The 134,818-nt window shown below is 40.3% G+C and overlaps 3 protein-coding genes across 19 annotated transcripts in view; all 3 read left to right on the plus strand.

Annotated features, from left to right (window-relative positions):
- ADAP2 (ArfGAP with dual PH domains 2) overlaps window positions 1-9,894 on the plus strand; it is a 23,911-nt gene extending 14,017 nt beyond the window's left edge. For 2 of the 4 annotated variants that reach the window (XM_004454883.3, XM_023587786.3), the window contains 6 exons: window positions 149-232; window positions 2,872-2,934; window positions 4,298-4,375; window positions 5,090-5,318; window positions 5,479-5,624; window positions 6,345-9,894. In XM_004454883.3, the coding sequence (XP_004454940.1) occupies window positions 149-232; window positions 2,872-2,934; window positions 4,298-4,375; window positions 5,090-5,318; window positions 5,479-5,624; window positions 6,345-6,515 (771 nt within the window). In that variant the 3' untranslated portion in view covers window positions 6,516-9,894. The remainder of the gene's footprint in view (window positions 1-148; window positions 233-2,871; window positions 2,935-4,297; window positions 4,376-5,089; window positions 5,319-5,478; window positions 5,625-6,344) is intronic. The other 2 variants (XM_004454885.4, XM_058283845.2) reach the window with 2 other exon arrangements.
- Window positions 9,895-24,121: 14,227 nt separating this feature from the next.
- RNF135 (ring finger protein 135) lies at window positions 24,122-36,392 on the plus strand. The gene is made up of 5 exons (XM_004454888.4): window positions 24,122-24,535; window positions 26,123-26,266; window positions 28,101-28,221; window positions 34,633-34,722; window positions 35,678-36,392. The coding sequence occupies exons 1-5, from the start codon at window positions 24,182-24,184 to the stop codon at window positions 36,205-36,207; spliced, it is 1,239 nt and encodes a 412-aa protein (XP_004454945.1). The 5' UTR covers window positions 24,122-24,181; the 3' UTR covers window positions 36,208-36,392.
- Window positions 36,393-53,847: 17,455 nt separating this feature from the next.
- On the plus strand, window positions 53,848-117,916 carry RHOT1 (ras homolog family member T1). 14 transcript variants are annotated; one of them, XM_004454892.4, is made up of 21 exons: window positions 53,859-54,152; window positions 73,690-73,748; window positions 77,782-77,863; window positions 79,691-79,734; window positions 80,019-80,072; window positions 80,227-80,279; window positions 83,131-83,239; window positions 83,532-83,633; window positions 90,536-90,634; window positions 91,094-91,202; window positions 91,964-92,084; window positions 94,597-94,681; window positions 95,065-95,210; window positions 96,245-96,345; window positions 97,710-97,840; window positions 98,555-98,638; window positions 100,230-100,349; window positions 102,471-102,673; window positions 103,743-103,838; window positions 105,451-105,573; window positions 116,799-117,916. In XM_004454892.4, the coding sequence occupies exons 1-21, from the start codon at window positions 54,077-54,079 to the stop codon at window positions 116,914-116,916; spliced, it is 2,115 nt and encodes a 704-aa protein (XP_004454949.1). In that variant the 5' UTR covers window positions 53,859-54,076; the 3' UTR covers window positions 116,917-117,916. The 14 variants fall into 14 exon arrangements, with proteins under 14 accessions (XP_004454950.1, XP_004454951.1, XP_004454949.1 ...); XM_071210484.1 differs by lacking the exon at window positions 116,799-117,916 and adding an exon at window positions 115,208-115,429 and having other exon boundaries at window positions 53,871-54,152; XM_058283851.2 differs by having other exon boundaries at window positions 53,877-54,152; window positions 73,694-73,748.
- The last annotated feature ends 16,902 nt before the right edge of the window (window positions 117,917-134,818 follow it).

Below are 134,818 nucleotides of genomic sequence, written 5' to 3' on the forward strand. Positions count from 1 at the left end.
GAGTTGGGTGCCTGCAGTGAGCCCACAGGGCCCTGTGGATGGCTGAATGCCTGTGTCCCAAACCTGATGGCCCAGCTAGCTTCCTGCCACCAGGCCCAGTCCCACTCCCAACCCACCTGCTGTCTGTCCTTTGCATTTTTCTCTACAGGAGATAGTGGACTGGTTCAATGCCCTCCGCGCAGCCCGTTTGCAATACCTAAAAATGGCCTTTCCAGAGCTCTCAGAGTCTGAGGTGAGCTAAATGTGGTCCCCAAATTCTGAGTCTCCTCCCAGCTCCTCCCTTCTCTTCTTGTCTGCTAGCCCTGGAAGACATTCAGAGATCAGACTGGGTTCATTAGCAGGCAGGGTCTGGAGATCTGAGAGTGGGACACCTGAGAAGGAAAGCAAAGACTTTCTCCTGGGGAAGCTGGTGGATTTTGGCCTCACACAGGACAAGACACCTCCAAAAAAGCAGGCCAGCTCTCCCCGGCACGATGCATGGCCACTGGCCAGAGTGTCAAGGGGCTCAGGATTTAGGCATCTCTTTCTGACCCCTCTCCACTAAAATGTGCGAATGATCCCTGCCATACTGCTTACAAAGTGCTTTTGAGCACGTTTTGCTCTGTGATCCCTTTTATTAAGCGCCCCCTTATAGCAGGCAGTTTGGTGGAGATAGTTATTCTTACCTTATTGATGAGAAACTGAGTCCCAGGAAGGTTGCATGAATAACTGAAGGTGCTCTTCCCACTCTGACCCCCCTTTGCCTCGTGATGTTCAGTTCAGGAGGGCAGCGGGACTCTCCCGGTTATGATTATGACAGGAGCAGGTCTCCCTTCTTTGGCCAATGTAACGGTGCGCCCGAGAGCTTCCATTTTGTTCATCCTCGGCCACCTGGGACATCTAGCCCTCCTCTCAGGGAAGGCTGGGGAAGCCCGTGCGGTATGGGGCAGAGGGCCTGCCTGGAGCCTGGTGGCTGGCCTCTCATGGGCGCTCTCACCAACCTGCTGCAGGTCACAGCATCTGTTTCTCCCTCTGTAAGAGGGCCACTGGACACCTTCAGAGTCCCTTCCAGCTCTGAAGCACTATGGCCTCGTTCTGTTTAGGGGGATTCTGAAGGTGATGGGGGTGAGAGAGCTGGGACTTAATTCTGGGACTTTCTTACCTTAAACTGTTAAGCCCTTCTTGAAAGCCTGCATGCTCCTTAATTCCAAGGTTGGTGGTGGGGGGGGAGGGGAGGGCGAGGTGTCCGAAATGGGGGGCCACTTCAGGCCCTGCAAGGCACTGAGATAGCACTTCTCTGGGAGCAGTTCCAGCAGTTCCTGGATCGGGCCCTTCCGTCTGCTGGGTCAGCAACCAGAACTGGTCAATGCACGCTCCCTGTGGGTGGGCAGGGCTGGGAGTGCTGACTGCTGACTGGGGAGGACAAAGTGCAGACGCTCAGCCTTATTTAATCGAGACAAGCTTCCCGCTTTGCTGAGCCACGCAGAAGGGATTGGTCACTGGCCAACGTCCTCAATGTCTTCTTGCCTCCCTCATCCACTACCTTTCCTCTTTTTTCACCCCCAGTCTCCTCCCAGTCCATCTCTTCCATTCATCTCCGTGTATGGCGTGTATCTCCGTGTATGACCACCCAGGCCTGGCTCAGGCTTAAGGATCCAGATGCCAGAAACTCAGAGAGTCTGAGTGGGGTTGTGATCCTGTTATAAGAAATGTGTGTCAGAGAAGCTGCTGTGTACCTTACCTCACTGTACTCATCTGTCACCGAGGGGACAAAACCTATCTGCCAGGGCTGTTGTGAGAGAGTGAGCCAAACCATGCATGCCCAGCAAGTACTCCGTCAGTGGGATTTTCCTTCTTTCTCCACTTGTTCTCCTGGGTCTTGACTAGCCCTGCCTGGCTCACCTTTAAACTGTTGAGCAGTTAGGAACTCTGTCTTTTCTCCAAATGAAGGAATACAGACTTATTTTAGGGGAGTGGCATACTTTATATATATATATTTGGCTCATAATATTTCCCTTTCAGACTCCCTGTGTCTATTCCCAGACCTCACTTCCCCTTTGCCCCTGCCCTGGGCCCTGGGGCTCTGGAAAACCTCCTCTTGGAAGTCTCAACTGTCATTTGAAACTCTAGACTTCCTGGAGCTTCCCTGAGCATTGGACAGCAAGCCGGAGAGGTCATAAAATACGGTCTCCTTATTACACAAGGGAAAACCGGCCCAGAGGGGCATAAGGTCTTGCCAAGATAACACAGCTGATTGAGGCCAGGGCTGAAACTAGAAACCTGGCCTCCTGGCTCCTAGTCCAGAGCTTTTTCTACTTGCCCATTTGGCTATGACCCCCTCATGGCCCTGTGTCTGAATCCTCACCGATGACCAGGTCTTGGCCAGGGGCCTGATCAGAGTGATCTGCTGTGCTTATACTTTAGCATCATAGAGGAGTGGAAGGAGCACAGTCTAGCATCCATGAATGCTGCGTGAGAATCCCAGCTCTTCATCATACCAACTACCTGACTTCAGGAAAAATCCCCGGCCACTTCTCTGAGATCTGGTTTCTTCCTGTGCACAATGGGGATGATAATACTGCCTGGCAGGGGAGTCATGAGAATTGTACCCAGAACCTGCCATGCTGGCACCTGGAGGGGCTCCTCAGAGCCTTGGCTGTGTCCACGTTCTCGGGTCACACATGTTCTGCAAACGTCTGGGGCACAGTCTGGCTCTGTTGAAATAGTAACACTGCATCCATTCCATGTTCCAAATATAACCCCGTGAGCCACGAGTGAGCGCACATCCTTCCCCATCCCCAACTTCCCCTTTGTCGGGGCACCAAGCTCAGGGGGGATCCTCGAGCCCCTGGAGTGTGAGTCAGGGGGTCAGCGTCTGTCTTTCTTCCCCAGCTCGTGCCCCTCATCACCAGGAATTACCGCAAACAAGGCTTCATGGAAAAGACTGGTCCAAAGGTACATTCTACCACTCCCTGGGGGTGTACATGGACATGGCCCTTGTCCCCGAGGGCAGTAGGGCAAAATTTGGGAGGTGGGGACATGGGGAGCCACGGGGAGGGCAGTGGGAAGGAAGGGAAGTAAGCCAACGTCCGTGAGTCCAGGGTGGAAGGACAGAGTGGAGACTTGGCTGGTGCGCGATCCAGCAATACCGCAGGTACTTCTCCTTGCCATCATCTTCACATCGTCTTCTGTCTTCCTGACTCTTCCTAACTGACCCTACCCTGGGGAAGCATGGCTGAAAGGGCACTCACTGGGGTGGTAACTTTTGTGCTTTCCAGAACCTTTGTGTGCTCCGGGCTGGGGGCCTACCGGGACCACCCAAGCAAGACAGGGCTAGTGACTGGTCTGAGAAAACAACACACATATATAGACTCACGCCCCAGGGGGCAGTGAGGCCCACGGGTGCACGCCCCGCTCACCTCCCCTGCTCACACCCTCAAACTCAGTCTCTTTTCCTTTACTTTGGAACCTGCCCTGACTTCTAGTCAATGCACATTCCCACTGATCTAAGAGGGAAGCTAGACCTGGCTGCTTCCATACCTCCCGTGGGTGGCCCAGAGGGGCCTCTGGCTGCCTTAGTTGGCTCTTCCCCAGCCTGGATGATGGGTGGCGTGGCTCAAAGTCAGAAATCTCGGAAGAGAGATAGGGAAGTGAGGAGAAGAGGAAAGAGGGGAAAGGCAGAGGGAACCCCTTAAAAACATTATCTCGAAGTGGCAGCATTCCAATGATTGTTTTAGAGGTTTTCTGTGTTGACAAGATGTTTAAGGCTCGGATAAAATGTGTCAGGGAATCAGTGTGAGAGAAAGCCTCAGGCAGATGGAAAGCTCTGAAAAGAGTTGCATATCCCACGCTTTTCCCTCCACCAGCTAATGGCACAGCCCCTACCCCATGGTTCTTGCCCCCAGGCTTTCTCTTCCCTGACCTAGGTTAGAATTTGGCCAAGCCTAGCGCTTTCAGCCTTGCTGAGCACTAGCCACTTCTGATTTCCAGAAGTTCCTTTTTCTATGACTTCTTGTCCACAGCCTGAGAAAGAGGAACATGCCTTTTCCAACTAAAGTGGCACGTGGAGGCAGCAGGTGCAGCTGACGGCAGGGCGAGTAGGGAGGGAATGGGGCATGCAGAGCCTTGAGAGCCCAAGGGCCCCTGCCTGGGCCCTGGAGAGGAGAGCTACCATCTCCGGCTTTTGGAGGCTGGGGTGGAGAACCAGGGGGACTGGCCAGCTCCCTTGGCTTGGACTGGATTGTCCTCCTGCTCTTCGTCCTCAGGAAGTGCCCCCACTGGTTCTACCTTCCCTGGTAAATGGTTCCGTCTTTTGCAGCAAAGAGAAGCTTTTAAGAAACGGTGGTTCGCCTTGGATTCCCAGGAGCGAATGCTGCTCTATTACAAGAAACCACTGGTAAGAGCCACTCCTAGTTCCTTCCCATCCCAGACAGAGGGGGTCAGTGGTCACGGCTGGGGAAGCCGCAGACAAACACCTCTCCCAGAACCCCAGGGCTGGAGAAACCCGGAGAGGGACACACTCTATCCCATACCTGTACGTAGCTTTTAGTCATCTCTGTGCACAAAGCTGTTCAGATACAGAGACTTTTCTCACCTCCCCTCTTTAGGAAATCCTTCATCTGCCCCCCAAAGCTGCCAGTTACAGTCAAATAAGTTGTAAATTGTCCTCTTGTCTCCAGGGCTCACCTCTTAATGGAGGCTGTGAAGGGTAGTGGTTAGGGATGTAGGTTTAGAACCCAGCTGCTGGGCTTTGGTCTCAGTCCTGCCTGGGGAGGGTATTTAACTCTCTGTGCCTCAGTTTCCTCTTCTGGAAAATAGGCTTAATAACAGTGCCTTCCTATAGGTTGTCATGATGATTAAATGAGCTACAATATATACCACACTTAAACTCCTGATGCATGGTGAGCTCACCAAAAATGTTAAGTATTAATATTATTTTAACATGTGATGTGCATGATTTATTTTAGGGTCTACACCTTTCAAGTTCCAGGGCACACCAAACAGGACCTACAGGAGAGTAGGGACCCTTACTCTCTTGTACCAAAACAGAGCTGCCTTGGCTGCAGCTGCCCTCTGCGGCCTCCCATAGCCAGGCGCCCTCTATTTTCAGGACGCCTTCGAGCAGGGCCAGGTTTTTCTCGGATGCAAAGAGCAGGGATACGAGATATATGAAGACCTGCCCAAGGGCATCCGAGGAAACCGCTGGAAAGCTGGCTTCACCATTGTCACCCCAGAGCGGAGATTTGTCTTCACGTGCCCCAGCGAGAAGGAGCAACGGGAATGGCTGGAGAGTTTGCGGGATATCCTGTCCAGCCCCCTGACCCCTCTCAACCACCTCAGTAAGCCGCAGCCACTGGCAATAGTTCTTTTGACTGAGGGCAGAGGGTGGGAAGGGGCTTTCTTGATTCAGCTTCAACTGTGGTGCCACAAGAGAACCCCAGGCGGAGGTCATGGCTCCTGAGAACACTCTTTCCACTCTCTCCTCTCTTCCTGCCAAAGACAGTGCACGTTATTGCCAGAAAGTCCTTCTCCCTGTCCACCTGACGTTCCTCTGCAGGAGCCGATTGCCGTTAGCATCGAGAGCAGCTGAGCCCTGCAGCCCGTCCGCGCTGTGTGCATCCTTTCTCTACGTGCTGAGCCTAGGCGTGAGCAGCCCCACTCTCCCTCCACACCTGAAACCCCTTTTCTCGTGAGAACCCCTGGGCTGGTGGTGTTAGCTGAAGTCCACCCTGCTGTTCCGCTTAGGGGCCGTGGATTCCTCCCCACAGAGAGGGGAGGCTCCTTTCAGGGCCCTTCTTTTCTCCGGCTCTCCCTTCTATGGGCCTCTCTCCTGTGCTTCCTCGTCACCCCAATATAGTTGTCCCCATCCTCTGGCTGCCCTTAGAATAGAGGGAGATATTCTGAGTTAGAGCAGACGCTGGCAGGGACCTGGCCCAGAGCCTGGCTACTTGGGCACAAAGAAGTCCTGTATTTGGAAAAGTGCAGACGGAGCAGGTGACCCCACCTAGCCCCCTGGGGAAACCCTAAGGTCCTTTGAGTAGGGCCAGTATAAACACAAACTGGTCACTTTTCTAAAATCCCAAAGCCACATAGCCGCACAAAGGGACTTGAACACTGTCAGTGAAGTTTATCAGCTGGTGCTTTCTTCTCCTTGTGGGCCTGTGTGTTTACAAGTCCCTCTGGGTTTCTCTGTCTCTGAGTCTCTGCCCTTTTCCTTTTCTCTCCTTCTCTGATGTGTTTGTCCCCTTTGTCCCTCCCTCTTTCAGTCTGTTTCTGACTCTGGCTCCCTCTGTCATCGTACCCCTACCTTCAGGACTGCACTGGGCAGTCTGCCCACCCCACAGCCCCTTCTTGTTCCCTTGTAGCTGCATCAACAAAGAGTGGCCGCAGCAGCAGGTGACCCGTGGGCTGAGGAGCTGGTCGGCCACTGGCCACTCAGGCCTCCTGGTGGGAAGGAGCCAGTCCCCCCTCAGCGCTGGTTGTCCCCAGGAGTGCCCTGCAGTCAGCAGCCACCCCTGGCAGTAAACCAGGGCTGAAGCTGTGGCCTTTACCACCAGCCGTCTAGGACTTCCCCCACTGCCAACCCTGGGGTGTCTGTGGATGTGGTGCATAGAGGAACACGGATGGCCTTCCCCCACCCCGCCCTACCCAGGTGAAATGTCCACAAGACCTGGGCATTGCAACGCACAGGCACTCACAGCAACACCAAGGAACACTCTGTCAGAAGATGTCTGATCTGAATCTAACCACGAGGAGATGAACAAATCCATGTGGAAGGGCATTCTGCAAAATAGCTGTCCTGGACTCTTCAAAAAGGTCAATATCCTGAAAAAAATAAAGTAGTCTGGGAAATGTTCTAGATTGAAGGAGACTAAGATATGGAGCTATGGCAACCAAGTGCAATTCATGATTCTTGATTGGGTCCTACATTAAGAAATAAAAAAAAACAATGTAAAGAACATATTTAGGGAAATTTAAACATGAAAGTCTATTAGTTAATAGCATTTTGATAATTATGCTATAGTTATGTAGGAGAATGCTCTTGTCCTTGGGAGATACCTGCTGAAGGATTCAGGGGTAAAATATAATGATGTCTACAACTGACTCTGAAATGGTTCAGGAAAAAAAAAACCCCATGTGTATATGTATATAGAGAGTATATATGAATGTAGATGGGAGTCACGTAGAATGAGGGAAGAGACAATCATTGTGCAAAATGTTAGCAATTGGTGAATCTACAAGAAATATAGATGACTGTTTATCGTCCTAGTCATGCAACTTTTCTATAGATTTGAAAATTTTCAAAATAAAAAGTTGGGGAAAAAAATAGAAAAGAATTTCTGCTTGGGGTGATGGAGAAAGTTCTGGTGATTGATGGTGGTGATGGTAGCACAACACTGTGAATGTAATTAACACCACTGGATTACATACTTGAAGAGGTTAAAATGGGACATGTTATGTTGTATTTATGTTATCACAACAAATTTTTAAAAAATAAGAAAGCGCCCAATTTTCACTTCTCAAAAGCAGTGCCTTTTTTTTTTTCCTGCACAAATAAAAAATGTTCCTGGCAGAATTCCATCTCTGTAGAAGAAATAAAAGCATAGATAATGAAAGAGAAAAAAAAAAAAGCAAGCCTCCCATGCTTTGAAAGGAAAGACGCAAACTGGGGAGACATCTCCGCCGGCCCACAGGGCCGAGAGTGAGCCAGCCAGGGCCCCAGGTCTCCCCTGCCACCCCTAACTCGAGACTATTGGAAAACGCAGCTCCCCACCTCTGCGTCTTGGGGTTTTCCTCTTCAAAACGAAGGAGTTGTACTAAGTGCTGAATTTTGGTGTAAGAGACTTGAGTGTTTTTGAGCACCTCCTAGTTGCCAGGCTCTGTGCCAAGGCCTGGGAATAGGCAGGAGACGGCGGCGTGGTCCCTCTGCCTCGGGTTCCAGGCTGCGGGGGAAGGCCACCTTCAGCAGGGCCCGCAAGGCCGTGAGCATTCAGAAAGGGGAAGTACAGGTGCTGTGGGGCCGGGTGGCCGTGGAGCGGAGCGTACCCTGACCGAGGGGGAGAGGGATATCTTCCGCCCCAGAAAGCGACGTTTCGGTTGAAACCTTAAAGCTGATGACAGGTTAGTCAAAGGGGAGAGGAGAGGAAAGCACTCTAGGCTGAGGGAAGAAAACATTTAAGAGGAGCTGAAAGAAATCTCAGATGGCTGAAATGTTAGAGAAACAGGCCGACAGTCTGCCCTGTGGTTCCTTGTTCCTTTCCTCTCCATTAGAGGGATATGTAGAAAGTTCAGTGGAGACTCAGAGGATCTTGTGTGGTGTTTTCCTTTGGATTCCACAATCAGAGGACAGGCATCACCTTCGGCATGTCTCTTTTCTGAGGCATCCTTACTGCCCAGGTGGAGGGTTGCAGCGTCCTCCTCTGGTTCCAAAAACACCTTCAAAATGTCTGTTGCAGCACCTGCCAGGGTATGCTTTAGGGGCCGGTTTACTTGTCGGACTTTTTCACCACCTCATGGGCTCTGTTGAGGTGCATTCTGCAAAATTCTAAGGCTGAGGATATGAATAAAGGCACAGTCCCTGCCCTCAAGGAACTTATAGTCTAGAGAGGGAGACAGGGAGTAAACAGGCAGCAAAACTACCCCAGGAGGGAAACTGGGATTCGAGGGGCAGGAGGCCCTCAGGACAGAGAAGAACAGATGGGAGGGGGAGCCGGAGTTCTGATGAGATGGACTGCCTGCTTTGGGTTGGCTCCTGAGGCCTGGCTCCCTGAGGGTTCCGTTGTATGCTTTAAGTTAAATTTGAAGAACACTTTACTGATATTGAAGCTGATTTAATTTAATTAATTAATTTATTTTTTGGCAACTCCACCAGGACACGAATTGAAGCTGATTTTAAACTGATGCACGATGCCTTTTTTTTCTCTTTCCCTTCTCCTCCCCCACCCTACTGTTTTTGCTGTCTGTGTCCATTTGCTCTGTGATCTTCAGTATCTATTTCTCTTTTTGTCTTCTCTTCTTGTCTTCCTCCTCTAGGATTCACCAGGATTCGATCCTGGGGACCTCTGATGTGGAGAGAGGTTCCCTGTCAATTGCGCCTCCTCAGTCCCTGGTCTCTGCTGTACTTCACCTTGACTCTCCCCTTCCTCTCTCCTTTGTTGCATCATCATCTTGCTGCGTGACTCACTTGTGCGGGTACTGGCTCACCGCACAGACCCTCTGCTTACTGCATGGGCACTCGACTTGCCACGCGGGCACCCACATGGGCACTCAGTTCACCGCGCAGGCACTCAGTTCACCGTGTGGGCACTCGGCTTGCCACGTGGGCACTGGCTTGCTGCGCAGGCACACCTCCTGTTCTTTTTCACCAGGAGATCCCAGAGATCAAACCCAGGTCACCCATACAGTAGGTGGAGGCCCTATCACCTGAGCCACATCCGCTTCCCCACTATGCCTTTGATATTACTGTTATTGGTACTGAGTTCACACTAGAGTTAGTGAAGTTATTCAACTTAGACAGGTACAGTTTTGAAACTGATATGCTTTGTAAATCAATTCTTTAGTCCCAAAAGATGAAACAGTTTTAACAAAGTGAATGTGAAAATTAAAGGAAGATGGCGTTTTTATAGTCTGTTAGGTTACTGGAAAAATTTAAGCATGTTTGAACCAACTTAGGCGTGTCAACTGTAAAGTTTATGGACTCTAAGTAAAGATCAAGTATTTCCAATGAAAATTTAGCCTCCAAACTGAGATGTGTTGTTAGTGTAAAATGTATACCAGATTTCAAAGACAGTACAAAAATATGAGGGTAAAATATCATTAAAATGTTTTCTATTGATTACATGTTGAAATTATAATATTTTGGATATTAGTTAAATGAAATATATTATTGAAATAAAATTTACCTGTTTCTTTTTACTTTTTTTTTTAAGATTTCTATTTTTTATCCCCCCCCTGCCCCCCACCGTTGTCTGCTCTCTGTGTCCATTTGCTGTGTGTTCTTCTGTGACTGCTTCTATCCTTATCAGCAGCACAAGGAATCTGTGTTTCTTTTTGGTGCTTCATCTTGTTGTGTCAGCTCTCCCTGTGTGCGGTGCCATTCTTGAGCAGGCTGCACTTTCTTTCACACTGGGCGGCTCTCCTTACGGGGTGCACTCCTTGCTTGTGGGGCTTCCCTACATGGGGGACACCCCTGCGTGGCAGGGCACTCCTTGCACGCATCAGCACTGCACATGGGCCAGCTCCACACGGGTCAAGGAGGCCCGGAATTTGAACCGCGGACCTCCCCTGTGGAGGCGGACACTCTATCCATTGGGCCAAGTCTGCTTCCCTCTTTTTACTTTTTAATATGAGTATTAGGAAATTTAAAATTACCTATATAGCTTGCGTTGTATTTCTGTATGACAGCACTGACTTAAGGTCCCACTTTAAGAAGCTAAAAAAAGAAGAGCAAAGTAAACTTAATGTAAATAGGAGGAAAGATATAATAAAGCAGAAATCAATGAAATAGAAAACAGACTAATAATGGAGAGAATTAGCAAAGCCCAGAAGTAGATTTTTTTTTAAGACATCAATAAAAATGAGAAACTGATCAAAGACAAAAGAGTGAGAAAAAGAACACAAATTATAGATGAGACTGAAGAGGCTGGCAGCATGTCAGGCAAGCCGTTTTGAGGCATTTAGACTTACAGCGTTGAAGCCGTTAAGTAGGGGAGTGAAAGGACCAGATTTGAGATTAGGAAAACAAAGCAGCAATGCAGAGCATAGGCAAGAAACAGACTTGCGGGGAGGCCACTGCAGTACATCATAAGCACCAGAGTAAGATGCTATTGTGCCCCGAGTCTGAGACATCATTCCAGCTCTCAATTCCTGCCTCTTCTTTCCTAAACATCCTTCGCCCATTTAAAAAAGAAAGGCACATCCCTCACCCGTCCCAAACCTTACTGGGATGCACGGCTCCAGGGCATAGAAATCTGTGGGAGGTCAAAGAAATAACTTGAAATACTAGGGACAATTAAGCCTTTAAAAATATATATATACATATTTTTATTAGAGAGGTTGTGAACTTACAAAACAATTAAGCACATGTGTGGAATTCCCATATAATACCCCTACATCAACACACTACACTGCTGTGGAACATTTGTTACAGATTATGAGATAATATCATCAGGCTATTACCACTAAGTACGGTATATAGCATACATTTGGTATTTTTTTTCCATAACGCCCTTTTACTAACACAGCATATCTTTGGCATTTATGCAAGAATATTACAGTATTGCTGTTAACTATAGTCCATAGGTTACATTAATTGTATTTTTCCCATGCTTCTCCAGATTCTTACCACCTGGCAATAGTGATGTACATTTGTTCTAGTTCATAGAAGGACATTCTTGTATTTGTACTATTAACCACAATTCTCATCATTTCTGAATTCACTATGTTATTCAGTCCCTAGATTATTCTCTAACTTTCTTTCAGTTGATATTTACATCTCTAGACTGACCTGTTCAGCAACAATTCTACTTATAAACCAGCTGCATTAGTTCTACTCATTATAATGTGTTACCACCAACTCTATCCATTTCCGCCCTTTTATAGTCACCTTAATTAAAACTTCTACATACATGAAGCATCAGTACTCCTTCTCAACCCTCCTCTTATCTCCTAATAACCTATACTCCAGGTTTTAACTCCTTGCATTTATTCTTCATATTTAGTTCATATTAGTGAAAGCCTTCTTTTTTGAATTTTATTTTTAAATTTAATATAGGAAAATTGACTTTTCTTTTTATGTACTGTTTTATGTATTTTAATACCTGTATATTTTCATGTAATCACTATCACAATAAGAGTACAGAACAGGGCCATCTTTCCTTTTTATTTAGTTCTTTCCTTTACATTGCGGAGTAGTATTCTATGGGGTGGACATAGAATTTGTTTATCCAGTAAAATAGTACTCAGCAATAAAAAGGAACAAATTATTGATGCAATGCAATACCCAGGAGTGGGAATGCTGTGTCATATGGCCAGTTTAACTCCCCCCCGCTTCACCCCACCCTGCTGTTCTTTTGCTGTCTGTGTCCATCCGCTGTGTGATCTTCTGTGTCTATTTCTCTTTTTTGTCTTCTCGTTTTATCGTCTAGGATTCACTAGGATTCAATCCTGGGGACCTCTGATGTGGAGAGAGGTTCCCTGTCACTTGTGCCACCTCAGTTTCTGGTTTCTGCTGCATCTCGCCTTGACTCTCCCCTTTATCTCTCTTTTTGTTGCATCATCATTGCTGTGTGACTCCCTGTGCAGGCACTGGCTTGCCACATGGGCATGCCTTTACCGGAGGCTCCAGGGATCTAACCTGGGTCCTCCCATATAGTAGACAGAAGCCCAATCACTTGAGCCACATTTGCCTCCCTGTTTAACTTTATGACAAGCTGTCAAACTATTTTCCAGACTGGTTATACCACTCTGCATTCCCATTAGCAATGTATGAAAGTTTCAGTTACTCTGTATCATCACCAGCTCTTGGTATTGTTAATATTTTTCATTTTAGCCATTCTATTAGGTGAGTACATGTATCTCATAGTTTTAATTTGCATTTCCCTAGTGGCTGATGTTGAACATATTTTCATGTGCTTATTTGTCAACCTTATAACTTCTTTGGTGAAGTGACTGTTCAAGTTCATGAGATGGGGTCATTGTTTTGTGCTCACTGCCTGCTCTCTATTCGTCTTCCTTTTTTTTTTTAGGAGGAACCAGGAACTGAACCCGGGAACTCCCATGTGGGAGGGTGGCACCCAATCACTTGAACCACCTCTGCTCTTGGCTTGTCTCTAATTGTGTTTCCTCACTGCATCTCTTCATAGTGTCTCTTTGCTGTATTATCTCGCTTCATCATCTTGTTGCATCAGCTCACCACACCAGCCCAATGTGTCAGCTTACTGTCTTGCTTGTCTTCTTCAGAAGGTGCCAAGAACCAAACCCAGGACCTCCCATGGTAGGTGGGCGCCCAAGTGGTTGAGCCACATCTGCTTCCCCATTGCTCATTTCTCAATTGTTTTGTTTTGTTACTATTGAGTTACTTTTCCCTTCATTTTTTATTAGATCAGTTGTAGGTTTACAGGAAATTAATGCAGAAAGTACAGAGTTCCCATACACCCCTCCTCCAAGTTTACTATTGAGTTTTGAGAATTCTTTGTATATTCTGGGTACTAGTCCTTGGACAGAGATAGGGTTTCTCTAGTTTGTAACTTTTCATTCTCTTAGTGTTGGTGAAGCCTTCTTTAGTCAAGGCATCGAGTCAGAATTCATGACTTTCTCCATTTTATGCAGATTTTTGTTGCTGACAGTTTGGCATTAATGATGGGGTGTTTTGGGTTATATTGGTATGTTTTGAATTTATCGAATGTAAAAAGGAGTGAAAGTATTTTTTAACATAACATTTTGTGTGATCTATGTATCCTTTTTTTTTAAGATAATAAAAAATTAAATTTGGAAAAAAAAAAGGGAGTGGAAGTAAGGATGATGATCCTTTAATGACCTTTTCCTTTCCCCGACAAAACATGTTTTGTGAAAGCAGATGCGGCTCAAGTGATTGGGCTCCATCTACCATATGGGATGTCCAGGGTTCGATTCCTGGGGCCTCCTGGGTGAAGGCAAGCTGGTCCATGTGGCGAGCTGGCCCAAACTGAGTGCTGGCCTGCGCAGGAGTGCTGGCCCATGTAGCAAACTGACCTGAGCAGAGAGCTGGTACAGCAAGATGATGTAACAAAAAGAGACACAGAGGAGAGACAATGAGAGATGGAGCAGACCAGGATGCTGAGGTGGCTCAAGAGATTGAGCACCTCTCTTCCACTCCAGAAGGACCCAGGATCAGTTCCCAGTACCACCTAAAGAAAAGACAAGCAGACACAGAACACACAGCAAATGGGCACAGAGAGCAGATAATGGGGCGGGGGGTGGGGGGGGGGAGAAATAAATAAATAAGTCTTCTTAAAAAAACATGCTTTGTTTGTACCTGTTGAATCCAGTAGGAGTGAAATAAAGCACTGGTAAAACACGCCAATGGCAATTTTGCCTTATTTTATCCATGTGTACAAACTCAATGGTCATGTCATTTGTCATTAAACTTAACAATAGAACCCAGTGTCACAGGAACGTGTATAACCACATTTACTTGAATTTAAAATGTCAGACTCTCTGGCAAAATAATGAGTCTGAACTGAATGACTGGTTTGACAAAGAGAAGTGGATTTACCAGTTAGGTGACGTGGTAAATATTTTGCAGAAATTGAATGAGCTAAATCTTCAGCTCCAAACTTAAAGAAAATATATAGCACTTCAAGCATATGATAAGATAAAAGTGCCTTTTCAAAAAAATTTATAGAGAAAGTTCTGTTGAAATTAACAAATTTTCTAACCTTTTCTGAGTATATCAGATTAAACAAGGTATCTCTAAGTAAAAGAGTAACTGGTATAAATGACAGTCATTTGATAAATGTTGACAGTCTTTATGGCATACTTCCCAGAAAATGAGAAACTGAACACTTGTAATTACTTTTGCAACACAAACGGTTTCAAATTCTTTGCTTTCAACCAAAATGAAAGGAAAATCTAATTACATTGTCAGATGAGAGATTATTAAAAATAATTTTGGATGCTAGATCACTGTGTGATTGTTTTGCATATATTTCAGAAAGTTTTCCACAAAATACGTGATGTTGTTATCATCTATTTATGTACTGAACAATGTTTCTCATCACTAAAATTAATAAAACAAAAAATAATAGAACTTGATGCTGAAACTTGTCTTATTCTAGGGTTAAGTAATATATACCTATAGATAAATGAATTATTTTTTAAAAACCTAGCCCATCTTTCTCATGGAGCTGTAGTTCTCATAAAATTTTCACTCTTTGTTTAACAATAATTTACATAACTTTACTATATATATATATATATATATTTTTTTTTTTTTTTTTTTTTTTGAGCCTTGGGGGCCTGGGATTGAACCTGGGACCTCATATGTGGGAAACTGGTGCTGAACCATTGAGGCACATCAGTTCCCTGTGTTTGTTTTTTCATTTGTTCTCCTTGTTGTTTGTTTGTTTGTTTGATTTTTAGGAGGCACTGGGAATTGAACCCAGGACCTCCCATGTGGAAAGCAAGTGCTCAACCAATTGAGCCACATCCACTCCCAATATATTTTTTGATTAAGTGCTAATGATAATTTGATCCAGAAGAACATTTTAATAGAGACTTTTTGTCACAGGAAGTAAAAGAAGATTTAAAATCTCAGTTTACTCATTTTTATTGCAGAGAAGTATTATAAAGTGATGAATATAAGACTTTTACGCATAAAATATATTACCTTAGAATATAGTTCTTTGGGGAAAACGGACTTTGGCCCAGTGGTTAGGGCGTCTGTCTACCACATGGGAGGCCCGCGGTTCAAGCCCTGGGCCTCCTTGACCCGTGTGGAGCTGGCCCATGCACAGTGCTGATGCGTGCAAGGAGTGCCCTGCCACACAGGGGTGTCCCCCGCGTAGGGGAGCCCCACGCGCAAGGAGTGCACCCAGAAGGAGAGCCGCCCAGGGGGAAGGAGGGAGCAGCCTGCCAAGGAATGGCGCCGCCCACACTTCCCGTGCCGCTGACGACAACAGAAGCGGACAAAGAAACAAGACGCAGCAAAAAGACACAGAAAACAGACAACCGGGGGAGGGGAGGGGAATTAAATAAATAAAAATAAATCTAAAAAAAATATATATATATATATAGTTCTTTGGAGAAAGTGGAAGGGAAATAAAAATTCAAGAAGATAAAAGAGTAATAAAATTTCTGATGTAAATGAAGAACTTGTTAATGTATTTTTATGGCTAGAGCAGGCCACTCCCTGTTCTTAAAACCACTATAGGTTTTTATTTAAAACTTTCAGAGGGTGTCCAAGAAAGAAAAGTTTTAAGACCACTGGTTAACCCACTCTTTCAAGAAACTTGGCTGTGAAATGGAGAAGGGGAGGTGGCTAGAGAGAAGCTTAGATTAAAAGAAATTTATTTTTAAGATGGAAGAGTTTTGAAAGTGGTTAAGTGTTTGTTATCATGTTTATTTTACAGCAAAGAGAGATGTAGTGAAGCTATGAGTTTACAAATCCAGATAAAATATCAATCAAAGTAGGCTAGGATATGCTGCAGCAACAAGCACCCACTAGATCTCTGTAAACTTAACACATCCCAATGTGGATTGGCAGAGTTCTGCATCTCTTAGTCGCAGTCATGGCAGCTGGCGGAAAGTGATGCAATGACTTGTTCATTAACTTTTTTTTTTAAGATGTATTTTATTTATTCTCCCTTGTTGTTTACATTTGTGTGTCTGTTTGCCTTCCTTGTTTCTTTTAGGAGGCACTGGAAACTGAACCTGGGACCTCTGATGTGGGAAGGAGGTGCCCATTTGCCTGATCCACTTCTGTTCCCTGCTTTGCTGTGCTCTCATTATGTTTTTCTTTCTGTGTCTCTTGTTGCATCATCTTGTTGTGTCAACTTGCTGCATCTGCCTGTTGTGCCAGCTCGCTCTCTTCTCCAGGAGGCACTGGGAACCAAAGCACAGATCTCCCATGTGGTAGGCAGGAGCTCAATCATCTGAGCCACATCGGCTTCCTTGTTCATTAGCTTTTAAAGCTAAAGTGAGTCACAGAAGTGCCAAACCTACCATATGTGAAGGAAGGGAAGAGTTGGAAACTTTTTTTTTAAAGATTTATTTATTATTTATTTCTCTACCCCCCCCCAGTTGTCTGCTCTTCTGTGTCCATTTGCTCTGTGTTCATCTGTGACTGCTTCCATCCTTATCAGCGGCACCGGGAATCTGTGTTTCTTTTTGTCACATCATCTTGTTGTGTCAACTCTCCGTGTGTGCGGCGCCATTCTTGGGCAGGCTGCATTTTCTTTCGTGCTGGGTGGCTCTCCTTACGGGCGCACTCCTTGCTCAAGGGGCTCCCCTATGCGGGGGACACCCCTGCATGGCAGGGCACTCCTTGCGTGCATCAGCACTGCGCATGGGCCAGCTGCACACGGGTCAAGGAGGCCCGGGGTTTGAACCGCGGACCTCCCATGTGGTAGGCGGACGCCCTATCCATTGGGCCAAGTCCGCTTCCCAAGAGTTGGAAACTTTGATGAACAATAATTACTACTACATGCCATTTCCAGTATTGGAAATAGGCACAAATTTGTATTATCTGGTACCTACTTCAAACCCAGGCAAGAAGAGGTAAAATAAAGTATAAGATATTGTTAGTTCATTCCACCGAATCTGCAAGATTGGGGTTCTGGTCTCTTCTACTCAGTTATTGTTATGTCAACTTGGAAGTTCCTTAGCCTCTTTGATGTTCTTCCAGCTCTAACATTTTCTGGTTGTACTAGGCTTAGGACTGGAATAAAGGGGATGGGAGTGTGGGCAGGCAAGCCCAATCCATCATAAAGCGTCCTATCTCAAGACATTCTAGTGTTTTTGTCTTAATGCCTGTTGGGTATGGTGCTTTCAGCCAGTAGAGGGCAGTAAGTAGACAACTGCACAATCTTCACTGTAAAAGCAATTTAAAAAGCTCTTCTGTCTCTTTTACTGAACCTGTAGTTGGCGCTAGGGATGGTCCATGCTCAGGAGACTTGAATCTCTGGACTCCCCATGTGCCAGCTGGGCCCTGAGCCTCAGCAGAGTGGTGACTCCTACTCTCTGGTTCGTTGGTCTTACCCAGGTCAGCTAACAGGGAGGTGAAGATGGTCAACCACCACACCAGGGAATCAAGAGTGCCTACAACTGCAAGCAAAGGATTTGTATCATCATCCATGTGGAATCTAAGCCCCCTCTTGATCTAGAGGTGGAGGTGACATCACCATCCCAGGGTCCATAGAATGGAAGAATAAAATATGGACTATAGTGAACTTACTGATATTCTACTATAAAACTATTGTGACGAGTAATAGAAGAAGTTTTAGCATTGAGGTGGAGAAAGTGGCCACAGTAGTTGCTGAGGGCAGGGAGAGGGAAGAAGAGATGTGATGTGGGGGCATTTTTGGGATTTTGAGTTGTCCTAAATGATATTGCAGGGTCAGATGTTGAACTTTATATATCCTGCCATAACCCACTGAATGTACTGGGGGAGAGTGCAAACTACAGGTAAACTATTATCTGTGTAGTGCAGCAGTGCCCTAAAATGTGTTCACCAAGTGCGATGAGTGTGCCACAATGATGGGGGAGTTTGTTGGTGTGGGAGGAGTGGGCTGGGGGAGAATGGGGGGCATACGGGAACCTCTTATATTTTTTAATGTAACATTTTTTATGTGATGTACATATCTTCAAAAAATACAATTTACAAAAATGATGTGGTGGTGGGGTGGGGAGTGGGTTATATGGGAAAAATAAATAATAAAAATTTTAAAAAGTCACGGGGTCAATTATTCTAGCTGTATGTTGAATAATCTGGGGGCAGTTTAAATGCTGATTCTGGGACTCTGCAATAGACAATGAAATCAGAGTGTCTTGGTGGGGCCTGAACAGCAGTAATTTTAAAGAGCTGCCAGCTGATGTGCTCCTGGCATTCGTTAATCCTTTATTGCTTATTAGAGGGGCTGAATGCCACCTAGTGGATGTATTCTCAAAAATGCGATATCGCTTCCAGGAAGACACAGGAATCTCTTCTCTCCCATAAAAATAGCTTGAGGACAGGCTGACAAGGCCTGGGAAAAAAATCTAGGGTTTAGGACAACAGGCGGAGGCTGAACACTGCCAGAAGAAAGAGGGACAAAGGAAAAGAATCGTGAGGACGAAACCGTGAGTTAAAAGTAACAGCTGCCACTGCAGGTACTTTCCCCCACACTAAAGACACTTTAATTCTAGGGCCTCTGGACCTGTTACAGACAAAGGGGGCCCCAGGGATCCACTGCCCAGGAAAGGAGAGAGAGAGACACAGCCTAAGGCTGACTTGGCTCTTGACCCACAGATTTGGTCCGCTGTGTCCCAGGAGTGCTTCCAGGCTGGGTGGGGCTGTGCCATTTTTTGCCTTGAGAGCCAGTTTGGGACTAAGAGATCCTGACCTTTCCAACCTCCATCCTGACTAACAGGGACTTATTGTTGAGGACTTAGAGGACCAGGAGAAAGGGAGGCAGCTGCCAGAAAAGGCTGGAGAACTGTTTCTGAGAAAGCTTGAATTATAAGGCTCTTAGCCTCCAGGTAGGAAACGACATTGCAGCGAACACAGTCTGACCAGGCACTGAATTGAGGAGGCTGCGCCATTTGCTGGCAGACCAGGAAAAGCACGTGAGGAAATTAAAAGAAGGGGGAAGCGGATCTGGCCCAACGGATGGGACTTCTGCCTAGTTCAAACCCCGGGCCTTCTGACCCGTGTGGAGCTGGCCCACGCGCAGTGCTGATGCACGCAGGGAGTGCTGTGCCACGCAGGGGTGTCCCCCGCATAGGGGAGCCCCATGCGCAAGGAGTGCACCCGTAAGGAAAGCGGCCCAGCGCGAAAGAAAGTGCAGCCTGCCCAGGGAATGGTGCTGCACACACGGAGAGATGACGCAACAAGATGACACAACAAAAAGAAACACAGATTCTGGGTGCTGCTGACAAGAATACAAGCGGACACAGAAGAACACACAGCGAAGGACACAGGGAGCAGACAACTGGGGTGGGGGGGAAGGGGAGAGAAATAAATAAAAAATAAAAATCTTAAAATAAGTAAATAAGTAAAAGTAAGGAGGAGGGAAGCGGCTGTGGCTCAATCAGCTGGGCTCCCGTCTACCATATGGGAGGCCCTGGGTTTGAGTCCCAGGGTCCCCTTGTGAAGGCAGGCCTGCCCGCATGCCATGGAGCACCTCCCAGCCTGGAGGCGCCGGGGAGGGCCGACTCAGCAAGGTGACACAACGAAAAAGGGAGACAGCAAAAACACAGAAGAGCATGCAGTGAATGGACACAGAGAGCAGACGGCAAGCAAGTCACAAGGGGGGAGGGGAAATTAAATAAATAAATACAGACACAGAAGAGAATGCACAGTGAATGGACACAGAGAGCAGACAGCAAGCAAAAATCCACAAGGGGAGGGGGGATAAACAAAAAAGTAAGTGAGAGGCTTTTTCTAGTCTTTATAGCCTCCCTCCCCAAGGCCCTAGGAAGGGGGGTCTGCAACTCCTTACTGGGTCCAGAGCCCAATTTTGAGCAACAGGGACAATCCTAATCATACAGGGTGAACCAAGAATCAAAGAGCAGTAGTGACACCTAAATCCCTACAAAAGAGAGAGAAATTGAGCATCTGAGTAAACGACCATCCTAATCAGATGCCTAGACATCTGCAAAAAAGTTATGAACCATATGAAGAAAATGGAAGACATGGCCCAAGAAAAGGAATAAAGAACTGGAAGAGATGCAGGATTTGAGACAACCAATTAATGTGATACACACAAATTTCCAAAATCAAATTAATGAGTTGAAAGACAATATGGCTAAAGAGATAAATGACATCAAGATGACATTGAGTGAGCACAAAGAAGAATTTGAAATTCTAGATAGAAAAGTAACAGAGCTCATGGGAATGAAAGACAGAGTAGGTGAGATAAAAAACACATTAGAGGCATACAACAGCAGACTTGAAAATGATAGAAGATAGAATAAGTGATACTAAAGACAGAAAAGCTGAAATTGAAAGACAGAAAAGAATGAAAAAAATTGAGCAACTCAGGGAGTTGAATGACAACAACATACTTGTCATGCAACATCGTACTTGTCATGGGAGTTCCAGAAGCAGGATAGTAGGAAAAAGGGGCAAAAAGAGTACATGAGGAAATAGAACCTGAAAATTTCCCAACTCTCATGAAAGAAATTAGCTTACATGTCCAAGAAGCCCAGCATACTATATCAGAATAAATCAAAATAGATCTACTACAAGTCACATACTACTCATAATGTCAAATGTCAAAGATAAAGAGAAAATTCTGAGAGCAGCAAGGGAGAAGCAAACCATCACAAACAAGGGATGCCCAGTAAGATGTAGTGCAGATTTCTCATCAGAAATTATGGAAGGGAGAAGACAGTGGTATGATACAATTAGAATACTGAAAGAGAAAAATTGCCAGCTGAGAATTCTTCATCCAGCAAAATTGTCCTTCAAATATAAAGGTGAATATAAAATATTTACAAACAGAAATTACCTTTGCACAAAATATTAAAGGAAGCCCTAGAGCCTGAAAGAGAAAGATAGGAGAGAGAGGCTTGAAGGAGAGTATATAAGAAAGAATAGTTTTGTGTGATATATGTATCTTTTAAAACAAAAAAAGACAATAAAATAAAAGAAAGAATAGTAGAAAGGAAAACCAAAGGAGTAAAAAGACAGACAAAAATATGATATGATATGACATATGAAAACCAAAGAATATAATGGTAAAAGTGAATAATGCATTTATAGTAATATCATTGAATGTGAATGGATTACACTTCCCAATCAAAAGATATAGGCTGACAGAATGGACAAAAAAAATTAGCCATCCATATGCTCCTTACAAGAGACTCACTTTAGACCCAGAGATATAAACTGGTTGAAAGTGAAAGGTTGGAAAAAGATACTCCACATGAATAGTAACCAAAAAGTGCAGGGGTAGCTATAATATTGGACAAAAAGACTTTAAATGCAAAAAAGTTATAAGAGATACAGAAGACCATTATATATTAGTAAAAGGGACACTCCACTAGGAAGATATAACAGTCATAAATATCTAGGCACCTAATCAGGGAGCCCCAAAATACATGAGCCAAACCCCGACAAAACTAAGAGAGAAATAGACATCTCTACAATAATTGTTGGAGACTTCAATGCACTCCTCATATCATTATATGGAACAACTAGATAGAAGATCAACAGGGAAACAGAGAACTTGAACAATATGATAAACGAATTACACCCAACATGTACAGAATGGTGCATCCAAACTTAGCAGATTATACATTCTTCTCAGTGCTCATGGATCTTTCTCCAGGGTAGAGCACATGTTAGGGCATAATGCAGCTCTCAATAAATACAAAAAGATTGAAATTATGCAAAGCACCTTCTTGGATCAAAATGGAATGAAACTGGAAGTCAAGAATAAACAGCAAAGAGGTAACAGTGATGTTCATAGTGGCCTTATTCATGATTGCCCAAAGTTGGAAGCAACACAGATATCCATCAACCAATGAGTGGATAAACAAACTGTGATATATACACACAATGGAATATTATGCAGCTGTAAGAAGAAATGAAGTTGTAAAGCATATGACAGGGAAGCAGCTGTGGCTTAACTGATAGAGCGTCCTCCTACCATATGGAGGGCCCAGGGTTCGATACCCAGGGCCTCCTGACGGGTGTGGCGAGCTGGCCCACATGCAGTGCTGCCGCACACAAGGAGTGTCATGCCACGCAGGGGTGTCCCCTGTGTAGGAATGTGAATGTGAATCCATTCACATTCAATGATATTACTATATGCCCCGTGTGCAGGGAGTGCATCCTGCAAGGAGAACTGCCCTGCGGGAAAAAAGCATAGCCTGCCCAGGAGTGGCACAGCACAGAGGGAGAGCTGATGCAGCAAGATGATGCAACAAAAAGACCGATGCAGTTTCCTGGTGCTGCATGACAAGAATGCAAGCAGACACAGAAGAACACACAGCAAATGGACACAGAGAGCAGACAACAGGGGGGAAGGGGAGAGAAATAAATAAAATAAATATTTTTTAAAAATAAAAATAAAGAAAAATAAAGCATATGACAACCCGGATGAACCTGAAGGACATTATGTTGAGTGAAGCAAGCCAAACACAAAAGGAAAAATACCGTATGATTGCACTACGATGAACAAAATATATTGTGTAATATATTGTATGATTCCATTTATATAAAATATAAATATAAATCAATTTATAAAGATGAAATTAGATTAGTGGTTATATAGGCCTGGGGAAGTCCTGCTAAGGGATGTGGAGTTTTTCTTTTTGGAGTAATGAAATGGTTCTAAAATTTTTTGTGGTGATAAATGCACAACTTTGGGATTATCCTAAAAGTCACTGATTATACACTTTTTTTTTAAATGACTGACCATCAGTATGAGTGTCTATTTTTTATTTTTTAAGATTTATTTATTTATTTCTCTTCCCTCCCCCCCGACCCTGGTTGTCTGTTCTCTGTGTCTATTTGCTGCTGCTGCGTCTTCTTTGCCTGCTCTTGTTTTTGTCAGCGGCACAGGAATCTGTGTTTCTTTTTGTTGCGTCACTTTGCTGTGTCAGCTCTCGTGTGTGTGCGGCACCATTCCTGGGCAGGCTGAACTTTCTTTCGCGCTGGGCGGCTCTCCATAAGGGGCGCAGGTGGGGCTCCCCTACCCGGGGTGGGAGACACACCCCTGCGTGGCAGGGCACTCCTTGCGCACATCAGCACTGTGCGTGAGCCAGCTCCACACAGGTCAAGGAGGCCAGGGGTTTGAACCGCGGACCTCCGGTGTAGTAGGCAGACGCCCTAACCACTGGGCCAAGTCCGCAGCCTGATCATACACTTTGGATAGATCATATGGTATGTGAATATATCTCAATATAACTGCTTAATAAATGAAAAATTGTGCAAGAATAGCCAGAAATAGCAGCTAAGTACAGCAGGGAAAGCATAGAGAGATCGAGAGGTGCAGAATTTTAATTTTTTATTATTATTGAAATAATGAAAATGCTCTAATAATGATTGAAGTGATGAATGCACAACTATGTAATTACACCAGATACCACTGATTGTACACTTTGTATGTATTCTGTGCTTTATTAATATGCACCAGTAAAATTGATTTGTTTTTAAAAAAATGAGTTCTTGAGTTGAAACCTCTTTTTCCTTCTCCCAAGATGTGTCGGGATTGCATATAAGGGGGACACCAAGCTGAAGAGAGCCTTTGGCCATCATTGGGTTCCTGGCGCTTTGGGGTGTGCTCACTTCCCAGTGAAGGAGGCAGGAATAGCGGGCCACCTCCCTCAGAAGACTGGTAGTGGAGGGACTAAGGCCAGCTTTCGATAAAAGCTGAGAAAACAAAACAGGAAGCACGGAAGCGAGAAGGGGACGTCGCGCTGGGGGAAGGAGGCGGAGAGAGGAAGAGCGAGGGAGGGGCCAGAGGAGGAAAGGCCGAGGGCCACAGCCCCGCGCCCCGACAGCCGCTTAGTCACCATGGCGGGCTTGGGCCCCGGCCCCGGTCCGGCCGTCCCTGTGTGGCTGACGGAGGACGACCTGGGCTGCATCATCTGCCACGGTCTGCTCGACTGGCCCGCCACCCTGGCCTGCGGCCACAGCTTCTGCCGCCGCTGCCTGGAGGGCATGTGGGGCGCGGGGCGCCGCTGGGCCTGCCCCACCTGCCGCCAGGGCGCGGCGCAGAAGCCGCGGCTGCAGAAGAACACGCTGCTGCAGGACCTGGCGGACAAGTACAGCCAAGCCGTGCGCGCGCTGGACGGCCGCCCCGACCCTGCCCCCGACCCGGGATGCGGCCCGGCCGGGGGCTCCCCGAGCCACCCCGCGCAGCTGCCGGTAGGGAGGCGGGTCAGGAGCTCTTCCTCCCTCGGACGTGCCCGCCCCTTTCTTCGCGCCCCAACCCCCCCTTTGATGACGCTTCCTCCTCCTTCCATCCTTTCTCCTTTAAATTACTTTTCTCAATCTAAAATACTACTCGGTCTTTGGAGAATCTTCGGAAAATCTCAGAAAAAAATAAAAAAGCAGAAAAACAAAATCTCCCGCAATCCTGTTAACGAAAATAACTGCTCCACGATTGGCCTCTTTCCCCTTCTCCAGCTTTCCCGCGGTCTTTTAAACTGGAGTGGAGATCGCATTGTACAACCCGATTTTGTCCTCTTTTATTATAATACAGAATTATCCCTCATGGCCTTAGAACTCTTTGTAAACACAGATTTTAGTGACGGAATACACTTTCCATTGGCTTTTAAATTAAAACCATTGTCTTTGGGTGGAAAGATATTAGATGATAAGAAGACTTTTTTCTCGTTTTCTGTAATTTCCAAACTCACCACAATGAGTGTGCATTTCTTTATAGATGAAAAATGAAAAAGGAATGTACGTATTTCAAAAAGTTTTGAATCTGTACAAGTGCCTGCATGAGTGCTCCATTTCATAGTTTCAAACCCTGAGTATTTTAGGGTTGGGGCCTGGAAATTTAAGAGCAAATAGATTTAACAACGGCCAGCCGCCACCCTCTATAAAATAGCCTGGTTATGGCTTCTAGAACACTGGTTTTTGAAGGACATCAGGGTTTCTTAAAGATGAAAAAGGTCCTGGGTCAATTCCAGGTTTTGCGTTCCTAGCATAATTTTGAAAATGAAAAATGCTAAAAGAAAATGTAAACACTCTGGTTTATAAACACTCTAGTTGGATGATGGACATCCTCTGGAATATCTGTGACTATGTAGGGCCCCCTTTTGGAGGTAAAGCAAAGTTCTCCATTCGAGGTCAGGGCCCAGACTCTGGTGAGTGTCACCAGCTCTTGGTGCCTCTGCCAAAATATGTTTTTGGCGGGGAAATTTATTCCCACCCCTACAGTTTAGCAGATTAAGGCCTTAAGAGGAGTTGTTTGGCAGGCTTGTTAGACTGTTTCTTTAAATGTGAAAGATATCAGTTAATGTTCAAACAGGAGCTTACATCTGGGAAACACTTAGAAGTCTCCAAGATGTTTTTACATCAACCTTTTCACTACTGAAGAGCAGAGGGCAGGATAGTCCCTTCATTTTTGAAGGACACAGGATGAGTCAGAGGCCAGAGTGGAGCTCCAACCTGAGCCAAGTGCCTTTCACTGTGTTGCTCATCATCAGCTCTGCTGCCCTGCAAAACTTCAGGCTTTCTCCACCTTATTTTCTCTCTAAACTTCCTCTGCACCAAATAACCGATAGGCTTTCCTGCACGCTTCACTCATTCCCCATCTCAGGGATGACCTAGCCTTCCCTGATACGGCCCTGGGAGATCAGTGGAGAGAAATGGGGATGCAAAAACCCTGGACCGTGGTTAGTTATTTCTTCTGTTGCTTCCTTTATCCTGTGTTTATGGCTCCCTCTGTCAAGTGCGGGTTGCAGGGTCCAGCTTTTACGTTCTGGCTTTGCTTTTTCAAAGTTGGCAGCGTGGAAGAGCAGCACAGAAGTTGGTCCAGAGCTGGCAGAGCTGGTGGTGCAGCTTAAAGACATCATCACGAGTCTTCGGAGTCTGAGGCACCTCTCAGAATCTGGGCCAGGCAACAAACCCAGCCTCCTGGGCACGGTAGGCTCAGCAGAGTGAGGAAGGGATGTGCCAGGGTGTGGGGCTAGGGAAAGTTTCCACCTGGGACACCATGAATGTGTTTGCAGTTGAAGGATGCAATACATCTTCATCTTTCACCATTAAAAGATTACTTCCAAATTGTTGTAAGTTTGGAATGCTTAAAGTGAAGTCGGGAAGTTTTAAGCAGGCTTGGTTCCATCCTCATCACTCCGCTTAACCTGCTCTCTCTCAAGGTCACCAGTGATCTCCAAGTATACACTGAAGACATTCTAGTCCTTATCTTTACTGACCTCCCAGTAGCCTTTGACACAGTCGAGGGAATATTATTCTTGTTTCTGATGCATATCTCAGTGACCACTGTCAAGCCCCTGAAAGATAAACCAAACAATTTAAGTGCTTTTGGCATTAATTAAGAAATCCATGTACTTTATACACAATTTTGGAAAATACATGGCATTTTATTTATTTATTTATTTTTATTTCTCTCCCCTTCCCCCCCAAGCTGTCTGCTCTCTGTGTCTATTTGCTGCGTGTTCTTCTGTGACCACTTCCATCCTTATCAGCGGCACTGGGAACCTGTGTTTCTTTTCGTTGCCTCATCTTGTTTTGTCAGCTCTCCGTGTGTGCAGCGCCATTCCTGGGCAGGCTGCACTTTCTTTCATGCTGGGCAGCTCTCCTTACGGGGCACACTCCTTGCGCGTGGGGCTCCCCTACACGGGGACACCCCTGTGTGGCAGGGCACTCCTTGCGCGCATCAGCACTGCACATGGGCCAGCTCCACACGGGTCAAGGAGACCCAGGGTTTGAACCGCGGACCTCCCATGTAGTAGACGGACGCCCTAACCACTGTGCCAAGTCTGCTTCCCCATACATGGCGTTTTAAAAAACAAAAATAAAATCATCCATAGCCCCACCATCCTGAAATAACCATTCCTTAATATTTTTGCTATACCATATATTATTCTAGATTGTTTTCAATGTATATATTTTAGGGCCTAATTATATTTTTAAAAACTTGTTAGGAGGTGTATTATTCAGCAAAGGGGTGCTGATGCACAGATTGTTTTCAATGTATATGTTTTAGGGCCTAATTATATTTTTAAAAACTTGTTAGGAGGTGTATTATTCAGCCAAAAGGGGTGCTGATGCACAGTACCAGAAATCTGTTGGCTTTTATAAAGGATATTTATTTGGGGTAAAAGCTTGTAGTTGCAGGTCCTAAACAGTCCAATTCAAGGTTGACGTCTCACCAAAGTCAGTTGCCAATCTCTGTGAGGGTTCAGCCTTCCTCTCTCGCAGCTCCAGGCTGGCACAGGGCTTGTTTCTTTCTGGGCTTTCTCAGGGCTTCCATCAGCTGAATGGCTCATCTGTCTTCCCAGGGCTGTAGGATCAAAGTTCTCTCCTCTGCCGTGCCTATGGAGCTCTCTCTCTCTCTTCCTATGTATTTTCTTTGGTGTGTCTTCTTGAGTGAGTGTCCATTTATATCAGCCCACCAAGGGGGCAGGGACTTACACTGAGTTCTACCCTACAGACACGGTTGAATCCAAGCCCTAATCTTAACATAATTTAATCAAAGCCATCTCAGCTGAATCTAATACAATCCAAGGGTATCACACCCAGAGGAACAGACTAGTTTACAAACATAATCTCTCTTTTTGGAATTCATAAATAATCTCAAACTGCCACAGGAGCGAAATAGGAAATTATTGATAGGTGGCGGAACTTGAATATAATGTCTGATGGATTCTATCAGGGACTTGGATTTATTTATTTTTTAATGTTTCATCACTAGGCTTTTTCTTGTGGGGTTGACTGTCCCTTGACTTCTCCACAGCTAGTGACTAACGACACATTTGAGGGGAAAATGAGAGACATTCTCCGTGCCCTAGAAGGAGTCCAGGAAAAATTACAAGAAAAGTTCCCGTGGAAAGAGGCTCCTGAAGAACAAACACAGGGTGAGTTGTTTTTATTGAGTGGAGGAAGATCAATATGGCACGTTTGGGGGAGATAGCAAAGGGCTCCAGGGCCCGGGGCCTTGTTCCTTGAGGTCAAGCTCCTCGAGCCTGGCGGTGTCGTCGTTGTGGTGTGGAGCGTGAGGCAGGCGTGGGCTGGGTGTTTTGCTTGGTGGGTATGTCGTTTTGAACATGATCAGAAGTGTGATGTAGCACAGGCCCTTGAGAGAAACTCAATACCTGGACCCATTTTCCAAGACCCCATAAATGCAGAATCTTGACCTGATTTTGCTAGCTTACTGCTCATCTGTGTTCTCTCTCCTGAGGAGGTTTGAAAATAGCCAACTTTTAATTTTAATTTTTTAACTAGTAAATACATTTATTATCAAAACATGCAGCTTTGTAACTAGTTCTCGGATAAATTCTATTAAAATATACTTTCTGGGGAATGTGCGAACAGCATTAAACATCAACAATGGAGAATGGAACCTTTCTATCTTGACTTTGTAGGTTCTTTGTTGTTCCCTCAGAATCATGATTGAAGAGCGATTAAAGTCAGCCCATTAGACATTAACTTCCCTCTCTCACTTGCCTCCTGCTCTGGCGACTTACAGATTTATGTACTTTAGACACACATCTCTCAGAGCATTTTTATTTTTGAGTGATGTTACTCTGCTTGAAAGGTCGTTCCTTATATAAGTAGAGAAGCATGATTCCTTGGCAGGAGTTTCTGAAAGAAAATGATTAGAGAACAGTTTCCTGTTTGTTCCAAAAATTAGACTGTTTGAATTTTTTTTGTCTTTTTTTTTTAAGATTTATTTATTTATTCCATACACACACACCCCCGTTATCTGCTCTCTGTGTCCTTTTGCTCTGTGTTCTTCTGTGTCTGCTTATCTTCTCATTAGGTGGCTCCAGGAACCCATCCTAGGACCTTCCAGAGTGGGAGAGAGGTGAGCATTCTTTTGTGCCACCTCAGCTCCATCATCTCCTGTGTCTCTTATTGTCTCTCCTGTGTGTCTCTTATTGTGTCATCTTGCTGTGCCAGCTTTCAGCGTTGGCCAGCATTCCTGTGCAGGCGGCATTTCCACATGGGCCTGCACTCTGTGTGGGCCAGCCTGCCACGTGGGCCAGCTTGGCCTCTCCAGGAGGCCCTGGGCATTTAACCCAGGACCTTCTGTATAGTAGATGGGAGCCCAATTGGTTGAGCCACATCCGTTTCCCTTTTTTGTCTTTTTAAAATTAAAGATTTTTTTAAAAATTTGGTATCATAAACATATATACAATACAAAATTTCCTAATTTTAACCACTTAATATGTGTACTATTCAGAGATACCAATAACATTCACAGTATTGTGCCTCCATCACCACCATCCATTACCAAAACTTTTTCATCAGCCCAAACAGAAACTTTGTACCCATTAAGCAGTAACTCCCCATTCCCTACCTCTACATCCCCTGGTAACCTGTCATCTATTTTCTGTCTCTATTAATTTGTTCATTCTAGGTATTTCATATCAGTGAATTCACACAATATTTGTCCTTTTGTGTCTGGCTTATTTCTCTCAACATGATATCTTCAAGGTTTCTTCATGATTTAGAATGTGTCAGAACTTCTTTCCTTTTTATGGCTGAATAATATATCATTATATGTATGTTCCATATTTTGTTGATTCATCCATCTGTTGATGGACATTGGGTTGCTTCTACCTTTTGGCTAATGTGACTAATGCTGCTACAAACATTGGTGTACAAATATCTGTTCAAGTTCATTTTCAATTCTTTTGGTTATATACCTGGAAGTAGAGTTGCTGGTCATATGGTAATTCTGTGTTTAGCTTCCTGAGGACCTGCCAAACTGTTTTCTATAGCAGCTGCACCATTTTTTAACTTCCACCAGCAATGTACAAGGGTTCCTACGTCTCTACTTCTTCTCCAACATTTGTTATTTTCTTTCTTTCTTTTTTTTGATAGTCATTCTAGGGGGTATGAAATGGTATCTCACTGTGGTTTGATTGGCATTTCCCTGATGGCTAATGCTGTTGAGCATCTTTGCATGTGCTTATTGACCATTTGTATATCTTCCTTGGAGAAATGTCTATTCAAGTCTTTTCCCCATTTTTAAATTAGGTTATTGGTCTTTTTATTGTAGGAATTCTTTATGTATTCTGGATATTACCCTTGTTAGGTGTATGATTTCCAAATATTTTCTCCCATTCTATAGATTGTCTTTTTACTTTCTTAATAATGCCCTTTGATATACAAAAATTTTAAGTTTTGAGTTATCTATTTTGTTGTTATTGCTTGGGGTTTTGATACAAAGTCTAAGAATCCATTGCCTCATAAATGGTCCTGAAGATATTTCCCTATGTTTTTTTCTAAGGGTTTTATGGTTTTAGTTTTTATATTTAGGCATTTGATTCATTCATTTTGAGTTAATATACATTTCTCGTTAGTATACAGTGGAAGTCTTTCATTCCTGCCTGTTTCACCCATTTCCCCCCATGTCAAATACTTTTATTCTTTTGTTGAGGGTCCATTCAGAATTTCTTTATGCAAATACAAGAAAATATGAATTTATGTTCTTATTTTCCCCAATCTTTTACATGAAAGACAGCATACTATATATACAGAGTTCTGAATTTTACTTTTCTTTTAAAATTAATTTATCTTGACATCTTTACAAATCAGTACCTAGAACATTTTCTTCTTTACAGCTACATAGTATTCCAATTTACAGACATGCCAACATTTATTTTTATAGTCTTCTGATGGATGGATGCATGATTGTTTCCGGTTGTTTATAATTACAAAAAATACTGAGGTGAATAACTGTACATATATCATTTCATGTGGGTACAGATGTAATTGTAGATTAAAAGCCAATAATGTTTGATGTGTCATAATTTGCATTTCTTCATAAAGTGTACACTTATATCTTGTATTGTTGACCATTTTAAAACAGATTTTTAAGAACTCTTTGGTAAATTAGGGAGATAAGCCTCTTGTCTGTGATTTGAGCTGCAACATTTCCAGTCTATCATTTGATTTTGCTTAGAAAAAATATTTGTCATATAGATATTTTTTAAAAATTTATGTAGTAAATTTTATCAGTCTTTGCTTTTATTACTTCTAGATTTTAGTTTTGGTTAGAAAGACTTTGACAACCCCAAATTATAAAGGAATTTACCTCTGTGTGTGTGTTTGTACTTTTTTAAAGAAAAAACAAACAATGAGAAAAAACTGAGCAAACAATGAGCAAACAGACAAGGATGCCATCTCTGGGGTCAGTGGGGTATGTTAGAAACTATCACTGAGGAGAATCAAACCTTGAACATACCAGACAAAGACTTTTAAAAAATGGTCTTCCATATGCTCAGTGGGATAAAGGAAAACACGGACAAAGAACTAAAGCAGGGGATCTTAACCTTTTTTGTTCCACGGACCCCTTTGCCAGTCAGGTGAAAACCTCAGGTTCCTTCTCAGAATGTAACGGCAGATAATTTTATGATACTCAACATCCGAGGTCAGAGAAAATAAAGGTAATAAGTTGATTTTTTTCAATCAAGCTCACGGACCCCCTGAAATCATTCCATGTACTTTTTGGGGGCCTGTGGAGCCCTGGTTAAGAACCCCTGAACTTAAAGGAAGTCAGGAAAACAATAGATGAACATAAAGAGTATATCTTAATAGAGACATGGAGCTATGGAAGGGAACTGAGCAGAACCGAAGACCACAGCAACCGAAATTTCAAATGCCATAGAGGGGCTCAACAGCAGATTGGAGCTAGGAGAAGAAAGAATCAATGAACCCGAAGATAAGATGAATGAAATAATCCAGTCTGAGGAACAGAAAGAAAGAAAAAAAGTGAATCGAGCCCAAGGAACCTGTGGGACACCATCAGGCATACCAGTATAAGCACTGGGGGGGGGTCCCAGAAGGAGAAGAAAAAGCAAAAGAGGAAGAGATAATAGTCAAAGAAATAAGGGTTGATAACTTCCCAAATTTAATGAAATAGATGACTATACAAATCCAAGACGCTCAACAAACTCGAACAGGATAAACCCAAATAGACCCACGCCATGCCCTGTTATAATCAAACTGCTAAATGCCAAAGATAAGAGAACTCTAAAAGCCACAAGAGAGAAGCAACGTCACAAGGGAGACTCAATAAGATTAAGTTCTGACTTTCTCGCCAGAAACCATAGAGGCAAGACGGGGAAGATATATTTAAAGTGTTGAAAGCAAAAAAATGCCAACTCATAATTCTATATCTGGCAAAAGTTTCTTTCAAAAATGAAGGAGGGGGATACAGATTTGGCCCAATGGATAGGGCGTCTCCCTACCACATGGGAGGTCCAAGGTTCAAACCCCAGGCCTCCTGACCTGTAATGAGCTGGCCCACGCGCAGTGCTGATGGGCGCAAGGAGTGCCGTGCCACACAGGGGTGTCCCCCACATAGGGCAGCCCCATGTGCAAGGAGTGCGCCCCGTAAGAAGAGCCACCCAGCATGAAAGAAGTTGCAGCCTGCCCAAGAATGGCGCTGCACACACAGAGAGCTGACACAAGATGACGTAACAAAAAAAGAAACAGATTTCTGGTGCCGCTGACAGGAATACAAGTGGACACAGAAGAACATACAGCGAATGGACTCAGAGAGGAGACAACTTGGAGGGGGGGAGAGGAAAGAAATAAATTAAAAAATCTTAAAAAAAAAAACCCGAAGGCGGGATTAAGACTTTCCCAGATAAACAAAGCCTGAAGGAGTTCATTTCCACTAGACCAATCCTACAAGAGATGCTAAAGGGAGTGCTGTGGGTTGAAAGGAAAGGGACACCAGACAATTGACTAAAGCCACATGAAGAAATAAAGATGTCTGGAAGAGATAATGACATGGATAAATATAAATACTAGTATTAGTGTGTATTTGATTTGTAACTCCATTTTTTACTTCTTACAGGATCTAAAAGGCAAATGGGTAAAATATAATGATAAATCAATGGTTTTGGACTCATAATGTATAAATATGCAGTTTGTGACAAGAACTACGTAAAGGTGGGGGTGGCAGAGGGTTACAGGGACAGAGTTTATGTGTGCTATTCAAGTTGTTTAGTTGGGGGAAACAGACTTGGCCCAGTGGTTAGGGCGTCCGTCTACCATATGGGAGGTCCGTGGTTCAAACCCCGGGCCTCCTTGACCCGTGTGGAGCTGGCCATGCGCAGTGCTGATGCGCGCAAGGAGAGCCGTGCCACGCAAGGGTGTCCCCCGCGTGGGGGAGCCCCACGCGCAAGGAGTGCACCCGTGAGGAGAGCCGCCCAGCGTGAAAAGAAAGAGCAGCCTGCCCAGGAATGGCGCCGCCCACACTTCCCGTGCCGCTGACGACAACAGAAGCGGACAAAGAAACAAGACGCAGCAAATAGACACCAAGAACAGACAACCAGGGGAGGGGGGGGGAATTAAATAAATAAATAAATCTTTAAAAAAAAAAAAGATTTAAAAAAAAAAGAAAAAAAAAAGTTGTTTAGTTGGTATCAAAGCAAATGAGATTGTTGTAGATTTAGAATGTTAAGTTTAAACCTCATGGTAACCACAAAGAAAATATCAGAGAATGTGTAAACTTGTAAGGACAATAAGTACAGTGCAGGTAACCAGGGGTGGAGGACAGGGGAAATGTGGGGTTAATGAAAAATTGAGTGTAGGGTTTCTGTTTGAAGAGAAGGGAAAGTTCTAGTAATGGATGGTGGTGAGGGTACTGCAACATTGTGAATGTGACTAATCCCACTGAATGATATTCTTGGGAAGGGTTAGAATGGGAAGATTTATGTTGTATATATGATTCTACAGTTTTTTTAAAAAACTAAATAGATAATGACAATTAAATGCTGTATATGATTGGCCCGAAGAATGAAGGAGAAAAGGTTCAAAAGGGCATTATTGGGACTTAAGAAAAAACTGGAATATAGAGTGTGAGCTTTATATGACTGTTAAATTTCTTGATCTCGATGACCTGAGGTGATTACATAAGGCAGTAGCCTTGTCTGTAGGAAATGTGCATATGTAAGTATTATGGAATATGAAATGTGCAACCTGCTTTTAAAGGTTCAGAAAATAGATGATGGTTGGAAAGGAAGGAAGGGAGGAGGGAAGGAGGAAGGAAGGAAGCAAGGGCAAAGGTGGATCTGGACATCTGAGTGGTTGGGGGTATGTTGGAGTTCTGTATGTGAAGTTTGTATCATGTTTGCAACTGTCCTATAAGTTTGAAATTATTTTAAAATAAACTTTTTAAAAGAAATATGCTAATGACAAGGAAGACAGTCTGTATGGTGTGATCAGAATGTTTAGATACCTCTGTTTGCCTTTTTCTGATGAGATTTCCCCTTCCCCTGCCCCGTTTTGATTTTTTGATTCCTTAGTGGAACTCCTGGAAGCCCCGTCTTCCTCTTCGTCCCCGCTGCCTAACCAGAGCCACCCTGCACCCAGGAGGGTCTCCCAGTTTGCTCAGTGTAAGTAAGTGGTTGGCTTCAAGCTTGGGTTTGGACTGGTGCAGAGAAGAGCTGTGTGGAGGACAGGCTGTGTCCATCTCGCCACTCCTTGACTCCCAGATTTGCTTCCCCCGGCCCGGGTCCCTCCCTGTGAGGAGCTGATGGCAAAGGTAAGGCAGGTTGCGAACTCCCAAATGCCGAGCTAAGTCCGACCCGTGAGCACTCAGAACCCAGGTAACCTTTGGGCATCCATGCTCGGTCACTGCTCACAGCCAGCTGCTTGTTCCCTGACCTGCTTAGGTACTGCTGCTGTCCCAGTGTGGGGCAGTCCTCAACAGTGTGCATCCTGGAGCCAGACTGCTTGGGTTTGACTCTCACTTCCTCCCTTTACTAGCAGTGTGATCTTGGACAAGTCACATGACCTCAGAGAGCCTCCATTCCCTCATCTGTAAAATGGAAATAATAATTGTACTTCTCTCATGTGATGGTCAGGAGCATTAAACGAGTGAATGTATATAGAGTACCTAGGGTAGTAAATGTTACATAAGTGTTGGCAATTATTTATTCACTCAGTAGGAGACAGTGTGTAAGAACTATAAAACAAGAATAAGATGCGGTCCTTAGCCAGTAAACTTAGGTTTAGCAGGAGTGATATAAATAGCTGTGGCTGTAAATTCCTGTACAGTAGGTCGAAGGTGTTGAGAAAAGTAAGAGATGACTTTTTGCTAGGTGGGATTCAGAGAGGCTTCCTGAAAGATGGCTGATGGGTTGGTAGAAATCAAGGTGGGAAGGGGTCATCGTTAATAGAACATTAAGGGTATCAGGGGTAAACTGCCAGTTGATATACTGATTTTAACGACAGTCTAAGTCAAGCAGTGTTACACCCAAAGATGCAAAGCTGATTTTTTGCTCTTTGAGGACCCCTTAGCACGGGCAATCAGAAACTGGCTGGTTGTGTTCTTGTTTTCTCCCCCAGGGGCCATCATTCCAACCTTTGACCTGGAGAGCCTCTCCCGCAGCCTGGAGATATCCAAGGATGGCCAGACAGTAACTGTTGTGCAGTTCCAACAGCCCTATCCCTGGAGTCGCCAGAGGTTTTCGACCTGCCAGGTCTTATGTTCCCAGGCCCTGTCCTCTGGGAAGAAGTACTGGGAAGTGGACACTCAGTATTGTAGCCACTGGGCGGTTGGGGTGGCTTCCTGCAAGATGAGCCGTGACCAGATCCTGGGAAGGACCAGGGACTCCTGGTGTGTGGAGTGGAAGGGGACTAGTCAGCTGTCTGCGTGGCACATGGAGAAGGAAACTGTCCTCGGCTTTGACAGACCTGGGGTTGTGGGCATCTGGCTGGACCTCGAGGCGGGGAAGCTTGCCTTCTATGCAGTGGCTAATCAGGAGAAGCTTCTGTTTGAGTGTGCAGTCTCCACCTGCTGTCCTCTCTACCCTGCATTCTGGCTGTATGGCTTAAGTCCTGGAAACTCACTGAGTATAAAGCAAGTAAGGGCCTAGAGGCTCTGTCTGGTGGTGCTAAAACACAGTGGTTTCCTGGTCTCTCTCCCTGCCTTCTAGCAGAGTGGCAACTTCCCCTAAGAATCCCGTTTCTGAGGCTTAGGGGCATGTATTACTTATCCTACTAACTGATCTTATCAATCCGTGCATAAGAGAATTAATACAGACTTAGCAGCTTAAAACAACCCATTTTATTATCTCACAGTGTCTGTGGGTCAGGAGTCAGGGGATGGCATAGCTGAGTCCTGTGCTCCAGGGTCTCACAAGCTGCAGTCAAGGTGTCAGCTGGGGCTGCGTCGCATCTTTGGCTGGAATGAGGGCCTCAGCTGCTTCTGGCTGTTGACTGGAGGCTGTTCTCACGTTACCACATGGGCCTTTGCAGCATAGCTGCTTGCTTCCTTGAAGCCAGCAGGGGAGAGGCTCCAAGCAAGATGGGGTCATTGTCTTATAAGGTAATCATGTGCATCTCGTGTCCTTTGCTGTCCTCTGTTGGTTAGAAGCCAGGTACTGGTTCCACCCGCACCCCAGGAGAGGATTACACAACGGCGTGGCCACCAGGAAACGAGGTCATGCAGGCACCCTCCGAGTCTGCCTGCCACAGAGCTTCATTTCTTACTTGATTTCCACCCTATTTACTTACTTATTTATTTTTAAGATTGTGGTAAAACATACATAACAACAGAAGAGTAGCTAGAGGACAGGCAGAAACGGCCTGGGGGGAGGAAAGTCTTAGGGTGTAGGACACCAGGGGAAGGCTGGACACCACCCAGACGAGAGAGAAGCCCAGGAAAGGAGCCTCGACATGAAGACCCTGAGTAGACTGCAGCTGGGCCTGCGATGCCCACCCCCACAAGGAGAGGGCACTGAATTCTCCTGCCAGGGGCCTGCCGTTCCAGAGGGAGCCTCAGGGAGCCACCTCCCCGGGAAAGGGGAAAGGGGGCACAGCCTAAGGCGGACTCAGCTTTTGACCCACAGATTTGGCCTGCTGTGTCCCACGAGCACTTCCAGGCAGGTTGGGGTCCTGCCACAGTTTGCCTTGGGGGGGCTGTCAGGGGACTAAAGAGAGCCCATCCTCGCCTCCCTGTCTAATGACCTGGTCTGGTCATTGAGGACAGAGAAGGGAGTGGCATTCCTTCTGGGGAAGGGAGGGGGCTGCAGCAAAAGTTGGAGAACTGCTTCTGAGAAAGTCTGATTTTACCAGACTTGTAGTCTGAAGGCAGGATCCTCTATCATATTGATCCAGTCCCTGTTGCAGCAAATCGCAAGGCTTAGAACTGAGAGGACAGCCAAAGGGCGCCATCTGCTGGCGGGAAAAGGAAGTGCACATGAGGAAATTAAAAGTAAACAGGGAGCTGATGGGGCTTGGTAGTTGAGTGCAGGCTTCCTACATCATATGAGGTCTGGAGTTCAATCCCCGGCCCTGGTGCCTTAAAAAAAAAAAAAAAAAAAGTAAATAAGTAGGTTGGGCATTTTCTTTACAGCCTTCTTCCCCAAGGCCTTGGAAGTGGGTTCTGCAACCCATAAATGGATCCAGGGCCCAGATTTGAGCAACTAACAGGGACAATCCTAAAGACCCATAATAGGTTGAACCAGGAATCAAAGAACAGAGTAAAACACAGCCACCTACCACTAAATCCTAATGAGAGAAAATGAGCATCTGACTGAACTCACCATCCTAATCAGATGCCTAGATCAGCAAAAAGTTATAAGCCATACTAAGAAACGGAAGAAATGGGCCAAGCAAAGGAATATATCAAAGCCCCAGATGAGATGCAGAATTTGAGACAACTAATTACCAAGATGCACACAAATTTCCAAAACCAAATTAATGAGTTGAAAGATAATATGGCCAAAGAGATAAAGGGCATCAGGAAGAAACTGAGCAAGCATGAAGAAGAATTTGAAAACTTAGATAGAAAAGTAACAGAGCTCATGGGAATGAAAGACACGAAAGTTGAGATCAAAAACACATTAGAGGGAAGCAGATGTGGCTCAACTGATAGAGCTTCCACCTACCATCTGGGAGGACGTGGGTTTGATACCAGGGGCCTTCTGGTGAAAAAGAAGAGGAGAAAGCCTGCCTGCATGGCGAGCCAGTGCCCTGTGTGAATGTCCGCGTGGTGAGCCAGGGCCTGTATAGTGAGCCAGTGACAGTGCAAGTGAGTCACGCAGCAAGATGATGACGCATCAAAAGAGAGACAAGGGGAGAGTCAAGGTGAAGCACAGCAGAAACCAGGAACTGAGGCAGTGCAATTGACAGGGAACTTTTCTCCACATCAAAGGTCTCCAGGATCGAATCCTGGTGAATCCTAGAGGAGAGAAAATGAGGAGAGAAGACAACACAGACAGCAAAAACAGCAGGGTGGGAGGAGGGGAAAGGGAGTAATAAATAAATAAATCTTTTTTAAAAATCACACATTAGAGGCATACAACAGCAGACTTGAAATGAGAGAAGAAAGAATAAGTGATTAGAAGAAGGAACAGCAGAAATAGAAGAGAGAAAAGAATGAAAAAAAATTGGACAGGGCCTCAGGGAGTTGAGTGACAACATGAAATGCAACAACATACGTGTCATGGGAGTTCCAGAAGATAAGGGAAAAGGGGAAGAAAGAGTATTCAGGAAATAATACCTGAAAAATTTCCAACTCTCATGAAAGAAATTAACTTACATGTCTAAGAAGTACACTGTACCCCAATCAGAACAAATCTGAATAGACCTACTCCAAGATGCATGCTACTCAGAATGTCAAATGTCAAAGGTAAAGAGAAAATTCTGAGAGCAGCAAAGGAGAAGCAAACCATCATGTATGTACAAGGGATGCCCAGTAAGACTTGGTGTGAATTTCTCATCAAACCGTGGAGGCAAGAAGACAGTGGTATGATACAATGATACTGAAAGAGAAAAAATGCCAGTCAAGAATTCTTTATTCATAAAAAGTGTCCTACAAATATGAAGGTGAGTTTAAAATATCCACAAACAAACAGAAACTAAGAGAGTTTGTAAAAAATAATCCACCATTGCAAGAACTATTAAAGGGACCCTGAGAGCCTGAAAAAAAAAAGACAGGACAAAGAGGCTTGGAGGAGAGTACAGAAGACAAGAATAGCAGAAAGAATAACCAGAAGAGTAAAAAGACAGATGAGAATTAGATATGACATGAAAACCAAAGAATATTGGAAGTAAATATGCATTTACAGTAATATTAGATGCAAATGGATTAAACTCCTCATTCAAAAGATATAGACTGTCAGAATGGATAAAAAAAATATGAGCCATCCATATGCTGCCTACAAGAGAGTCACCTTAGACCCAGGTATAAAACTGGCTGAAAGTGAAAGGTTGGAAAAAGATACTTCATACAAACAATAACTATATTAACATCAACAAAACAGTTTTTAATTACAAAAAAGTTATAAAAGATACAGAAGGCCATTATATATTAATAAAAGGGACAACCCATCAGGAAGAAATAAGTCATAAATGTCTATGAACCTAACCAGGGTGCCCCAAAATACACGAGACAAACTCTGGCAAATCTGAAGGGAGAAATAAACGTCTCTATAATGATAGTTGGAGACTTCAACATGTTACTCCCACTGTATTAGTCAGCCAAAGGGGTGCTGATGCAAAATACCAGAAGCCTGTTGGCTTTTATGAAGGGTATTTATTCGGGGTAGGAGCTTACGGATACCAGGCCATAAAGCATAAGTTACTTCTCTCACCAGTCTATCTTTATGTGTTGGAGCAAGATGGCTGCTGATGTCTACAAGGGTTCAGCCTTCCTGGGTTTCTCTCTTCCCAGGACTTGCTTCTTCTGGGCTCAGGGTTCCTCTCTTCCTGGGGCTAGCTTCTCTTTCCTCTGTGTGCTTACTTCCCAGGACTTCAGCATCAAACTCTAACATCAAAACTCCAACATTAAAAACCCTTCAACTCTGTCCTTTGCCTTTTATCTGAGATAAAAGTCCCCTTGGTGGGTGGGGACTCAACACTACTGATGTGGCCCAATCAAAGCCTTAATCATAATTTAATCATGCCCAGGTACAGACCAGTTTACAAACATAATCCAGTATTCATTTTTGGAATTCATACCTATATCAAACTCCTACACCCATCATTAGAAGAAGTAGAAGATCAACAAGGAAACAGAGAACTTGAACAATATGATATGTGAGCTAGACCTAAGAGACATATAGAATGTTGCACCCAGACTCAGCAGGTTATAAATCCTTCTCAGGTGCTCATGGATCTTTCTCCAGGATGGACCACATGTTAGGTCACAAGGCAGGTTTCAATAAATTTAAAAAGACAAATTATACAAAACACCTTCACAGATCATAATGGAATGAAACTAGAAATCAATAATAGTAAAGAAGTAAATTTGCAAATGTGTAGAGGCTGAACACACTCCTAAATAATCAGTGGGTCAAAGAAGAAACTGCAAGTGAAATTAGTAAATACATTGAGACAAATGAAAATGAGACCGTCACTTATGAAAACTTATGGGCTATAGGCAAGCAGATGTGGCTCAAGCAGTTGAGCTCCCACCTACCACATGGGAGGTCCTGGGTTCAGTTTCTGGTGCCTCTTAGAGAAGATGAGCAAGACAGCAAGTTGTGGGAAGCAGACTTGGCCCAGTGGACAGGGCATCCGCCTACCACATGGGAGGTCCAAGGTTCAAACCCTGTGCCTCCTTACCTGTGTGGAGCTGGCCCATGCGCAGTGCTGATGTGCACAAGGAGTGCCCTGCCAGGCAGGGGTGTCCCCCATGTAGGGGAGCCCCATGTGCAAGGAGTGCGCCCTGTAAGGAGATTCGCCCAGCGCAAAAGAAAGTTCAGCCTGCCCAGGAATGGTCTGCACACACAGAAAGCTGACACACAAGATGATGCAACAAAAAGAAACACAGATTCCTGTGCCACTGACAACAACAGAAGCAGATAAAGAAGAACATGCAGCAAATGGACACAGAGAGCAGACAACGGGGGGTTGGGGGGGAAGGGGAGAGAAATAAATAAGAAATAAATAAAAAATAAATCTTAAAAAAAGACAGCAAGTTGGTGTGATGGGCTGGTACAGCGAGCTGATGCAACAAAGTGACACAACAAGGAGACACAGAGAAGAAACACAAAGAAAAGACACAACAAACCAAGGATGGAGGTGGCTCAAGTGATTGAGCACCTCTCTCTCATATGGGAAGTCCCAGGTTCGGTTCCCAGTGCCTCCTAAAGAGAAGAAGAGCAGAAAGCGCGCAACAAGTGGACACAGAGAACAGACAGCACAAAACAATGAGGGTGAGGAATAAATAAATATCTTAAAAAAAAAAAACACCTAATGAGATATAGTTAAGGCAGTCCTAAGAAGAAAATTTATAGCCCTAAATGCCTGTATTAAAAAAGAAAGAGCTAAAAGAATAACTGGAGAAAGTAGGGAAAAAACAGGCAAACCAATCCCAAAGCAAGCAGAAGGAAAGAAAGAATGAGAATTAGAACAGAAATAAATGAAATTGAGGGGGGAAAAAAAGAAAATATCAACAAACCAAAAGCTAGTTCTTTGAGAAGATCAGTAAAATTGATAAACCTGTAGCTAGACTAACAAAAAAAAAAAAGGAAGAAGATGCAAATAAATCAGAAATGGAAGGGGATGAAAAAGGATAAGTTTTGACTGACCCAACAGAAATAAAAAGGATCACTGGAAGATCTTATGAGAAACTGTATGCCAACAAACTAGACAAGCTAGATGAAATGGACAAATGCCTAGAAAAGCACAACCTACAGATGGTACAAGAAATACAAAAACTTAACAAACCAATCACCTTTAAAGAGTTTGAACCCATCATCAAAAATCTTCCAACAAATAAAAGCCCATGACCGGACAACTTCACAGGTGAATTCTATCAAGCATTTCGAGAAGAATGAACACCAATCCTGTTTATTAACTCTTCTAAAAACTTGAAGAGGAAGGAAAATTACCCAATACATTTTATGAAGTCAACATCACCCTGATACCAAAGCCACATAAAGACACTATACAAAAAGAAAATTACAGACCAGTCTCTCTAATGATCATAGATGTAAAAATTCTCAACAAAATATTTTCAAAGCAAGTCCAATAGCATATCAAAAACTTATACAAATCTAAGAATCTTTTAAAAATATATTTAAAAAAATAAAATATATCAATTATTTAAAAAATCTTTTAAAAACAAAACAAGGCAAAACTTATACACCACAACTAAGTGCGATTTATGCAAGGGTGATTGAACATAAGAGAATCAATTAATGTAATACTCCACATTAACAAATTGAAGAGGGAAAACCACACGATCACCTTGGTCAATGCAGAAAAGGCATTCTACAAATTCCAGCATCCTTAACTTTTTTTTTTCTTCTTGTTTTGTGCTTGTTGTCTTTTTGTTTGTTTGTTTATTTGTTTTTTAGGAGGCACAGGGAACCAAACCTGCAGTTTCCCATGTGGGAGGTGGGCACAACTGCTTGAGTCACATCCACTCCTCCCAGCATCCTTTTTGATTAAAACACTTTGAAAGATAGGAATAGAAGGAAAATTCTTCAAATGATAAAGCGCATTATGAAAAACCCACAGCCAATATCGTACACAATGGGGAAAGGTTGAAAGCTTTCCCTCTGAGACAGGAAGCAAGACAAGGATGCCCACTGTTAACATTATTATTCAACATTGTGCTAGACATTCTAGCTAGAGCAATTAGACAAGAGAAAAAAAGGCCTCCAAATTGGAAAAGAAGAAGTAATACTCTCACTATTTGCAAATGACATGATACTGTATTTAGAAAATTCTCAAATGTCTATGAAAAAGCTACTTGAGCTAATAAACGAGTTCAACAAACTGGCCAAAAACAAGATCAACACACAAAAATCAATAATATTTCTGTACACTAGTATTGACCAATCTGAGGAAGATATTAAGGAAAAATTTCTGTGTATAATTGCAACAAAAAGACTCAAATGCCTAGGTATCAGTTTAATCAAAGAAGTACAGGACTTCTATGCAGGAAACTACAAAACAATGCTAAATGAAATCAAATAAGAACTAAACAAATGAAAAGACATTCTGTGTTCATGGATTGGAATACTATCATGAAGATGTCAACCCTACCCAAACTGATTTATAGATTCAATGCAATACCAATCAAAATTCCAGCAGCCTACTTTACAGAAATAGAAAAGGCAATTATCAAATATATTTGAAAGGGAAAGAGCACCCAACTAGCCAAATGTAGTCTAAAAAATAAGAGTGATGTGGGAGGAATTTCACAGCCTAACCTTGAAATACTATTGCGAAGCTACAGTGGTCGAAACAGCATGGTGGGGAGCTGATGTGGCTCAAGGAGCTGAGTGCCCTTCTCCCACATGGGAAATCCCAGGTTTGGTTCCTGGTGCCTCCTAAAGAAGACAAACAATGAGCATACATCAAACAAAAACAATGAACAGACAACGAGAAAAAACAATGGGCAAACAATGAGGGAAAAAAAGAATGAGCAGACAATGAGCAAAAACAAGCAGGGAGTGGATGCGGCTCAAGCTGTTGAGCACCTGCCTCCCACAGGTAGGCCCACAGTTCAGTTCCTGGTGCCTCCTTAAGGAAAAACAAGTACACAACAAGCAAACAACAAGCAAAAAACAGTAAGAAAAAAAATACTGAGCAAACAGACAAGGGAGTCATCTCGGGGAGTGGGGGTTGGGAATACTTTACGGTATTGGCGTAAAGACAGACACATCAGTTAGTGGAAAAGAATTGAGAGTCTAGAAGTAAACCCTCATCTCTATAGCCATCTGGTTGTCAACAAACCTACCAAAGCCATGTTAAGGGGACAAAGCAGTCTCTTCAACAAATGGTGCTGGGAGAGATGTGGATATCCATAACCAAAAGAATGAGAGAGGACCCCTGTCTCGCACTCTATGGAAGAATCAACTCAAAATGGGTCAAAGACCTAAATATAAAACAAGACCAAAAAGCTACTAGAAGAAAATGTAAAGAAACATCTGGTATAAGGAAAAGACCTTGTGATAGGTGGTGGTTTCTTGGACCTTACATGCAAAGCATGAGCAACTAAAGAAAAAATAGATAAATGGGTCTTCCTCAAAAATAAATATGAGCACCTCAAGGATTCTGTCAAAAGGGGAAAAAGGCAGCTGACTCAATGTAAGAGAATGTTTGGAAATCACATATCCGATAAGGGTTTGATATCCATGATATATAAAGAGATGCTGCAACTCAACAATAAAAAGACAAATGGCCCAATTAAAAAATTGACAAGGGGAAACAAATTTGGTTCAACTGATAAGAGCATCCACCTACCACATGGGAGGTGCAGGGTCCAATCCCAGGACCTCCTGACCCACGGGATGAGCTTGCCCATGCACAGCGCTGGTGCGCACAAGGAGTGCCGTGCCACGCAGGGGTGTCACCTGTGTAGGGGAGCACCACGCGCAAGGAGTGCACCCCATAAGGAGAAGCACCCTGTGTGAAAAAAGTGCAGCCTGCCCAGGAGTGGTGCCGCACACACGGACAGCTGACGCAGCAAGATGATGCAACCAAAAGAGACAGATTCCTGGCGCTGCAGAGAATGCAAGCCGACACAAAACACACAGCGAACGGACACAGAGAGCAGACAGTGGGAAGCTGGGGGGGGTGGAGATGGGGAAGAGGAGAGAAACTAAAAAAAAAATCTTTAAAAAGCAAAATAAAACAGGGTTGTATCAGCAGAAGGGCAGACCAGTGTAATTGTACAGAGAGCACCTTAAAAAAAATGGTCAAAAGACTTGAATAGGCATTTGTCCAAAGAAGAAATACAAATGGCATAAAAACATGCATGTGGGCTAGCTCTCCGCTTGAGCCAGCTTGCCTTCACGAGGAGGCCCCTGGAATTGAACCCTGGACCTCCCATATGGTAGATTGGAGCCCAATCACTTGAGCCATATCTCCTTCCTTCTATTACTTTTCTGTTCAGGTTTTCAAATTTTTCTTTGTGTTTGCTCATTGTCTTCTTGATGTTCTTTATCTCTTTAATCATATTATTTTTCATCTCATTGATTTGATTTGGAAATTTGTGTGCATCTCAGTGATTAGTTGTCTCAAATCCTGTGTCTCATCTGGGGCTTTGATATATTCCTTGCTTGGGCCATTTCTGTCATTTTCTTAGTATGACTTGTCATTTTTTGCTGATGTCTAGGAATCTGATTAGGATGGTGGATTTACTCAAATGCTCAATTTCTCTCTCTTGTAGGGATTTAGGGTCAGCAGGCTGTGTTACTACTGTTCTTTGATTCTTGGTTTCTTCATGTGCACTTTTTGATCTGCCAGCAGATGGTGCTCTTTGACAACCCTCTCAGTTCAAAGCCTGGCTGGAGTGTGTTTGCTGCAGCATGGACAAGATCTGTGTGACAGAGGATCCCTCCTGGAGGCTGAGAGCCTCGTAATTTAAACTTTCTCGGAGGCAGTTCTCCAACCTTTGCAGTCAGCCTTCTCCCTTTTCCCCAGTAGGGACTAATTCTACTCTCCTCTGAGTCCTCAACAATCAGTCCCTGTTAGTAGAGAGGGAGATTGGGAGGGTTGTATATCTTTAGCCTCTTGCTGGCTCACAAGGCAAACAATGGTGTGGCACCCCCCAGCCTGGAAGGGCTCCTGGGACACAGCAGACCAAATCTGTGGGTCAGATGCTGAGCCAGCCTTGGGCTGTGTCCCTCTCTTTCCCTTTTCCTGGGGAGGTGGTGCTGGTGCTTTTAACTCACTGCGATTCTTTTTTTGCCCCTCCATCTTCTGGGTGGTGTCATCCTTCGCTTAGTGTCCTAAACCCTAGAAGATTTTTTTCCTAGGGCATTTCTGCCTGTCCTCTAACTATTTTTTCTGGGAGAGAAGAGTGTCCCATGTCTTTCAAGTCCTCCATCTTCTCGGGAGTCCCTGGAGTTTTTCTTTTGGGAGTAATAAAATTGTTTTAAATTTTTTTTGGTGATGAATACACAGCCTTGTGATTATACTAAGAGTCACTGATTGTACATTTTGGATAGATTGAATGGTAAGTGAATATATCTCAATAAAACTGCTTTAAAATTAAAAAAAATCTAACAAAAATTTGCCATTTTAATCATCTGTAAGTGTACAACTCAGTGGCACTAATTAATTTCATGATAGTTTACAACCATTACCATGATCTATTTCTAAAAATTTTCATTACCCCAACAGAAACTCTGTACCCATTAAACAATAACTCTCCCCAATCCTTGGTAACCTCTAATCTAATTTATACCTCTTTGAGTTTGCTTATTCTAGACATTTCACATCATTGAAACCATATAATATTTGTCCTTTTGTGTCTGGCTTATTTCACTTTACCTAATGTCTTCAAGGTTCATCCATGTTGTATCATGTATTAGAATGCCATTCCTTTTTATGGTTGAATAATATCTTGTATGGTTATGTCACATTTTGTTTATGCACTCATTTGTTAATGGACCTTTGGGTTGTTTCTACCTCTCGGCTATTGTGAATAATGTTGCATTGAAGATGGATGTAGAAATATCTGTTTGCGTCCCAATGTCCAATTCTTTTGGGCATATATCTAGTAGTGGAATTAATTACTGGGTCATATGGTAATTCTGTGTTTAACTTTTTGAGGAACTGCCAAAATGTTCTCCACAGCATTCCCACCAGCAACGTACACGGTTCCTATTTCTCTGTACCCTTGTCAACACTTATTGTTTTCTGCTTGTTTTTAAAAAGAATCATAGACATCCTAGGGGGTTTGAAGTAGTCTTTGCCCATTTTTAAATTGGCCTCTGTTAGTTTGTCTTTTTGTTGTTGACTTATATGTATTCTGGGTACTAATCCCTTATCAGGTACATATAATTTGCAAATATTTTCTTCCATTCTGTGTCCCCCTATTTTTAAAATAATTTTATTATATAACAAAACAGACATGTGAAAAGCTACACAAAATAAATGTTGAGCTTAATAAATTATTATAAGGAAACCCCTTTGTAATTACTACTCAGATCAAGAAATAAAACCGTGCTCCCTCTCCCAGGAACTCCTTCATGTCCCTCACCCCATTCACAAAACCCTCCCTCTGCCCAAAAGGAATCACCATCCTGACATTTACAGTAATCACTTCCTTGCATTTTCTTTAGAGTTTCATTACACAAATTTGCATCCCTAGCTAGGATGGTTTAGACTTGCATATTAAAAAAACATCTAAGTGATATCTTTTTTAATAGCTTTGTTGATATACAATTTACATACCATAAAATGTACCCATTTAAAATAGAAAATCAATGTTTTTTTAGTATCTTTACCGAGTTGTACAACCATAATCATAATCTTATTTTAGAACATTTTTATTACCCCTAAAAAGTAACCTTATACAGCTGACGTGTCTTTTTTTTTTTAAAGATTTATTTATTTCTCTCGCCTACCCAACCCCACCCCGGTTGTCTGTTCTCTGTGTCTGTTTCCTGCGTCTTCTTTGTCCGCTTCCGTTGTTGTCAGCGGCATGGGAATCTGTTTCTTTTTTGTTGCATCATCTTGCTGTGTCAACTCTCCATGTGTGTGCGGCGCCATTCCTGGGCAGGCTGGACTTTCTTTCGTGCTGGGCTGCTCTCCTTACGGGGCACACTCCTTGCGCGTGAGCCTCCCCTACCCAGGGGACACCCCTGGGTGGCACAGCACTCCTTGCACGCATCAGCATTGTGCATGGGCCAACTCCACATGAGTCAGGGAGGCCCGGGATTTGAACCGGGGACTTCCCACGTGGTAGACGGACGCCCTAACCACTGGGCCAAGTCTGCCGCCCTGATATGTCTTTTAAGTCTGTGAATCTATAGGTGCTCCTCCATTTCTTTCTTTTCCTTACAATTTATCTGTAGAAAGACCCCAGGCTGGATGAGCACCTTTTTTGAAGGTGTGGAGATTCAACTATATTGGACTGAACTGAGCATAGGTCTTGTTGCACAACCTGGCCAGACACTCTTTGACAGTGGGTTTAACCTTTTGTTTCTGCACGATCTTACATTCCCACCAACGATTGAGGGTTCCTGTTTCTCCACATCCTCTACAACACTTGTTATTTTCTGTTTTTTGTTTTTTTTAAATAATAGCCCTCTTAGGGGGTATGAAGTGGTATCTCAACGTGGTTCTGATTTGCATTTCCCTAATGGCTAATGATGTTGAGCATCTTTTCATGTGCTTATCCATTAGTATGTAATTACTCAGTTAATAATCAGTGCATACTTGTAAAAATTCAAAATTGCAAAATAATTACACATATCATACTTAGTTTTTACATAGTTTTAATGGTACATAGGATTTTTATATTGTTTTTTCACTTATTTTGTAAAAATGCTTTTCTGTATCTTTGTCAGTTTAATTTTAATGACTGCAAAAATTTCAATTTATTTCATATTTAATTTATCTATTCAATTGTATATTTTTCCATTTTTAAGTATGGTGTAATGTTTCTACAAACAATATACATTATATATATAAAATCTTGGAATATATTTAATTCTGGTGATTTCCGCAGAGGTAAACAGAAATTGTAAATTTACTATCCTAATTGGAATTTTTTATATTATGGAAATACCCTATAGCCTAAAAAGTTTTTGAGAATTATTGGTTTGTATGTCAGCAAAAAAATTGTAATGGCTATGGAGTGATTAAAAATTATGCTAAATGCATTTTTGCATTTCAGAGCTTACAGTGTGGGTGGGCAGCTTAGTCATATGTTCTTGAAAAGGTAATGCGAGTCAGCAAATGAATTCCAAAGAAAAAAATGCAGACATTTGGGTGATATGATAAGGACAGTAAAAAGTGCTTTCCCTGCATTATTTTATTTAATACTCACCAGAGCCCTGTGCTTTTTTTCAGAGAGGTTATGTCACTTGCCCAGTGTTGCACAGCTACCAAAGTATTGGAGATAAAAGGTTGACTTTGGAGCCCATGCTCTTGACCACTCAGAAAAGGGAATTCAGACCATTTTTTAGGGGAGGATGGCCAGGGAGGCTTCTCAATATCAATTATCTTTTAAGCAAGGGTATTTTTTCTCCAAATCTTTATCTAAAAGGTGCTTGCAGAAATTAAAAAGAAAATTGAATACAACCTTATCAACAGATGAGGCAATTGTCCAGACATTTCCTTTCAACCCTGTTAATTCCCAAATGCCTTTTTGTTTTATTTTGTTTTTTCTTCTTTTTTATGTATTTATTGTGTTTCTTTATTTTAGTTTTTTCCCTTTCAAATGCCCCCCCCCTTTTTTTTTAAATGAGGAAAGAATTCAGAGATGTGCCAGTTTAATGAGGCCAGTAAAAGGGTTTATTGAGAAAATAGATAAAGGAAAAGTACACACCTTAGACGTGGGTACGGGCATGCTACATGGTGAGACACTCCTCAAGTGCCTTTTAATAAACACCTGCGCTGAGTGATGTACCTTCTGGTCAGACCCAGCAATCAGAATCTATGTCCTCTAGATATGCAGAGGTTATGAATGTTTGAATAATGCACAAATAACAAGTGCATTAAAAGGCAAGATAAAATATTTACCACATACCGAGGCATTGGACTTTTCTATTTCACCAGAGTGGGTTTGGCTGGAAAAGAAGGTTTCCTGAAAGGAACGGGGAACAAAAGTTATGAAAGAGTAGATAATGGATGCTACTTCAGGTTTAACTTGCGAGACCAAAGATAGATGGGTCTGAAGAGTGGGACTGATGCCAACCCAAGTCTCATGTGGCCACCTGCCCAGGTCTGTATCTAACTCGCCACAGAGACCTGCCCCTTGTTTCGCCCAACGTCAGTCATTTAATGTGCACCAAATCTTCTACTCAGCAGGGCTGCCCATTGGTCCTAGGTGTACCATGTCCTGGGACTCAGAGAGAGGCTGTACTGCAAGTTCCTCCTTTAACAGTCATAGAAGATGGATCCTCCTATCTCCTGGCAAAAACACTTTGCTTAGACCTCCTGATGCCGCAGCACAGTCGAGGAGTCTTGTTCTTGTGAGGGTAGTGTACTTCCCAGCAGTGTAGAGGAAAACTACATCATAAAAAGTACCTTTTAGATGCCAGTCTGTTCTCTTGGCATTATCCAGGCTATTTATTAGATGATGATTAATCTGCAGTGCCCCAACAGTAAATTCCACTGCCAACAACTCCGTTTTCTGGTTGATGCTTTGCTGCAGTGTTTTTCACATGTGCATCTATACCTCAGACTCAGAGAGGTGTACCAAAGTCTCTTTTTTATTACATATTTACCCAACATTTACATATCACTTCCATATACCAGGCAGTACTCTAAGTGTTTTCGTATTATATTAATTCATTTCATCTTCTTACCAATACTATGAGGCATGCCATATTTATTTACGTTTAGCAGGTGAAGAGACTGAGGCACAGAGAGGTTTAGTAATTTGCCTGTAGATGTATAGGTAGTAATTGAGCAGAGCTTGGGCTCAGGCCCAATCAGTGGGACTCCAGAGTCCCTGCTTTTACTACTGAGCTAGGCTGCTTCCAAGAGAACTTCAGAGTGACTCCTGTTACTGTGGCACTGTTAAAGTCACAAGAAGGCCATAAGGCTCCAGGCAAGCCAGGGAAACAGAATTTCAGAAGTGTAGTTGGTCAGGAGCTGGAAAAAGAAACTTACATAGCCGGGGAGGTATCTCTGGCATGTTGAACTCCTCTTCTGCACCCTTTAGCTAGCATTAGCCTCTGTTTGTACCAAACCATTAATCATTGCCTGCTAAAACTGCTTCCTGATTGCCTCTGGCAGCACCTGAATCTGATTTTTTAGGGAAGTCTTATTTACAAAGGAGTTCTTTACAGTATTATCTCTACAATGTGCCTGAAAAATAAACCCTCCTCCCAGTCCCCTGCCTTCTAGACATTTCTCTTAACAAAAATGCCAAAGACTTTTCCCAGCACACATTTACACCATGAAGGGAAAAGTCCCTTCTGGAACTTTTGGAGAAGCCCCACAAAATGAACATCGTCATTAACGGGAAAGCATTGGGAATCGGGATTGGCTCAACAGATAGAATGTCTGCCTACCACACGGGAGGTCCAAGGTTCAAACCCAGGGCCCCTGACCCGTGTGATGAGCTGGCCCACACGCAGTGCTGATGTGTGCAGGTGCCACACAGGGGTGTCCCCCGCGTAGGGGAGCCCCACGTGCAAGGAGTGTGCCCCATAAGGAGAGCCGCCCAGTGCGAAAAAAGTGCAACCTGCCCAGGAATGGTACTGCATACATGGAGAGCTGATGCATGCAGCAAGATGATGCAACAAAAAGACACAGATTCCTGGTGCCGCTGACAAGAATATAAGGACACAGAATACACAGTGAATGGACACAAAGAGCAGGCACCTGGTGGTGGGGAAGGGAAGAGAAATAAATAAAAAATAAATCTTTGAAAAAACAAAACAAAAAACTGGAAAGCATTGCTTGGAGCGTGCAGTGCCTTAGAGAGTCCACCCCTCAGTAAAGGGCCTTTGCCCTTTGTGAGCTGATATTTATGCATTTTTTTTAAGATAAAACTTTTTCACATTCAATATATTATTTCCTGGGAGCCTCCAAACAACTCCATAAGGTTGAAGGCTGGAAAGAGATTACATCCTTCATATGGCAGAGGGAGGTGACGTGACTGGCTCAGAGTCACATGGTAGGGAATGGCGGGGCCAGAGCTCAACCTCAGCTGTTGCACCTTTGGCAAGTCATTGTATCTCTCCAGACCTTGATTTTCTTACCAACTGAGTATTGGGATTGGAAGAGGGATAAAGTTCCATCCAACTCAAACATTTTGTAATACTAAAATCCTGAAGAATATTTTCCCTGAAGGATCAGGCAATTGACCCTCCTGAATTTCACATTTCTGCTCACTGAGACGTGGGCAGGAGGTGGGAGACTAAAGCATGTTAGTTTGTATCCATCCTAGTATATGCTTTCATCATCTTCCAGTGAGCAAGGAGGGGGTCTTTCCTGTCTCCCTTCTCATTATATCATGGGGAGAGTGGTTTTTGGGCTTCCTCCCCTGTGCTCCTTAGGGACATTATACAACTAACATGGTGCAATACTGTAGAAAAAAAAAATTTGCATCAAAACGTGGATATACTGTAGAAAAAAAAATTTGCATCAAAACGTGGATATACAAATTTTCAGTGAACTTTTATAATAATGGCAGCTGAGACCACATACTGCAAGTCTGGCATTGTACGCAACCACCTTAAGAGGCAGGTATTGGGAAACGGACTTTGGCCCAGTGGTTAGGGCGTCCATCTACCACATGGAAGGCCTGAGGTTCAAGACCCGGGCCTCCTTGACCCGTGTGGAGCTGGCCCATGCGCAGTGCTGATGCGCGCAAGGAGTGCCCTGCCACACAGGGGTGTCCCCCGCGTAGGGGAGCCCCACGCGCAAGGAGTGTGCCCCGTAAGGAGAGCCGCCCAGCGCGAAGGAGAGAGCAGCCTGCCCAGGAATGGCGCCGCCCACACTTGCCGTGCCGCTGACGACAACAGAAGCGGACAAAGAAACAAGAGACGCAGCAAAGAGACACAGAAAACAGACAACCGGGGGAGGGGAGGGGAATTAAATAAATAAAAGTAAATCTTTAAAAAAAAAAAAAAAGAGGCAGGTATTGTCATCATTATTGCCACTTTATGGAAGAAGAAACTGAGGTTTAGAGATGTTAAAGACCTTACTCAAGATCATAGCTATTAGGCGATGGAATCTGGACTCAAATTCAGACAAGGTGTCAGCAGCCCTTAACTGCTGCACTGGACCACACTCCTCCACCTGGGAGGAAGGGGTTTAGTATGATACATGTTTTCTTTTCTTTTTTAAAATTTATTATGTAATATTTAAAATAGAAAGTACATGCAGCACAGACAGTGCCAGAGTGTTCTAGAACAGGGATGTAGCAACAAATTCCTCTGGAGGAGAAGGCCAGGAGAAAATTAAGGTAATATTGGAAAAATCAGTAAGAGTTTATTATCCAGGGCCAACCATGCTAGACAAGAGAAGTATGAGACTCTGCTATGAAGTAAACCACATAGAGGGAGGGAAGTCACTTAATTTGGCTACAGTGAAATGAGTCTGCTTACACAGATGGCATAAAATCTACTCTTATTATTTATAATTTTACATTATAAGCACCGTAGGCAAAAAACAGCTAGGGTGGTGGACTCTGGGTAGTGGGAATGGGCCGATCCTGGGATCCAGGCATCGTTCTAATCAATCAAGCGGGAATGGGCCGATCCTGGGATCTAGGCATCGTTCTAATCAATCAAGCATTTTCTGAGGTAATGTCTACTGAGGTGGGGATACAACTGAAAGCCAGGTAGACAGGTCGCCGCCCTCGTGGAGCTTACAGTCTGGTGAAAAGATGCCTACTCTGAGTCACTGCTAAGCTCTAACTATGTTACCTTGGACAAGGCACATCTCCTGTCCTTATTCTGTAATAATAAATGGGGTTAAGCCAGCTGTCACTAAATGCCCCAGCTCAGAGCGTCATTCCTGGGGTCGCTATGCGCGGAAGAGGATAGGCCAGGTTACAGGGTGCTGCGCTGCGGCGAATCTGACAGTAGGGGCGCTGTTCAGGCCCGGAGGGCGCTCGCGTTCCGAAAGGGCTTGTCCCTTGCCGCGCTCCGTCGGTCCCGCAGCCGCCACCGCCCTCGGGGTCGGAGGAGGCGGAGCTGGCGCTCCCGGGGCCCAGGAGCCGGGAATCCGTAGAGGAGGAGGCGGCGCGGTAGCCCGCGCGGCGGAAGCTCGGGCTGGGCGGCTGGAGAGGCTGGCAAGCGGTGTCGGTAACGCGCGGAGAGCGGCGCCGTGGGGTGGGCGCTCCCGGCGAGAAGAGTCCGCTCCATGCGTGCGGGCCGAGCCCGGCCCCTGCGAGCCACCAACATGAAGAAAGACGTGCGGATTCTTCTGGTGGGAGAACGTGAGTCCGCGCGCCCGGGCCCGCGGCTGCCGCCCCGCTCTCCTCCCTCCGCGCACCCAGGCCTCCTGGCCCCTTCCCTCTTCCTGTTCGGGCTCCTGTAGGCGACCCTCATCCCCACAGCTCTCCTGGGCCCTCCTCCTGGGGCCTCTCTGCTGTCCCCCAGTCGTCCTCCCAAGCCGAGTGTCCTTCTGCCACTAACTGCTCGGCCTTATATCCTCCTTTCTCTTGGAATCCTTTCCTCCTGGGCCTCACCGTTTCCGAGGCCGACTCCTTCCCTCTTCAGACCCTCTCGTCTTCTGTGGAGACTCGCTTGTCACTGCCAGGCAGGTGCTGGAACAGACTGACTGACCTATTGGAATTGCGTGAGCCGGCTAGGGGGAGGGATGCAGAACTATCCGACTTGTGGGCAAGGTCAGGTTTCTGGATTTTTTTTTTTTTTTTGCATTCTCGGTCTTTGCTTTCTCTTCCTTTGAATTGACATTAAAATATGGAACTTTAAAACCCAAAAAAAGAAAGAAAACCACTATTTAGACTTTGCAGTGGAATCATTTCAGGCACCCGCGGTATTTCCTCAAACATTTACTCTCAGTCTCTAGTTATACAAGCACTCAATGAATGAAAAATTATCTGGGGATTCCTTAGTTAAGGAATTTATGATTACCCTAAAGCCTAATTTTTCATCTCTCTTTTTAAGCAGTGTTCATGCCATAGCTATTGATGTACCAACAGACAAACATGAGACCCAAATGGACACAGATACACATGAGAAACCCTAGAGATTCTTAGATTTCACCTTTTGAAGATATAACAAAGGAGAAATTCCTTCTGTTCACTGACATAGGTCAGAGTTGTAGGGTCCTCTTGAAATCACTGCAGGTGTTATGACTCAATGGGTAGAACTAAAATAAGAAGGAAGTGGGCTTTCAGAGGACCGGTTGGTGTTTGTTTTAAAGTACATTAGCTAATGCTCCGCCATGGCTGTTTTGAAGCATTCTCTTCTAAACGCATTCCATTCGCTGAATCTAGTTCATTGTAATGCACTTACTTCCGAGGAAGTTATCTAATTCATTTTTCCCTCTTCTGTAATATTCTTTGATGTTCACTGAAATCTCTGTTTACTTGCTGTGAAGAACTCTTCCTTTACAATAAAGAACTTAGAAGTAAGCTTAGCCAGACTGTAATTTTTAGTTTGTAGTTGCGAATTTTAGTCTTTATTTAGAAATACATCTTAATCTGTATTTTGCATAGACTTCCTTGACAAAGTTTAGGAAGGTGTTATTTAACATGATTTATGCTGATACATTTGGAGCAAAGCAGGGATGTGAATAGATGACCCGTTTAAAAAAGTGATCCAAATTGTATCATTAGGTCATTTTATAGCATAGTCCTTTTTTTTTTTTTAAGTACTGGGAGCTGGGGATTGGACCCAAGACCTTGTATGTGGGAATCCGGCGCTCAACCATGGAGCCACTTCATATTCCCTGAGTTGGTTTTTTCCTTTGTTTTGCTTGCTTGTTTTTGTTTTTTAGGAGGCACCAGAAACTGAATCTGGGACCTCCCATGTGTGAGGTGGGCACTCAACCCCTTGAGCCACATCTGCTCAGCAGTGTAGTACTTTTTCTTTAATCCCCCCATGCGGCTTTTTGCTTGCTGTCTGCTTTCTGTGTTCATTTGCTGTGCGTTCTTTTGTGTCAGTATTAATTTATTCCCCCCACCCCCGCTTACAGCTTGGTTGCTGTCTGCTCTCTGTCCATTCGCTGCACGTTCTTCTGTGTTTTTTCTTGTCTCCCTTTTTTTTTTTTTTCTGTTGTATCACCTTGCTGAGCCGGCTGTCCACAGCATGTGGGCAAGCCCTCGGGACGTGAACCCAGGGCTTCCCGTATGGTGATGGGACCCCAACTGATTGAGCCATAGCCATTTCCCCAGTGTTACTTTTAAGAACAATTTTTTTCTAAATTTGCTTGTAATCTTAGTAGGTAAAGCATCTAAAGAGAAATGCTGTGCATATGTAAGATGTACATTGTCATATTGTCAGCCTTAGGGCATTAAAGTTAAACGTTAACAGTATCAGTTATGGAGGAATAAAAAAATAAAAGAATTCAACATATGTTAGAAAAATTATAAGCCATGTTCTGCAGAAATGCAAGTGAGTAAGAAAGTTGATAAAAGTGTATGTGGGGGGAAGTGATTATGGCTCAACTGATAGAGCATCCGCCTACCATATGGAGGGTCCAGGGTTTGATACTCAGGGCCTCCTGACCTGTGTGGTGAGCTGGCCCACGCGCAGTGCTGCCGTGCGCAAGGAGTGCTGTGTCACGCAGAGATGTCCCCCACATAGGGGTACCCCACATGCAAGGAGTGCACCCCGCAAGGAGAGCCGCCCCACGTGAAAAAAGTGCAGCCCGCCCAGGAGTAGCGCCACACACACACAGAGCTGATACAGCAAGATGACGCAACAAAAAAAGTGACACAGTTTCCCAGTGCCACATGACAAGAATGCAAGCACAAGCAGACACAGAAGAACACACAGCGAATGGACATAGAGAACAGACAACAGGGGGGAAGGGTACAGAAATAAATAAAATAAATCTTTAAAAAAAAAACTGTATGTGGGGGAAGCAGATGTGATTCAAGCAACTGAGCTCCCGCCTACCACAAGGGAAGTCCCGGGTTCAGTTACTGGTGTCTCCTGGAGAAGACAAGCAAGACAGCGAGCTGGTGCAACAGGCAGGTGCAGTGAGCTAACACAACAAGATGACACAAGGAGACACAAATAGGAGAGACAATGAGAGACACAACAAAGCAGGGAGCTGAGGTGGCTCAAGCAATTGAGCACCTCTCTCCCACGTGGGATGTCCAGGCTTGGTTCCCAGTGCCTCCTAAAGACTTGATGAACAGACACAGCACACAGCGAATGGACATAGAGAGCAGATAGTGAACACAAACAGTGAGGGGAGTTTAAGTAAATAAAGTAAATCTTTTTTGAGAAAAAAGCATACATGAAGAGCTGATGTGGCTCAGTGGCTGAGCACCAGTTTCCCACATTAAAGGTTCTGGGTTTAATCCTTGGTCCTAGTACTTAAAAAAAAAAAAAGTGTGTAAGAGTTTTTTGATCAAAGAAATGGAGTAACCTGACCAAAAGAAAGCCTTGGTTTTGAGGAAGACCTTTTTCTTAAAGGGGTGGTACAAAAAGCTTTTGACTACCTACATGGATTTTTTTTTCACATTTGAACATACTAGAAATAATTGAACTATGTAATTTTAAGTAGTTACTTAAAAGCTATTTTTTTTTTGGGGGGGGAGATGATTGAAGCATCAGTTTTTTGAGATTTAATGTAAATATTTAGCAGCTGTTAACTTGCCTGTAACATTAAATGCTAGGTCAACATAAGTGTAACCCAGGCTATTTTAATATTGGTCTGTTAACGGGACGTATCTACATTATTGATAGTAGGAAAAAGTGGTTAACAATTTGAGTTATTACTTGTTGAGCGAGTCATCTAATTTCTAGATGTAGTTTTTTTGTTTTTAGTTTTTTTTTAAAGATTTATTTATTTCTCTCCCCTCCTCCCGCCCCAGTTGTTTGTTCTCTGTGTCTATTCGTTGGGTGTTCTTCTTTGTCCGCTTCTGTTGTCGTCAGTGGCACAGGAATCTGTTTCTTTTTGTTGCGTCATCTTGCTGTGTCAGCTCTCCGTGTGTGCGCATGGGCCAGCTCCACACGGGTCAAGGAGGCCCGGGGTTTGAACCACGGACCTCCCATGTGGTAGACGGACGCCCTAACCACTGGGCCAAGTCCGCTTCCCTAGATGTAGTTTTGTTGTTGTTTTTCCCAGGAGGCACCGGGAATTGAACCCGGAACCTTGTACATGGGAAGCAGGCACACGACCACTAAGTTACACCTACTCCTCTAGATGTAGTTTTAAGATGTTTAACCCAGGGGTAGTGGGAAAAGCAAAATAAAAGGAGCACTATCTTTGATATTATTGTCATAAAGCCTGTTCATTCTCTATCACTTTAGTAGATTTTATTCTGTCATTGTGTGTCCCTGAACCACATAGCAGCAGCCACATTCACTGAGGCTCTGAAATAGTTGTGAATGTTTTCAACATTCTTTTTTTCTTTTTAAGATTTATTTATTTATTTCTCTCCCCTTCCCCCCCTCCCCCGGTCGTCTGTTCTCTGTGTCTATTTGCTGCGTCGTCTTCTTTGTCCACTTCTGTTGTTGTCAGCGGCACGGGAATCTGTTTCTTTTTGTTGTGTCATCTTGTTGTGTCAGCTCTCCGTGTGTGCGGCGCCATTCTTGGGCAGGCTGCACTTTCTTTCGCGCTGGGTGGCTCTCCTTATGGGGCGCACTCCTTGCGTGTGGGGCTCCCCTACACGGGGACACCCCTGCGTGGCACGGCACTCCTTGCACGCATCAGCGCTGTGCGTGGGCCAGCTCCACACGGGTCAAGGAGGCCCGGGGTTTGAACCGCAGACCTCCCATGTGGTAGACGGACGCCCTACCCACTGGGCCAAGTCTGCTTCCCAGTTTCAACGTTCTATTGGCTAGACCTGTACTCTACTTTTAAGATGAAAAGGATCTTTTCTTGACCTACTTTTGATCCATCTAGGCTTTAATACTAACCAGTTGCTTAATGACTTTGTAGTACTTAAATCAGAGAAGTTATATTGTCTATAACTTTTGAGGTATTTATCTGTAGGGTAAGCCAAAGTTTTAAAAATACCCTCTATGTCTTATCTTAATTGTTGAACATATCAGATACCATTCAGGCCAAATCAAAAGTCAATTACTGGGAGCAGATGTTGCTCAAGCAGTTGAGTGCCCACCTCCCACATGGGAGATCCTGGGTTCAGTTCTTGGTGTACCCTTAAAAACAAACAAACCAAAAACAATAAGCAAAACAAATGAAAAACCAACTCAGGGAAACCAATGTGGCTTGGTGGTTGAGTGCTGGCTTCCCACATATGAGTTCCTGGGTTCAATCTCTGGCCCCTGTACCTCAAAAAATAAATAAATAAATAAAAACTGATCAACTCTCCTATGGTCATGTAGACTTTCTTTTTCTTTTTTTTCAAGTAAGTTACTATAAACAAAACAAATTTTAAAAATCTTTAAAATTGTATCCACACAAAACTTATCTCTTCAAATCATAATTTTTCAAATTAGCCAGAATTTGTATTTAACTGGATTTGTATTAGTATGCTTAACAAATACTCTTGTCCCAGTAAAATTAGCAAGAACCTTACCTTATACCTTTTTGTATAAATCAGGTAACAACATTGAAAGTACATAGGATAATTTTAGTTTTGGTTTTATTTTAGTTTTGTTCAGCTGTGGCCTAAACTATTGTAATATATCCTTACCTGGTCTCTCATCCTCCTCTGGTCTATTCTCCCTGTTGCAGGCAGAGTCATCTTTAAAAAAATATCTCAGATTTTGTTACTCACATTAAAAATTCTCCAGTGATTTCTACTTTTTCTTAGAATAAAGTCCAGACTTGTGATTGCAGGCCTACAAGACCCTTCACAAGACCCTTTTGTACCATGCTCTCCTTTGCTGCTCTCTCTAAAAGAAGACCCTGAACCAGTCATTACCCTGTTACTCTTTTTTTTTTTTAAAGAGATTTATTTTATTTATTCCCCCCCCCCCCATCTATTCTCTGTGTCCATTCGCTGTGTGTTCTTCTGCATCCGCTTGCCTTATCTGGTGGCACTAGGAAACTGTGTCCCTTTTTTGCTGTGTCATCTTGCTGCATCAGCTCTCTGCATGTGTGGTGCCACTTCTGGGCGGGCTGTGCTTTTTTCACACGGGGTGGCTCTCCTTGCCGGGCGCACACCTTCCGCGTGGGCCATCCCTACACAGGAGCGCCCCTACGTGACACAACACTCCTTGTGCGTGGCAGCACTGCGCGTGGGCCAGCTTACCACACGGGTCAGGAGGCCCTGGGTATTGAACCCTAGACTGCCCATATTGAAGACGGACTCTCTATCAGTTGAGCCACGTCTGCTTCCCCCCATTACCCTTAAGATTTGTTCACACTTGTTTGCTTGACTCTTTGGGTAGAAGGGAAACCTCCTCCGGGTAGAGGATTTGTCTTGTTCATTGCTGTATCCCCAGTGCTTAGAATAGGCCTGGCACAAAAGTATGAACATAAATAGTTGTTGAAAGATGAATGAGTTTAAGCTAGGTCAGGTTGTTTAAGGTGTTCCTTGTTTTTCACACGATTCCTTGAGTCATAAAAATATGATCATTCTCCATTCTTGAATCCATTCTGATATGCTTATTGTTAGGAGTTGAAGGGACAGCTTTCATCCTGTCTCTTGTTCCATGTCGTTAGTTTTGTCTGGGAGATTCCTGTGCTCTGGAAGGAAAGTAGATCAGTGACTTATGGTGATAATGCCATGCTATTTCATGGTTTGGCTGCCAGGAAGTATAGCTCTTACCAAAAGAGGTCAGCTTCTCCTTGAAACACCACAGGCCATCACAGAGGACTGAAGGGGACTGGGGAAAAATACTTCGGTTATCAAGTTAGAAATAAGAGTTGAAGAGACTTCAGGTACAAGCTAGCATTTATTTTAGATAAAAAACCTTTCTAAGGTCATTTTGAAGTCATGTCACTGTCCATTCTAGTCTTTGTTGGAATGATATTCAAAGATTAAACTGTGCCAGTTTCTATTATGCTGTGTTCTAGTACCTGGATGATGATCTATAGCCAAGAATGTTTGAATAGAGAGTCTTTTCTACATCATCTGCACATATGTCTTGAATCTATGTTTTTTTGTTCATTTGGCGCAAGTTTAGCACTAATGATCTGGATTGAAGGAAAGGGATGGTCTATAGCTGTGTGACAGTATTTGTCCTTCTGCAGAGCACAATTGTCTGCATATGGTCAATGACATTTCCCTTCAGAACAGTTGCTATTTCCCCACATGCTAAAGTTTTCCAATTAAAATTATAACTCCATAAGTCACCCTCCCCCCCTACTATATCCTACCTACAGAAACTTAGCTCCTAACAAAGCTCCTTAATAAAGAATTAGATAAAAAATGTGAAATAGGTCTCTCTACACTTGAAGCAAAGGGTGTTTGTTATCTAGAAAAATAGCCAGTATGGTTAATAGAATGATAATTGGAACCAGAATGTTATTTCTGCTTTATGAATATTGGGAATTTTGCTCTCATTTAGAACTAGATGTTCAAAAGATGTGATGAAAAGACAAATTTGTGACCTGGATAAATTTAGATAATTTGTCTGATGTTGATGAATTATGTTTCCCATGGATGACCTACTTGGAAGCAGAGAATCTCATACAGAACTGTGGCATGTAGCATTAAACCAAATCATAAAAGGCCTCTGTCCCTGAGGTAATTGTGGCCTTACTTTTTGTTTTCATAGATTATTCAGTATTTCTCAGGCAAAAGAGAGGAAATAAAGACCATCAGATGGCTGGCTAACAAAGGATAATTTTTTTGTCCTCCATATTAAGTATAAGTTTTAATTAGTAAAGTGATTAAAGAAGCCCTAGGGATTTTTCCCCTTATGAAAATAATATTTATTTTCTGGAGCATTTAAAAATATTTGGTGTTTATACTCATGTCTGCTAGTGTGAAAGGACCATTTTTGATAGGCTTATTTAAATAGTTTTAAAATAAGCTAGTGTGAAGGGACCGTTTTTGATAGGCTTATTTAAATAGTTTTAAGAATTTAACATCCTAAAATATTTTCTTTAACCTTGAGGCTCTTTTATTTGTTTCTCAATTAAAATTAGATTAAATTGGCCTGATTTAATTTTAAACATGCTACTTCATTATTTCTTTGATAGTTTTCACTCAAGGTTAGATAGGTAGGTCTTAAAGGAAGCAAAAAGCCCTAGTTTAGATTTACTGAAGCATTTCTTAACTAAATTACATCTGTATAATCCCTTATTAAAGTGGTTATATCTCACTGCCCTTTCAAATAGAAACCCAAAATTATACTGATGAACATGTGCTCATTTTCTCCCAAGTTCACTGGAATTTGTCTTTCTTGCCCCAATTTTGAACTTTGTTTAGAAAAGGAAATCATTCTTGGATTTTGTTTGGAGGAGATTAATGTTCTCTGATTTTTAAAAAGGACTTGTATAATACAATTATTTCAAAAACTAGATGGATTTGTTATATTGTACTGAGTGCTAAACTGCCTCAAAACCATTTCCAAATTAAGCAGGATATGAATAAGTAAAATGATCACACTCTCAGTGGTAGTACTGATGGAAATAACTTAACCAGAACTATTCCCACTCTTTGGTACCACTGTCTTATGTATGTATTATGTTCAACCATAAATAAAGCACTTTAATACAGGTCTCTTTTTTTTTTTTTTTTTTAAGATTTTTTAAAAATTTATTTCTCTCCCTCACCCCCCCTGTTGTCTGCTTCCTGTGTTCATTCTCTGTGTGTTCTTCTGTGTCCACTTGTATTCTTGTCAGTGGCACCCGGAATATGTGTCTCGTTTTGTTGTGTTATCTTGCTGTGTCAGCTCTCCGTGTGTGCAGCTCCACTCCTGGGCAGGCTGCACTTTTGTCGTGCAGTGGGGCTCCCCTACGCGGGGGACACCCCTGTATGGCACGGCACTCCTTGCACGCATCATCGCTGCGCATGGGCCAGCTTCACCACACGGGTCAGGAGGCCCTGGGTTTGAACCTTGGACCTCCCATGTGGTAGGCAGATGCTCTATCCATTGAGCCAAATCCGTTTCCCAATACAGGTCTTGATATGCATGTGCAAGTGTTTTACTTATATTTACTTCAAAATTCTTTTCAGGGGAGCAGGTGTGGCTCAATGGTTGAACGCCTGCTCCCCATGTACAAGGTCCTGAGTTCAAATTCCTGGTGCCGCCTAAAAAAAAAAGTCTTTTTAATCTAAGGGTCTTATGTAGCAAAGAATCTGCTTTGTAAAATATACCAGCATTCACCAGCTATTTTACTAAAATATTAGCATCTCTAATTTCTGCCTTCACCTTCTTCACAGAGCTGTAAATATCTTCCCAGTTACTACAGTCCACCACAAAATAATGAAGCTTGGCACCCAGTCTTCTACATTCTGCTGCTGTATCTTCAATTTAATTCCATGTTTATTTCTATCTCAAAGAATCAGTTTGCTTTTTTTTTTTTTGAGATCCCGAGGCTGGGGATTGAACCTGAGACCTGTATGAAGCCACTGAGCCACATAGGCTTCCTTGAGTTGATTTTTTTGCTTGTTTCGCTTGTTGTTTGTTTTTGTTTCTTCAGGAGGCACCAGAAACCAAACACGGGACCTCTCATGTGGGAGGTGGGAGCTTAACTGCTTGAGCCACATCTGCTCCCTCCCAGTTTGCTTTTAAGTTTGGCAAATTCAAAGGCGTCAGTCTCCCAAGTCCATGTCCAGCTTCAGTAATCAGTACCATTTCTCTGGTGACTCATTTTCTCTTCTTAGAAATAAAAAGCTTAACGAGAGATTCTAAGGTTAAGACAATCAGAAGGGGCAGAAGACGGAAGCAGTCTAGAAAGAATTTCATCCTTTTTATTACTACGAGCTCTTTGGTATTGTTCTAATGAGTTTTAAGAAGAGAGATGAGCTAAAGCAATCTACAAATTCAGTACAATATTCCAGCAACCTTTTTTGCAGAAATGGAAAAGCTGATCCTCAAATTCATATGGAATTTCAAGGGGCCCTGAATAGCCAACAACATTGAAGAAGAACAGAGTTGGAAGGGTCATACTTGTCTTCAAAACTTACTACATGGGAGTGGATGTGGCTCAAGCATTTGAGCTCCTGCCTCCCACATGGGAGGTTCCAGGCTCCATTCCCGATGCTTCGTGAAAAAAACAAAAACGAACAACAAGCAAAACAAAATGAAAAACCCAACTCAGGGAAGCCAATGTAGCTCAGTGGTCAAATGCCACCTTCCCACGTATGAGGTCCCAGGTTCAATCCTTGGCCCTCAGTACCTAAAAAAAATAAAAAAATTAAAAAAAATTACTACAAAGCTTCAGTAATTAAAACAGTGTGATACTGGCATAAGGATAAACTTATAGACTAATGGAATAGAATGGAGAATCCAGAGGTAGAGTCATACTCCATGGCCAGCTGATTTTCCACAAAGGTGCCAAGTCATTCAGTGGGGGAAATAATAGTGTCTTTAACAAATGATGCTGGGACAACTGAAAATTCACATGCATGTAGACTCCTACTTCTTACCTGCCCACCAAAAAAATTAATTCAAAATAGATCAAAGACCTAATTATAAGAACACTATAAAACTCTTATAAGAAAACAAAACATAGGGAAATATCTTCAAGACCTTGTAATGAGGCACTGGGACTTTTAGATTTTATGCTAAAGGCATGAGCAACAAAAGAAAAAATAGATAAAATGGACTTCATTAAAATTAAAACCTTTTGTGCATCAAAGGACATCAAGAAAGTAAAAAGACAGCCTAGAGAAATGGAGAAAATATTTGGAAAATAAAGGATATAAAGGACTCCTACAAGTCAATAACAAAAACATGGGCAAGTATTTGAATATACATTTTTCCAAAGAAGATATTCAGGTAGCCAATAAGTATATGAAAAGATGCTCAACATCATTAGCCATTACAGAAATGCAAATTAAAACTTTGAGATACCATTTCACACCCACAAGGATAGCTATTATTAAAAAAAAACAGGGAAGCAGATGTGGCTCAAGTGATTGGGCTTCCATCTACCACATGCGAGGAACCAGGATCGATCCCCGGGGCCTCCTGGTAAAAGGTGTGCCTGTGTTGCAAGCCAGTTCTGCACGGCGAGCCATACAGCAAGATGATGGCGCAACAGAAGGACAAGGCGAGACGCAACAGAAACCAGGAACTGAGGTGGTGCAAGGGACAGGGAACTTCTCTCCACATTGGATGTCCCCAGGATCAAATCCTGGTGAATCCTAGAGGAGAAAACAAGAAGAGAAGACAAAAAGAGAAATAGACACAGGAGATCACACAGCAAATAGATATAGCAAAAACAACAGGGTGGGGGAAGAAAAAAAAAGATGCATCCTCATAAAAAACAAACAAACAGAAAATAACAAGTGTAAGCAAGGATGCAGAGAAATAGGAACCCTCATACACTGTTGGTGGGAATGTAAAATGGTGCAGCCACTGTGGAAATCAGTTTGTCAGGATCCTCAGAAAGTTTTATGTGAAATTACCCTATGATCTGGCAATTCCATTCCTAGGTATATACCTAAAAGAACTGAAAGCAGGGACTTAGACAGATATCTGTACAACAATATGCATTGAAGCATTATTTACAATAGCTAAAAGATGGCAGCAATCTTAAGTGTCATCAACAAATGACTGGATAAACAAAATGTGGCTTATCCATAACAATGGGTTATTATTCAGTCATAAAAAGAAGTGAAGTATTCATACATGCTTCAGCATTGATGAATGTGAAGACATCATGTTGAGTGAAATAAGCCAGACACAAAAGAACACATTGTGGGAAGCGGATTTGGCTCAACGAATAGAGCATCTGCCTACCCCATGGGTGGTCCAGGGTTCAAACCCAGGGCCTCCTGACCTGTGTGATGAGCTGGCCCATGCAGTGCTGATGCGCTCAAGGAGTGCTGTGCCTTGCAGGGGTGTCCCCCACGTAGGGGAGCCCCATGCTCAAGGAGTGCGCCCATAAGGAGAGCCGCCCAGCATGACAAAAGTGTAGCCTGCCCAAGGTGGCACCGCACACACACAGAGCTGACGCAGCAAGATGATGCAACAAAAAGACATAGATTCGTGGTGCCGCTGACAAGAATACAAGCGGACACAGAAGAACACACAGTGAATGGACACAGAGAGCAGACAACTGTGGGGAGGGGTGGTGGGCGGGGAAGGGGAGAGAAATAAAAAATCTTAAAAAAAAAAAGAACACATTGTATGATTTCTCTTTTAGGAAATACTTAGAATAAGCATATTCATAGAGACAGAAAACAGAATTGTGGTTACCAGAGGTGGGGAATGGAAGGGATGAGAGTTGTTGCTCAATGAGCATGAGTTTTTGATTTGGGTTGATGAAAACTGTGGAAATAAATGGTGAAAGTTACACAGTGTTTGGTCAGTGCAATTAATGTCAAAGAATTGTCCATTTGTAAAATGGTTAAAATGATTTTTATGTTGTATATATTTTACCCAAGTAAAAATAAATAAATAATTTAAAAAGAGAGAGAGGAAGATTAGATGAATTTAGAGTCATAGTGTGAGATGGGTTGTTAAAGGTAATGTAGAATACCTGTTGATGGCCTGAATTTTGAAAGGGGATCTTCAGTGATTGTGATTAAGGAGCAATAAGTTCTTAATTTTTTTGGCAACTAGTAGGCCTTTTAGTGCTGGTGATTGACTTTATGTATCATCTTGTTTAATCTGTCAGTCAGAAGGAAAGACACCTAAAGAGATGTCAACCCTCTCCAATACAGGTGTCAGGGTCGCCAGCGAAAGCATAACTCACAGGCTCTGATGGAAAGATGTTTTGGTCACATAGAGATGAGACAGAGCAAGGTCACCTTCACTTGTGGACATTGTTTTCCCATAGTCAGCAGGTCTTCATCTGTGGCCAATGCAGGGAGATGTTCTATGCACAGCACTCGTCTCTTGTGGTCGTGTGCTGCCGTAGTGGAGAAGCCTCACTCCCTTCTTGCCAGTCACAGATATATACAGGGGTATGAGCTGGATGTCTTAACTCATGCCCACCAGAGTCAGACTGCCTCCAGTGAATGCTTACATCTAGGTTCAGGACAATAGGGGAAGGAATGTATCAACAGTTCCCTTATTTACTAGGGGTTTGTGTTTTAGTCTGTCAGGCTGACACACCTGGTCCTGAGCACAGGATGTATTTGTGGGTTCCAAGGAAAGGCAGCAGGTGGGTCTAGGACTGCCTCCTACCGCATAACCCTTTTGAGCTGTGGATTAAGGGTTAGTAGGCTCCTTCTGAAACTGGCAGGGGCCTTGAAGTGGTGGGATATAGCAAAATTTTAAAAAGGCAGTTCTGAAAAGGATTCTGAGAAGACTCAAGATCTTAAGGGTATTGAGATGGGCAAATTTCTCAAGGAATAAAAGTAGGACCTGTTTTCCTTTTGGTTGCCAAGGAGCACTTGAGTTATTGAGTGTCCGATTAAGGATTGGTGTGTAGAGATGTATAAGATATCCATGGGTGCTCTTTGAAAATGAAGAAGTATCTGGGAACATCTGTGCTGGTGGCATTTGTGGGATTTTGAAAACACAAAAGGGGAAAGCCGGCATCTCTACTGGGATGAGAAAGACCCAGAAGTTCAAAGGTCACAGGAATTATACAGGTATTGGATCTTCCAAAAGCCTTTTTGTTTTGAGTACCTGGAAGTTAAACTACTCCTGAAATAAATTACATAAAGTACGGAGCCCGGTGGACTTGACAGGACTTCACAGCACAGGCACTCTCCTGTCTAGTTATCTACAAAGACCTCTGCTGTGTGTTATTCCTCTTATATCAGACATTACCACTCTTTGCAGGAACCTTATTAGTACTCTATCTCAGATGTAGTCATCTTGCTCTGCAGCATCAGTTGCCAAGAGTAGAAAATAGACACAAGGTCCAAGTTGTAGGTTTCCTGATGCTGAATCAAGAGAACAAGTGGCTTAGCATCAGTTTAAGAGAACTATTTTGCCTCCATTGTGTATAATAATGTGGGATTAGGGTGGACTAGTGTAGGAGTTAAGGTGAACACTACCAGCAGAAGGTTTGGGGTTCCCAGAATGTTAATTATTAAGACCATGATGAAGAGAGTTAAGGAAAAAGGTTCTGAAATGCTGAATATAAGTCAGAAGTCCTAGAAATTCTATTGTTCCTCAATTTTTTGAGCCATAACTCCTTTGCAAAACTCTCATACCCTTCTTTAGTATTATTTGAAATTTCAACATTTTTTTTTGATAGAAAACAGTGAAAAAAGTAATTTTAGAATGTTTTTTAAAAAAACATGATTGCCTCCATAGTTACCTACTATTCACAGTTCTTCAATTGCTTTTTTTCCCCAAAGGCTCAATTATTTATTTATCCCCCCCCACCCGTTGTCTGCTCTTTTTGTCCATTCCCTGTGTGTTCCTTTTATGTCTGCTTGTGTTCTCATTAGGTGGCTCTGGGAACCAATACTGGGACATTCCAGAGTAGAATAGAGGCATTCATTCTCTTGTGTCACCTCAGCTCCTGTTCTGCTACGTCTTCTTATTGTCTCTCCTCTGTGTCTTGTTGCGTCATCTTGCTGCGCCAACTGTCCGTGTCACCTGGCACTCCTGCATGGGGTGGCACTCCCATGTGGGCCAGCTTTCTGCATGGGCCAGCTCGACACAGGGGCCAGCTTGCCTTCACCAGGAGGCCCTGGGCATTGAACCCTGGACCTCCTCTATGGTAAACAGGAGCCCACTGCTTGAGCCACATCTGTTCCCTTCAATTGCTCTTAAGAAAAGTTTTGAATGAGTGAGTTCTAGAAGTGCTAGGAGGTGGAACTAATTTCCCAAGTGGTAGTACTGAAGCTATAGCAATGCTGTTGTGCTTGGGCAAGGTGATAACAAGTAGTTTAGTGTGGCTGGTGTGCTAGAGGTCCTTCTTCCATTCATATAATATGAAAAAATTTGCTTATCCATGCGTTTCCAAATACTTGGTTATTGAATTATGTAGACTCATACATGGTATTTTAGTATATACCATATATCATAGAATATTAATATAAGTTATGTGACACAGGAGTAGTTGAGAGGAGGGAAGAGAGTGAGAGCTGCAATAGCCCTGGAATGTCTTTAGGGATGAGGTAGAATTTGAGCTGTCCTTATGAGATGATTAAGATTTGAATAAGTAGAGGGGAGAATATTTTGGATGAGTAAAAGTGTGAGGGGGCAGGACTGGCTTGTTTATATGAGCAGAATGGGGCCTTATTTCGAACAAATTGTGGTATTAGGGCTCTCCAAAGAAACAGAATTGACAGGATATGTGTGTTTATTAATATTATATATATATAAATTAATAGATTTACTACTGGAAGGGTTTACACAACCACGGGAATTGCAATTCCAAATTCAGTAGGACAGGTTGTAAGTTAGGAACTTGATGGTGATGTGAAATTCCCCAGAAAAAGCTGCCTGGCTGAAGTAAAGATAGAAATTTCTGATTGCTGAAATTATCAGGTCTTCCTTTAAGGTCTTCAACTGTTTGGATAAGACTTCTCTCATTGCTGAAGACAGTTTCTTTTGTTGATTGTAGATGTAATCAGCCATCGATGCAAACACCTGATTTAAATCCACAAAATACCTTCACAGTAATAATCAGGCCAGTGCTTGCTTGACCAACAACTGGATGCCATAACTTAGCCAAGTTGACACATGAAATTAACCATCACATTGTGTATGTGGGGAATAGTGGGAAATGAGATTAGTTAGGCAAGTTGGGCTAAATTATATGTGAACTTCAAAGGCCTGTATAATAGTTTCAACTGGAAATGGTAGGTAATTGGGAGTGAAGGAAGGCTTTTTTTTTCTTTTTTCCCTTTTTGAGGGGCTGGGATTGAACCCCAGACCTTGTATGTGGGAAGCTGGCACTCAACTACTGAACCACATCTGTTCCCTTGAGTTGGATTTTCCATTTGCTTGTTGTTAGTTTTTTTGCTTTTAGGAGACACCAGGGACCAAACCGGACTTCCTACCCGGGATGCAGGTGCTCAACCGCTTGAGCCACATCAGCTCTTAAGGAAGGCTTTTGATCTGATGAGTTGGAAAATGAAAGGAAGGTAGACTGGTAGTTGTACTCTTTTTTAAAAATTTTTTAATTTTTTAATTTTTTATTTATTTCTCTCCCCTTCCTTCCCCCCACCCCAGTTGTCTGTTCTCTGTGTCCATTCACTGTGTGTTCTTCTGTGACCGCTTCTATCCTTATCAGCAGTACCAGGAATCTGTGTTTCTTTTTGTTGCGTCATCTTGTTGTGTCAGCTCTCCGTTTGTGCTTCTTGGGCAAGCTGCACTTTCTTTTGCGCTGGATGACTCTCCTTATGGGGCGCACTCCTTGCGCGTGGGGCTCCCTATGCGGGGGACACCCCTACGTGGCAGGGCACTCCTTGTGCACATCAGCACTGCACATACACCAGCTCCACACGGGTCAAGGAGGCCCGGGGTTTGAACCGCGGACCTCCCATGTGGTAGGCTGACACCCTATCCATTGGGCCAGGTAGTTGTATTCTTGGTAAATTAAAGAGGGAGAGACTGGAGAAGGGGGTAGAAAGTAGAGAACTGGCAGGTGTTGCAATAAAAGTACCATTATTTGGGAAAGGGAAAACAGGAACGCATGAATATTTAACATTTCAAAGGAAAATTTGACAAACTTTGAATGCTAAATATGGAGGAGAGGTGAATCAAATATGATTTTTTGCTTTTTGTCCTGATACGTGGGAAGAGTATTTACTTTATTGGCAATAACTTTATAATTCCATTAGAATGTAATCTCCATAAGAATAGGGAAGACTTGGTGGCCTTGATCACTGTGGTATCCCCAGCACATGAAAGAATGCCTTACATAGATGTGCTCAAGAACTATTTGTTGAGGGAAGCGGACTTGGCCCAATGGATAGGGCGTCTGCCTACCACATAGGAGGTCCGTGGTTCAAACCCTGGGCCTCCTTGACCCGTGTGGAGCTGGCCCATGTGCAGTGCTGATAAGCGCAAGGAGTGCCCTGCCACGCAGGGATGTCCCCCACATAGGGAGCCCCACGCACAAGGAGTGCGCCCTGTAAGGAGAGCCGCCCAGCACGAAAGAAAGTGCAGCCTGCCCAGGAATGGTGCCGCACACACGGAGAGCTGACACAGCAAGATGACGCAACAAAAAAAGAAATACAGATTCCCATGCCGCTGACAACAGAAGTAGAAATAGACAAAGAAAACAGACAACTGCAGGGTGGGGAGGAAGGGGAGATAAATAAATAAATCTTAAAACAAAAAAACATTCCAGGTGCTGCTGACAAGAATACAAATGGACACAGAAGAACACACAGTGAATGGACACAGCAGACAACGGTGGGGGCGGGGGAAGGGAGAGAGATAAATTAAATTTAAAAAAATTAAAAATAGAAAAAACAAAAAAACCCCAAGTAGACAAAAATTTGAGGAGAAACAGTGTATTTACATAGTTTCTCAAAGTATCTCCCCAGAAGATACTTTTTAATTACAGAAGGAAAAATAATAACTTTATAGTGGAGACAGCTGGCAGATATTGCCTTGTCCAAGTGATGGGAGCTAATATCACCTGTAATGGGACATACTGAAATCGTCTGCCTTCTGCTATACTGCAATGAGGAGGATATACAATCCCTTCTGGGATATTCCTGCCCAAAAGGCAAAACCTAGAATTAATTATGGGACAATATCACACAAATCCAATTGAGGAATGTTCTACAAATTAAATTGTATACTCTTCAAAAATATTAAAGTCTTGAAAGACAAAAATGTTGAAGAACTCTTTCAGATTAAAGGAGAATAAAAAGACATGGAAACCAAATACATCCTTTGTTCTTAGGTTGGATCCTGAACCAGAAAAAAATGTATTTTTCTTTGAAGGATAATAGTGGGACAAATAGTGAATTGTGAATAAAGTCTATAAATTAAATAACAGTATTGTATCTGAGTTAATTTCCTGATTTGATGATGTACTGATCTTGTTTTTAGGAAATATACCCTGAAGTATTTAGGAGTAAAAGAGGTGTCATGTCTGCAACTTGCTCTCAAATGGCTTTGAAAAGAAAATTATATGTAGAGAGAGACAGCAACATAGACACTTAGTTCTGAAAATAACTTAAAAAAAAAAAAGTAAAACAGCCAGAGCTGAATCAGTCACCAAGAATCAGTGAATATTTTAATTAACTTCTGTAGCATTTGTATATAAGATGCTTGCTAACTTTAGGGGTCACCACTACCTTCTATATTATTAACTTGTTTTAGCAGTATTTTTTAAAATATGACATAAGGAAGGCAAAGAGCACTGGCTTGGCCATCAGGGGGTAGGTTATTCTCAGGACTACAACTGATTTTTTTAAGGAGGTACTGCGTATTGAATCTAGGACCTTCTACATGGGAAGCAGGCTCTCAGCCACTGAGCTACACCTGTGTCCCAACAACTAATGTGTTAGTGACATCTTGTGAAAATCACTGTGAGATCATCATTGCTTATCTGAATATTTTGGCGGGAATGGATAAGTTGATGTTGTTGACTAGGTTCTAGCAATTCTGTGATGATGGGCTCTAAGATTTACTGACATGGTGGGAACTCATGCCTTATTATCAGCCATTTGGAAAAGTCCCAAGCCTTCTCACACAGGTCTCTTCAGAAAATTTCTGTAGGAATCAAAACTAGACCTGTTAAACCATCTAATCTTATATCCCTCCACCAGCAGTACTCAGTTTTTCACACCACACTCTCCAAGTTGTTTTGGCCAGTATTCTTCCTTAGTTCCAGCCGTTCATTATTTTTCCAAGACTTTCCTTATGTTTTTAGTTCCCCCTTTCTTTTAGTCATTTAAGAAGGAAATGTGACTTCTTAACTTTAAGTTTTTAAGTTTCTTTTATATTTAGACTTTACATTTGGGAACTGTAATTTGCTGTTGTGTCAGAGATTAATAGGCAGGTAGACTGTTGTCCTTTAGAATCACAAAAAGATTTATTTTATAAGCAGTTGAATGTTTAATAATAGTAAATATATGATCAGAAAGTGTGTGCAGAATAGTCTAATTTCAGAAAGAGAATTTTGTATATTTAAAAAATTGCTAGAATAGAAAATGTAACAGGAGAATTTCTTTTTTTTTTTTTTTTACTTTATTACTAACCCTTTACTTTAAAAAAGAAAAAATGTTAGGCTGTAGAGAAAAAGACACTCCGATATTCTGTTGGTAAAGATATAAATTGATTTATTCTTTTTTGGAGGTAATTTAACATTATCTATAAAAAACAAAAAATTATGCTTGCTAACTGACTTCCACTTCTAAGAATTTGTCCTGGAGAAAGACTTACTTATTACAACAACGGCTGTAAAAGTGAAAAGTTGGAAACAATCTGAATGTTCATCATGAGAAGATTATGTAAATTTATTATACATCATAGAATGGATTCTTATACAGCTGTCAAAAAATAATGCAGATAGTTTTTATATATTAACAGGGAATCTAACTTAATACATAATTAAGTGATGAAGGAAGGTTGCAAAATAGTAATAAATTATTATCTGTTAATGTAAGTGTTGTAGAAAAAATCTGTCTGCATGTGTTTGTTGTGTATGTATATCAACTTATTGGGGGATATAATGGGAGTTTTTAAAAAAAATTTTCTAAGTGGAAAAATATCTATTTTTTAATATTGTACTAAAACTTTGTGTTTTGGGTAACTCTGATTATAGCTAACAAATACAATAATAGTATTTCCTGTGTGGTTGCTGTGTTTGAGCTCATGTAGAACCAAACAGTTTGCTAAAGTAATTTTTCCTTTTCACAGCTAGAGTTGGGAAGACCTCACTAATTATGTCTCTGGTCAGTGAAGAATTCCCGGAAGAGGTAAACATTTTAATTTCTCTTTCATATTTAAAATTTTAAAATTTTATCAAAATTGTGTTAGAATGAATTCAACTCTGCCCTTTTTTGCATATATATTCTTTTTTACAGTTATGGCTTTTTAGAAGATTCATACTGGTTTATTCAGGACACCCTCCGATGTAGTGTAGGAGAAAGAACTAAACTAGATCTGAGTTTATCTAAGTCCTTTGACTTTCCTGCCTTTGACCTTGGCTAGGATATTTTTCAGGTCTTATCCTTATTATCTCCATCTGTAACATGGGAGTCGACTGGGATCTTAGAGATTATATAAGCCGTGTAACCTTTGGAACAGATGAATGTTCCTTTAGTTGAAGTTAGCGTGAAGGGTCTGGATTCGCATTTGCTTCCTGCTTGACATTTTTTTGTCTTTGAAGCATGTCACTAGAACCACCAGGAATTTAACAAACATTTAAAAATGATTAGTATTATCTATCTGCCTCATTTTACAAATGGAGAGACAAATTCAATCCAGCTTTGCCTACCTCAAAGGATTGTTGTGTTATAGGTCTCAAATGAGATGAATGTAATAATAGTAAAGTGTCACCAAATAGTAAGATGGTTTTATTATTATTGGCAATATGTTTACTTTTGGAAGTTCCAGTACAAGGGACTTCTAGCTAAGGCTTTTGTAAAGTTAAGATATTGTTATGGGGAATGGAATCAGAGCAAATGGGATGAAAATTATTTCTATTCTCTTTCTTTCCATACTAGGTGTTCTTAGCACCACAGTTTGCATTTACTCTTTTCTTTTACTTTTGTTTAGATAGGTATATCTTTATCAGTTCATTGTTCAGACAGGAATTTATGTATCATGTGATATTATTTATTTTTTAAAGATTTATTTATTTATTTCCCCTCCCCCCACCCCGGTTGTCTGTTCTCTGTGTCCATTTGCTGCATCTTTGTCTGCTTCTGTTGTTGTCAGTGGTACAGGAATCTGTGTCTCCTTTTTTTTTTTGATAGCAAGAAATTTATTAGGGGACTATCTATGAAAGATAAGAGAACAAGAACCAGGTTTGGACAGGGGAAATCATCAGATATTAATGTAGATCTTTCACATTTTCTAAGATTAAAATAACTACAGCATGATGATTACTGCTGAAGAGCCTCTTCAAATATCAAAATGATGGTCCAAATGGAGGAGGTGGAGGCAGTGGGTGAAGCCACCAGGGTGGAGGAGGCTGCCAATAACCCATTAGTGGTGGTAGAGGGCCTCCCATGGGGTAGGGCGTGAAGGGTGATCCTTGGAAAGGAGGGGACCCACTTGCAGCCATATTATCCTTGTCTTCTTCCCATCATCTTAGCAGGGAATAAGCTTCTGGAGTTGTTGTTCTTCATGGGAGCTGCACCAGGTCCTCTGCACAGAGGATTTTGCATGTCAGTTCTTCCCAGCATTGGGGCCTTAATGCCACATTCTTCTTGTGCCTTCTTATTTTGATTTTTTTCCAATCTGCATCTCAAGTAGGCAGCTTCTCTGGTCTCCTCGACTATCGCTCTCTCTAGATCCCGAATTCTGATCCAGTTGTCATGTTCCTCCTTCTCATAAAGAGCAGTCTCTTGTTTGAATGAACTCTCTGCTTGCTGTAGTTTTTTTTCCATTTCTTCAATTCTTTTCTTGTAATTCTCTACTTCCTCCATAGCCAAACTGTTTTTTTCCTCTGCAGCTGACATCTCCTTCTGGGTTTTCTGCTGCTTGTGCTCTTCATGCTCAAGTTTCTTTTCTGCAGACATCTTTCTCTGTGCATAGATTTCATAAAAAATCTCTAATTTCATGCTTAGGGTTTTACATTCCTCTTCCTTTGCATGTTTCACAGACCTCAAAGCATTGCATTCATCTTCCAGTTGCTTTTGCTATTCCTCCAGGTTACATTTAGTAGTCATCATGGATCCCAGTTTAAACTGTAATTTTTTCAGGTCATCCTCAGGTGCTGATATTGCTGTTTTTGCCTGGGAGACATCCATCATCTGTGTCGCTTGAATTTTCATCCTTCTATTCACATCTGTCAGTACTTCATTAATGCCCAGATTTTTGTCCTCAAATTCAGATTCATATGATTCATTCAACTGTGAAATACAATTAGTCAAAGCAGCAATATTATTGTCTTTCTCAGTCATAGCTTTTTCCAAGTCTTTCTGTTTGTTTTCTAGGTACTTGATTTTTTCAAGGAGCTCAGAGTTCTCCTTTCTGTGACCTTCAATTGTTTGCTGCATCAAGATCTGATTTTTTATTTCCTCATTTCTCTTAAAAATCAAGGCCACACGTGTAATTTCAATGATCTGATTCAACATTTCATTACTCCCTTTAAGTGTTTTGATGTTATCCTTAAATTTTTTTGCCCCATCAGAAAGAATATTAATTTCCCTCTTGGTTTCTTTTATGCATTTCTTGGATTCATGGTCTTCTGCTCCAAAATGGATATTTTTTGGGCAATTTCAGCATTTTCATCCATAAAATTCTTGATCTTGTTAGAAATGTGTTGTAAATTGACTTGATATGTACAAGGTTTTATAGCAAGGACTTTGCTCCAGATGAAAATGGCAAATAAAGAAATTCCCAAGTAGGTAGTAGTAATGATACAATTCCAAAAAAATCTGTAGAAGTCAGACCCAGAAGGAAAGCTGTCAGGCAGTAGATCAGCTAGATGGAATGGAAAGTACAGATCTTCTTTGATATACTTATTAATTAACTGGACTAAATCTTCTGGAACATTTCCAAACATATGCTCAAAGATAATGGGTAGGTGACTTGGAGATCCCAGCAGAATGAGCCAGAAGAGTAGCCAGGATAACCTCATGTCCTGGCTCCTGGGGGGCGGTGTTGGTGCCTGTGTCTCCTTTTGTTGCATCGTCTCAATGTGTCAGCTCTGCTTGTGTGCAGCACCATTCCTGGGCAGGCTGCACTTTCTTTTGCGCTGGGCGGCTCTCCTTACGGGGCACACTCCTTGCGCGTGGGGCTCCCCTACCCAGGGGACACCCCTGCGTGGCACGGCACTCCTTGTGTGCATCAGCAGTGTGCATGGGCCAGCTCCACACGGGTCAAGGAGGCCTGGGGTCTGAACTGTGGACCTCCCATGTGGTAGACGGACGCCCTAAGTGCTGGGCCAAGTCTGCCACCTCATGTGGTATTATTTTCAACATTTATAACTATCATATAACCTTATTGTTTCTTTTGCTTTTTTTCCTCTTAAGTAAGATGGTTAAATAAGTAATTACTTAATTTAAGAAATGAACTGTATTTTCGTGTGTGGTTTGTGGAATCAGTAACATTAATTTATAATCACTAGGTATAATGCCTAAAAGTTTTCTGTGATAGTTTAGAATTATTGTTTTCATATTGTCCTTTTGGGTATGGAAAAGGATTTCTAATTGATAGAAAAATCATGTAGTCTTTCTTAAAAAATGGAATCACAACGCATAAGGCTTATGTAGCCAGCCAGTTATCTTCTAGAAGAAATGAATTTTGATAGTTTTTTGTTTATTTTGGGGATTGTCTTGGATTAGCATAGCTCCTCATTTGCAGAGTATCTTAAGTTATCTTAAGGCTTCAGCAAAGTAGAATGAAGACAACGTATTTTAAGAATTTCATGTTCAAAACACCAAATTAAGTATTGTTATAGGCTAGGTCAGATCTGAAGTATCCTTTAATATGCCTTTGTCTACATAGGTAGAAATACTCAAAACATTTTTTTTAACTGTTTTTTATTATAGTTTTTTTTTTAACATGTTAATAAAGCATACAATTCATCCAAAGTGTAGTTGGCGATATTTGGTATAATTACATAGTTGTGCTTTTATTACTTATATCATTATACAGTTTTAATAACATATTTGCATCTGTGGTAAAGCACAGATATAAGCAGTTAACTGTACACCAAATACCTATAAGGACAGATATGAGTGAAAGAGGCTTATATAGACAAATTGAGATAATCTGTTAAGTTTGTTTGGTAATATCCAAAGGGCTTTCCTTTTCTATGTTTGTTTTTCAACTAAGGTTCCTCCTCGAGCAGAAGAAATCACCATCCCAGCTGATGTTACTCCTGAGAGAGTTCCAACACACATCGTAGATTACTCAGGTAATGAATGTTCTCTTGTAGGTGAAGCTATATATAATTTAATAGTCCTCAAAAAAGGTTTTTACTGAGCTTTTAAAAATGTTCAAAGAGAGTGGTCCTTTCTAGCAGTAAATAATCATTTACTGTTTTTATCTTATTTATACCTCTCAGTTACCCCATTCCCAAGCCTCCTTCTGACAGTTCTCTGTCCCCAAATTACTAAGTGTAGCCCATAATAATGCAAAGGAAGGAAGAATGGTAAATGACAAGTAATAAAGTCCCTACCTTACTTGATTTGGTATTGGTATACTTGTAGAGAAGTGTTCAGGGTCAGTTTTGTTATTAGGCAAGCTATTATGATTTAGAAAGAGTTCTAAATTTGAGAATTTGTTATGTTCTAAATTTGTTCTTTAATTTGTCAGCCTTTGCCTTATAGAATCATAATTAAAACAGTTGTCAGCTTGCTTTCCATTATATAATATTAGAGGCACATCGGTATTGCTTTTCAAAATTAAAAAATTTTCTACATGTTACTACTTACTTTTTAATCACTTTGTTTTGTTCTGGCATTTCTCCTTTTTGAAAAATGGGTATAATACTTTGGTAATACTTTCTTTTCCTAAGCTGGTGTTCCATATTTCTAAAAAAGAAATACTAGAACTATGTTGTCCATTACGTTGGATATTAAACACTTGAAATGTGACTAGTCTGAATTAAGGTGTGCTGTAAGTATAAAACACAAATGGATTTCAATCACAGTATGAAAAAAAAGAATGTAAAATATCTTAATAATTTTCTTTTGGGTACATGTTGAAATTATATTTTTGATATTTTGGGTTAAATAAAAATTAATTTTACCTATTTTTATCTTTTGAGTTGACTACTAGAAAATTAAAAATTAAGTGCTCTCATTTTATTTCTATTGGAACGATACAGTACTAGAAGCTGAAGGGAGGTTAGATACCTTCTGCTACAGTCAGTCTCATTATTTGTATCATTACAGAGTTTTCTTATTCGATACATGTGACTACATAATTGAATTAATTTTGGTTTTAGGATTGACTTGACCCCTTAATTACTCAACATATGGAATGATATTAAAAATATGACCACTTATTTAGCATAATATAAAGTACCATAGAACTCATGATCAGTTTGTATGTCAGAAATAACAGGCATTTTGGCGGAGACATATTTAACCTAAAGTTATCTAAATTAATGTTAATAATTGCTGTGCTCTTCATTTCTTCACTTTGTCATTCTGTTCATATCAGGCATATTCCCCTCATCTATGCGTTTATAGGCACATCTATCCGTTGAGACCAGTTTTTAGCTAGAGATATGAAGAGTTCTTGTCTCTTTATTTATCACGCTCCAGTTTTGCTCCTGGGTTCTGGCTATTATTACTCATACCTGCTATCTAGATCTTAAAATTGTATTCCCCAGGCCTTTGACCCTGAGTGTGTAGACACTTTGTCTAGACTTCTGACTCTTCAGCACCCTGTCTTCTGGCTTGAGTCCCTGATCTCTTTTGCCCGACCCTTCTCAATGCTGGATCAGATGACGGCCTAGATCTATCACAAAGCCTTCTGATCTCCCCTGCTCGAGTTATCCTCTTATAGACTTGTCTTTCAGTGCCAGCCAGCTTCCCTATCATAGTTCTACTCTTCCCTTTCCACTGGCTTGCACTTGTCTTTGCCACCAGGTTTGGCCCCGTACCATGTCATTTTGAGGGATGTTAGATGGGAGTTGCATAGATTTTAGCTTGGCCAGTAGCTTTTATGAAAGTGTTTATGAAAATTGACTTTTCTCTCCCCCACCTAAAATTGTTGTTGTTGACATTTGTAGAAGCAGAACAGAGTGATGAACAACTTCATCAAGAGATATCACAAGTGAGTTTTAAAAACAATAGTAGTTGTGGGTTTTTCCCCTGGGATAGCTGTAATGGTCATGTGGGTCGACTTTTTTCATCTCTCCCTTTCTGAGAAGGCTTTTTCAATTCTGTGATGTTATCCCTGAGTGGAATATTTTCCACTTAGAGTCAACCTAAGTTCAAGTTTTCATAGTTTGTTCTTTTTTCCTTTAGTCCAAATATATTAACTAGTTGTTAATTAACTGTTATTTTTTACATTTTTATTAGTGAAAAATACCACTACTTTGTTCATTTTTCTTCTAGGCCAATGTCATCTGCATAGTTTATGCTGTTAACAACAAGCATTCTATTGATAAGGTATGACTATGTGAATTTTGCACTATATTTAGTTAAATTTTAAGGGAGACACTTTCTAAATTGGTCCTCAATTTGGTATTTTAGGGGTCTAAGGGCAGGATGTTTTTCAAGAAGGTACTTATCATGGCTTAGATGTTGTTAATTTTCATTTTAGGTAACAAGTCGATGGATTCCTCTCATCAATGAAAGAACCGACAAAGACAGCAGGTTTTTTTTTTCCTTAAACTTTGTATATTGACAAATTTCAAACTTACCAAAAAGGTACAGAAATAGTAAAATAACATCTGGAAATCCTTCTTCTCTTAGGTTTACCAATTGTTAACGTTTTACCACATTTGCTCTACCTACCTACCATCTGTCTATCTTGTACAGTAGCCTCTGGTGTGTTGTGGCTGTTAATACCTTAAGCTAATGAAAATTAGTTAAAATTAAAATTCAGTTTCTTGGTTACACTTAAGCAAATTTCCAGTGCTCAGAAACACTATGGCTAGTGCTTACCATAATAGTGCAGATGAAGAACAGTTCCATCATCACAAAGGTTGTATTGGACAGAGCTGCCATGGAGCATCCAACACCCAGTTCTTCTGATACCTGCTCTTGCTGATGGCTTGAGCTCTTTTTCGGGGGCCACTTTTGCCAGGATTTATCAAGCACTAGCTTGGGCCATTGGATTCAGAATTTTTGGCTTCATTATGACAGCTTTTTAAAGTGCGTAGGTAATTGGGTGGTCCTTTTAGTATCATCTCAAAGTGGCTTTTGATCAATGAAGATCCATTTTAATATTTTCAGGTATGGCTGTGGTCCACCAATCATGCATGAGCCCATCCCTGGACTTTCTTCTCTCCCTCAATCATATGAGTATACTTAGTCTTTTTGTGGTTGATTTTTCCCCCAAAATTGGGAAGTTTTTTTTTTTTATGCAGACTTTACGCTTTCCAGTATCTTATTCCCTGTGCCTTATATGTTACGTTTATAGTTGTTTCATATATATTCTTCCTTGGGACTTTGTTGGACTATTGTAACAGTGGTTCTTAATCAGAAGAATCCATCACTGTCACTTGCGGTGCTTTAAAAAAATAAAGGTGCCCTAGCCTCTCCACTAGAAGGATAGAAAGTAAGTTTGGAGTAGAGCTTAGACATGTGTATTTTTTTAAAAAGGTCCATAAATTATTCTGATGCACATCTTTGGTTGCAGACCACTGCATTTTTGGAAACCATTCTGGCTATGTTAGAAATCCATATTTGGGTTATATAGTGGGCCAGTACTTTTAAAAGTATAGCAATACCAAGAGGATAAACTAAATGCTTTCAAGTATTTCTTTTGGAATCTCGAGTTCCAATAAGATGATTTGCTTTCCCTCCGAGGTCTTTTGTAGGATTCATATATAATAGTTCTTCTCTAGGCCATGCTTCCTTGATATTCCCACTGGGATTTTTTTTTTTTAAGATTATTTATTTCTCTTCCCTTCCCCCCACCCCCACCCCAGCTGTCTGTTCTTTATGTCTGTTTGCTGCGTCGTCTTTGTCCGCTTCTGTTGTTGTGAGTGGCATGCGTATCTTTGTTTCTTTTTGCTGCATCATCTTGTGTCATTTCTCTGTGTGTGCGTGCACCACTCCTGGGCAGGCTGCACTTTCTTTTGTGCTGGGCGACTCTCCTTACGGGGCGCACTGCTTGCGTGTGAGGCTCCCCTACGCAGGGGACACCCCTGCGTGGCCTGGCACTCCTTGTGCGCATCAGCACTGTGCATGGGCCAGCTGCACACGGGTCAAGGAGGCCCAGGGTTTGAACTGCGGACCTCCCATGTGGTAGATGAATGCCCTAACCACTGGGCCAAGTCTGCTGCCCCACTGGGATTTTTTATCAGCCTCTTAGATTTAACTTGTGTAAAACAAAACCCTTAATTCTCTGTCCTCTCTGCCCTGCTGCCTCTACCCTAGGTCTCTCATATTTTCTGTCTCAGATTTATTTCCCCATTTTCTCCAGCAAAAACCTCGGCATTTTTCTTGATTTCTGCCTTTCCCTCATCTTCCAATCAGTTCCACTTCTAAAATATATCTCTAATCAAAGCACCTTCTCTCCATCTTCATTGTGACTACCCTTATCTAAGCCACCACATTTAAAAAATCTTTCTATTATTTAAAAACCTATAACATACACAAAAGTAGAGAGAATAGTACAATGAATTCCTGTGTATCTTATCATCCAGCTTCAGTAGTTACCAACTTATGGCCAGTCTTGTTCCATTTATTATCCCTTCCATCAGTATCATTTTGAAACAAATCAAGACATATCATGTTGTAAGTATTTTAATATGTATCTCTAAAAAGGAATAAATCATTGCATTTCAAAATGTCATTCAGGTCATTTCCCTGCTTATAACCTTCCATTGGCTTCCCATTTTATGCTTGGATTTAAACCCACACTCCTCCTGCGGCCTATAAGGCTTTATGTGTCTGGCCTTTGCTCCACTCTCCAATGCTGTTTCAAACCTCTTATCCTTTACTTAGTGCTCTACAGCTATTACAGTATTTTTCTGTTCTTTGACCCCACCAGCATGTTTTATCAGCCTGGAGCCTTTGTGCACACTTTCCGTTCTGCCCAGCAAGCTCTTCCCGTGCTCTTCACATAGCAGATTCTATCTTCATCTTTCACTCTTTGGCTCAAATGCCACCTCTCAGAAAGTTTTCCCCTGATTACCATATCTAAATTAGTCTTCTCCTGTAATTTACTTCATACTACTTTATTTATTTCATACTACTTATTGAATAGGAAATTTTCGTTTGGTAATTGATCATTTTCTGTTTTTCACTGTTAAAATGGACAGGGACTTTTGTCCTTAATACTGAGGACAGTACCTGGCATATAATAGATGCTCAAATATTTGTTGAATGAATGATTGAACATGCTTTCTAGGGGACTTAATCTGACTATGGTAGAGGGTTTGTGTAGGGGAGATTAAATAAATGTTTTTTAGTTAGAATTGGTTATGATGTACATTAAAATAACAAATCTAAAGTCTTTTGCTTTCCTTACTACAATGTGCTCTGTTTGTTTCAGGCTACCTTTGATATTGGTTGGAAACAAATCTGATCTGGTGGAATATAGTAGTATGGAGACCATCCTTCCTATTATGAACCAGTACACAGAAATAGAAACCTGTGTGGAGGTATGCCTCATCATTTGATTTGATAATTTATTCTTGGTGAACTCTCACTAAATTGAGGATGGGAGGGGAAAGATAGGAGATGGAATAACTTTCCTTTTCTCCATGAGGTCACGTAAGCCAAATAAAAACAGAGAACTTAGAGTCAGCTTCTGAGCTCTTCTTGTGGTGACCACAAAAATAAATTTTTTAGTTTCTTCAAGCACTCTTACTGTTATCTTTTGTCAGTAATTTAAAAATTGTTGTTAGCTCTTACAGTTGATTTCAGAGTATAAAATTTTAAACTTTTTTTCAGTGTTCTGCAAAAAACTTGAAGAACATTTCAGAGCTCTTTTATTATGCACAGAAAGCTGTTCTTCATCCTACAGGGCCCCTGTACTGTCCAGAGGAGAAGGAGGTAATTCCCCCCATCCTGTGTTTGTAGGGGCTGGAATGTGTAGGTAGTAACACTGTTACAGTAGTGATTTTTAGTAACTCTTAAGTATTTTTGTAAAACTGAAATTCTTAAAGTTAAATTTATTGCTTATTAAATTGTTATATTTTCTATATGTGTTTCTTCAAACACATGATAATATTCACATTAAATAGTACAGTATTCCAAATCAAATACGATTTCAGGAAATGCCATTAACACAAACAAGAATTTGCAACAATAAAACAAATCCAAAGGCTTAGCTAATGGTTTACTTGCTTTGCTGTGAACTTAAAAATACACACAACTGCAAAGAGAAAATTATTGTAGCTTTTTGACATGGATTCAACATGCTAATACAACTTGAAGACTCCTTTCTGTTTCATAGTTAAAAAACACAAGAATCTCTTATTGAAATACCTAAAAGTTAAAACATTTTTTTTGCCATAGGCTTTATCTTATTTAGATTCACATACCATAAAACATACCCTTTCAAAGTAAACACAAGTCAGTGGGTTTTCTTTAGTATATTGTGCAACTATCATTACTTTCTAAGTATAGAACATTTCATCACTCCAGGAAGAAACCCTGTACCCATTAGCTGTGAGTCCCCAGTCCCCTTTACGCCTAGCCCTTGGTAACCACTAATCTTCAATCTCTGTATTTGCTTATTTTGATCATTGCATATAAATGGAATCATGCCATATGTGACTTTTTGTATCTGACTTAACTTGACGTAATGTTTTCAAAGTTTATCCATGTTTTGGCATGAGATATTCTTTTTTTTTTAGAGGCACTGGGAGTTGATCCCAGGACCTCATATCATACATGGGAAGCAGGTGCTTAACTACTGAGCTACATCTGCTCCCCAGTGAGAGTTGATTTTTTTTTTAATCACCCCCCCCCCCCCCCCCCCCCGTTGTCTGCTCTCTGTGTCCATTTGCAGCGTGGTCTTCTGTGACCGCTTCTATCCTTATCAGCGGCACCAGGAATCTGTGTTTCTTTTTGTTGCGTCATCCTGCATCAGCTTTCCATGTGTGCGGTGCCATTCTTGGGCAGGCTGCACTTTCTTTCACGCTGGGCGGCTGTCCTTACGGGGCACACTCCTTGCTCATGGGGCTCCCCTATGCGGGGGACACCCCTGTGTGGCAGGGCACTCCTTGCGTGCATCAGCACTGCGCATGGGCCAGCTCCACAAGGGTCAGGGAGGCCCGGGGTTTGAACCACGCACCTCCCATGTGGTAGGCAGACACCCCATCCGTTGGGCCAAGTCTGCCTCCCGAGAGTTGATTTTGTATGTGTGTGCCTGTGTTTTGTGTTTAGGAGGTACCAGAGATCAAACCCCAGACCTTGTACATGAGAAAGCAGGCAGTCAACCAATTGAGCTACATCCGCTCGCCACTTCATTCATTTTTATGGCTGAATAATATACCATTGTATGGATATATGACATTTTGTTATTCCATTCATCAGTTGATGGAGATTTGGGTTGTTTCCAGTTTTTGGCTAATATGAATAATGCCTCTATGATCCCTCATGTACAAGTTTTTGTATGACATCAATTTTCATTGCCCTTGAGTTTATAGCTGGGAATGGAATTGCTGGGTCATATGGTAACTCTGTGCTTAACTCTCTGAGGAACTTATGTTCTTCTTTGTCCGCTTCTGTTATTGTCAGCAGCACGGGAGTCTGTGTCTCTTTGTTGTTGCGTCATATTGCTGTGTCAGTTCTCCATGTGTGCGGCGCCATTCTTGGGCAGGCTGCACTTTCTTTTGCACTGGGCGGCTCTCCTTACGGGGCACACTCCTTGTGCGTGGGGCTCCCCTAGGCGGGGGGCACCCCTGCATGGCAGGGCACTCCTTGCACTCATCAGCACTGCACATGGGCCAGCTCCACATGGGTCAAGGAGGCCTGGGGTTTGAACCACGGACCTCCCATGTGGTAGACAGACGCCCTTTCCACTGGGCCAAGTCCGCTTCCCCAAACTGTTTTCTTTAGCACTGCCCCATTTTATATTCCCAACAGCAATCTATGAGGGTTCCAATTTCTCTACATCCTTGCCAATACTTATTATTGTTAGTCTTTTTGTTTATGTCCATCCTAATGGGTATGAACTGATATCTCATTGTGATTTTGATTTGCATCTCTCTGATGAGCAATGATGTTGAGCATCTTTTCATGTATTCATTGACCATTTGTACATTTTCTTTGGAGAAATGTTTATTCAAGTCCTTTGTCCATTTCCCCCCTTGTTGTTTTCTTCCTGTGCCCATTTTTTAAAGTCAGTTGATACATATTCATGAAGCATACAATCCATCCAAAGTGTACCGTCAGTGGTATTTGGTATAATCAGAGTTGTATATTCATTACTTCATTCAATATTAGAATGTTTTCATTACTCCAGTAATAATAATAGTAATAAAAACGAAATACAGACAAACAAAAAAACTCTAGCCCTGGGAAGAGGATGTGGCATAGCAGTTGAGTGCCCTCCTCTCACATGGGAAGTTCTAGGCCCGATTTCAGTGCCTCCTAAAGAAAAAAAGAAATGAGCAGACGACGCGCAAAAACAATGCGCAAAAACACTGAGCAAACAAATGAGGGAGCCATCTTGGAGGGTGGGCGGGGAGAATAGCACTCTACCCCTTAATAATCACATCTCAATCTCTCTGTCCTTTGCCTGCCATATATAACTGCTATTCTATTTCTATCTCTCTAAATTATCTGCATTTATATTTTGTATGGATGGAGTCAAACAATATGTAGTACCTTTTGTCTAATTTCTTTCACTTAGTATATTTCCTTTTTCTTTCTTTTATCCTTAATAGAAGTAATTTGTATATTATAATAAATACAAATATATTACTATATTACTATACACTATTGTCCATTGTTTGCTTTGGTGGTATTTTTGCCTGTTAACATCTTGTAACATTAATGTACATTTGTTCCGTTTCAAGGAAAAACTGTCTTATGTATGCAGTAAGACCCATACTCCTATTTCACATGAGGTTTCACTGTGCTATACAGTCCTTTCACATTTTTTAAATCTTTCCTTCTAGTAATATATAGCACCTTAAACTTTCTCTTTCAACCACGATCATACCCATATATTAGCACTGCTAATTACAGACACTATGATGTGCTTTCACCATTTCTATTAATTCCCAATGATTTACAAACAACCTTTTTACCAATTCTGCACAGATTAAACTTCAGCTTTCCATTTTCTCACCTCATTCTGCTTTCTCTTGACTTATAGTCTAGTTATTAATTCCATGAGTTTACTCAATATATTTAGTTCATAATAGCACAGTCATGGTATTTGTTTTTTTGTGTTTTGATTTGCCCATTTTTAAATTGGATTATTTGTCTTTGTTTTTGAATTGTAGCAGTTCTTTTTTTTTTTAAGATTCATTTATTAATTTTCTCTCCCCTCACCCCCACCCCAGTTGTCTGTTCTCTGTGTCTATTTGCTGCGTCTTCTTTGTCCGCTTCTGTTGTTGTTGGAGGCATGGAAATCTGTGTTTCTTTTTGCTGCGTCATCTTATGTCATTTCTCCGTGTGGGAGGTGCCATTCTTAGGCAGGCTGCACTTTTGGCGCTGGGCGACTCTCCTTATGGGGCGCACTCCTTGCATGTGCGGCTCCCCTACTCTGGGGACACCCCTGCGTGGCAGGGCACTCCTTGCGTGCATCAGCACTGCGCATGGGCCAGCTCCACATGGGTCAAGGAGGTCCGGGGTTTGAACCGCGGACCTCCCATGTGGTAGACGGACAGCCTAACCACTGGGCCAAGTTCGCTGTCTGTAGCAGTGCTTTATACAACTGGATATTAAAACCTTACCAGATATATGGTTAACAGTTATTTTCTCTCATTCTATAGGTTTTTTCACTTTTTTTTAGTGCCTTTTGATATACAAAAATTTTTAGTTTTGCTGAAGTCCATTTTATGTTTTGTTACTCATGCTTTTAGAGTCATATCTAAGAAATGACAACCAAATTCAAGGTTATGAATAGTCCCTCTGTTTCTTCTTGGACTTTATGGTTTTAATTCTTATGTCTAGGTCCTTGATCCATTTTGAGTTAATTTTTTATATGATGTGGGGTAAAGGTCATGCTTCAATCTTTTGCATGTGAATATATTCAGTTTTCTCAATTTTCTTTTTTCTTTTTAAGATTTATTTCTTTATTTACCCACCCACCCTTTTCCTATTGTTTTTGCGCTCACTGTCTGCTTTCTGTGTCCATTCGCTGTGTGTTATTCTGTGTCTGCTTGTCTTCTCTTTAGGCGGCATTGGGAACCGATTCTGGGACCTTCCAGAGTGGGAGAGAGGTGCTCAATCTCTTGTACCACCTCAGCTTCCTGGTCTGCTGTGTCTCTTGTCTCTCCTCTGTGTCTCTTTTTGTTGTGTCATCTTGCTGCTCCAGCTCTCTGCTCAGGCCATTACTTCATGTGGGCCGGCACTCCTGTGCAGGCTAGCACTCCTGTGTGGGCCAGCTTGCTGCGCAGGCCAGCTTGCCTTCACCAGGAGGCCCTGGGAATCGAACCCTGGACCTTCTATAAGGTAGACAGGAGCCCAATCAGTTGAGCTGCATATGCGTCCCTTTAATTAATTCTTAATACAGTGTTTCTAAACTTGCCTCACTATGATATGTCACTAGGCATACTTGTTAAAAACAGTTCCTATTTTGATTCAGCCAGGTGCCATATCTTATGCTCAAGGAAATTAGGGCACCAGTCTTATTTTCATGCTGTCCATAGGGATTTACCTCTGAAGCCTTAGTCCAGCTGTATGTTAAATCCCTTCTAATCCCCCCTATTGATTTGTTCTCAGTTCTTAATTCTTTTTTTTTCAGGTCTATCATTGGTTTTGCCAATCTGTTTATAATCTCCTCTTCCCCGAATCTCACAGGAGTAAAACATCTTCTACCATCTCATAGTTTTTTCTTAGGTGGACCTGCCTGATAGGTAAAATCTGCTCCTCTTAGAGACTCCCTTGATTTACATAAGTGCCAACTTTAAATCTAAGCTTTTACCAGAATCTTTAATTTAGGCAGTAATAAGCATTTAACACAGATTGAAGGTAGAACCATCAGAAAAGTCATATTCAGTATAAAGCTTGAGCTATAAATATGTTTCCAATGATGATAGACTCTATATTCCCCATGACAAACTCCCGGAGTCTTATACGTACTTAATGATGGAAAATATATAACTTTTGTGTAATAATGTTTATTGTTGAGGATTTAGATTACTCATGTATTCAATATTTTAAAATTTATTACTGTAAACAATTTTTACAGCTTTAGTTCTATATAATTTTAATACTTTTTAAATGCTTCATTTTTTGATGCTATATTTTAAGGTGGTTAGTATTTAAATTACTACATTGAGCCAATACCTTAGAACCCCATAGCTTCTGATACATTTCAAACCTTAATGAAAAAAATGTATCATGTTTATTTTTCTTCGCATTTTTAAATTATTTTTTTAATACAGTTTTTGGTGTGAGAGAAAACCATTTTCACAAAATAGAAAGTTTTTAGCCTCTGTTTTGTATATCATTATAGCTATGGGCTACTTTTTGTATCATTTAAATAATTTTATAATAGGTTTTTTAAAAGAGTAAATGAAATATAACAATGTAATCTTTATTAATCTTGAATGTCTAATATTAGGATCACATTTATAAAACAGTATCTTAACATTCTTTAAAAAATCACTTATGATCGTATGTTATAGGTTATATTCCATTTAGCTCTCTTTTATAAAGAGAGCCTTAGTGAATGTGCTCGCAGTGTTTCTTTTGCCCTCTTTTTCTGATATTTCTTTCTAAACTCTATCTTAATTTTATCTTTTACTCACTGTATCAAATTGTTCTCCAGAGACCCTAGTTAAGATAAAAAAAAGAAGTGGCTGTCTGTGTATGTTTGGGAAGATAACTTTTCCTCAGAGAAGTATTTCTTTTCTATATTTGAGTTTAAAAGCACGATCAAAACTCTTCTATTTTTCTCTTGATAGCCATATGACTGAAGTTAATAAGTATGCATTTCCTGACCTTGCTATCCTGTTTCTCTGACTCAGATGGGTCCACAAAAGCTCTTCCTCTAAGTTTATACAAAGTTCAAAAATCTTCCTGGAAATTTTATTTTATTATTGACAGTGATTACCCTATAGGAATTAAGTAAATTAGAAGCATATGTGTTTTACTTTAAAATAATCAAATATATAGTTACTCCATTATAAATCCTAAAACAAAAATTGAGGAAGTTGTCAAAATTATTTTCAGTAGCATAAATTATAAAGTTTTACAGAATCATGGAAGGTAAGAAGTAATTCTTAATAGGAAGTTGGTAGGTTTTTGTACTTATTAACTAGTAGTATTTTGCCACCTGTTTGGGTGTAAGCGTATTTTATATCTCAACTTTGACATATATACACAAGGAACAGATCAAAACATTACTCTTACCAGAAGGTTGATGGTCAGAAATCAGGTGTTCGGGAGGAAAGCCCTTGGTATTATTATGCATCAGCTCAAATCCTTTATGAGAGAGGGCATAAATAAATAAATTGTTCTTCTTTATGTGACTGGAAGAATGGATTTCACCTAAAGATGAATTTTTCCTTTTTCCATCCTTGGCGGATTGAAGGGATAGTTTGTCCATTACTAATATTGATGCAAGTAAATGCAAGTAAATATTACCTCATTTACTAAAAAGGCATGAGTATAAAAGAAAAGGTTCAATTTTCATGTTGGTTGTATTTGATGTTATATATTTGACAGTGAAAGTAATCAGAAATATTCCCAGTATTAATTACAGAAATAATGAAAATTCCTAACTAGTTTTAATTAAAACAATTGTTTCTTTTCTCAATGATTTATAGATGAAACCAGCCTGTATAAAGGCTCTTACTCGTATATTTAAAATATCTGATCAAGATAACGATGGTACTCTGAATGATGCTGAACTAAACTTCTTTCAGGTAGCTATCTGTTATTTCAGTCATTTGTATATCTGGGTTTCTTTGCTGATAAAAACTATAAGAAATTTATCAGCTTAAACAATATGTTAATAAACATGCCTCTCTTATAAAACCATCTTTCACATCAAGCCATGTAGCTGTATACAATGGGTATATTAAGAATGACTTGAAGTCTGAATTCTGAATTATTTTGCTTTCTTGGTTTTGTATAACATAGCTACACAAAGAGCCCTCTGTTTTCAGAAATAGAATGGGGGAAGGATTAGGGAACATTTCTTTCCTTCTAAGTATGACATGTTTTACTTAAATAATACAAAGCAGAGGCTAAATCGTAATTTAGAATTTGTTTCTCTTAGTTGCAACTCTTTGATTTAATGTTGCTTTGTAGATTGTTTTACATTGTTTTAAATGCTAGTTTGTTTAAAATTTGATTTTTATGTTTTTGTCTTTTTTTCCTAGAGAATTTGTTTTAATACTCCATTAGCTCCTCAAGCTCTGGAAGATGTCAAGAATGTAGTCAGAAAGCATATAAGTGATGGTGTGGCTGACAGTGGGTTGACACTGAAAGGTGGGCAAATGGAACTTTTTTTCTTTTGAACTTAATATGTTCAAAATTTGGCAGAAGGTGAAGGTCCCTATAGCATTTCTTATACTTTAACGAAATGTTCGTTTGTAGTAATTTGCCTAAATCTAATCTGGATATTTAAGAGTTGGAAGAGACAAGGCCTTTGGTGGGCATAATTACCCTACTCTCAGTAAAAATTATAGGTAAGGAAATTGATTGGAAATCAGAGATGCAGAGGTCCATGAGGAAAAGAGATAATCTGGAACAAACAAATTTGTCTTCAAATTCTTCCTCCTCAGGAGCTGCCTATAAATAGAAATTATTTTTAGTGAAGATATTTTAACCAAATTTACCAAGTACAAAATGTTTCCTGTAGAATGTATTATAAATCACAGTGAAATCAAAACCAGAATTTTCCATATTATAGAAGTTAGAGCAAAAATCTATAAGACCATTTCATTTGATTCTGTCATATAACTTTGTGATGTCAGTGCATATCTGTTTCTTGAGATGTATTTTTGACCTTTTAGCCAGTGTTTTCCCTTGCTGACCTGAGTGTATATGTGAAGCAGTGATTCTGAAATCAGTTCTCTTCTATTGAAACACTTGTAAACTTTATTTTATCCTGATCATCTGTTTGTAAAACTGGTAAACATCGATGATACTACAAATCTAGTTCTTATGGTTGTTTTATATGTTTTTCTCCTATATGACTTTATACCCTTCTTCACATCAACTGTATTTACTGATTTACTTTATTTCAGGTTTTCTTTTTTTACACACACTTTTTATCCAGAGAGGGAGACATGAAACTACTTGGACTGTGCTTCGACGATTTGGTTATGATGATGATTTGGATTTGACACCTGAATATTTATTCCCCCTGTATGTACCTTTGGCTTTCTTATTAATTTCACTTGCCAAGTATTTTAAAATTTTATTTAGCACATAAGGAGGCAGGCTTCAAGCTATCGAGGAATAATTTAGATGAATAGCAGAGGTTTATAGCAGGGTTTCTCATTCTTAGAACTACTGACATTTTGAACTGGGTAATTCTTTGTTGTGGAGTCTGTCCTGTGCATTGTAGAATGTTTAGTGCATCCCTAAATGCTAGTAGGCCCTTCTTCCCTAATTGTAACAACCAAAAATATCTCTATATATTATCATATATCCTGTCAGGGGCAAAATCATCCCTGGTTGAGAGTCACTGATTTAGGACATGGCTTAGATTTTTTCTCTTCTCATGGAGAGAATAGGTATCTTTCATAATTCAATTTACTGAGGAAGAAGAATTTTAAAAAAGCTAGGTAAACTTGGTTTAGGTAACAAGAGAGTAGAACTATGTTGGTTAGTGGTTTTCTTTTTTTTTTTTTTTCCCAATCAGTCCTTCTACTCCCTAAGTTCTATAGCCTGTTCTTAGCTCAGGATAAAGTAAGTTTTCTTAAACAACCAGTCTATTTATGGTTATTTTCCTTTAGATAATGGTATGTTTAAATTTTATTTGTTTAAAAATGGACCCAGTGCCACTCCCAAACAGAAGACTGCCTTGCTACAGGATGACTCTTCTGTACTGTAGGGATGTGACAGTTTCAGGGATGGTGATTCCTAAGATCTGGCCTTGGAGTCTTTAACCCAGGGGTTCTTAACCTTTTTTATTCCATGGATCCCTTCTCAGAATATACTAGCAGATAATATTATGACACTTAACTAGCCTAGGGTCTAACAACAACTGTAATTTCGAAGGATGGATGAACATCAGTGATTTTTCAAGGTATGCAACAACTGTAATGTGAAATGAACACTACTATAATTTATTGCGTACATTCATAAGTGAAAGAAATGTTAGATTTTAGTTAGAGGTCAGAGAAAATAAAGATAATAAATTGATTTTTTTTCAGTTCAAGCTCACGGACCCTCTGGTCTGTGGACCCCTGGTTATGAACCCCTGCTTTAGCTTTCCTTCACTTTTTCAGTGGCATATTACCTTCATGGTGTCATTTTTTATTTTACCATATCACGTCCTTGGTTCCTGAGGACTTTGTTGTTGTTTTTTCTTTCCCCTTCACTGAGGAAGCAAAGTTCTTTCTGATTGGATTCTTGTTCCATTAATCAATTCTAAGTTGACACTTCTCTCATCAAAGCTACTAAATCTTAACTCAAGTAATTTCCCATATTTCTCTGTAAATAAGTTGAATGAATGAATTTGTCCCAGGATCTTTTCATCATGTTTTCTTCTCTGTGCCATTTGTATGGGTAGATAAATTCTTCAGGAGCTTGTTACTTATGTATGTATGGCAGTTAATGGAACTCCATCTCTTTAGGCTATTTATACTATTTGTCACTCCAAATTCTTTATTCTCTGCCTTTAGTTTTCTGCAAAATAGCCCCCTAGAGCCACCACTTGAATCTCTGTAGCCTTCTTATTAAGCTTTCTGCCTCTGCCCTTCACACTGCTGTTAGATTAGTAGATATGTAAATACAGGTTTGACCATGTCACTTCCCTTCAAGACACAGGATAAAGCATAAGCTTCTTAACAGGGTATATGAGGTCATTCATAATCTGTGCACCCTTACTCTCCACATCCCCATTCTAGAAATATATGCCAAACTATTTATAGTCCACCAAACATATGTTGTTTCCAGCTCTAGGCTTTTGCCCTTGCTATTTTCTCTTTCTCCCTCCGTCAACCTAGTTAATGCCACTCATCCTTCAAGTCTCAGTTCAAGTGACAGTGTCTGTCAGAGGTGTTAAAACCTTTCCAACTCCAGGCCCTAGATACACCCTTTCTATAGGCTCCCACAGTACCCTTAGCTTACCCATACTTAGCATTGGCCTCATTCTGTTGAGATAGTGTGGTTTGTGGTCAGTCTCTCATTTGAATGTTGTTCCTTAGAAGTAGGGAGCTTGTGTTGTTTTTGTGTCCCTAGTACCTTCCTTTATGCATTTGATAAATGTTCATTGAACTGAATTTAGGGTGGGTCAAAAAGGTCAGATCAGGCAGAAATGACATCTTTGCACATCATTTTCAATTTGTTACTAAAGTTGGCATTAAGGTAAAGCCCATAATTATGCCTTACATTTTGTTTATAGGAAGAACAAATCCATTAAAGCTTAATTAGTGTTACTTGGAGAAATTTTATTTCAACTTGCCCTTCTGATATTTAAGAAGACTTTGTACATATTCATGCCTTGGATATGAGCATGATTATGACTCTTCTGAGGATTGCTCTACCCATTCCAGAACTTCCTGGAAAAGTCGAAATGGCTCCAGGGAAGATAATTTTTGTAATATTGTGTCATCCTACAAAACAGCTATTTGCGGTTATATATTCATTTCTTAAATTAAATTTTAATATTTGATTAATGATTTATTTTACTCTTAAATTTTTTCAACAGGCTAAAAATACCTCCTGATTGCACAACTGAATTAAATCATCATGCATATTTATTTCTCCAAAGCACCTTTGATAAGCATGATTTGGTAAGCTTTTAGCTGCAATTTCCCATGATATATGGTAAAATATTTTTCTGTGAATGATTTAACTGTGTTCCCTTAGCTATGGAATGCTCATATAGGCAGAAATTACTCAAAACACTCCTAAGTTCACCTTGCAAAAATATTTCCTATTTTATAATTTCTAATATTATTTCTATTTTATTGTTTCCTTGAGATGTTAAAGTCAAGTCTCTGATAAACTCTTTTATAGATTTTTTTATATACATGTAAGGAATTTTCTTGATAAAATATAACATTTATTTTCATTAGTTTTTAGTAGTATAGCTATATAAACTAGAGGGTTCTTTTGTTTGGGAATTATTCTCATAGATATCTAAACATTACCTATACTTCCTTTGTATCTTCAGGATAGAGACTGTGCTTTGTCACCTGATGAGCTTAAAGATTTATTTAAAGTTTTTCCTTACATTCCTTGGGGGCCAGATGTGAATAACACAGTTTGTACAAATGAAAGAGGATGGATAACCTATCAGGGATTCCTTTCCCAGTGGACGTGAGTATAGATCTCACCCTTTTCCTCTCAAGTTGTAGCTTGTTTAAAATTATGGTATGTTACATTTGGAATCTTCTGTTTGTCAGATCTTCTAAAATGCTTCAGTCACAACTACTTATAAGCAGAACTTACAGTGCTGTTGCTCACTCAAGATGAACTACACATGTACTATAAATGTATCAGGATAGCATTTGTGTGCTTTTGGATGATGTACATGGAAATAATAATAACATCAAATCCAAACTGAATTTTAGTACTTTTTTGTTTGATTAAAGGATTGGGAAAGTGTTATTGTTATCACACAACTCTTATACCTTCAAAATAGGGGTAATTGTAGACTTATTTTGAGATTTGTTTGTTTATAATGAACTTTCTTAGTAAGACAGTGAGATCTGTCTACCAACCAGAAGTATAGCATGGTTGACATTGTGCCTAAGGTTCTGAGAAAATCCTCTGGTCTTGCATGATGACATGCTTTAGCCTTGGCAAGACTAACTTTTTTTTCTAGTATATAAGAAAGACTTACTACTTTCAGGTAGTTTTCCACCTTTGGCAAACTTTTTCAGATTTGTTTAATTGTTATTAAGTCCTCAACTAGCCAGTATTTGTAAGGCTATTGTGTATAACTTGTGAAGCAGATAATTTAAAATATTCCTATTCTAGATTTTACAGAGGCTCACTTCTTGTCTATGTAACCTTGCTCTTTTGGGCAGGTAAGATAGACAAAGGAACACAAACCACCACCACCACCACCACCACCACTACCACCACCGCCTCCTCCATCCCTCACCACAACCACCCCCATCCTCTCCACCCCTGGCCAGCCCCACTCCTTCCCACATTATCCTTCCATTCTTCTCTGCCTTAAGAATGGCAGTGTAGGAAAAGCTATGGTTGGAGCCATGTGTGGGAAATGAAAGCAGTCTGACAATTATCCACTGGATCTAGTGGTAAAATTATTTGAGCCATTGGAATTTTTTCCCTATATGTGTGCATTTAGGAATTTTTCACATTTAAAATCTTCCCTTTCCCAGGCTTACAACCTATTTAGATGTACAGCGGTGCCTGGAGTATTTGGGCTACCTAGGCTACTCAATATTGACTGAACAAGAGTCTCAAGCTTCAGCCATTACCAGTAAGTATCTGAATATTCTTCAGCTCATACTTAGAAAATCTTAAGAAATCAGTTTCCTGAGTACCAAAGAATAAATAGGAACTCATCTTCATTGGTCTTCCATGTCTGCACTCAATTAGTTTCCTCCTTGATTTGATCATTTCTTTTGAGTTTGGAGATGCTTGATTTTATTGTTTAGTTTAAATGTTTATCAAAAAAAAAAGAGTAGAGATTTTTTTCTAGTATACTCCATGGGGGTACTCCACAGTGAAAATGAGAAAGGACTATGGACACTAAAAGTATGGACTGAAAATACATCTTGCATTTTCATTTTCTTTAAACATTTCGAACAATTACTTTTAACAAATGATCCTGATCTTTTATTGTTTCTCTGGACTTTAAAACTTTTTACACATCTTATAATGTACACCACGCATTCTTGTCACAGAAATGTGTTCCACTTAAAGAGAATCCATAGATACGGAAATAAATTAGGAAACTGACCATTCAACAGTTTCTTATATCACAGTTAGAAGTGCTGCCATATCCGTTATAACCTTTAAGTTAACAGAGCAAGTGCCCTTTAAAGTACTTAAGCAATTAGACATTCTTTCTTTCAGCAGCAAAAAATTTTGGTAGCCAGTGTGAGGTTTTTTCTCTCAGCAATATATTGTTACCAATACATATATAAGTATACTTTTATGTATTTTTAATGTTAAATAATGTGTCATATGGATATACTATAAATATTTAGCTATTCCACAATTATTTGTTTTTATTTTAAAAATTTTGTTACTATAAATATCGTCTTGATGAGTTTTTTTATAGTTGAATTATTAGGTATAGCTTAGGGAGGTTTGTTTACCTCAGAATTGCCCCATTGTCTGATGATACAGTATTGTTTTCTGGCCTGTCTCATTTACAGATTTACATTCAAAAGACCAGTTAATCCCAGAGTGCATAACCCTTCCCCACTTCAGATTCAGATCCAAGAGAATACAAATTTGAGATAGCATTTTTAGTTTGTAATATGTTATAACAACATCATAGAAAAAATAGATGGGATTTGATATTGGCTGTATTCATTATAATTTTCAATCACCACTAGACAATCTTTTTCTTTATGACTACATATTTTATAATGAAATATCATTTGAGTCGAAATTCACTTTAGAGTCAACTTTGAGAAATGCATCTTTTCCACTTAGACCCTTCTGTATTATATTTAATACTTTATTTCACATATAGTTAACTACTCTATGTTTGTATATGTATCAGACACTTCATAAAACTGATAAATGGCAATACTCTGTTTTGTAGAAGGTGAAATAGAGGCTCAGTAAGTCTAAATAGTACATACTTAGTGGGTTTTTTGTTTGTTTTAGTAACGAGAGATAAAAAGATAGACCTTCAGAAAAAACAGACTCAAAGAAATGTGTTCAGATGTAATGTTATTGGGATGAAAAACTGTGGGAAAAGTGGTGTTCTTCAGGCTCTTCTTGGAAGAAACTTGATGGTAAGAGTTATCTGATAATAGAACTTTATCCAACACATTTTTATACTCATTTGTTTATGTAATTTTCTCATAGTCATTAACTTTTTTAGATGATTACTAGAACTCAGTGGCCTACGTCAATTAGTAAAGTACAATCCGAAGTGTAACAATAATCCCATTGAACTGTCTGCATCTTTGTTTCATTGGTGTTACCTATCATTTTTGTGTGTCTGTGTGTCCTCCCCCCGCCCCCATGTCCCCCACCACCACCATTGTTTCGATAGGGATTAAATAAATATACATGTGAAAGCACCTAACAGTGCTTGGCATATAGTAAAAGCACAGTAAATATTTAGAATTGAATACTGGTATCTAGTTCTGGCTCCTGACTTCAGTAGGAGTCTGATTTATTTCTGGATGAGTCTCATATCAGACCAAATTAAAGTATGAGAACTGCCAGCAGGTGGCTCTGGAATAACACTTTCAAAAATATAGTTTACTTCCTTTTCATTTACTACTTTCACTTTATGCAGAAGAGACACATCCTTTGTTTTAGGCCCAAAGAACTAAGTAATATGAAATCAGTATCACTTTCGTACTGACAAATAGTACATAGTTAAGAAGAATGCCCTTTTATTTATAACATATATGCACAGACACATAGAGAGGTGTCTGTTCATGAAAATTATTGTAATTTCTTATTGTAAGTATTGCAATTTTCTGTTCTGTTTTCAGAGGCAGAAGAAAATTCGTGATGATCATAAATCCTTCTATGCGATTAATACCATTTATGTATATGGACAAGAGAAATACTTGTTGGTAAGAAATTCTGTAGCGTACAAAGATTATTAATTATTAGGTATAATTTTAAATGACTCTGAAAACCTAATTGGGTTTAATTTAATGATTATATGTAGAACTTTGGTGCGATTTTTTTTTTCCACCTGGTTTATTCATTGGAATTTATTTTACTTTAAATCTTACTTTTAAAGAAGCTTTAGTAGAATTAATTTTAATTCCCTTATCTGTGTGGTGATTATTTGGGTGTAGGTATAAGTAAAAATTCATCAGTTGTGCACTTAAGTATATGTTATACCTCAATAAGAAAGTAAAAAAAACAAACAAACTTAACTCCCTTTTACTCTTTCTTCCACTTCAATTTAAAAACATTTCCTCCATTATTGACTAGAAATTAGAAAAACCTTAGTGCAACTGCTCTGTAATTTATGATCTAATAGTTTCATTTATTTGGCAAGGAGGAGTGTAGTTAACAAATGTGTTAGCCTGAGAAATGAATAAAAAAGGGTATGACTGAAAGCAAAATACAGTATAAAGAGGTTATAAGCTCTCCTTAGATCCAGTCAGATTTCAGGTTGAATTTTGGTCCACCATTCATTAGCTGTGTTACCTTGGACAAATGATCTGCTCTTTCAGTTTCTGATTAGTTCAGCTAATAATATGCGAAGTTTCTGGCAAATAATAGATACTAACAAAAGTTCATTCCCTTTCCTTCCACCGCCCCCCTCCCCGAAATGGTTTAATCTGCCAGTTAGATGATGGTATTGAGTTTTAATATGTATTTTATTTTTTATGAAAAAAGTTCTTTATTAATTTCTTATTAAACTTTGTGTCTCTCGTTCTTCTCCTGTAGGTATAGTTCTATACATTGGGTACTCAATAAATATTACTGAATATTATTTTTCCTGATTTTCCTATTCTCCATTATTTGCAAACTGAAGTCTTTTCATGTCTCTCTTTGAATATGCATGTTAAAAGAGTACTTTATTTGGAAAACTTTGTCAATTCTGACCCTACATTTCCCTTTTCTTACTCTCATAAAAGTCATACTATCTTACACAACTCAGTACTGAATTTTACTCTTGTTGGATTATTATCCTATATAGATTGGATTTTATTTTGGAGAGAGTTTTCTAATAAACATTGAAAAGAGCAGGCAGTGAAGAAGAACAAAAAATGACAGTATAAGGAGTCATTTGCTTTATATTTTTTATTAGTAGAGAAAAAAAGATGTGGTGGACAGAAAATAGACTTTGGAATCATATCTGAGTTCACATTTTGATCTGATGATTTGTTGGATGTGTTGTCTTGGGCAGCTGTCTTCATTGGTCTTTTCTTATCTGTAAATGTGGCTAATGCATGTAAAAGGCCTATCTAGCACAGAGTCACCTGTTGAAATGTTAGCTTCTTTAGAACCTTAATCACCATTTTTAATCCATAAAACAGAAGCTGCTTGTTTATCTGTAATTCCCTCTTCAAAAAATGGTCAATAAAAGTATATTTATCTATAATAGTATGCTTTTGTCAGGAAGTCAGATGACGATAGTAATAAAAACATTGTTATGTATCAGTGTTACAATTCTTATGTTTCTCACTTTTATTTTTTTACAAGTTACATGATATTTCAGAATCAGAATTTCTAACTGAAAATGAGATCCTTTGTGATGTTGTGTGCCTGGTATATGATGTCAGTAATCCCAAGTCCTTTGAATACTGTGCCAGGATTTTTAAGGTTTGTTGCTTTTATGGTCTGTTTAACTATATTTAACTTTATATAGAGTTTAATTGGATTGCAGTGTGGTGTTTCCTAATGAGGGAAATGCAGCAAAATCATTTATGGAACTCTTAAAAATAACTTCTAAAAAGAAAAAAAATCCACACATGATTCTAGTGCATTTCTGGTTAAGACCCTTCTATGTTAATTGTAGGTCTTGGCTGTTAGGGATGCACATCGGTTATATTTTGCTAGTTACACCAAGAAAAACAACCAAAGCAAAGAGGTAAACCAGAGGCTTGAAAGTTGTAGCGATCACTTTGAGATAATCAACAATATTCAATAGTAGTAGAGAGCAGATGTGGCTCAAGTGATTGAGCACCTGCTTCCCACGTGAGGTGCTGGATTTGGTTCCTGGTGCCTCCTAAAAAAAAAAAACCAACTCAGGGGAGCCTATGTGACTCAGTGGTTGGGTGCCAGCTTCTCACATATGAGATTCCAGGTTCAATCCCCCCAATCCCTACTACCTCAAAAAAAAAATTTTTTTTCAATAGTAGCAAAAAATATATATATAAGGAGGTATTTATTTTAGCATTGTTTTCTTTTTTTTTTTTTTCCTTCTGTATTTTCTTTTAAATGTTACATTCAAAAAATATGAGGTCCTCATATACCTCCCACCCCACCGCTCCCACATCAACAACCTCTTCCATCATTGTGGCACATCCACTGCACCCTGCACCTGGTGAATACATTCTGGAGCACCGCTGCACCTGTGGTCCACATTGTAGTCCACACTCTCCCCCAGTGGGCCACGACAGGACACACAACATCCAGCAACCATCCCTGCAGCACCTCCTAGGACAACTCTAAATCCTGAAAATGCCCCCATACCATATCTCTTCTTCTGTCTCCCTACCACCAGCAGCCACTGTGGCCACCCTGTCCACATCACTACTACAATTTCTTCCCTTACTGATCACAATAGTTCCCTAGCAGAACACCAGTAAGTCCACTCTAATCCATACTCTGTTCTTCCATCCTGTGGACCCTGGGATGGTTATGTCCAGTCCCCGTCTGCATCAAGAGGGAGCTTGGATTCTTTTCAATAGCAAAAAAAACTGGAAATAATGTAAATATTTAACAGTAGGAAAATGGCTTACTAAATTAGGATAAAATAATTCAGTAGAATATTAACCATTAAAAATAATAGTTTTAAATTTTGAAGAACATGGAAGATAGAATATTTCATAGATGGAGTATTATATTTTAAAACAGTTATGTCAGGAAGCAGTTTTGACTCAATGGATAAAGCATCTGCCTACCACATGGGAGGTCCAGGGTTCAAACCCAGAGCCTCCTGACCCATGTGGTGAGCTGGCCCACGCACAGTGCTGATGCATGCAAGGAGTGCCGTGCCATGCAGGGGTGTCCCCCATGTAGGGAGCCCCACATGCAAGGAGTGTGCCCTGCATGGAGAGCTGCCCAGTGCAAAAAAAGTGCAGCCTGCCCAGGAGTAGCGCCGCATACACAGAGAGCTGATGCAATAAGATGATGCAACACAAAGAGACACAGGTTCCCGGTGCCGCCGACAAGAATACAAGGGACACAAAAGAACACAGTGAATGGACATAGAGAGCAGACAACTGGGGCAGGGTAGGAGTTGGTGGGAGATGTAAATAAATAAATGAATAAATGAATAAATAAATAAATCCTTTTAAAAAGCCAGACAGTTATGTCCATCATAACTGCACCTATATAAATGTAAAACATATGAACCTGTACTCAAAGACCAGAGGTAATAGGAAAAAATGAAAATAGTCTTTTTATTTTAGATAGAGGAATTTAAATTGATGTCTTTTTATTTTAATATTTTTATTGTCTTTTTAATTAAAAATTTTTTTCAAACTGTATAAAATTTAAAGAATAGGTCTGTTTTGTTACCATCGTTAGAAAGATGATTCTGGTCTTATTTATTATGAGACTGACCTGAACTGCTGCCAGTCTTTGCCTTTTGGTTCACTTTTTCTCTTTGAAACTACTGATCCTTTGCCTATCCAGAAAGAATTTTTTGTTCACATTTAATTAAGTAGTATTTTTTGAGCTTGTTATCAGATTTTGATTACATTTTTTATTCTATAGCAACATTTTATGGACAGCAGAATACCCTGCTTAATCGTAGCTGCAAAGTCAGATCTGCATGAAGTTAAACAAGAATATAGTATTTCACCTACTGATTTCTGCAGGAAACACAAAATGCCTCCACCACAAGCCTTCACTTGCAATACTGCTGATGCACCCAGCAAGGATATCTTTGTTAAATTGACAACAATGGCTATGTACCCGTAAGTACATGCTCCGTCTTCATTTTCATGTTTTTCATTTTGCATGGTTCATAATAACATTGCATGCCATTTTTAGTCTTGAGGATGGAATCTGTCACATAGAAGTTGTTCAGCAACAGAAAGAGACTTTGTAATGAGAAGGTACAAATTTGAGTAAATGTAAGTTTGGTTTGGGTGTCATAATAAAATGATGTAAACAGTGCTACTGACAATATGTGGATATTTTTGAACAGGCTATGACTGTATTTATATAGGAAAATACAGTAAAACACAGCTCCCCACCCCCAGCAAAAAAAAAAAGAGAGTCTTGCTGCAATTAAAGGGGGGTGGCATTAGGTTGCTTTATGCTTGTAAGACATTTCCATGTGAACATCAAGTTAATTTTTCTGTGTTTAATTGAATTGACCTTAGTTATGTGAAGGATTCTAGGATTTATGAATTGATGTTTAAATAATATATGCATCTGAGTTCAGGATGTATCTTTTTTAAGTGCTGTAAAAAGTATTTGTAATTGGAATTTCCACTATGTAAACATTTTACATTGTGTTATAAGCCACAGATTTCATGTACATTTATTATATATCTATACATGCATATGCACAAACACATAACTGTGGTCACCTTTGTATTTTACTAACTGCTTTAAAATTGCATGGTTCTTAATGGCATTCTCTTTAAGTAATGTGTTTGTATTAATTGTTTTGTAACAAGGTAGTTTTTCAGGCAGTGCGTTTCTCAGGACTTTATAGTTTATTCTGTTTACTATTACGTTAGTGTCTAAATTACTTTTCTTAGATAAACTATAGTATAAAATAGATTAATAATTAGACATTGGTATAAACCAATACTGAGGCTTTTCAGAAAGGTGCTGATTTGTACAGATCTTTAAAATGAAAGACTTAACTTTATTGGTATTTCATTAACTGATAATTTTTTTAAATGCCACAAACCCTTGTAAATTCTATTTGTATAATAATTGGAAGACAAGTCATTCCTGTTAGTCTAAAATAAGCAAAACCTTATTTATGTTTTACCTTTGCTTTAAAACTCTCATGTATGTTATCTACAGAGAGGATCATTACAAAGACAGACTCTCCCGAGACATGGGCAACACTGATAGAATAGAAAATTTGAGAAAAATCTGGGTCTTTCTAAAAACTACTTTGTAAGTTACTTTTTCTTTATGGCTTCTGTGGGATTTGTTGACATTTTCTTATAGGATTACCAAATTGCCTTTCTTGACCTAATTAACATATATTAATTATCCAGAAACGCACTGCTTGGTCAGGCTTACTGCCTAACTGTATTTCATGGTGTCTTTTTTACTATGTTTTAATCTTATAAATAACTGCAACTGTGTTTATATATAGATTTGTAGCTTTAACGTACTTTTACTGTAATTCTTGTATGTATGTGTGTATATATGATAAATGTACATACATAAACACTTGTTTCTATGGTTAATCCCAGACTACTTCTCATGAAGCATCTCCCTGTTGCTAAGCATATTTGCATCCCTCCTTTTTGGTGGGTGGAGCCTTGTGTATGTCGAAGAGTCAGATTTAGTTTATAAAATAACAGATGGATTTCAGTATGACAGCTGGCAGTGACTTTGTAGCAGTGATAAATTCATCATTACAAGTCAAATTTTAAAAAGGAATACCTTGAGCTTATCAAAAATTTTTTAAAAAGTAATTCTTATTTTTCTTCATGTTGGGAATTAGGCATTATTGGGATGCTGCTGATCTCCACAACATGCCATCATGTACTGTGTGGTCTCATCAGGTCTCATAAGCTAAGCCAAGTCAGATTGGGCTTGTCCTTTGACTGAGAAGTCTCTAAAAATGTTGAAGTGTTGGAGGAAGTGATGGCATTAATTCATCACGAGGCGCTCTTCTGAGTGGGTTCTGTGCCAGTACCTCTTCATGGGTAGTGTGATGGCCTTGTATGTCTGAGTGGCTCTGACCACTGAACAGTCATTGAAGACCCCAACTTTGGTTGTTAGGGCCAAGTGAAATGGATTGCCCATGTTTCTGCACCAACTAGTGCAACTCCACTCAACCAGAAAGGAGTCAGAAAGTCTCCCCAAATTTGATATCTGATTTCAATTAGACCCATTGTTGAATTTTTACATTCTTATTCGGAGTTTCATACTGTCATACTTAGCTGCTGTGTTTTTTTAGCAGATAAAATTAACCCTATGTTTCGTTTGAGTGGAAATTTATGAAGCACTTTGATTTCCTTTGGGAGCCAGAGTGCTTGATGAATTAAAGATGATATTGTTCTTATCTCCTCAGGGTTGAAAATACTCTTTTTTTTTACCTTTTTATGTATTTGTCATTCTTCTCCTTCCTGGTTTTTAGGCATGTGTATGCTGAGGGAGGAGGAGGGAATGGTTATTTAAATGCTAGCAAAAATACTGTCTTTTGGTGGGTGCTATGGCTTACTCAGTTTCTCTTTTTATTACTTTAGATGAGGGTGCCATCTATTGCTGTGCACTAAGACTCTTGTAATAATATTTCTCTCCCCTCCAAAAAAAGCAAAAGTGTTAGCTGATTTTCTTTAGATTTCCTATAGGGAGGGAGGAGGGAGCTATTACTGTTTATTACATTTTGGTAAATGTGGGATCCTGCACAGCTTTAGCTTGCCCCACACTCTCCTTTTCCCTTTTACAAAAAGTGTTGCTTATGCCTAAATCATTTTTTTTAAGTTGGCACACCCTAATTTGTGCCATATTTGTAAGAACTCAACTCCTGTCCTTCTGTGTGTTTTCGCAGCCATGCCCGGTTACGCTGTATGTGCACCTGCAACAGGTGTACATTTTGCATCTGTCAGAACTTCCTCAACTCAGACTTGCTGCAATCTGTAAAGAACAAAATCTTCACTGCAGTTCTTAACAGGTTCTTAACTTTATTTACTGGATACCAGGCATTCTGTTAAAATACAAAAGAAAAAATGGATAACTATTTATTATACAGATACTCATTACAAAGAGAGCAGGCCCAACTAACTTCCACTGTGATGACAATGTTTAGTTTTAGAATCATCCTTAATGTTTTTAAATTAAGATATATTTAGGGGACTATAAAATATGATTTGGGATTATTTTTTCATTAAGGAAGTTAAATTATCTTTCATATTAGGGCATATATATATATATGTAGAGAGATTAAAATCATTTAGCTGTGCTTTATAGAAATATATTAGATCATTTGTAATAAGGAAAAGACACCTTGATCCCAGATAAAAGATATTTGTGATATTGTACTCAGCTTACATTCAAATACTACATCTTATTAAAGTTAACAGTATTTTGGGTTTGGAAACATCTCTATTCTTGAAACTGTTTATAATCATAATTTTTACTTTTTTTTTTTAAGGGGGTACCAGGGTTTGAACCTGGGACCTCAAACATGTGAAGCAGGTGCTCAGCCACTGAGCTCCACCCGCTCCACCAGTCTTTTACTTTTGATACCTAGAATGTTCATTTGAAAGAACATGGTTTGTGGAAATGAGGATAATAACCAATTTTAAGGACTCAAAAGAATATGGGGGAACAAAAATATCTGGTAGTAATGACAGTACTGATTTTTAAGGTCTTTATAATTGAGCCCAAAAACATGAATATGCATATAATTGTGCTTTAAAAGAAAAAAAAAGGATGTATATATTCACTCAATGCAATGAACTTTCAAGGTTTTCATTTTATTTTAGTCATGCTACCTTTGTTCAAATTGATTTTACAGTTGTTTGAATGTTTAAGAGCCTATGTAAAATTAATTTATAGCTGACATCAATTTCTTATATGTGTAAGGATGAATTAGGTTTTTTAAATCAATCCTATGTCATTGGGAGCTGGCGTGATTTAGATGGAAGATCAAACTAGTTAGATAACATTAGTTATTTGGTTTGCCATTGGATACTCACCAAGAACTAGACATCAACTGTATCAATTGAACAGGATAGTTCATGTCCACCAGCAGTGTCTTAGTCATGTTTATGAAACGATGAGGCTGTTTCTTCTGTGAGGGGGGAAAAAACCTGACTTTGAAGGCATTTTCTGAAATGGTTCAGCGATATTTTGAGCACTAGCAGTTCCGTGGAATAAGAATGCACCTGTCTCAGGTGACTGCTTTGAAGGGATTCCCACACTGGTGGTAAAGTTCTGCTCTGTCCTTTGGTGGCATCTTGTAAAGTAGTAACTGCAGACAGATTCTTTCATGATGACTGAGCAAATGCAAGGTAGTTCAAACCGAACAATACTCAGAATCTCCAGTGTCAGGAGTCAGTGTTGGAGCTCTACAATTCATGTGGCCCAGCCTTCTGGTACAGTGCCTTTTGCAGCCTTCCCGAGAGTGCTATTTATCTGCAGATATCTTTCCTCATTGGAGAGGATTCTTTGTTTTTCCTTTTTTTAAAAAAAATAAACTAAAATGTTTTCCCTATTACTTTCTCTCTAGTTTTAGTTCTGTCCTTTAGAACAACATATGATCACTCTACTCCCTCTTTAACATAGCAGTCCTTCAGACATTTGAAGATGGCCAACATGCCTCCCCTAATTTTCTCTTTTCCAGGTAAAACACCCCACGTCTTTAAGCCTTTTCTTAAATAGAACTGTTTAATGACCTCATCATTCCTGGTGGTTCTCATCTGAATGCCCCTTATGTTTTCAGAGTACCTCTTAAATGTGTACCCAGAATGGAGAAGTGCTTCAGATATTTTTGACTAGTCTGGAACATGGGGCAGTCATGTTTCACAGTTAGGACAGCACTTGCCTACTGCAGCTACCTCCTGCTGTTGACACATGAATCTTTGGGTCAATTGATATAAGATCTTTTTTTCATGTGAGTGCTATTAAGCCAGATGTCCCCTCTCCTCTAGTTATGTATTTGATTTTTTTTTTTTGACTCTTTGAATTTAAATACAGATGATACATGTATCCCTAGTAAAGGATAGATTCTTCCTTTTGATCTATTTATTCTGTCATTTCAAACATTATTTCTGTCATTTGTCCCTCCCTTTGTTTATCTCTTTCAGCATTGTGTTATTTGCAGATTTTTCTAGATATGTTTTCTTTATCTTTCAAGTTACTGATAAAAAATAATGTTGAATCCCAGAGGATGGAGAGGGAAAGAGAACAAGCCCTGTAGTATTCTACTCTTCCCCAACCACACATGTTCAAAATTATTGGGGAAGGATTTTTCAGTCAATTAAAAAAGTATTATTATCCAGCTCACATTTTATATTCATATCAAAAACTTTATGAAGGGTTTTTTCTGAAATCAGTATATAATTTCTATCATTTTTCTCTATCTACCTACATAGTAATTTTACCTAAATGGGAAGTGACATCTGTTTAGTGTCTTATTCCTGGTGAACCCAACTTTCCTCCTAGTAATTGTTGTTCACAGACCACCTCCTTTGTTATCTATTCTAGAAGTCCTTGATTGTCCAAAATTGCAGACTGGTTGGTTGTTTGCATCTTTAGTGACAAGAATTTTGTTCTTACGCTGGTTTAGTCAGCTTCCAAATGAACTAGATTAGATATGTATTAAGTGGATGCACTTGTTATAGTAAATTACTCTATCCATTGAACCTCCACGAAAAATCAGTATATGGTATCATAGGTATCTATAAACTGCTAGTAATTTAATGATAGTGTCAGCACATGTCACTGACATCTGGTAATCAAGAATGGAAAAATTTTAGAAAAGATGAAGAGGGAAATGGGTGGGCTGTTAAAAAACCTCTTTCCTGATCCCTGTTAATATTTAAATCATCTATATGATGAAGGTACTGGAAATCAGGATTTTATGTGAAATTTCCTGATATTTACATAATGGCAATTTTTTAAAAAACTAAATACTAATTAGAACAAACAAAGCTTGTTTACAGGCCATCAGTTTGCTACCTCAGTCTTAAGTTATTGCCTAGAGTTGTGAAAATGCACATGCACACACATACATACACAGACACCTGAAAAATGAAAGCATCTTCCCTCAATACTTCCTCCCTTCAGTTTTTCACTCCTTTTCCAGGAAAATTTTGAAAAAGTTACTGGGTAGTAGGGTGAAAATAACTCTCTCTCCCTACTGTTTTAGAAGGGACTTCACTTTACTGTTTTCGGCAGCCTGTGGTGCTTGGTCTCTATTGGTGTGCTGCGCTAGATATCTTAATGTTGCAAAAGCAGAAGAAAGATTGGTTCAAACTAATTGAGTAAAAATCATTTAAGACATTTTCACTATATTTCATTAGGATTCCCACTCCAACATGAAATCTTAAGTCTTTGTTTTTAGAAATCAGCATTAGCATGTCTAGTATTTGATTAAGAATTGCAAATAAAGTAGTTCTGAAATACTTGGTATTTTTACTTAAGCAAAAAGTCTCATTAATGTCTGCAAAAAATGACACTAGTAGATAAGTATTGGCAAATACATGTCATTATCAAATCAGTGCATTGTTTTGTGTATTTCTAAAAATTGTGGTCACTGAAATTAGAAATCACTTCTAGAGATAATACCTGTTTGAGATGACATTCTCCCTCACTCCATCACCCCACCTTGATTTATTTACTCAGGATACTTAAGTAACCTGCTGTTAAAGGAACCTACTGTGAGCTAGGGCCAACTGTGAAGATGAAGATGATATGGTACCTGTGTTTACGTACCTTTCTAAATATTACATTGTTAATTTTTTTTTAAATCTTTGGTTATATTTTCAGTGGTCTTAGTGTCTCACTCTGAAAAGGAAAGTGCTATAACCTGGTCATGAAAGGACTTAAGCCTGTTTAATTAATTTACACTTACGCAGTTTCAGCTGATTCATTTCTGAAAGTGTCCACTTGCCCCCTAGCTATCTGTCTTTAACCAGAAAAGATTACGTCTGTTTTTCTTGAGCTTATTTACGGACAGTACATATTTTAAGTAGAAAATAGCCATAGAAGTTTTTTCTTTATTGAATTTATATTGACTTCAGCATGTAGAGGAACAATTAAACTACTCGCACATTTCTAACATATGACTTCGTTCTTTGGTAGTTGTAGTGTAGTTTCACTCTCCAAATCTAGATAAGTTTGTTTTTGTTTTTTGCTTTTTCTCTTTTTAACTTTATTTTGTACATTTAACAATAGAAAATATAATTTAAAAAGAAAAAGAAAACACAGTTGAATAAAAACATGTTTTTCTTCAGAATAATTTCTAAATATCCAGAATTATTTTAATTTAAATACCTTTGGAAGATGATTAACATATAGTCAGGTTATTTTAATCTTTGAAGCTGTTTTAATTTTAAACAATCTTATGGGGAAAATACCTTTTGAATATATTTTACTTCTAAATACATTTTTAAATATACTCTGTCATACTTTCTTTTTCCTCTTTTAATCTGAAAGTGATAAACTGATTATGTAGGAGTGACCTTGTTTGTTGGTTTGAACTACCTACGATTTTATTTTACTAAGTATTTATTATTCCAACTTCAGAACAACTCCCACTTTGTGCACCATTACATAAACTGTAGTGTGCTTTGAACTTTCAATTTGTCTTTTCCTTTAGAGGCTCATTTTCATTTGTTTGTGCCATTTAGTAATTTTTAACTCCTCTTGATCCCTTTCCCACCTAGGTTTCTGTATATAATCCCCCCTGCTATTAACCTGTAATTTAACCAAAAATTGTTTATTTGCAGTTTATTATTTTGGTTTGTTTTACTTTGGTGCATATTTTGATTTTAGGGTTTCTTTCATCCCACCTTATTATTTGCATTAGCCATATAAATTTTTTGTTCATGTTATTTCTGTAGTTCAGAAGCAGCATTTTACTTTGATAACAAGTACACAGTCCATACTGAATATTTACAGAGACACAAACATATGGACAGTCATTCATACTCATATTTTTTACCTTTTTGTTTTTCATGTATTTTTAATTGGATATATGTGAAATTTATTTTATGCTATTCATTAATGACCTATTTCAGTTGCTCATATCACCCAAGTTCCTCCTTTATGTAATTTAAAGTAATGTTGCTTAATGTAGGACCATTTTTGTGGAAAGGATTTTGCAATTGTCTGATATAAATGAACTGCTTTTTCATGGGATTGCCTTATGAAAAAGACAGATACATAGAAATCTAATGCTATTGAGATTCTTTTGAGAATCTGTGAGTTCCTAGACTTTACATTAGTAAAATACTGTATCCAAGGAAGTCCTGTGTTATAATTTCATATGAAACCTCCATGTTCCTTTGTATGGAAGTCCTTACAGGCTTTTTTTAAAATTTGCATACATAGTCATAAGTTTAAAATTACACAAGAACTTGTGTTATAGATTCTCATTTAGTAAGCTGCTGCTGCTTTTAATTTAAAAATATTTTTGCCATTTGCTTAGTATGTTGAAGGACATGACAAGGTGGAGTTTGCCTGATTTGATCTTTTGACGTGCTGATGGTTAACGTACAGGATATTGGAGCATTTCTTATGAAGCTATGATCATCTATAAATTTGGGTTAAGTTTTGGTGAAGCATTTCTTGGCATTGGTGCACACCTTTGTCCTTTTCCAAAGTGTGTTACTATTTAGGCATGCTCAGTTAACAGCTTGCTTATGGTTTGTATTGCAGTTCATCTTTGTTGGATGCTATGTTTTGATTGCTTAACCTATTTTGAGAAGTAGCTTATGAAAATAGTTCATGTCTGCTAGTTCAGTTAAGAGAAATGTCATTATTAAATAAAATTATTATTAGCAGTAGTGACACTGTTATTAGAAATTAAGTATAAAGAAACACTTCATCAGTAAGAAACAATTAAAGAAATAAAAGCAAGGAGGTCCAGAAGACTTTTTTAAAAGTGGAATATTTAAAAACAGAATACTTAACTATAGTTTTGGTGGCCTCAGTGTAATTTTTAACTGAAATATGTAATTGCAAGTAGGAAAAAGCTATATGTGATATCTTTGAGCCCTAATAACTTTAGGTACACATACATTGCAGTTATATAGGCTGCTGTTTCAAAGTATTTAATTATCTTAAAATTAATATCTGTGATGCATAAATGGAGTGTTATGCATGGAACTGCTTTTCCCAGTCTCTTAGCTTTGCTGCTTTTGAGTAAGTTCTAGTCAACTTTTTCTTCCTCTGCATAATAGCCCACACTCTAAGACAAGGTTAATTGATATCTGGACCTTTTTGAATACTTCCCCTTCCACAGGTTCTAATTTTTGCAGACTTTTAAGTCTTTGCAATAATAATTTTTATACCACAGATAGGCAGTCCTGTGACAGATTATAGAAAACAATTCCAACTGAAGTATTAAAAATACCCTATTTAGGGAAGTGGATTTGGCTCAACTGATAGAGCATCTGCTTACCACGTGGGAGGTTCAGGGTTCAAATCCTGGGCCTCCTGACCCATGTGGTAAGCTGGCCCACATGCAGTGCTGATGTGTGCAAGGAGTGCTATGCCACTCGGGTGTCCCCTGCGTAGGGTAGCCCCATGCACAAGGAGTGCGCCCAGAAAGGAGAGCCGCCCTGCACGAGAAAATCGCAGCCTGCCCAAGAGTGGCACTGCACACATGGACAGGTGACACAGCAAGATGATGCAACAAAAAGAGACACAGATTCCCAGTGCCACTGACAAGAATGCAAGCAGACACAGAAGAACACACAGCCAGTGGACACAGAGAGCAGACAATGGGGGGAGGGAGGAAAGGGGAGAGAGAAAAAAAGTATCCTATTTGATCCAGCCCATTGAAAAACAGCTCCTTTCCCCAGCAAGTCTGGTGTTCAGTTTCCTTGTATTTTCCCTTGGAGAGAAGTTTGGTGCTTTTGTATAGGTTGTGCTGTGTCCCCAGAGCTCATTAAACAGCCTCCCCTGTTTAAAAAACAACGCAAAACCTATTTGAGATTAGCTAGAATGAATTGGATCCTGTTGCATCTTTTAGCATTTCATGTTTTATATGTCTAAATATTGCAATTGATACAACATTCTCTTTTTCATTGCTTAAATATCTTGAACCAATAAAGATTTTAGTTCATGGTTTTATAGTCACCATAAATTGCGTGGTTCATCAAAAGCATTTGTAGGGGAGTGGATGTAGCTCAGGTGGTTGAGTGCCTGCTTCCCATGTACACGAGGTCCCCAGTTTGATCCCCAGTACCTCCTAAAAACAAAACAAAAAAATGAAAAACCCTACTTGGGTGATCCTCGGTTTAGGTCAGTGGTTGAGTGATGGCTTCTCACATACAAGGTCCCAGGTTCAATGCCCAGCTCCAGTACCTCAAAAGAAAGAAAGAAAAAAAGCATTCGTATGCCCTCTTTTCAGTTATTAGTTATTCTCTTTTGAGAGACACTAGAATTTTAGTCACCCTGTTTATGCTTTGTGTGACTGCTCACACAAAGAATTCTTCATTTAACTCTTCAATGGATTTTGAAGCGTTTCGTTTCTCTCTACATTATTCTGTAGCAGCTTTACTAATACCCAAGTCCAAACATGTTGGTTAGTCTCCACATTTGTGTCAAGGAAAGTTTGCCATCTGACCTACATATAGGATATTCATTTGTAAGCGAAAAAACCAGCATCTTAGACACAGGCATTTTCTACCTAAGCTGTAAATGGTTAATCGAAGTTCTGTTATAGCATTTACTCTTTAGTTCTTATGTTCTAAAAAAAGATATTGGTGAACTAAATGATCTTATTCCACAAAGAGTAAAAAAAATTTGGTAATTCTGATTTATCACAAGGTAGAAGAAAACCTTTGTACACAGACATACATAGACACAGTTTTTGACCTTTTAGGAAGTTTATCTTAAGGAAAATGTCCTAAATATAGAGAAAAACTTAAAGAGTAAGACATTTATTATTTTCTTTATAGTCACCAGTAAATGAAGATAGCCAACAATAGGAGAATGGAACATAATACAGCTATTTAAAAGGATGTTTTCATAATATATGAAAAGTCATTTATAATAAGCTTTAAAAAGGATATAAAATTATATAAACTACATATATTGTATTTACAGCTATGTCAAAATACATAGAAAAAGTCTAAAAGGAAATTTTCCAAATTTTAGATAGTTGCCTTTGGGGTAATAGCACTCTGGGTGATTTTTTTTTCTTCCTGCTTTTCTTTATTTTCCATATATCCTATAATGAGCATATTTTTACCATTTTTATAGTCAAAAAGATATGCAATATTATAATTTATTCTAAGATGATATTTTAGTGAGTTATTTTGAAAGAATTATGTAGGAATTATTTATGCTTTAGTTTAGAGAACTTGGAAACAGCTTTATGAAACTGTTACTTGAGACCTGAAATGACAAGCACGAATCAGTTTTTGATCCTTCCTTAGGGAATACCAATTTAGGCTTTAAGAACCTGATGTTCTCTATTCAAGTGTTGTCAGCTAATAAACGACAAAATGTTGTCAATTATATATTCTTGCTCTTTTATAAATAGAGTAAATGAATATAGTAAAGGTATGAAATCAATTCAAAGTAGCTTTCCATGCTTTAAAGTGTCTTAAAGAACTACTGTAACATTGGTGGAACCATTGAAATATATTTCCTGAGTTAATAGTTGCCTTAAGTTTTAAACTAGCTATCTCTTCAGCATGTATCTATATTGTTTCTCATATATAAATATGAAGGCGAGGCTGTAGCTTAGGGGAAATTTGTGAATACCATTTTGAAATGCAAAAGAAAACTAATCAATAGAATACATTTCATGAATGGTAATACTTTCTTAAACCACAACAAAGGTTGCTTTGTGAAATGGATATCCATATTTGAAGAATTATTTATGAAAAATCATTTTGACTGAATTGGTGGGATTTTAATGTGATTACAGCTAGCTTTAATCCTAATCCCTTCCTTCCCCTAAATTAAAAAATAAGTATAAAATTTTTTTAAAGATCCTTCCTCAGTGAAGATGGATGATAATCATAGGGAAAACAAAGTTGAAGCTAAGCTGTAATACATTTTTGGTCTGTGTTCTCTCTTTAATTCCTTATTGCTCTGTTGACTTGGAGGTGTAAACTTTGAGCCTCTCATAGGTCCATGGCAGTCTATGATTTGGGATGTTGTACTCAATTTTTCATAGATGTGTGTTTGTAGTTTTTGGTTGTCCAAAATTCTAAGCATCTATGAATTTCATGACTAGTAGTTGTTAGCATCATTTTGCATGAATAGTTATAGTCACCACATACTGTCAAGTATTGTATAGCATTGGTTTCAAGGACTTCTCTTAGTGTTTTGGATATACAAGAGCAGCCTCAGAGGGTTACACAGAGAATGTATAACAGCTGTAGGTTTCCTCGTCCCATATGTGAGTGTTTTTTAAAAGTCCATATAGATTGTTTTTGTTTTGGTTTGGCAATTCTGCTGCAGAATACTTCTATTTAAAATAGAGAAAGCATGAGGTACATTGTATCAGGTGACAACTCATTTTACATGTGCTATGTTTAATTGAGAGGTGTTATTTTGAGTCCCCTTCTTTTGTGAGCTGTGCTGTGAACTCCAAACTATGTGCATGTGTATAAAAGGTTAAGAGCCCGGGTAGCTGAGTGGGGTGCCATCCTGTTAGCAGACGACGAAGGCAGTATTACTCACCAGGTGCACGCCGTCAGCTCTATAGAAGATTCCATCTTCATGGAGTCATCTCATGGTCCACTTTTTCTTGAAGCCAGGTAACATTGCTCACAGCCAGTGGGTTGGCCTTGTTGGAGTTTTTTCTGAGTGGAAAAACTGAAACCCAAGTACTCTCTTCTCTAATGTTTTTTTGTTTATTATGTGTGTTGTTTTTGTTTTGTTTTGTATTGTTTTTTAATAAAACATTGCCTGTTGGAAGAACTAATTTGCAAGGTGGAATGAACCTAGGTTGTCACTTTGCTTTGTAAAAAAAATAATTATGTAAGGAGTGATTTTTTTTTTTTTAAATAGAAACTGGGAGGATAAAAAGCTGTATGTTGCTTTGCCATGGTGATAAGCATGAAACATTCTAGCTTGTATTGTAGACTTTTGTTTCTAGGGATGTACAGATTGTATTTTGTGGTACCTAACCTGATTGATCACCCTGACTGTTATTGAGGCAGAGTAGTTTTATATAATTTATATTCTTGGCTCTTAACTCTTTTGCATGTGTCAGTGTCTTGGTCTTTTAATGATGTCAGACATTTGTTTCAACTTTATTTTAGTTGTAAAATAATCTGATCTAGACAGTCTCTCTAAACTCTTAATTCTGCAAGTTTTCTACATCACCTCAATTGTGTTCACTTAACTGAAATTTCAGTGTCACTTCAATGGAATGTTCCAACTTTTGTTTAAAGCTTTGTCCTTTTCATGATAAGCTGTCATACTTGAGACTCTTGAGGGTGCTTAGCAATGTTGTTAACAGAGCATGCTCACAAACTCAGTTTGTGGTAAAGGCTGTCCCTGTTCTTCTCATACATAATATGGCTTTTTTTATGTCATTAATCTTCCAGCCCACCATGTTACATTATGTCCTTTAGTTGGTACCATTGTCACTGCCTGACTAACGCCAGGGTTTTGTTTTGTTTTATTAGCAGTAACCAAATTAATGCAAACTGGTAAACCTTCCCCTGCCCTTGGGGATTTTTTTGGTAAATTTCAATGTTTCCAAAATCGACTTTAATCATTGCTCTTAGAAAAGTATTGTCACTTGTCACTTAACTGCTTACAAGATAGCTTTGCAGTTCCTGGGGACAGGAGATTGTACACTGTTTAAGTTCCATGACACTGACCCTCAAAATTGTCAGAACTCAGGCTTTTTATTTTGAAGGAGTACAATGGTATTAAAAAGTGGTAGGTTGATTTGTCTAAACGTCTACATTCCCTATGTGAAGAAAATGTTTAAAATTTTAAATGTCTACTTCACAATGGTAGCTAATTGAAAAGACTTTTGCCTTTACTAATGTCTACATTAGGTCTTTTTCTTAAAATAATGATTAAGCAATGTAAGCTTGCTATATTGATAAGTGTTTTTGGTAAGCTTTACTGTATGCAATTAGCCTGACAAGTGTGCTAATACTTCCCTAAAAGTAGACTGTTACATAATTGCTATGAGTTTTTCACATTAATCACATTTTAAACATTAATTATATTTTCTGACTACAGGCACGTGACTCAAGCTGACCTCAAGAGCTCCACGTTTTGGCTTCGAGCAAGTTTTGGTGCTACTGTTTTTGCAGTTTTGGGCTTTGCTATGTACAGAGCGTTATTGAAACAGCGATGATTAAAAAAATAATACTGGCCCTACCAAAAAGAATTACTTTTATGTACATTCTGAACGCTTTAAATTCTGCTAAAAAATATTGAGATATTTATACATGCAGAGTTACTTTACTAATATTTGTAATTCATGCATAAGAGTATTTTAATGATAGCTGTAACTGCAGTATTGGCTAGCATATGGAAAGAAAACAGCTTAACAGCCAAACTAAAATGGCTAAAATTCAGAGGCCAAAAGGGAATATTTTGTAAATAATGTACATATTCAGGCAAGATATGGTCTCCCAAACTTAGTTCTGGAAATGATGTTTCTAGACGTTTTTACATGGTATTGTTAGTGCTCAGTTGGCTCCCTTTCCTAGGTTTAAGTCAGCCCAGAGATTGCATTCACTTATGGATCACTTATTTATTTTGCATTTATTCAGAATGATCCTTTGGGTTCTGTAAGTACATGAGGCACAATTTGCCATTTTCTTTCCATTTTTAAAAACTAGCAAGTCACTGTCAGCTTTCTTTCAATTCAAAAAAAAGAGGGTCACTTACGGTAATCCCACCTTGAAGCCATTGTACAGTCTAGAAAGTTGTAGAGCTGAGTGTAAGGCTCTCCTTGAAGGAAGGAGTGAGCTAAAGGCAATTAGCAGAGGCATTATCTATGTAATTGTGTTGCCTCATTTGTCAATATGTTGAATTTTATAGCCCTTTCAATCAAATGAGAAAAACAATTTGTATATTATCAATGTTTTTAGTTTAAATAAACAGTCACCAATACTACTGTTGAATTTGCTCCCAAAGTGTAAATCATTCTATAATGGCCTTGTCTGTTATAGTATAATTACATTAGCTGCATGTAACATGAAGTGTTCTATATCTGGCTAGGATAACCTAGAGGAAGCACTTTTTTAAATGATAAAATGAATCTAATGAATATAAACTCTCATGATAAACCTATTTTTTCCATATCAACCTTTTCAAGTATTTAAATAAATAACTGCTGTGTACTGTGATCTTGAGTTTTTGTGTTACAAATATTTCTGCATATATGTAAGTTGAAATCCTTTGATTTCTGTTTTTCTTACCTTGAAAATTATTTTCTTAGTACAAAAAGATAATACTTATTAGGAAAGAAGGCAAATATGATTTGTATATATAAGGGAAGATGTATTTTAAGAGTTGTGGGGAAATCTCTTCTTTAAAAAAATCCCATTTTCTCCCATTCATACCTGACTAATGTGGATTCTAGTATGGTTACATCTTTATTTGCTCATTTAACATGAATTTTCCCCATAGATGTTCTCATGGACATTTCCTCACAAAATCATGCTTCTTGAGCAGCTTAGTAACAGCATAACTCACTTGTGAAACAATATGTGCCATATATACTTGCCTACTTCCCTCTCTCCCCCTTTCCCCACTTCATTCTGAATCTGAGGAAAAGAAAATTAAAATTCAGTGACTCCTCATTTTTCTTATTTTCTAAGTTTCCCATTTATCAAATAAAATTTTCAATTACACAGCTTTCATTGCCCTGTTTAGACTGAAATAATATTTTAAGTGGATGTGCCTTATAGATTGTTGTGTTTGTGAGATACAGGAAAGAAGGTAGTTTGCCAAGAGGTGAAAAGTGATTTTTCTCTTATTCTTTTTTTTTTTTTAAAACAGCCCGCAAGTCTTTTATTTATTTTTTTATACCTCTTATGCGTTGAATTCATAGGGAATAGGTTCCAGTAGCTCAGGCTCCTTTCCATTGGTTCTCACAAAGTGTGCTGCTTTGGGTGGAGCAGGCTGGCGTTAGTTGAACATAGGTACCTTGTTCTTTAGCTTCCTTCTTTTTCTGATCATTTTCCTTTACACATTTCAGGAAGCTATCTTGACTCTTAAGAGTGCTTAATATGCTCAGTATAGACATTAATTCTCTTGGCAAGAATCTTGCCCTTAACCTGTTTACCACAGTACCAACAGCATGCTGGGAAACATTGTAGGCTCTTCCAGTTCCACCATGATAAATTTGTGGGGCATTCCTCTCTGAACAGTGCCCCATCCCTTGATATCTACTACATTACCTTTCTTGTAGATTCACATATTTGTGGCCAGAAGAACTCTATGGTTTCTAAAAGGCCTTGAAAACATATGGCAGGTGCTTCTCTTTCCCTTTGGGTTCATCATTTTGACAAATTACTGAAAGATAGTGGGTCCGGCCAAAAGCTCTCTTCATCTTTTAATTTGAAGCTGAAGTTTTTTGTTTTGTTTTTAAAGATTTATTTATTGGTTTATTTCTCTCCCCCCCTCCCCCGGGATTGTCTGTTCTCTGTGTCTGTTTGCTGCCTCTTCTTTGTCCGATTCTGTTGTCAGTGGCACGGGAATCTGTGTTTTCTTTTTGCTGCATCATCTTGTTGCGTCAGCTCTCCGTGAGTGCAGTGCCATTCCTGGGCAGGCTGCACTTTCTTTCACGCTGGGCAGCTCTCCTTACGGGACATACTCCTTGCACGTGGGGCTCCCCTTCGTGGGGGACACCCCTGCATGGCGCGGCACCCCTTGCGCGCATCAGCACTGTGCATGGACCTGCTGCACACGGGTCAAGGAGGCCCGGGGTTTGAACCGCAGACCTCCCATGTGGTAGATGAATGCCCTAACCACTGGGCCAAGTCCACCGCCTGAAGTATATTTGATTCATGAGAAGACAGCCGGCAGCAGTTCTGTCTCTTGCCTGCTCTTGGCATGTCCCCCTTATTAAGCCTAGCAGTCTTCCTCACGCTGTCAGTCCAGGATAGGTGGATTAGCAGAAAGAATGCCCACTTGTTTCTTCTTTTTAACCTACAAACACATGCACATATTTTTCTCTATATCAAATTCATGTTAGGGACTATTTAATATGGGAAAGTATATGACTAAATATAGTAATAGGCTTCTGGCTTTTCTCATTTGCTTAGAAGTTGCAAGTTATAAGAGTTCTAAGAAAAATGAGGAAAATAGGAACTTGAACACTGAAAGGAAATCTTTCACTTTACACTAATCACTTTGTGTTTTTTTTAGGAGGTACCAGGGCTTGAACCCGGAACCTCGTACATGGGAAGCAGGCACTCAACCACTGAGCTACAGACATTCCCCAATGGAGTTGGTTTTTTTGTTTGCTTGCTTTGTTTTTAGGAGGTACCCAGGGATTGCACATGGGACCTTCTTAAAAAAAAAAAAAAAAAAAAAGATTTATTTATTATTTCTCCCCACCCCCTCTTGGTTTGCACTTACTGTGTTTGTCTCGTTTCTTTAGGAGGTAACAGGAACTGAACCCGGGACCACCAAAGTGGAAGGGAGGCACCTAATTGCTTGAGCCAACTCTGTTTCTCTTGTTATGCTTTTCCTCATGTCTCTTGTTGTGCCATCTTGTTGCGATAGCTTGCCGCGCCTGCCTGTCATGTCAGCTCTCTGTCTTGCTCATCTTTAGGAGGCACCAGATGCTCCCAGGCACCAAATGCTCCCTGGCTTTGTTGTGTCTCTCATGTTTTTCTTCTTGTGTCTCTTGTTGCATCATCTTGTTGTGTCAGCTTGCCACACCTGCTCATTGCGCCAGCTTGCTGTCTTCTTCAGGAGGTATGAGGAACTGAACCATGGACCTCCCATGTGGTAGACGAGAGCTCAATTGCTTGAGCCACATCCGCTTCCCAGAACCTAGGACCAGTACATGAAAAGCAAACAATCAACCGCTTGAGCTGCATCTGCTCCTTGCATCCTCTTTTGTTGTTGTTGTTGTTGTTGTTGTCTGCTCATTATCTGTTTGTTTTTTCTTTAGGAGACACCAGGGACTGAACCCAGGACCTCCCATATGGGAAGAGGGCACTCAACTGCTTGAGCCACATCCGCTCCCTGCTTGTTGGTTTTTGTTCATTGTCTGCTCGTTACTTTTTTTTCTCCTCCTCCCCCAGCCCTGCTGTTTTTGCTGTCTGTGTCCATTCGCTGTGTGTTTGTCTTTGTCTATATTTCTTTTTTTGGTCTTCTCTTGTTTTCTCCTCTAGGATTCACTGGGATTCAATCCTGGAGACCCCTGATGTGGAGAGAGGTTCCCTGTCAATTGCACCCCCTCAGTTCCTGGTTTCTGCTGCCTTCACCTCGACTCTCCCCTTGTCTCTCTTTTGATGTGTCATCGTCTTGCAGCATAACTCACTTGAGTGAGCACTGGCTCACCACACGGGCACTCGCACAGGCACTGGCTTGCTGCATGGACACGCTTTCTCTTCTTTTTCACCAGGAGACCCCAGAAATGGAACTCAGGTCCTCCCATATGGTAGGCAGAAGCTCTGTCACTTGAGCCACATCCACTTCCCTGCACATTCTCTTTAAATGGATGATTCTAAACTTGCTTGCTGCAATGTCTTAATAATGTGAAGAAACATCACTTTGAAAGTTTATAGGCCAGTGGCATAATGTAGTAACTTAGACTTAATTAGCACATCAGTGGTCTATTGCTTCTTTCCGTTCACATGGTTTTCTCTTTCACATTTGACAAAAAAAAAATGAGCATCCCACATTGTTGAGGTTTATTTTTTTTCTTTCTAAAGATTTATTTATTTCTCCCCTCCTCCCTTGTTGTTTGTATTGCTGTGTCTGTTCATCTTCCTTGTTTCATTTTTAGGGGGCACTAGAAGCCAAACTCAGGACCTCCGATGGGGGAGGAAAGTGCTTAATTGCTTGAGCCACTTCCACTCCCTGCTTTGTTGTGTGTCTTACTGATTTTCTTCTCCATATCCCTTGTTGCATCATTTTGTCATTCCTTCCTATTGCATAAGCTCGCTGTCTTCTTTAGAAGGCACTAGGAACCTCTGCTCCCCACTTTGTTGTGTCTCTCATTATGTTCCCTCTTGTGTCTCTTGTGTCAGCCTGCCACACCAGCCTGCTGTCTTGTTTAGGAGGCACCAGGATCCGATCAGCGACCTCCCACATGGTAGGCAGGAACCCAGTCATCTGAGCCACATGCACTTCCTTATTGATGCTACAATAGGAATGGGCTTTGATATTGAGTTTGGGGAGCATGTTACTGTTCTGAAATGGCCTATGACAGAAGAGGCAGGATGAGTGTGGATATATGCTTGCACATAATTACACATTACCTGTCAGGGGAAGGTACTAAAGAGAAATTATACTCATGAGCTAGGGCTGAACAAAATGAAAACTTTTCTGACCTGAGAAAGTCAAATGAGTAATGAATGGCAGGGGAAGAACAGAGGTAAGTGGCTTAAGCTCTGTCATAGAGCCCTCAGAACGCAACTGGTAATAGCTTTCATGCCCCTTTTGTCTCACTTGTAAAAGGTTTTATAAAGGTGTCTTTAAAGTACATATGCAATTCTTGAAAATGAGTTCATGTTAACACATTTATTTAATTGGCATTCTAGTTTTTAACAGTCCATGTGTTAAAAGCTGGTACGAGGCTAGGTACTTCCTGAGAAATACCACTAGTCAAGATGCTATATTTATTCAATGTTTTATAGTCTGAGAATTCACCACACAGGTAGCTCAGCCTTCCTAAATGCCTTGATCCCCAGATTCACAGTCCCAACAACCCACTTGTTAAAACCTCAAAGATTACAAGTAATTCTTTCATCAAAAGTCACCATCAGTGAGAGCAAATGTCTGTTAACCTGTTTGGCCCTCAGTTTTGTGGAAATCTCTGACCTGTGAGTATCACGGTTATGTATCACAGATTTTTCTAATGCAATTCCAGTCTCAAAAGTGTCCCTTGGCTCCCATGACACACTCAGACTTATCACATCATTTGTCCCAGTTATTTTTGGTTCAGACTATACAGGCACCTTACTAAAAGGAGAGGGTTTTGTTTTTGTTTGCTTTTATTTTTTATTAGAGAAGTTGTAGGTTTACAGAAGAATCATGCATAAATGCGGAGTTCCCATATACCACCTGTTTGGGTCAGCCAAAGGGATGCTGATGCAAAGTACCAGAAATCTGTTGGCTTTTATAAAGGGTATTTATTTGAAGCTTACAGTCACAAGGCCATAAAGCTAAAGTTACTTCCCTCACCAAAGTCTATTTTCACTTGTTGGAGCAAGATGGCTGCCTATCTGTTAGGGTTCAGCCTTCCTCTTTCTCCTAAGGCTCTGTGGTCCCAGCTTCTTCCAGTCTCAGTTGTAGGCTAGCATAAGGCTTATCTCTCTCCCTAGGGCTCGTTTCTTACCAGGCTTTCTCAGCTGTTCAGGGTTCTGGTCTCTTCAGCTGCAAATTATCAGGTAAATGGCTCGACTCTCTCCCTGGGCTCCAGTATCCAAAACAACTCTCTGTATTCTCCTTCTCCCTGTATTTACTTCTTTGTCTTTGAGCATCCATCCATTTATTTATTTATTTTAAAGATTTATTTATTTCTCTCCTCTTCCCCCTCCCCCACAGTTTTCTGCTCTCTGTGTCCATTTGCTGTGTGTTCTTCTGTGACCACTTCTATCCTTATCAGTGACACAGGGAATCTGTGTTTCTTTTTGTTGCGTCATCTTGTTGTGTCAGCTCTCTGTGTGTGCGGTGCCATTCTTGGGCAGGCTGCATTTTTCTTTTGCACTGGGCAGCTGTCCTTTCGGGGTGCACTCCTTGCACGTGGGGCTCCCCTACACAGGGGACACGCCTGCGTGGCAGGGTACTCCTTGCATGCATCAGCACTGCGCATGGGCCAGCTCCACACGGGTCAAGGAGGCCCGGGGTTTGAACTGTGGGCCTCTCATGTGGTAGACGGACGCCCTATCCATTGAGCCAAGTCTGCTTCCCTGAGCATCCATTTATATAGCCCACAGCTGTAGGCTAGCTAGCTGTGGGCAGGGACTCAAACTGAGTCACCCTGATGACATGGTCAAATAAAAGCCCTAATCTTGATGTAATAAGTAAAAGTGAAACCTCTGAGTCTAATACAATCTAATACACCCAGAGGAACAGGCCAGTTTACAAACACAATCCATTATCTATTTTTGGAATTCATAATACCCAACTGCCACACCACCCTTTTAAAAACACCTTGCATTAGTGTGGTTCATTTGTCACAACTGATGAAAGAACATAAAGCAGAGGTTTTGTTTAGGAAACACTTCCTAATCACTTCATGGTGCCATTTCAGTTCCTAGCTGTATTTCCCAATGATAGTGTTTTGCCCTGGAGATTTTATCTTCTCTATTACAGTAGACAGTGGCTGAAGTTCAACGGTGGAATTGAGAGATTGTCATCCCTTCTGAGTTTGAAAAATGAATGTTGTCTGCATATATACAAAGAAGCACACACGCGCATATATGTTTTAGCAAAAACATTTATTTACTAACCAAAGGAATGGTCCTAATTAAACCAACCCTTTGAAATAGTTGCATGTAAAATAGTTGCATGTAAAAACAGTTGAATAATCTTTAATGAAAAAGCAGTATGGATATTTGCTCATTGAACTGAGCTTGCTCATTGTCACAGCTAATTCCTGCCCAAAGATGGTAGTGGAGTTTGTGTTCTAATTTTTCATAGGCATTCATCACTAATTTCCACTTTCCGCTGTTCTTGTTATTGTGCTTTTCTTTCTGTCCCCTTCCCGGTGTTAAACCAATGCACTGGTTGTAAAGTTGTGGACAGTCTGGAGTTTTTTTTCTGCCATTTCTTCAGATTTCTCAGTTGCAAGAGATTTGTTTTTAAAAAGTGCTCTCAGTTTTTATGGTGAGGAAATGATTTACTGTCAGAGCAATGACACATGCCGTTTTGCCACTGCACACATTTTTGCGGAACTGTTCCGACTCCTACTTCAAGTATTCATCAAAGTCTTTGCTGTCCACAGGCACCATCTTCCTACCAGCTGCCGAATGGCGGCTATGGTGGGTGCAGGCAAGGAGGCTTGCAGAGTGAAAGAGCAGGGTCTGGTGCAGGAACATGGCTTGCCTCCAGTATTTTTATACATTGAAAAAATTCAAAATCCATAATAAAACTTTTTCAGCAATTTCCTTTTCTTAGTTTACATATGCCTTTCATAATCAGATAACTCTTGGAAGTGTTTGTTATTGAAATGATAAGGTTATATATACTGTAGTAGTGCATCTCATGGATAGGCAAACTTTTTCTGTAAAGGGCAAGATAGTATTTGAGGCTTTTGCAACTACTCAACTCTTGTAGCATGAAAGCATAGACAATACGTCAACAAATGAACATGACTGTTTCATTAATATTTTCTTTATGGATACTGAAATTTGAATTTTGTATCATTTTTGTGTGTCGCAAAATATCCTTACTTGATTTTTTACCATTTAAATATGTAAAGACCATTCTTAGCCCATGGGCTGTATAAGCAGGCACTGGACTGCATTTGGCCAAATCCCCATTTCATTGATGAAAGTATAGTAGTAGTTAATGCATAGTAACATTATTACTAGAGGTGAAAAGAAAATTACTTGATTGCTTTGGAATTTGAGAAGATACAATACTAGGAAGAACTTAAAATACTACAATAGTTTGATTGTAGGTAAATTAAAATTGGATGAGTAGGAGATGTTTGATTTTTCTCACTTTTACTGACTATGTTGCTCATCAGAGGGAGGAGAGCATGATGCTCCGCCTGAGCTGGGGCTCACCTGTGAGGGCAGGTTGGCACCCAGAAGGTAAAAGGAGCATCAATTCCACTTCAAGAATTTCTTTGGAGCTGTTCTTTTTTGGTACTTGTTTATTTTTATTTTATTATTTTTTAAGATTTATTTATTCATTTATTTCTCTACCCCTCCCCCCATTGTTTGTACTTGCTGAGTGCTCGTCTGCTTTTTAGGAGGCTCTGGAACTGAACCAGGGACTTTCAGTGTTGGGAGGGAGGCGCCTAAGCGCTTGTGCCATCTCCAATCTCTGCTTTGTTGTGTCTCTCATTGGGTTTTTCCTCCTGCGTCTCTTTGTTGTGTCATCTTATTGCATCAGCTCACCAGGCCAGCTTGCTGTCTTGCTCATCTTTAGGAGGCGCTGGAAACTGAACCTGGGACCTCCCATGTGGAAGGCAGGAGCTCAATCCCTTGAGTCAGTCCACTTCCCTTGTTTATTTTCAGTTTGTCCAATTGTGTAATTGGCACAGGTGAAAGAGGTGAGAAAGCTGGAAGAGTTTTTACTTTGAGCTCTAGTTTTCTATGAAATTACCCCCTTGAGTGCATGGCAGTATAATAATGCTGCTGATTTCTTTAGATTTTAAAATAAAAATTTCAGCATTTAAATAGACCATAAAGATCATCTTCCCAACTCTATATTTTTATGGTACAAATTGAGACACAAAAAGTTGAAATCACTTAACCAAAGTCACACTATTAGTCTACCTGAGCTAGAATTGGAATCCAGGTATCCTGGCTCCCACTTCAGTGCTCCTTCTACTGTAGGTGGCAGCCTTTACCAACCTCATTTTATTTTCTACCTTTAGTAGATTTGCAATTTATTCAGTTTAAAAAGTAAGTATGGTTGTGGCTTAAGCAGTTGAGCGCCCGCCTCCCACATGGGAGGTCCTGGGTTTGGTTCCTGGTACCTCCTAAAGGAAAAACAAACAGATAGTGAGCTGACAACGAGCAAAAAATGAAAACAAGTAAAAACAACAAGCAGACAATGAGTGCAAATCACGAGCAAAACAGACAAGCGAGCCATGGGGGTGGGGGCAAGACATAATAAATACATTGACAACATAGATACATAAATAAAGGAAAGGGGGAAAAACACGAGCTTTGACCTTTCTATTACTAAAAAAGAGTTGTAATTGGCAAAGCGACTTCTGGGCACCTTTCAGTTCCTCTGAGGCATTTTGCCTTAATTTCTGGTAGCTTGTCACCAGGTAATTGGTGGTGTCTATTTACAGGCATGCAGGCACAGTAGTTAGGTTGATTTCAGATACAGATAATTGAGGGAAGCAGGAATATAATCTTTTAAAAACACTCAACAGTTTATTCTTAAATTGTTAGTTTTGAAAAAAATTACTTCACTATTTATAAATGAAAAAGTACTTTGTAATAGAGCCTTTAATCGGGGGAAACTCCTATGATGAGAATTCTGTGACTAACAAACATTTTCTCTGTACTTCTCTAATCTGCCTCTGGGGTTTCTATCACTTCCAGCCAACTGTGTCCCAGCCACTTCCACATACTGTCTAGAGCATAAGTGTCCAAGTGTGCCTTTCTCTATTTCCTTACTCTGTTTACTGATTCCTTTTCAGATCTCTCATTTTTCCTCTGGTTTCTCCAAGTATGGTCACATAACCTAGGAATTTGTAAGGAGAACAGTTTTCAGACCCCACCCCAGACCTACTGAATCAGAAATTTGGAGAGTGGGACCCAAAATCTGTATTGAAAACCCCCCTCCCCCCTAGGGACAGGTGTAGCTCAGTGGTTGAGCACCTGCTTCACATGTACAAGTGCCTGGGTTCAATCCCAGGTACCACCTTTAAAAAAACAAAACAAAACACCCCCATGATTCTGAGGCATGTTCAAGTTTTTTGGGGATTGAACCCGGGACCTCATATATGCAAAGCAGGTGCTAAACCACTGAGCTACATCCGCTCCCCAATGAGAGTTGGTTTTTTCATTTGTTTGTTTAGGAGGTACAGGGGATCAATTTGAGCTACATCTGCTCCCCTCATTCAAGTTTTAGAACTACTGAACGTTGAGGAATTCAAAATTACAGCTGATTCTCATTATTCATGGTAGTTCTGGTCTTTAAAACCTCTGAGAAACTGAATTAATGAATACTGAACCATTGCTCCTAGGGGAAATACAGAGTTTGGTTTCTGTAAGTCCCTGGTCATATTTCAACAACTGATGAATACACAACCTTGTTTTATGTGTGTTTCTGTTAAAAATATGTTGAATCATTAACATTGAACCCATGACCAGTAGCACTATAACTCATAACTGAAGGAAGCTTATCTGACGTGTATTTTCTCCATCAGGCACATCACAATCTTCTTGCACTTAGGAGCACTAGACAGCACTTCAGCACTATGCTTAGGAGCATTTTTAAACAGTGAAATCACCAACAAAAAGCACAAAAATGCAAAAAGTATGGCGCTAGATATACAGCAAAAAGGACACTTGTTTACAGTGGAAGAACTAAAACAAGAAGGGAGTGTGTCACTTTGTTTGGTCTCAGCTGGAAACATGCACATTGGGTGACTCCAATTTTTTGCCATTCTGTATGTGTGTGGGAATGACCATGAATACGGAATACACAAATAATAAGGATAGATTGTATTCACTATTCAGTCTTTGCTCTCAAAGAGGTTACAATATGTTTGGGTACGTAAGATATAAATTTACTAGCAATACAGTGGTTAACTTTTAAGGCAATAATTGAATTATGCATATGTATAACTAATAAAAAATAAATAAAAATGAATCCTTCAGTGCCTGCCCCTATTCCTTAGGGTAAAATTCACATCTTAAGGTGGTTTACAAGACCCTGCAGAAATGACCTTTTTGCAGTCAAATTTGTGCTCTCCCTGTGACTACATTGTAGCTATGAAGAATATCTTTCAGTTCTAAGAGTGCGTCTTGCTCATTTTTTATTGGAGCTTTTGTAAATGCTGCTCCCTTTCTTTAGAGTCCTCTCCTCCCACCTACTCATCCTTTTGGTCTCATGAGGGTCAACTCCTGATTGGCAGTGTCTGGGAGCTGAGCAGGGAAAGAGGACTATCTTAGCATTTGGTATGCATTTGTCCACTTCATCCTCTTAATCACAATACAGCACCCCTACCCTCACCTCTGCTTTGTTCAGAGATCCTCTCTATTGCCCTTTTTAGTGATTCCATTAGAGGATTTTAAGCCAGGAGGTGATGTACTAGGCAGGTCTTAGCCAATTGACCTTTCCCCAGCCCCTACGGAACTGAACCTGGGGAAGCTGATTCTTTCTCCGCAGTGCTCAGCCACAGCATTACTGGGAGTGGTCTGAGTCTGGATCTTTGGCCCGCCTCCTGTATACCTGCCCATTCTTAAGTACCCAGGGGAATCCATATCAGTCTGCCTCTAAGTTAATTTTCTTGATTTGTGCAATGTTTTCTTGAGAAGTGGATTTACTCTTACTGCTGCCTCTGGAAATATGACTAGTGTCTCTGAAAATTAAATGATCTCTTAGTGGTGTTGGGAATTCACTAGGTTGTGGGTAGAGAAGAAGAAAAAATGGACTTAAAGTGTTAAGATTTGAGTTTGACTCCCAACTTTGTCATGATCCTTGTGCAGATTACTTGACCTTTCTGGCTCTGCTTCCTCATGTATAAACTGAAAATCAGGATTGTTGTGCATAGTCACTGAGATCACCCCTGGTACGAAGTAGCCACCTGGTGGGTGTTATTTCACCTCCCCAGGAGTGTAGATCTGCTTCCCTTCTGCGAGCACCACAGAATGGCAAGCCTTCATCCCTCCTGCACGCGAGCAGAGCTGAACCGCTAATCTGGGAAAGCTGGAAAGACATAGGTGTCAGCCAATTTCCTTTTTCCTAAATGTATCTGAGAAATGTCTTGTTTAAGCTCTCTGAGAATTGGCACCAACAAAATGTCCCTCACTCCTATTGTCTTGGCAGGTCGCACAAACAGCTGAGTTTCCTGTCTCACTGGCAACTCTCAGTCCTTTGTTGGCTGTTCAGCCTCTAAAATGTTGGAATGCCTCAGTGTTAGAGTAGCCCAAGCTTTGGTCCTGGGTTGCCCTCTTTTCTCTGTATATGCTGACTCTAGGTTATCTCTTTCAGGACACCCTGATTTTATTTTATTTTTTTTTAAATTTTGAAATAATTTCAAACCTTTAAAAAGTTTCAAAAATAATAACATATATCTGTTTTAGCTCCTTATATAAATGGAATTATATACTGTATGGTCTTTTGTGACTGGCATACTATTGTCAAAGTTCATCCATGCTATAACATGTATTAGAACTCCATTCCTTTTTATGGCTGAATAGCACTGTATGGATATACCACATTTTGTTTATCCATTCATCATTTGATAGTATTTGGGTTGTTTCCATTTTTAGCTATGATAATAGTGCTATGAACACTTGTATACAAGTTTTATTGCAGATACATATTTTCATTTCCCTTGAATATATACCTAGAGGTGGAATTGTGGGGTTATATAGTAACTCTATGCTTAACTTTCTGAGGAACTGCCAAACTGTTTTCCATTGTCCTGCCCCATTTCACATTCCCATGAGCAATGTATGAGAATTCCAGTTTCTCCACATACTCATCACACTTGTTACTATCTTTTTGTGTTGTAGCCATCTGTGTAACAGTGAACGGGTATCTCATTGTAGTTTTGACTATTATGGATATCACCCAGAACAGTTATTACTATGGATTTGCCAAATTTTCTACTTCCATTATTCTTTTTACATTTATTAATTGGGATTCTACCATAAAGGAGAATGGTACCTTTTCCCCATTTGTTTATTCAATTATTATTATTATTTTTTAAAGATTTATTTTTTTATTTATTTAATTCCCCTCCCCTCCCCTGGTTGTCTGTTTTCTGTGTCTTTTTGCTGCGTCTTGTTTCTTTGTCCGCTTCTGTTGTCGTCAGCGGCACGGGAAGTGTGGGTGGCGCCATTCCTCTGCAGGCTGCACTTTTTTTCATGCTGGGCGGCTCTCCTTATGGGTGCACTCCTTGCGCGTGGGGCTCCCCTTCGTGGGGGACACCCCTGTGTGGCACAGCACTCCTTGCGCGCATCAGCACTGCAAATGGCCAGCTCCACACGGGTCAAGGAGGCCCGGGGTTTGAACCACGGGCCTCCCATGTGGTAGACAGACGCCCTAACCACTGGGCCAAAGTCCGTTTCCCTGTTTATTCAATTATTTACACCAGTGTGGACCCATGGATGTTTACTTTATTCTATGGATCATAATCTATTACTACCATTATTTATTTTGTTACACAACTCTTCCTCCTGTTTTTTTGTGCTAGATTTGGCCATTGGGAGCTTCTTCAAGTTGGCTCCTGTGCCTTCTCAGCACTTGCCCCATTTTTTTTTAACACTTCCTTTCTGGCACCACAGGATGTTCCAGGCAACATCCTGGACTTTCCCTGCTCTCATCCTGCATTGTCCATTTCTCTAAGAAACTCTGGAGATAAATTGGAGAGTGGTAGTTAGAAATTAAGATTTGTCATTAGGTATAGCTCATTTCAGCTAGCAGCCCCTTGACTTTAAATACAATCTCCACTGAATCCCAAATTGGCATCACCAGCCCTGACCTCACACCAAGAAATGCAAACTCCTATTTCCAATTTCCTGCCTGTTCTTTCCTCAGACATCTGAGGTACCTTAAAGAGAGCCCCTGATAATCAGAACTAACTGCCCCTTCCCCAGTCTTCCCCATTTTAGTAGAGGGTACTACCATCTACATAACAGATCAAGGCAAAATTCTGGAAGTTATCTTCCATTGCCATCCACAAGTTCAGTTGATACTCCTTCCAAAACATATCTACCCACTAATGTCCATCTCTACTACCACCACCCATGTCCAGACCACCACCTCTTCCCACCTGGACTAATGCAGCAGAAATTATTTGTCACTCCTATTCATTTACTTTTAAAGTTCATTCTATTTACAGCAGACATCTTGTCACTACTATGCTTAAAACTCAAGAGTGTCTTCCCATTACACAAACAAAATCCAGGCTTAAAATTCTGCTTGACCTGCTCCTTGCCTGCTTCTCTGACCTCCCTGTTTTCTCTTCCCCTCACTCACCTCTCTCCCGCTACATGGGTCTTTTTTATGTTTCTAGACCTATTTCATGCCTGCCTCAGAGCCTTTGCACTAGCTGTTCTCTGCTTGGGATGCTCTTCCCTCTCAGTTTTGCAAAGTTGCCTCATTCTTATCATTCACATCTCAGTTTAAATGTCACTTCCCAAAGAGGTGCCCTTCCAGACAATCTAATCTGAAGAAGTCACCCAGAAACTCACTCTGACATCACCCTGGATTCTCTGCATCTTACCATCTGTTTTGTTGTTTTGTTGTCAAGTGTGTTCATTCATTTGTTGAGTGTCTGTCTTCCCCTGCTTGAATATAAGCTCTGTGAGGTAGGGCCTTTTCTGTCTTAATCATCACTGTATCCTCAGGGCCTAGAACAATACTTAGCACATAGTTAGTGCTCAATAAATACTTTTTAAATGATCTTCAAGGCTTTTTGTCTTAGAATTTTATGAAAGTCAGAGCATCTTATTGGATAAAGTGAGGAAATAAAACTGAAGGGAAGTTAAAATATTTCTTGCCTAGATGATGGACAATTGAGCTGCAATGAAGGGCCTTGACAAAATCGACTGCAGAATGGTAGGGACTCATATAATTCGGATCCAGTGGTCATAGGCCTGAGAATTGGGGCCTGAGTATTTCTTCAAGTCATCTGGTCAGCTAAGCTACCTGGCCTGAGCTGAATGTTCTTTCTCCTCCTGCTATACTTAGCTTATCAGAAGGGATTCCATACCACTTGGTCACTTACATATATTTGCAGCCTTCTGTATATAAGGTGATGTGCTAGGATTGTGAGAATAAAGATGAAATAGTTATAATGGGGAGTGCCTGATCCAAAGATCTTCCAATCCAATAGAGAGGTAATATGTAAATATCTACTACAGGTAGAAACATAACTTCTAAAACTATAAGGATAAAATCAAATTCAGTGGGAATTTAAGCAAAGGGAACATTTTCTCCAGCTGGGGATCTCCCAGAAAGTTTTATAGAGGAAGTAGTGTTTAGCTTGGGTCTTGAATGATTCATATATAAAAAGCGTTTCATTTCATTTGGGCTGAAGGAATGTAAGGCTTGTGTGCCTCATACTTCTGGGGCTGGCAATCAGCAATCACCTCACTGAAGAAAATTCCTCCACCTTGCTGTTAATATGTACAAATTGACACATGCACTTTATAAAGACTATCAAAGTAGGGGCTAAATTTAAAAACTACACTGTGGAATGATGTTCTTGGAACAGAATAGGTATTCATTTCAAGCAGCATGAAAGCTGTGCTCCCCTATTATGACGTATAAGTGGCAGCTGAAAATGTGCCAAGTTGTAACACTGTCGTAGCTAGCTGCAGATAACATCTTTTTTTTTTTACTTTTTAATAAATTCAAACTTACAGGAAATTTGCAAACATAATACAAAAACAATATAGAAAATTCCAAAATACTCTCTACCTAGATAACCAGATTTAAGAACTTTTAAAATTTTGCCACATTTGCCATATCATTCTATATCTACCTACCTTCCTATCATCTATTTTGTAATCATTTGAAAGTAAATTGCTTATATCATTCTCCTTTAACACTTCCATGTATATTTTCTAAGACAAGGATATTCACTTTTCTAACCGTATGAAGTACAGTTATCAAGGACAAAAAATTAACATTGATATAAAGTATATAGTCTATATTCCAATTTTTTTCAGTTGTATCAATAATGTCCTTGTAGGTATTTTCTTCTCCATTATTAGATCCACTCCAGGATCATGTATTGCATTTAATTGTCATTGTCTCATTAATTTTTAAAATTGTGGTAATATCCATTCGTAATTTCCCATCGCAACCATTCCCAAGCATATAATTCAGTGATATTAATCACATTCACAATGTTTCAATACCCTCACCCCCATTCATTACCACAACTTTTCCATCACCGCAAACAGATATTCTATACTTTAACTCCCCATTCTCCCTGCTCTCCTTCCCTAGTAACCACAACTCTATTTTCTGTCTCCATAAATTTGCATATTCTAGTTATTTCATATACAGGCATACCTTGTTTTATTGTGCTTCGCAGATACTGTATTTTTTACAAATTGAACACTTGTGGACACCCTGCATTGAACAAGCCTATCGGTGCCATTTTTCCAACAGTATGTGCTCTCTTCCTGTCTCTGTGTCACATTTTAATTAAGGTATGTACATTGTTTTTTAGACATAATGCTATTGCATGTTCAATAGACTACAACATAGCGTAAACATTACTTTCATATACACTGGGAAATTTTTAAAAATCATGTGACTTACTTTATTGCAATATTCACTTTATTGTGGTGGTCTGGAACTGAAACCAAAATATCTCTGAGTTTTGTGTGCTAAGCGGAATCATACAATGTCCTTTTGTGTCTGACTTATTTCACTCAACATGAAGTCTTAAAGTTTCATTCATGTTGTGGTATGTATCAGAACTTCATTTCTTTTTCTTTTTCTTTTTTTCTGAGGTACCAGGACTAGGGATTGAACCCAGGACCTCATGCAGGAGGCTGGCGCTCAACCACTGAGCCATGTCATCTCCCAGAACTTCAGTCCTTTTTTTTTTTCAATTTTTAAAAAATCCCTCCCCCACTTGCGTCTTGCTTGTTGTCTGCTCTCTGTGCCCATTTGCTGTGTGTTCTTCTGTGTTTTTTCACTTGTCTCTTTTTTTTTTTGTCACCTTGCTGAGTCGGCTCTCGGTGGCACCTGCGGGCCAGGCAGCACTCTGTGGCGCCTGTGGGCCAGCAGATCCCTGCAGTGCACGGGAGAACCTGCCCTCACAAGGAGGCCCTGGGATGCGAACCCAGGGCCACCCAGATGGTGGACGGGAGCCCAACTGATTGAGCCACAGTTGCTTCCTAACCTCAGTCCTTTTTATGGCTGAATAATATTTCATTGTATGTATGTACCACATTTTGTTTATCCATTCATGTACTGCTGGACTGCAAATAGTATCTTACATTGCAATCAGGATTCTGTCATATATTAGGGCTCATGTTTCTGGGGGCAAGAGTTAATATTTACCAGAAATAACCTTGGAAGTCCAAACAAAAAAAGCCCTGCCTGTTGGCAGTCAGTGAGAAAGAGTTACCTGCCAGAGAGGGCATTCCTTACATAGCCAGGGCTTTGGAGGCCCCAGGGCAAAGGGACCTTGGAAGCCTGCCATGAAGCTGCTTTTGGGTGTTCCCTGG

This window comes from Dasypus novemcinctus, chromosome 21 (assembly GCF_030445035.2).
Source record: "Dasypus novemcinctus isolate mDasNov1 chromosome 21, mDasNov1.1.hap2, whole genome shotgun sequence".
In the NCBI taxonomy this organism is placed as follows: Eukaryota; Metazoa; Chordata; class Mammalia; order Cingulata; family Dasypodidae; genus Dasypus; species Dasypus novemcinctus.

Excerpts from the sequence above, each read along its gene's own strand:
- RNF135 (XM_004454888.4), top strand. The coding sequence starts at position 24,182 with ATGGCGGGCTTGGGCCCCGGCCCCGGTCCGGCCGTCCCTGTGTGGCTG. Across the intron at positions 28,222-34,632 it reads TCCTGAAGAACAAACACAGG|TGGAACTCCTGGAAGCCCCG; the intron begins GTGAGTTGTTTT and ends TTGATTCCTTAG. Across the intron at positions 34,723-35,677 it reads GGTCTCCCAGTTTGCTCAGT|GGGCCATCATTCCAACCTTT; the intron begins GTAAGTAAGTGG and ends TTTCTCCCCCAG.
- RHOT1 (XM_071210484.1), top strand. The coding sequence starts at position 54,077 with ATGCGTGCGGGCCGAGCCCGGCCCCTGCGAGCCACCAACATGAAGAAA. Across the intron at positions 94,682-95,064 it reads CCTTTGATAAGCATGATTTG|GATAGAGACTGTGCTTTGTC; the intron begins GTAAGCTTTTAG and ends TTGTATCTTCAG. Across the intron at positions 98,639-100,229 it reads GACAAGAGAAATACTTGTTG|TTACATGATATTTCAGAATC; the intron begins GTAAGAAATTCT and ends TTTTTTTACAAG.